General features: G+C 33.8%; 8 protein-coding genes and 2 long non-coding RNA genes across 20 annotated transcripts in view; 4 read left to right on the forward strand and 6 right to left on the reverse strand.

The window, feature by feature from the left end:
* Nucleotides 1-5599: 5599 nt before the first annotated feature.
* LOC145977235 (uncharacterized) lies at nt 5600-61096 on the forward strand. Its single transcript, XR_014440467.1, has 3 exons — nt 5600-5750; nt 58230-58386; nt 61063-61096. It is a non-coding gene; the product is annotated as an uncharacterized LOC145977235 (long non-coding RNA).
* Nucleotides 13922-18141, reverse strand: LOC145976796 (uncharacterized). The gene is made up of 2 exons (XM_083108208.1): nt 17972-18141; nt 13922-15693 (listed from the first exon to the last, which is right to left on the reverse strand). Exon 2 carries the CDS (start codon nt 15632-15634, stop codon nt 14219-14221), a length of 1416 nt encoding a protein of 471 aa, XP_082964334.1. The 5' UTR covers nt 15635-15693; nt 17972-18141; the 3' UTR covers nt 13922-14218.
* On the reverse strand, nt 23787-70232 carry Rhea (Talin_middle and talin-RS domain-containing protein rhea). 7 transcript variants are annotated; one of them, XM_083109644.1, is made up of 15 exons: nt 70069-70232; nt 60610-60707; nt 42699-42891; nt 41848-42249; nt 40996-41266; nt 40431-40934; nt 40006-40103; nt 38898-38986; nt 37634-38092; nt 37473-37505; nt 35414-37227; nt 33367-35269; nt 32545-33291; nt 29866-30504; nt 23787-29549 (listed from the first exon to the last, which is right to left on the reverse strand). In XM_083109644.1, the coding sequence occupies exons 3-15, from the start codon at nt 42835-42837 to the stop codon at nt 27963-27965; spliced, it is 8685 nt and encodes a 2894-aa protein (XP_082965770.1). In that variant the 5' UTR covers nt 42838-42891; nt 60610-60707; nt 70069-70232; the 3' UTR covers nt 23787-27962. The 7 variants fall into 7 exon arrangements, with proteins under 7 accessions (XP_082965770.1, XP_082965771.1, XP_082965768.1 ...); XM_083109645.1 differs by lacking the exons at nt 60610-60707; nt 70069-70232 and adding an exon at nt 54393-55200; XM_083109642.1 differs by lacking the exons at nt 60610-60707; nt 70069-70232 and adding an exon at nt 50883-51182.
* Nucleotides 70233-90319: 20087 nt separating this feature from the next.
* Rpl6 (ribosomal protein L6) lies at nt 90320-92239 on the reverse strand. Its single transcript, XM_083109662.1, has 4 exons — nt 92142-92239; nt 91365-91565; nt 90840-91113; nt 90320-90715 (listed from the first exon to the last, which is right to left on the reverse strand). Exons 2-4 carry the CDS (start codon nt 91563-91565, stop codon nt 90369-90371), a joined length of 822 nt encoding a protein of 273 aa, XP_082965788.1. The 5' UTR covers nt 92142-92239; the 3' UTR covers nt 90320-90368.
* A 1495-nt stretch (nt 92240-93734) lies between these two features.
* On the reverse strand, nt 93735-97226 carry Ergic53 (lectin, mannose binding protein ergic53). Its single transcript, XM_083109458.1, has 10 exons — nt 96869-97226; nt 96019-96075; nt 95486-95756; nt 95297-95396; nt 95104-95215; nt 94810-94981; nt 94537-94736; nt 94242-94441; nt 93981-94162; nt 93735-93905 (listed from the first exon to the last, which is right to left on the reverse strand). The coding sequence occupies exons 1-10, from the start codon at nt 97035-97037 to the stop codon at nt 93869-93871; spliced, it is 1500 nt and encodes a 499-aa protein (XP_082965584.1). The 5' UTR covers nt 97038-97226; the 3' UTR covers nt 93735-93868.
* Nucleotides 96857-102000, forward strand: Vti1a (Vesicle transport through interaction with t-SNAREs 1a). 3 transcript variants are annotated; one of them, XM_083109462.1, is made up of 5 exons: nt 96857-97178; nt 98131-98281; nt 98414-98472; nt 99314-99661; nt 99776-101054. In XM_083109462.1, the coding sequence occupies exons 2-5, from the start codon at nt 98188-98190 to the stop codon at nt 99932-99934; spliced, it is 660 nt and encodes a 219-aa protein (XP_082965588.1). In that variant the 5' UTR covers nt 96857-97178; nt 98131-98187; the 3' UTR covers nt 99935-101054. The 3 variants fall into 3 exon arrangements, with proteins under 3 accessions (XP_082965588.1, XP_082965589.1, XP_082965586.1); XM_083109463.1 differs by lacking the exons at nt 96857-97178; nt 99776-101054 and adding exons at nt 97364-97518; nt 101519-102000; XM_083109460.1 differs by lacking the exon at nt 96857-97178 and adding an exon at nt 97379-97518.
* Nucleotides 99218-119560, reverse strand: LOC145977447 (long-chain-fatty-acid--CoA ligase 1). 3 transcript variants are annotated; one of them, XM_083109455.1, is made up of 9 exons: nt 119425-119560; nt 118651-118796; nt 110493-110616; nt 108584-108920; nt 107111-107579; nt 104493-104783; nt 102175-102396; nt 101613-101930; nt 99218-101331 (listed from the first exon to the last, which is right to left on the reverse strand). In XM_083109455.1, coding segments are annotated over exons 1-9 (2046 nt in total). In that variant the 5' UTR covers nt 119426-119560; the 3' UTR covers nt 99218-101193. The 3 variants fall into 3 exon arrangements, with proteins under 3 accessions (XP_082965581.1, XP_082965582.1, XP_082965583.1); XM_083109456.1 differs by lacking the exon at nt 119425-119560 and adding an exon at nt 118873-119036 and having other exon boundaries at nt 118651-118788; XM_083109457.1 differs by lacking the exons at nt 118651-118796; nt 119425-119560 and adding an exon at nt 111913-112132.
* A 953-nt stretch (nt 119561-120513) lies between these two features.
* Nucleotides 120514-122670, forward strand: LOC145977449 (bone morphogenetic protein 2). Its single transcript, XM_083109459.1, has one exon. The coding sequence runs from the start codon at nt 121138-121140 to the stop codon at nt 122206-122208; it is 1071 nt and encodes a 356-aa protein (XP_082965585.1). The 5' UTR covers nt 120514-121137; the 3' UTR covers nt 122209-122670.
* Mtp (microsomal triacylglycerol transfer protein) lies at nt 120881-130181 on the reverse strand. Its single transcript, XM_083109454.1, has 6 exons — nt 129730-130181; nt 128656-128833; nt 127874-127897; nt 127207-127394; nt 125255-125908; nt 120881-124521 (listed from the first exon to the last, which is right to left on the reverse strand). Exons 2-6 carry the CDS (start codon nt 128729-128731, stop codon nt 122779-122781), a joined length of 2685 nt encoding a protein of 894 aa, XP_082965580.1. The 5' UTR covers nt 128732-128833; nt 129730-130181; the 3' UTR covers nt 120881-122778.
* Nucleotides 130182-144002: 13821 nt separating this feature from the next.
* Nucleotides 144003-144179, forward strand: part of LOC145977045 (uncharacterized) — a 46514-nt gene continuing 46337 nt past the window's right edge. The window contains exon 1 of the long non-coding RNA XR_014440394.1: nt 144003-144179. This exon is cut by the window's right edge and continues 165 nt beyond it. This is a non-coding gene — a long non-coding RNA (uncharacterized LOC145977045).

The raw sequence follows: 144179 nt of genomic DNA on the forward strand, positions 1-144179 counted from the left end.
ATTGCTGTCGGAAATTGCCAGGAAAACCTGGGATTAGTTCCATTCCTACAATAAAAATTTCCAATTTTCAACAGAGCACCGAACTAGACGTCGCGAATGGATCTTACAAGAACCGATAAGAAATAATTCTCCATAATGAAAATCGTTTCGACTCCTCGGCGGTACGAGTCACGCAACTTTCATTAAACGTTTATCTAACGAAAGGAACAACGATAACTCTTTTATTAATCTCGTATAAGAACACGAAAAGAACGCGGAAAAAACACGGTGTTTTCGCAATCGTAATTTATTAATTTATTTATGAATATTTTCCGATACGAAATTCGTAAATACACAAATATAACCGAAGAAACAAATTATTAAATTGATAATAATTAACTCGCGATTCTATAATATTGAAGGTGATCGTTTAATTTTATAAAGCTAATATTTAATCGTTGACTTAACACATCGAATCTTCACACTCTTATTCCATATTTCTTTATATTTAATTAGCGCAATATTCAGGAATATTATTTCACGAGAGGGACAGCGGTGAGATCTTTTATTAAAATGGCAATTTCGTCTAAGAATAGGGAAAGAATGCGGAAATAAATATGATATGTTTCCGTAATTTATTAATTTTACGAATATTTATTTCGGATACGAAATTCGTAAATACATAAATCGAATTGAAAGTAAATCGTTAAATCCGTATAATAATTGACTCGCAACTTCATAACATCGAAGGCGATCGTTAAATTTTGTGAAGCTAAATACTTAATCGCTAACTTAACATCGACTCTTTATACTCTTATTCGATATTTTTTTACTTTTAATTAGCAATATTTGAGAATATTATTTGAGAGGGACGGCAATAAGATCCTTTATTAAAATGGCAATCTCGTATAAAAACGCGAAAAGAACGCGGAAAAAGCACGGTATTTTCATAATCATAATTTATTTCATGAATATTCAGTTCCGCGGGATATGGAATTTATAAATAGATTTCGAATTTATTAATGACTCTTTGATATGAAAATACAAACAGTTACTCTTTTATGAATATTTCAAAAATATATACTATAGAATCAAATATGTTAATTTAATGAATTACTATTATATAATCATTACGTATACTTTGGATAATTTTTCGTGTAATTTGCGTAAGAATGTATCCATGATATTTCTTAATCACTAATAATTATATGTACAGTTTTCTTAATATTCCTGAAAAAAATAATTTTAATAATTTAGATTTTATTTTTAAAGCATTTTTAAAAATAAATTCAATTTCATTTTTTAAACTGAAATAAAGCCAAATTACAAATTTCTATATATTGTATTAGAGTGCTAACACGGCCATATTTCATATGGTAAAATATAAAACAAGAGCAACCGTTTATAATTGGGTAGAATTTATGCCGGGTATCACAGAATTTAACATAACACTGTCACTCTCGAAAGATGCAATTGTAATTTATATCATTATTGCTTGTATATTTATTTTAATACTATATTTTAATATTTTATAACTGCTTATATTTATTTTTATCTCGTTGCAGTTTATATTTATTTTAATAAATGCCGGCAAAATGAAATGACACAATATGTATATATTAATCTAATCTGTATATGTATCCTACCCAATTGTAAATGGTTATCCTGACTTTAGTTGTTAGCAGCCTAGTATAATATATAAAATTTTTATAATATAAAAATTTTCTTTGCAGATTATCAATAAAAATTGATTGATATTATAATAATATATATAATTAATAAATTTTTATAGTAATGCATAATTTATAATAAAATATAAAATTAATGTGTGTATAACACTTATCATATTACAAGTTATTTTATTAATTAATCATTTGGCTTTACATTAAGTTTAAAAACAATATCTACAACAAATTCTATAATGGATGAGCTATAAGAAATTAGAATAAGATAAGTGAAGATATATACGCGTTATAAGAATAAATTAGCATCAGATGTAATTGACAAAATTTTTAATGTTCTTTTCAATAAATTAGATAAAATTTATACAAAAATGATCTTTTCTCGATCTTTTTTCTTTATAATTAAAATACTGCAATATATTTTCGCGATGGATGCAATACATTTCGAACGAATTTATTAAAAGTTATTTAATCTATCCTAGCTCATCCATTTTAAGGCAACGGATTTATCTACAATCTCTACCGTTACCTTAAAATTAAATAAAAGTTTTTGTCACTCACCGTGGCATTGATGTGCAGCAGCGGAGTTGTCGTTATCGAAACTACGTTGTCGTTAAAACTACGTCTGTAACATACAAATATAAAATTCATTTATAACAAAGCTCAAAATACAATCAATATTTAAAAAAATTATTATTGTGCGGAATTTCATATCCGGTGTGTAAAATAATAAGCAGATATAAACACGTATGGGAAGAATTTATAAATTTATAAATTATTTTTTAAATAGAAATTTTTATATTTATAAAAATCTTTCTCTCTAATTTTCTCTTTAATTCCTTTAAATTATAAGAACGAATTATTACGATTTATAATAATTGATATACAAATAATAAATATTCACCATCAGGTTGCTTCGCCGATGCAAGATGCCTCTCCCAGGCCTCCTCCTCCTCTCACAATAGTTTGTTGGTCTGTAACATACAAAGAAGATTCAAATTGTAGTCACGGTCAAAAAATTATTATTATATGCATTTAATTTTATATCCGACGCACATAAATAATAAGCAGATAAACAATTTTATAAATTTTGAAAAAAATTCTACTAATAAGTAATAATTTAAGAATTCTATTAAAAGCTATTCGAACGTACAAACTTTTAAATTACAGTTTTTATGTAAAAATTTCTCTCTTTTTCTCTTGTTTAAGTCATGTAAATAAAAAATCAAATTACGCGATTAATTACTTAATTTAAATCTCGCGTAGAAATTAATAAATAATTATATATAAGTAATATAATTTATTTACCATAGAGTTGCTTTACCGGTGCCTGATGTCTCTCCCAGACCTCCTCCTTCTCTGATGTTGTTGACGCGCGATACTTTCAACGGCACCCCCGCACTCACGAGCGATATTTTTATAAAATACTACAACGCGAAAACGCGGTAACGAAGCGCTTGCACGTCCGCGGCACGTTGACGGCACCGACGACGCGAAAGGGTACTTAGCTTCCCATTCAGGCACCTTACGATTTATCATAAATAGAAAAATTTAAAATAAACCTCAAGGCACCATCCAAGTACTAAGCCCTCCCACCGCGACAAGGTGTACCCCATAGGAGGGTTATATTATATATAATTTTATATATAATATAATACATAATTTGAAATTTATTTTGTAATATAGTACATAAATTTAAATTAGCAAATATAAACGATAAATAAAAATATAAAAGATAAAAGAAAATATATTATATAAAGCAATGTTCAAAATAATTGATTTTAAAACTAATTATTGCGCGCAATTAATTTTTACTTTTAAATAGATATATTTTAATGTTATAAATCACATAATTACAAAATAATTTATATTTGTTAGATATAAATTTTGAAAAATATGATAAATAAAAAATTTCTATTTTTTTATACATGAAATATTTAAATTAATATATTAATGTGAAATGTTTTGTAGAATATAAGAAGTATCTGAAAATATTAATTAATAAAAAATTTTATAAATGTTTTAATTATTTTAAAATAAAAAGTGGAATAAAATAAAAAGTGGAATATTTTTTATAAGTATATGTATTATATATGTTACAATTTAAAATCACTACTAAATCACAATGAAAGAAATAAAACGAAATGAGAAATATGTATATTTTAAATATATATACTATTGATAAATAATTTATATGTTGTTGCGTCCGTGGAACGATATATATCGAATGCGCGCGACACAACCGATCGACACACGCTCGCGCGTAAATAATAACGCGGTTTAAGGTACACAAGAATTTTAATAAATCACGAGTAACATACAAGAATTCAGAATAAATGTAAAACGGATCACAGGTAGACGCGCGTCCGCACAGCTTGACAGCTGGGCTCAGAATCTCTGACAGTCGTTGTTAACATCTTGACAACGCGCGCGGAAACGATCTTTTTTCGTCGACGTACTTCCTGCCAAAAGAATTCAACGGGTGGCGAATACATCCAGGAGGACGGGACGCGGGAACGCGGGAACGCAACAATATAATAAATAATGAATGTGATAAATAATTTAAATTAATAACTTACATCTTATTGATCCATCCATTTCCAAAACCTCCTTTTTTCTTTTGCTTTCTTCGATTTTTCCTCGTGGCACTTCAATCCTCGTTGCACTCATTTGAATTCCTCGTTGCACTTGCACTCATTCACGAAAAGTTCCTCGTTACACTTGCGATTGTGTTTAGAGAAAGAATTTGATAATATATGAAACGTCTCACATCACTACTTCACTGTTCAAGAGCCACTGTGCGACTGAGCGTAAGTCCGAAACATTACCGCGGTACTGTTTATATCGTCAAAGTTAAAGTCGACTATGAAAAGGAAGAATTTGATAATATATACAAGTCTCACATTCCTACTTTATATACCGCGCGAATAATAACAAAACCATAACATAGCGCGCTCCTACCGCGCGAATAATAACAGAACCATAATATAGCGCGCTACTGTTTATATTTTATATTGCCAAAGTCGAACCGTGTTATCGATAATTCGTTGCCGAAATATTTTATATATTATAACATATACATTAACGCGGAATATTAAATTATAGAAATATTTTAATTTATTGATTAAAATTGATTATTTAAACAATTTATCACGGAGCCTTTCATTATGCTAATTATTTGCATCTATAATTCGATTGTTTTTCTTCGTGTTCTCTCATAATCCAAATTATATTTAGATTGTCAAGTAGATCGATAAAGTAACACGGATGAAATATATTTGTGACTCTTATTAAAATAATAATTATTATCCGTAAAGATCGAAAAATCCGTAACGATCAAAATGATTATTTAATATTTTAGATTCCTATCATTTAATCGATTCTCGATTAAATTGTATATTGTTTAATTAACAAGGATTGAGAAAATTTAAAGAATTGTTCGAAATATATTTAATTATAATATTGTTAAAGAAATATTACAATAAGCATCAATGATCGAAAGATCATAACATAATTAATTCTCTTATCCCTTTTTATGTATCCCCTGTTTCAATTTTTATTTAATTAATGATTGCGATAAAGATTTCGTAGACAATAAATTCCGAAATCAAAGTCGCGCAAACGTTGAGCGTAGTAATGGCCATGCACAGAAACGAATGCGCATCGGTTCGGCCGCCATGTTAGTTTCGCGTTGCCCACGTCATACGTGTATCGGAGTCATACGCAGTTCGTCGTACCTCCGCATTTTTCGCGTCTTTTAACCGTAAATAAACGAATATCGCGAGTGAACGAGCGTTGAGAGTGTCCAAGGATGATCGCACGACTTTCATATTATGTCAATGAAAGTGCGCGACAGCTATTTTTGATAGTATTCAGCGATATTCAGTGATGGCGTCATCGCGAAGATAGAGCAAAGTCGCATCGCGTTATTCGACGATGATTATCGGATGCGAGCGAGTATCGGGAGTGTCGAATAAAGTGTCGCGCGTTCGCGTTGGTGATATTGTGTGAGTTTGTATGCATCTCAAGATCAGAATAGGACATCCCGAGGCAAGCGAATGGAGCGGCCTGTGGAACAGCCGGCGAACGGTGAGTTGATTTGATTTATCATATTTGCGTAACAATTCGTGCTCATTCGACGCTTATACAGCATCGCGATGTCCCGAATTACGTTCGGGTAAATCGGCGCCGCATCATAATTCGATGCGACGCGATGCGAATTCAAATAAAGTCGATCGCGTGAAGATGGCTAGGCTAGAAGCGATTTGAAGTTTATTTTGTATACGCGCGCGCAGTGCTTGCGCAGTTTATCTTGTAGGGATGCCAACTGTCAAACGATAATTTTTTTGATCTAACCTAACCTAACCTAACCTAACCTAACCTCTCAATGTCTTCAGATGTCGTGTGTCGAGTGTAAATATGAGCATATGCTGCGTGAATTTTACCAAGCTTTTAAGAATAATATTTAATTATTAGTGTAATATATTTTTTAATCGTATTAAATGTGGGACATAACAGTCGTACAGTTTTACACATTTTAATGAGAAACATGTAATATAATTGGTTAGGTTAGATTAAATTAATCAAAACAAGCTATTGTGATGATGTATTTAACATAATAGTATTAATTTGACGAATGTGCAGCTATTAAAGTTAAATGACATTTGTGGACACATTTTTAAAGTAATCATGAGTGTCGTATCTCATCTCAATTACATGAAACTAAAATACAAAGTATGTATGTATTCCATATATTATATATTAACGTTATTCATTACAAGTACTATATTACTTTTTTATATCTCAATCGTATTCAATCATATTATTTCATCAATGAAGTTTTTCCTGTACCGCAGACAATAAAATGTGCGTGGAATTTTACGCAGGTAATATATGGCATGAAAATAATTTACTCTTAAGTATTGTGCGCCTCAAAAATAAATCAAATTAAATTATTTTCAATGGGATCCAAAAATCACTACATTGCCAGGATTGTATCTTATTACAACTGCGATATTATCACCTTTTAATATGTGCAATATTATAATACATATATCAGATGTATAAATTTATTTGGAACATGTCTAAATCTTTATCTTATTTATAATATTATAAAAGAAAATTGCAAATCTAATAAAACAGAGCAGTGGAATAATTGGTTGATACTTATGCTGGCCTACAATATTAGCTTTTTTCCAGCATTGTAGTTTTGATGCTTTTTTTATTATACAGATGTTATATCTGTAAATATAGTACTCGTAATGTTGTTTCTACATCAACAGCATTTGCAGGTAATTACATTATATTTATGTAAATCATAAGAAAGAGAAAATAAAATTAAAGTTGAAACAAATTAAAGTTATATTATACAGGTTTAATAGCTGTACTTGTTCATCAAACAAACATTATTTGGCTTGGCTTCCTTACTGTAGAATAGTGTAGAACATGCATTAGATATATTTGATAATAGGATGGATATATACATATATATACATATATACATAGTTACATACGTAAGAAAGATTATTATTAATACAAAATAATATAAATATAAATAAAAATATAAGTAAAAATAAAAATATAAATAATTTAATATTAATAATTTATTATATAAAAGTATTTGTATGTTATCATTTTCAACATTATGTTTATTCATGTGTGCGTGTTTTTTTCCTCTCAATATCATTTTTTATTTTTTTATTTAGCTGTTTGGATGTCAAACACAGTTATTTGAAGTGCAAAGCTGTATTGTAAAAATTGTAGAATCTGGGATTTTGGGATTTAAAATAAAACAAATCTATATATTCCATACATATTTTTATATTATATAATAGAATATATATAATAATATAATGAGATGTAATGATATAATATAATGATATAATGAAATAAATATATTTTACAAAAGCAATATAAGTGAAATAAGAGAAAGATATTCTTTTTTGTAGATTTATTAAAATTTCAATTGTATTTTTGATAATTATATAAGGATTTTATATCCTTTTTATTTAATTTTTTATTAGGATTTTAACTGAATTAAATCGTAAGTACTTATAGATTTTATTGAAGAAAAATCAAAATTAGTTTTTGGATTTAATATTAAAGATTAGATTTAACTTAGTATATGTACATTGACAAATTCGCTTTAAGTTTTTTTTTTTTTGTACGACTAATTTAAAAGAATGCATTACATAATAATTATACAATAGAGGAAACTATTAACTTATAAAGTAATGAATTTAATGACTAAAATATCATTTAATTTTCAAATATATACATTAAATAAAGTTGAAAATTTTATCATTATATATGCTTTTCCATTTTATTTAGCAGTTTATTTAACAAAATAATAATTATTTCTTTTCAGATCGCTCTCATTCATCATACTATGAATAAATAATAATAAGAAATATGAAATAGAATTATGTGTCTGTTCAAACACGACAAATGCATGAGCATCGACCTACCTATACATGTCTACTTGAAGTTGATATGCCCGAATTAATCGAACGCATTAATATCATATAACTACATACTTTAAAGCAGATATATTCGAATCGAGCGCACAAGCATCATGTAATCGAGTGCCTATTTAAAGGAGATACGTGCGGATTTATCGAGCATATAAACATAATATACTCGCATTTTTGCTTATGGAAATGCAACTGACATTTTCAAATAATTGAATTGTTTTGTTTTAAATTCAAATTTAAAAAGACAATAGAAAATATTATTGTATAATTATTTTTATTTATTATAATTTTTTATTATAATTAACTAAAACTTTTTCTTTTTAAAAATCAAAATTTTACATCATTAATTTGCTCGAAAATTAATAAATTCTGGATTAATCAATTTTGGTTTTATAATCGAAAAGACTTTAACTTCACAATAGTATTTAAACAGCTTTCTCTTTTCTTCGCGGTTTCAAAATTTTGATAATCTCATCTACGAAACAAAGCAGAAGATAAATAATTACGAGATTCGTCTTTATCGCGTACTGTTACGTGATTCGATTTTTCGTGAAATTATTACTACACACAAAATTACATAAAATTACTATAAAATCATGCTCGCGATTTATGAATGTATAATCGCGTTGGCATGCATGGAAAGAGTGGGACAGATTACTACGCGCAGTAGTACGTACAGTCACGTGCGCGACTTGTGTGACACGTGCGTCCACGCGAAGCGATCGCATGTTCGTGTTTGTATAGATGATCGGCGCATTTATAATAAGAGCTATGCTGATGGTAATTATTAGTAGAATCCACTATGCAAGACAAGTTGAGAAGGAGAAATCAGACTGACTTTGACTTTTCAGTAATGGACTCCTCCATGTAAAATAATATATGAATAATATTAAATAATATATAAATAATTAAAATATATAATAATAATTGAAAGATAAAATAATATAAATAATATTCGATCCACTTACTTATATATATAAATAATGAATAAATAAGTGGATTAAATTCATATCAGATCTGACAGAGTGCAACATTTAATTCACAAGAAGTAGACACATGTTATATCAAAAGAATTATTCGGCTTTTGTTAAATTTCTTTTATTAAATAAATTCAATATTTTTAGTATTTTGGAAATTAATATAGCAGTTGGAAGTTTTGTGTGACAGAGGAATCAATTTATATGAGATTATCAATACCTATGAGTAAAAGATGTTAGAGACTTTTTAATCTAACAATCTAAGTCGAAGAAAAATATATATAAGTATATACATTTAATCCAAAATATCAAAAGAGACTGATAGTCCTAAATGCTCACGACATCAAGTAGTTGAGTTATATAGTGATTTCTGTAAATGTAATTTTTTTTTATTTTTACTTTATATATTTATAATAGTTTATTACTGTTATAAATTATTGTCAATAATTATTTTTTTTCGCTTTTGTTTTTCTTATAATGATCATAATTAATGATTATTCTTTTTGCGTCTACTTTAAATTCAAGCCATATAAATGATACTAAATAGTCGAAAACTGAATCGTAAAACGATATTCAAAAACTATGTCACATTGCATATCAATAATATCTGCGTCAAATCGATACGCAAAAATGGAAAAAAAGAAATTAAAAAGAAGATAAAGATTATTATCTCTAGAAAGATTATTTGGAGACGCTAATGCATTTCAAATAATTAATAATCAATATTTTATAATTGTTATATTATTAATAATAATATTAATATAATATATAATAATATTAATTATAATATTAATTATTATAATATTAAAAATTTGTTTTTCGCAAATTTACCTGTGCTTATCTATCATTCCTTGAAATTGTCGGTTTTCTATAATAATTGCAGCATATTGATAAGGACAGCCAATATCAGCAAATTATCACATAAATAGATTATTTTTCTGCAACCAGTTTTTTAATCAAGAATTGGAAGCTTATCTTCGATCTACGTCACGAACAAAAGACAAATAAGAATAATCAGGTGTTTTCGTAATTTCTCAACACGATTGCTAGTTTTCGAGGAATATAATCTACTTAGTGACGTATTTCCTATTTAACGTAAGAAACTTGAAAGACCTTTCTCTGAAGATTTTCTTCGAAAGAAGTTTGATTACAATGAATAATCATTTATTGATTATGTTTACATTTTCTCTTTTTCTTGGAATGTTTCTGTGCGAATTTCTATGTATGTATTATATGTATATAGTTCTATATATGTATATATACGCCATTTTTTTAACTAAATTGTAATTATGACGTCAATTATTAGCATACTTTTTCAGCACAATTGTTAAAATTTTTAATTATAAATGCATTATTGATTAAATAAGAGCGACAAAATGCATCATTTTTTCTTTAAGTAACGTTTTAAAATAGTGAGATATCACAAAATCAGGAATCGATTTTTTTCAGATTTACGTCATATGTTTGATATTTTCTCAAAAAAAGAAACCGTTACAACTATTCGGAACTGATTTCTTTTATTTTCGTTGAAATTAAATATATGACGAATTGTGTCTATTTTAATTTATTTTCTATTGGATATATATGGATCGATAATGCGTAAATCGATCTTTTGTGATATAGTATACAAAAATAGAATTTGGAGAAAAAAAATGGGGGAAATAAGAATAGTTTTCCTCCAAAAGATTGTCCGAGGAAGTTTTCATATATCCATAGATGTCCATTATTTGTAATTTCACCCGCACTCATTGATTATTTATTATTAATTATACTTCAGATAATAAAAGCATTAGAAACATTGTCATATATATCATTTCTTTGTCAAAGTAAAGTTGTCCAATCAAAAAGATTAGAGATCTATAGTTTACATTACGAGTAACGAGGAAATAATGCTAAAGTTAACCATTTTTATGAATTCTTAGTGAATTTATTTAAGTGTTTTTGAAGTAATACATAAATACATGTATTTATATATGTATGTATGTACATTATAATAAAATAAATAATTGATTTAGAGTAATTAAAAGGAGCTATTCACCTAGTGATTATCGAGGTGATTATACATAATATGTATTCCGAATCGAGAAACAATTTTAATTATTATTTTCATGTAGTTAGATGTATACTGCCTGTGTAGAATGAATCTTAAAACCGCTAAATGTCTTTTTAAATGACAGATTTTCTGACTAATTTGAGATTTTTTAGCGAAAATATTGAAATTTTAATAATTCTTCAATTATAAACAATTGATACGAAGAAGAACTCTTATAAGCTTTCTAGAATTAAAAAGTAAATGCATAAAATTATATTCTTCAATTAATTTCATATGAAATTTACTTTAATAGAAGTTTAATTTGAAATTTAATTAGAAATATAGTAATGGAAATGATGGAAAAGATATGAAACTTACGAAAAATGATGATCTTTTTAACATTATTGCTAAAGAAAAATTGTCTCTAAAATGGTCAAAGCATATGCTATTAAAAGAATCATCTAATAGTTTTAGAACATCTAATAGTTTCAATATATTGACGTCAATTGTATACACACGCAAATCATAATCAATACTTATATTCGAAGACATTTAAAATGTAGACTGACATGGTTTCAATTGCGCTTGAATAATAGTATAAGTAAGCTATCGTAATATCTGTTAAAGATGGTACTTTCAAATTCTTATCTCAATATATATATATATATATATATATATATATATATATATATATATATGTATATATAGAATATTATTATTGCTAGATAACTTCAACTTCAATTGAAAGGTGATTTCATTGATTCTAATTTTTGCTTTTAGAAAACTTTGCTCTGAGAAATCAGTAGGCGAAATAATTAGGATCAACACATATCTGTTAGCGTTATATAAATTAAAAAACTAAGAAGATTAAATCTGAATATCCTATATATCGTATAATTGGAAGATCAGTAGTAAGAGTCAATGTTTATTCATGAGCATAATACAGTCAGCTTATATTTAATAAAGATGTCAACAAATTTATCGCAGTGAGTTTTATTTCGTTACATAACGAATTATATAATGATATAAAATAACGACAAATTGAGTGTCAGAAATTATTTTTTACTCCAGATGATTAACATATGTCTTTATTTTCGAGACGAAGAATACGACGCGAATTCATGTAATATCATCTCACGTTACTTTGTTAATATCCACTATATCTTTAAACGATTGTTTCCTTCATCTCTTAAACATTATCATACTTCTGTTATACGTGTAAAAAGATGAAGAGAATCTGATAATCCAGAAGATTGTTTTTGCAATGTATTGTATTTTTATATTTTTTAGATACAATATATAAATTTCAGATATAATACAAATAATTTTCAGATTAAAACATATGATGATAATGTAATTGTTATTATCGTATGTTGTACTTAATAATTATAATATTTAATCATCTTGTATCAATCAATTTTTATTTTTTATCCTTCTGGTTCATTTTTTGATAATTATTCGTGAATAATTACCATAATAATCTAATGATAATTAGTTATCAAAAAATGAATCAGAAGGAAAAAATTGATTGATTGATTAATTATAATTGTTAGGCAATAACATATAAATTATATTTGTTATGTGTGGAAAAATTAACAATGCATCCGATGGTCAATAGGATATTTTATTGTTTAAATGTAATTTTAAATATTAATTATATAAGTCTGATTTAAACAGTTGATTAACAAATAAATTGGAGATATATTTTTCATTAATATGTTATTTTTATAAGTATCAAGTCTCTTTTAGAAGTACTGAATACGAATTAAAATGATGGCTAACAGTATGTAAGTACTGTAAGAAATCGTGATCGATCTGCGAACAATACCAATCATTAAATGATTAGAGCTTACTGAAAGTCTATTTTTTCTTTATCTGACTCTATTAATTTACTTTTCAAATAATACTTCATTATCAATATCAATATGCTTTGTGCATATTCTTTTATTTTAAAAATAATCGAGGAATAAGAGGATAAATCTATAGATGTTAAGGATAAAGACGACGAAAATATGTGTTTAAAATCTACAGTTTTATAAAATTATCAGAATTTATTTTAAGTCTGATAAATTCTCGAGCTTGAATTAATACTTATATTAAGAATTGATGCTTGAAAGATTAATTCCGAATTTTAATGATTTTCAATTTTATCATGATATTATATAATTCTTGATTTTGATATTGTATAATTTTATTTTATATATTTTTTTTTATTTAAAATTTTTTAATATTATCAAAAATAATCACATATCACATTTTATTTCAATTCTACTTAATCGTTAATACAATTATAACATAAATATAAATATTGTTAACTCTTTATAAATATCATTTATTTATACAATAATTTATATAATATAATTAATAAATATTAAATAATAATAAAATAATACATTAATATAAATAAATAATTATAATAAATAAAATACGAGTATTCCGAAAAAATGAGAAAATTAAAAAATTATAAATTCTAATTTTCAAAATAAATAGAAAATAAGTAACGTATCGCTAAATATAGTTTTCCAAATAACTTACATTAAAGTTAAATATGTAAATAAATTAAATAATTAATAAATTAATAATTAAATAAATTAAATAATTAAATCAATTCAGTGATAATTCATACAGATTTTAAGTTAAATATATAATAATATTTTCTTTACACTGAAAAAATTGTATTCTCAACTTAAGAATATGCCACTTATCTTTAGAATATAGCGCCAAGAGGATTTCCTCTTGGCGCCTATTTTAGTATATATTCTAAAGATAAGTGGCATATTCTTAAGTTGAGAATACAATTTTTTCAGTGTACTTAAATTTAAAAGTATTCTAAGTATTCCATCTAGATATGTACCAATCAAAAATATTAGAAAAAAATATTCGAAATACAAACTAATATCATAGCCGTTGATACTGTAATAGATAATAGATAATAGATAAATAATGAATATAATTTCAAGTTTAACAGCAAAGAGATATCTCTTTAAAGAATGAAATCCTTGTGATTTTGAGTTTGATTACCTATGATTAAAAGGTGTTAAAAGTTAACAAGTACAACCTAGATTGTAATTGGATTTAAATATGCATGACAAATTCCGGAATGATTCTGGATGATTTCTCTTTAAGTTTGACATGTTCCTTATGTCTGAAATTTGCCGCTTGATTCAGTTTCTTGTGAAACATCGCGTTCATGACAGGAAATACACCTGGCAATTTCATGAAATAAAGTAACAGAAACTTCAACAGTACGTACGCTATTCTTTCGCAGAAACTGAGAGAGTTATACAAACGAGGCATATTGAACTTGAATATGTCGCAAAGGTAGAGCAGAAAGACTTTGTAACTGTTAAAATAAGAAATTACACCGTTGCCCTCGTAGAGGCATATGGACATGTGTTCCCATTCCGCCGTTACTGTGCGCAAGTTTGGCTTCACCCAATGTTCGATAAAATCCTCGGTACGTTGACGTATTTCCTGCAAACTGCCGCGACAGAAGTTGTACTGATCTTGAATGCCCAGCAGGTAACCCAAACCGCGCCAGAGATGACAGAAAGCTTCCAGATCTTCGTCGCTGGCGTCATATATTCCGAATTGTTCCGGATAGAGTACTATCAAACCCATGCAGGCAAATTGCGTGCCTGACATGTCGCCCTGATTCAGACCCTTCATCCTTGACATTGTATACGGGCATTGTCGACTCTTCGCCAACGGACACGCATCCGCGAAGTCTTTCGCGATCGTTTGAAACATCGGGCATTTCGTATACGACATTTTGACAGCCAAATCGATTTCATTATCGCTCATGCTACATAACTTCTGTCTCATGGCGCGATGCAACTTTCGTACCATCTGAATGTCGTGATAAGCTTGCGTTCCTTCGCACCAAGGATCACTCGTGTACCAATTCCTGAAACGTCTGACTGATGATAAGTAGCGCTTGAAAGCGCGATACGGCGTGTTGGATTTTTGACTGAGGATTAGCGGTTTCAATCCATCAGCAAAACTAAATATCTGTAGTAGACTCATCAAATTGCTTATAGAAATTGTGCAGAAGTAACGCAAGGCGAATTGTTGTCCGCGATAAAATTTGCTCATATCTAACCAGTCCGGTATTTTGTTCGCTGGTCGATCACAATCTCCATCCTCGAAGGTCGCCGGCAAAACGAATCTCAGGGATTTGGGTATGTTCGGGAAATATTTGCTAGTATTGCTTATGAGATGGTCATATTGCTCTTTGGGAGACCATTGATTGAAATCCACTGGTAAATCGCTGCCGAGTTCCTGTTTGCACATTGTTATGAATTTCTCATGCTGATCGGTGAAGCAGTTTGGTGAAACAGGAACCGATTTGTCGCAATCATTGTTAGATTTAAAACTGCTCATGAATTCGCTATTCTTCTGTATCTCTTCGTTCAGAGCGATGTCGTTTTTTGTATAGTCATTCGATAAATTCTCGTCGAAAGATCGTTTTAATTCTTCCGATTGCAACATTGTTGTATGACGATCCAAATTATCTTGTAAGGATTTGTACAAAATTCCAAATGTTGATTCTGTTTTTGAGCAAATAGAAAACACATAATTAAAACAAATATAAAATAAAATAAAATTCTCAGCTACTTTTAAAAGCTGCTTTATTTTAAGAAAGATAACGCTAAAAGAAATTATTTATTCTCGAAAATACTAATAATAGCTATATTTTACTTCCAATATAAATTGAACAGTTTTATCAAGCACCAACTTCATACTTTATTATATGTATACTACTACCTTACACTTTATTATATATTACTATAGTTTTATTAATTAACTCAATTTAACTTTTGATTATTTCTTTGTTTATGATTATTTCTTTATTTATTTATAAAAGAAGTTAACAAATCGATGAAAGCGCAATAAATAGTAAGAAGAAAATAATTTTTGAAATATCAAGAAGTTAGATGAATCTCTTTCATAAGAACCCTTTCGAGAGAACATTGACAGGCATATATATGGATATGGATATATCATATGTATATGGAAGGAAATAGATATTCGTGTAGAAAAATGTTAAAACATACACTGAGAGAAATGTTTTGTATCAGCAAACAAAATTTTGTCACTGACGCAAAAACTAATTGTTGGTATGCGACCAATTAAACCTTTGGTTTCTACGCCGATTTTAATTCGTTGAATTCATTTACTTAATAATACACAACTGTTTTGTATGATGTACAAAGATTTTGAAAGTGAAAAATAGAATATTTTGTTACCGAAACAAAACAATTACGTAAGAATAATATAGCCAAAAAAACTTTTTTGTTAACGTAAAATAAATAATTTCTTCGGAAAGCCCCAATGTTTTAATAAAGTTTCAACTTTTCTATCCATAAAGAAGAAATTGTGAGAGGAGAGAAAGAAACTTTCTCTAACCGAAGAACTGAATGGTCACTTCAAATGTCTATCACTTTATTGTATATTAATTATTTTACTGTGTCTTTGCACTTGCTTTTTTTACTGCTTTTTTTACTTGCTTTACTTAGTATCTAGAACAAACCACTAATATATTTTCTCGTTTTATACATATCAAACAAACTAATACTGATGAGAACGAACAGAGTGACTGCAGAGAAAATCACGCAGTACAAAACTGATAGACGTGATATGCGTAATGTACTCGCTGCGTATTGTCCTTTCTTCTGTGCATGTTCGTTCACGTTATTGTGCATGTTCGTTCACATTATTGTGCGTGGCCCACACGAGAGCCCTCTGCCGAATCAAAGCTCTGTACAAAATATTTAGTAATACTGACCAACTTTAAATATTTATTAAAAAATTGTTTGTTTAACTCGATATCATATATCGTTCCATACTACATTTAACAAAAATATTTTTTACTACAGTAGATTATTTTGTTCAAATTACTAAAAGAAAATTTATTTTGTAACTACGATCAAACATCATATTACTACTCACAAAATGTGAGTAACGAAATAATATCGCTTTGTTAATTCAAGAAATTTACCAAATTTTGTTTATCTAGACAAAAAATTATTACACTTTGCTATCTTTACAAAATTTTCTTATTAAAAACAGCTATTTGTGAGTAATTTTATTTTTTTGCTACCATTACTATAACTTTTTTCTCAGTGTACATACAATCATGAGAAATTTATTTTATTTTCTTAAAACCGACTAATTAGATTGTGCAATCGATTTATTTAAACAATTAACTTTTATTATTAGAGCACAGCATTAGAGTGCAACGCCAATTTTCACAATAAGTATTTAATTTTGAATTGTATAACTGTATAATTTATCTTAATAATTTCTTTAAAGAAAATACTATGAGATACTAAATTAAGTAAGACATTTAATTTAAGAAAACCTAATTTAAGTGCACACAAGACACACTTGTCAAAAAAGAAAGATGCTGATATATCTAGTAAAGCTCGTTCTTAAAATATCAGAAAAAGATTTAAATGAAAAATTTAATAGTCCAAGTTGATAATCGGTGCAATTGATGTTTATGTACTCTAATAATAAAAGTTAAATGTTTGAAAAAATCGAATGCGTAATCTAAATAGTCGGTTTTAAAAAGACTATGAAGAAACTATGAAAATTTTATTGCTGACGATTGATAATAATTGTCTATCCTTCACATTCGATTAATTTTAATAAATGTCAAAAAAATCTTTCACATTTAATTTTTAATTATTTTAATTAATTTAAATTTAAACTCTTAATCAATTTAAATTAATCTCAAAGTAATCATATTAAAATAAATTTATATATACGTGGAATAAAGAAATCTTCCACTTTATATATGGAATAAAGTAATTTTCCGCTTACCTTTCAACAAGAAACTATTGTTAACTTCAAATGTTTATGCGTGAGCTTGAAAATCCAATGCTGTTACTTATACAATAATTTATGTAAACAATTATACAATAAAACGTGTGTACTTCACACTTTTCGAATGGATTGATACACTTGCCGTGTTAGTTTCTTCAGCCGTGAACTTGTACTTCATAAAATTGTGCAGACTTCAAAGTCTTATATAGGGAGGGACAATCCCTCGTGACTATAGCATGCTATCATATAGTCTGATTCAGATGCGTTTCTGACGTAATAACAATGAGTGGGGCTCATAAGCACATATATTCCTTAACCCATTTTCAAACTTTCGCATGATTAAAGAAATATTTAAAAATTTCTTTTAAATTTAATATAAAGTTAAAATATATTTTCTCTCTTTTTTTCTCTTTCATATATGTTTCCCAAGCCGAAAATTGTTTCCTAATAATACATACATTACATTAAAACATTTCAGTTTTAACGCTTTGAGTTTTTTCCAATAATTTTTCATAATATTAAGATTTATTTTTTTTTTAATGACATAATCTTTATATCCGAAACTTATTTTTAACTTATATTCCTACGTGTTCTGATAATTTTTAACATTGAGATTTTTAAAGTTCTCAGTTCGTATCTTTCATTACTACATGTTTAGTATTAATTTAAATGTTCATTTTATATAAACGTTTTTTAATAGAATTTGTGTTTCATATTTAATCTAAAAATATCATTGATTAAGTATATTTAAACATATTAAATATCTCAATGATTTTTTCATTGAACAAATTGTTATATGCATGTTATTAATATTGAATATATACATTGCATAAACTGTATTTTCCATACTACGTAATTTTTTTTTCTTTTTCAATATATATATATATATATATATATATATATATATTCATCAAATTATTATTAACTTATATTTAACTTTTTCTTTCATTTTTATATTAATTATGATCGAACTTGTGCTTCAATCTTACCAAATATGATGTCATAATAATATTAAATAATTGGATTTTGTATCATACAAATGCATACGTATATTGATGATGCTTAAAGCAACACATTGATATGCAAAAATCAAATTCAGAGGAAGAAAAGAATGAAGAAATACATAAGAATAATTTCTGTTCTTTCCTATTCATTTGAAGAGTTTGATGCATCTTATAATGAATATTTGTGCAATTTTATTCGCATTAATTAGTGATAACGCCTCGATCTATAATGTTTGCTTCATATGACGAAAGTTACTACGGCTTTGAAGTCAGATTAAATCGTAAGTAGTCCTTCTTATCCCTCTTCGCAGCAAGTTTTACATTCTACATTCAAGAAGCTGGTCTTCGTTCTACATCACAATTAAACGAAGATAGAATCGAGCGTCTTCGTCACTCCTTCGGAAGCTCCACTTGAAGTGTTTCCGCGTATAATCTATTTTGTGATATATCTCTTATTCATTACAGGAAGTTCTTCATTCTTCAATAAACAACTCGAGGAAGGAAGTTTATATTCTCTGTGACGTAGTAATTCATCTATTAACATCTATTAACATCTAATATTTCTTTTTTCTCTTTTGGAAAGAATTCTACATGAATTCTTGATTATATATCATCGTTTTGCCATCGACACCTATCATGATAATACTTTCTCTTGATAATTATTGTTTTTAATTATTGTTATTAATTGAGTGGGTTAGATATCAAGTAGTACACAAGTCCGAAAAATAAAATACACAATAAAGATTTTTGCGTTTGTTTTTACCATAAATACATATATAATTAATAAATGACTTAATTACGCAGGTTTGATTAATTTTGAAAAGACGATTTCAGTGTAATTATAATAGTTGATGATAGCTCACATTGTCTGCACTTCAAATCTATTAATAACTCGAAATTGAGTTTGGATGGACTTGTACTGCTTGACATCTGAGCCACTCAATTAAATGTTTGAATATTAATAAATGAAATCGAGTTAAATCCACTGAAATTATTCTTCTGATAACTTTTCAAGTAGTGAAATATCAAAAATTATATTTTGAAAAAAATATAAAATTACAAGATTTAGAAAAAATTGTGTATATATTTAAATTTATATATATAATTATTCAATCAAATAGAAACGTTAAAAATGTTTATAACATGTCATATTTATCTAAACAAAGATTTAAAAAATCTAATTGATTGTTTCATAATAAATATGATATATTAAAATAGCAGTAATAAGAAGTAAGAATAAAAAAATCTAAATAAATAATTTTATTTATAGTGACTGTGCAAGTATTGCCAAAATATAGAAGTACGAAATGTATCGATCCATTTCAGAACTTCGATGATTCAAGGAAAGACAAAAGTACATTGTAAATAACATGTGCTAACGGAATATGTACGTACATCAGTAATAAGCAAAATTTTCCATTAATGTAATCGGCATTATAAAGACGTAAACAAATTAATCCTAAAAAGGAGAAAGCAGCTACAAAGGGTATCATCCGTTAGACGAAGTTGTTTTGTACATTGTGACGTGTATGATCAATCAAGTAGAATAGATGAGTCACATATAATGGGACTATTCTGCTTGCATATTGCATGTAGTTCATACACCTACGTCACGGGCAATACCCAGAAACTCACTCGAGTATAAACCGGTACTACTTGCACTCGCAAGTATAAACCGGTTTATATTACACAAATTTATGATTCCTTTGCATAATCTGCGATATCTAAAAAAATATTATCACAAAAAATATCCTGATTTCTTTTCAAAATTCTGATTTATTTAAATAATAAGCGCTAAAAAAATATTCATAACATGTCGCATCGTGAGAGCAAAGATTAAAGAGATCTAATCGATTGTTGTTTTGAAAGTGAAATTATTTATATTTGTATAATTATTTATATTTATATTTATATTTATATTTATATTTATATATTGATTGTTGTTTTGAAAGTTGATTTGAAAGTAAAGACGCCTTTTGTGTTTTACGTGAGATAAAATTTTTGTTTCGTTGTTGACGTTTTGTCTCGTATATTATAATGATCGCACGATATAACAATGCAATAATAAAAGGAATAATGCTTCGATAGAATATGCACTTATAACGTGCAGTTCAAGATCCATATTTTGCTTCTTGATATCGCTTACTGAGGCAAGTTTTTTATTAATTACAGACATTTTATTGAAAACATCAAAACACAGTCTGATCAGGCATAAATATGAATATTTGTTTTTTTCCTTTATCACACATCATTATTTAGTGCTAGATGTATCGCTATTATGTACGATATTAACCGTACATCATATACAAGGGTCATTTTTCATCCTATCATTTCTAACGGTTTTGAATAATCAAAATTTAACGGTACTAAGTAAGACCGTTTCCCCACCTCTAAAAAAATTGTATCGAAGAAATAAAAGCTAAGGGTAGCTGGTTACCTACGTTAGTTTCTCTCTAAACGGTAAGCCAGAAAGATCTTTCAAGGACAAGGAAAAGACCTCTCCGTCTATTTTATGTATACTTTTCGTAAAGGTAAGTAAATCTTTATTTTCTTTTTTAAGAATTTATTTTTGTGTAATATTTTTAAACATATTTTATTTAATTTGTGTAAAAAAATGGGATATTTTTCTCTGTGAATTAGATTTGTAGATAGAGCTAAAAGTATGACGCAACGCTCCGCAGAAGAGTTATCTCAATTCTTAGAACTCCAAGACCATTACTTTGGAGGAGAAAATAGCGAAAGCGAAGAAGATTTTGTCGAAGATGATTATGACAACGATGAAGACGTCTTCAATTATCATAAATATAATCTGTACCAAGGTATCGAATCGCACTACGGGGTACTAGTGGATTCTGACAATGAGATAAATGATAGTGTGGAGAAACAAGCGAATATATATCCTGAATATATATACAAACATAAATGGTATCTTACTCCACCGGAAACGCGAGAACGTCAATGGGACATAATGCTGCATTCCGTCTCCTCCATATCACCAGGTGCGAAAAATCAAGCAGTTTATGCGAAATTGCCACTAGAGGTATGGTCGTTATTTTTTTCTGACGAGTTGCTCGAAATCGTGTTGAGATATACTAATCAAGAAATAAAACGATATAGAAAAACAGAAAATTGCGCGAATGCAACATTTATCGATAATTTGAACATGGCGGAGTTGAAAGCGTTTATCGGCTTATTGTATTTTAACGGTATGGAAAAGAAAATTGATGTTACGATCGAAGAATTATGGTCGGCAGACTTCGAATCTATGCTTTACAGAACGACTATGTCTCGTCAGCGTTTTGAATTTATTGCGGCTCGCTTGCGTTTCGCTGATAAATTTACCCGTGTCAAAGAAAGAAGAGACTTACTAGAGCCCGTTCGCGATATTTGGAATATATTCATAAAAAATTGTAGAGAGAATTATACACCGTCAGAATTTTTAACGCTTGACGAACAATTCTTAGAATTCGAAGGTAAATTTGGGGCTAAAGTTTATATGAAAAATAATCCTGAACGCTGCGGCATAAAAATCACTTCTTTGAATGATGCAAAAACGTTTTATATGTATAACGCGATTCCATATCCAGGAAGAGGTGAGGAAATGCTTTTTATAAGTAGAAACAGAGAAACTTTTCCAAATTATTACATACGAACTTTATGCGAACCAATTTCTTGTACGACCAGAAATGTGACATGCAACAATTCTTATATTAATTCTGTTGAAATCTTTAGTGAAACGTTAAGAGATTATCAATTGACTATGGTTGGTATTCTAGAGAAACGCAAAACGCACATTCCAGAATCTTTCGACCGTTGGACATCAGCAGGCGCGGTTCGATGTGCCTACGACGACACGAACGTTTTATTATCATACTGTTCAGAAAAACATATTTGTTCAGAAAAAGTTAGCTTATTTTTATCTTCTTATCATAAAAACGGTGCAACTAAGAATAAAGAATCGAATAAACCAGAAATCATTGATTTTTATAATAAGACTAAAGACAGTACTGATATTTTTGAACAACTTTGTACCTCTTATACTTGCGCGAGAAAAACAAACCGATGGTCCCTGCGATTTTTTTTAGGAATGCTAGATCAAGCCGCGGTCAATAGCTGTATTTTATACAATTTCAATCCCGAACGTGAAATGCAAAATCAGAGAATATTTTTGAAAGATCTTGCGATATCTCTGATCGTACCGCATCTGCGTGAAAGATTCAAACAACATGATATTCATAAAGCTATTAAATTGAATATCATACAAATACTTATGAAAGTAAAAATCAAACAAAATAAAGAAGAAAGAGAAAATAAGTTAGAAAAAAGAAAGTAACGTTTCTTTTGTACCAGGAATGAGAAAAACATATTTTTGTTCCACGCTTTGTAAAAAACCTATATTCGACGCTTATCTGATATTATCATGTATGCTCCTTTTAATGTATAGTATTATGCAGTATAGTTTTCTTTTTACATTTATATTTGCAAATATTTTTTAAATGTAAACAACCAATATTTATAACTATTTCATGTAATAAAAACTTTTGATATAAATTGAAAGCATTTTTCATTCGACAATCGATATTTGAAAAATTACGACTTTTCATATCCTGAATTTAAACATTTAATTTTAATTAATCAATTAACATGGCAACTTAATTAATTAACATGGCAACTTAATTAATTAACATGACACATTTTTTACCATTTTTGTCATTTAGAGTCTCAATTTTCACGTCGAAAAAGTTTTGCTTTCAATTATATATATAGAACAATAAAAATACATTGCAATAAAAACACATTGAAGCAAATTATTTATTATTTTAGCCTTTATTTAGTAGGATCAAAAAAAGCATAAATTGTTTCAGATTTGTTTGAATACTTTTATCTTTTGAAAAACACATTAAACAAAAATAACTTCTCTGATCAATTATAAATAATACCAATACGAATTATATATGGATTAAGGTTATACATATGTTAAATTAATTAAAATGTTTTCAATGAAATTAACATATGCAATCCCATCGAACATTATTTAAATCAGAAACAGATTACAAATTATTTACAACAAAATTAAAGACAACTAAGCTACTTTCTATTTTATTTTAGAAAAACGTAATTTATTTCAGCCTCATTATCTCATCACTTCTACCAAAGTCTTTTATAATCAAATTATTTTATGAACTCGCTGGAATTAAATAATGTACAATATTGTAGAATTTTCCTTATTTTATACTCTTATTTTAATAGCACATTCAGAAAATGAAATTGCAATTTATTGCGTTGTTTTTCACTTTAAAGTTATGTGGCAAATATGTAAGTAAAAAAAACAATGCTCTTCTGAAAGAATATTATTTTATAAATATTCATAAAACTAATTATAATACAAAGCATTTTATTATATGAAATTCGACAGTATTAATCTACGAATTTATGCATATTATTTCTTTTTATTATATTGTAATTTTAAATATCAAAGTTTCTCATTTTTATTATTGACGTGTTTAATCCCGCATTAATCTTTATTCTTACGAGATCAATCACACATCTTCTTGTATCAAAATTATGTATATGTTTATTTCTTTATATATCTTTCTATCGAGTAAAAAAATTGAACAAACTCCAATAAATATGCAAATAATTGTGAAACAATATGCATAAATTCATCTCTTTGTGTCTTTCTATCTACTAAAAACATCGTATAAATTAATCCAATAATTAGCTCGTAAAAATTTCGATCAATTCGTTAATAAACTGTTTTTCTAAATAATTAATATGTAGATCAAAAGATATCTTTGAAAAATTTTTTAAAAATAACAAACAACAAATGTTAGAAATTCTTTATTGATTACGTCTGTATGTATATATGTATATATATATATATATATATATATATATATATATATGTGAGTATAAACATTTAGATTCAATGATATAATGGCGTAAAAAGATTAATAATACAAACCATAATAATAATAATGATAATATCTTTCGTAACATGTAATCAAGATTGATAATAGATAAAAGAGCGATTTAAAAATGTCAACATAATGTCGTATCTTGTAACATTCCGTAAAAAATCTGCGTAATATTTATATATAATCCAAGAAATTTACAAAATTTGTTTAAAATAATTAACGTTGCACTTAAACAAATGAATAAATTGTTTTAAATTCACATTCAATATGTAAATATGTATATTTAAAAGTATCCGATTTAATAAAATTTGTTGTGATAACTTTTACACAAAGGATGTAGAGTTCTTGCGACGATATAATCCTAAAGCTACTAAATTTATAAATTTTCAATCATGAATCACAGCAAAGAAAATGTTAGCGTTTTTAAATTTTTTTTTTTTGACTGATTTTACTTTGAGCCTGTTCAACGATAATTAATTATATCAAACACATCCTGTTCAACAATAATTGATTAAATCGAGTACATCATTTACTGAACGATTAGCAGTAATACAATTAGAAACAGAGGCGAACGGAAACTAAAATGAGAAAGCGGATAATTTTCAGAAACGTGCAAAAAAACTATTTTTTTTTTAAAGAGACGGGTCTTTCCGAGAGATTCGTTATTAATTTTATGGAAGAATATCTGCACTTTGCTGATAGTAGACACTTTGAAGACACTAGAAAACGCCGATACTAGGATTGAGCCAGTATTAGAACCAGATATCTCGCGCGCAGATGCAGCCTCTATATGTACTATGTATAAAAATATTCTCTACATAGTCAATTATAAACTGTTAAAACGTAAAATATACGAAAAACATTATTTTAATCGCAAAAATCATTACGTTATCTTGTATATATGTGAACATTTCGCATATAACATATATAATATATAATCTATGTGTGTATACATTATTATACAGGGTGTACCAAAATTCGCGGATGCGGAATGCACGGTATGATTATTCGTATCAAAACGAACAACTTTTTTCTCTGGAAAAATTGCATCTGAACATTATTTTTTACATGAGAGCAACTTTAAATTAACGAATAAGCGCTTTAGATTACGCTTGAATTAGGGCACGCACGGCATATGTGGCATTTGAGCGTGTATTTGACGCTATTTTATTATTTCGCTAAAAGTTTCACAAGAAATATGCATGATATTTAGATGCATAATTCTTGTAAAACTTTTAGCGAAATAGTAAAATAGCGTCAAATACACGCTCAAATGCCACATATGCCGTGCGTGCCCTAATTCAAGCGTAATCTAAAGCGTTTATTCGTTAATTTAAAGTTGCTCTCATGTAAAAAATAATGTTCAGATGCAATTTTTCCAGAGAAAAAAGTTGTTCGTTTTGATACGAACAATCATGCCGTGCATTCCAAATCCGCGAATTTTGATTCACCCTGTATAATTCACATTATCTTCCAGTACATTCATAATATATCATGGCACATTCCTTCAGATACAAAAATCCGCACAAACCGATCGCGATACACGCGTTATTAATATTCGATTTCTTTACGCGTCTCTAATCTCACAATTTTCGCCTAAATTCGACAATTATCCAATAAAGATTGATGATTCTTCCATGTTTCGCTTTATAATACAATGACAATGCAGACGCAGAACTGACAAGACTAATTAACAGAATGTTAAGTGTCTCGCTATTATTGAAATATCGGTTTGTGCGAATTTAAAAACAAACTCGCAATTGATGCTCTTAAAAGGTACACAACGATAGAAAAAAAAAAAGAAAACAAACACGCGTATCGCTTTGGAAGAAGAGCTTTGATGTCAGCCATTTGCTCTCGGTATATCTATATCCCATTATAAACATATTAATAAAGCATTCGATTTTTTGGTAATATTAGAAACTTCCTATAGGATCGCTACGTTAAGAAAGGAAGCGGCAGCTCATTGAACTTATTATTAGGCACTTTTCTTGTTGGAAACCTTTAGCTTTAGACATCGCGGAGATTTCCCAACTTTCGTATATACTACGAATATTTATATAATAATAACATTTGTCTATTCGCAAAAAAGGAGACTAACAATTGCACTAATCGATCACTCACGGAAGTCTAATTAGACTCGCGCGAATATGAGCTTTATTATGTTAATAAATTCATCGAAAACGAGCCACCGCCTACAGGCACGTAGATCGTACACTAGAAGAAACTGTAATAAGAGTCGGATTGAAATAGATAGAAAAAAAGAGTGTTGCGACAGCAGTAGATATTCGGAATAAATAGAGACGCCAGAATGGAAAGGGAAGAAAAGGAGTTAATCGAGCGGAAAGTGTTAATAGTAGCAGTGCTTCGCCGGGCCGATATTGGCGCCGCGCGGCATCGAAAAAATTAATAAAATTAAATGATATGTTGCTTCTCTTGTTAATTCGTGGTTTTCTTAACCCGTAAATGAGTAAACATAAAATTAAATTCTACTTTAAACCAAGCGTGATTATCATATGTCTAAATATTTTCGAGAAGTACGGTAAGCGAAAAAAATCTTACTGCGCGAATACAGAGGCGAACAGTTAATTATTCTCGTATATTTCCGAAATATGTAATATTACGTGCAATCTCAATATTCGTCATCGTAAAATTATTGTTTGTATACAGCTATCATAGTTCGTAAGGCTACAGATCGAAAGCACTGTTATATTTATCTAAGGGCACTTTCTATATTCATTTCTACGTATAAATAATTTGTCGTTTCTCTTCGTTTTTGCATCGAAACGATAAATTGTACGCATAATATCAGCAAGATTGAACATTATTCCTGTGAAATACATCAAATATCACTGTCGAATTTTTCTCATTCTGATATCGGTAGAAAAGCTGCATATACTACTGATTTTAATTGACAGACTATTTTGTTAAAACAAATTTGCGCTATATCTTATCACGTTTCTATAGTGCATTCTTTTAAGCCATACGAATTAGACGGGTCACTTTTCTTAAAATTATTTCTAGACGATTACCACGCGAGCGGACTTCGTCTTGTTATTTTCGATTTCACTGCTTATCCTCATAACGGAAGGTCTTCGTGTTGGATTCTTGCCGACTCGACATCGTCATGGTGACGGTTTTCTTCTCCGTGACTTTGTGCATCGACTGCTTCATCGTGCGTTCTTCGACGGTATCGTTGTCGAAACTTTTGAACGATGATAGATCGTTGCCAGATGTTTTATACTCTTTGATCTCTTCTGCAGCCTCATAGTTGGAGCTGCTGCTCTTGCCAGGCATAGATGTGTACGTCTTCGTTGTGATAGTTTCGATTCTCCCGCCAGGGATGACCTTATTTTCAATATTCTTGAAGGTTTGATGCTGCGGAACACTGCTGCTACCGAATCGCTGAGTGTCCACTTGCTTCTCGGAACGGAACGTACTCATCGGGCTAACGCTAGAAAACCGATCGGTCGGATATTTCTGCTGATCCTGCAAAGACTTTGGATCACTGGGAGTTTGCTCTTGAATAATTTTGGGGATGATCGAAGGAGGTTTCGGCGAGTACAAGATGTGTTGAGGCGGCGGTGGCGGCACATACGAAGCGATCCCGTCTGCGTGCTTCTTTTCCGCGATGTAGCTTTCCTGATTGATTCTCCGTTCGATCGAGCTATACTGACCGGGAGAATTGTCTGTTATAATCTTCCTTTCAGTGACGATGTACGGACTCCTCTCTTGATGACCGTCGATAGTGTACTTTCTGTCCAAGGATCCGTACTGATTATCCATGATGGATCGGTGATATTGACTGTCCTTCATCTTTCTCTCGAGTGTGCTTTGTGTCGAATGTACCTTCTCTGGGCTGATCAGATTCTGTCGATCACCGAATTGATGACTGATGTGTTGCGTGGAAGATTGAAGCTGGTCTAGTGTGTGATTCATCGTTTGAATAGGCGAGGGTGTAGTTTGCGGTTCATATGCCCTTGTCTCATATCGGGTGGTATAGCTTTGATAGCCGCTCTGCTCGGCCGCTATGTCACCATCACCATCGGTCAGATCCGACCGGTTCTTGTATTTGGCTAGACGAATAGCGGTAAGTCTGCCTCGGGCTTCCTCCAGCTCGCGCTCAATTCGTAACACCTCCGAGCGTGCGTCGATCTCTTGCGCGATACCGCCCACCATACGGCGGTTCAGGACCAACGATCTGTCCTCCTCCTGCTGAATAGCCTGTTGCGCAGCGCGAACGAGATTATCGGTAGCACGTTTTACGGCGTTACCGGCCGCCTGTAGGCGCTTCGTGCTCTCGCTGTCAGGGTCGGCTTTGACCTTGCAAGCGACCAACAGTTGCGCCGTGCTGCTGGCAACCTGCTTAGCGCTGGAGATCAACTTCTCTTCGGAACTTACGCCTTGAACGAGAGCGTTCGCGGATTCCACGAGACTATGAGTAGCAGCTGCCACCATTCGAGCAGCCGAAATGAGACCCTCGGACCATTGACCATCGTCGGAACTGGTCAACGGCGTGCGTGACACTTTGCCAGTCGCGATGAGTTCCCGTTGAGCGGCACTAGCAGCTTTTATTAAGGCTGAAGTCGCAGCGGCAATCGATTTGGCGGCTTCCAGAATCATCTCATCAAAATTCATGTCTTCGTTAGTTTCCTATAAAAAATAAGAGAATGCACGCATTAAAAAATGAAATGCAATTTAATAATCTTTCTGGGAATATTTTAATATTTTTGAAAAATAATTTTTATTAATTCGAATAATTAATGATATTGTGGAATTTTTTGTTAATTTTTAATTAACTTACCCGCTGCGAAAGTTGACTTCCCCGATCGCCGTAATAATATGTTCGATTCTCGGTCGATCATTCACAACGACCAAGAAAATCAAACATATCTCGCGGAAATCGGAACGATGTTTATTCGTACCTGTTGCATTACGAATAATCATTATGTAATAATTGAAAATTCACCTGAATGCTTCTCCTCGGTCTTAGACTAGCCAATTTCTTGGCGGCTGCGTCAATACTGGCGGCCGCACCGAGCAATTCGTTCTCTGCAATCACCGTAGGGTCGTCAGGATCGACCCAGTCGTTGCCTTTCAATAGCTCCGCCACTGCCACCAGCTCCGTCACACTCTGCGCAATCTTGCGAGAGATTGCTGGTAAAGTATGTTTGGCGTCGCCCGATCTAGATGATATTTGCAGAATAGCTTGAAGTAATTCTCGATAATTGATGGCGACATCATGACCCGCTTGAAGAGTACGATCGCGTAGCTCGGCGGTCTCGGCGCAATTGTAGGCTGCACTTTTGCAGATCGTTAACATGTCACTGATAGACTTTCTTCCCATGTTGGCGGCAGCAATGATGTCGTCCTGCTTGCAGCTGTTTCCAGCGGAGACCGCTTTCGCCGTCGATAGAGTAATGCTCTTCGTACAGCGTACAAGATCCTCTGGGGTCACGTTGCTCTTCTGAATCTCCGAGCTGCTGAGTGCTCGAATTTCCTGTGCTATAGCCTCGATCGTAGATTCCAGTGCCCTGGTGCCACGCGTGTGCTCATCCTCCACAGCTTTAACTGTCTTCAGCAACGACGTCACGTTGGTCACCATTACCTGAAGAAGATTAGAACAGTATAAGTACATTAATTATATACAAATCGTTTCTACACTTGTAACATTGATATCTAGAGAAACAGAATAGAATTAGTAGTATTAAGTTTTTAGTGATGATCTTAAAATAATGAACAAATACAAGAAAATGCAAATACTACTATCGTAACGTGTTAACACATAAGTAAGATTAGTGCCTATTGCGCGTGTCGTAGTTACATGTGCCTATCTAATGATCTGACGGTGAAACAATAAGCAAAAAATTATGCAGAAGCATCAACTAGAAGACTGTTAATAGTCAAAATGCATCGCTGTGAATAGAATATACGTACCTAAGGACGATTCGAATGATAAAATGATATAAATTAAATTGAAATATAGTCTTCGGCGAAAAGAGTATGTAGATCGCTAACGAAGAAAATCGACATAAAATCATTTTAATGTACCACTTTAAAAAAAAAGCAAAAAAATATTTTGATTATCATAATATTTACATAAAATATGTTAATTTTGAGATGATTTTATGTGGCCCTGAATATTTTGGGATTTATTTTCAAGTATTAAATTATAACAGCTGTTTTCATATCAACGAATGCTAGAAATGATAACTATTTTAACAAATAAATCTCATTGATAATTACCGACTACTAGACATCTCTCGCTGATACCTTATATAATTTTTAACAATTTTTAACAATTATACCATATTTTCTACGTAAAAAATTTCACACGTAAATTATATATATATATATATACTTCAGCTACATGCTATATAACTTATGCAAGATTACGATAAAAATAAAATGACGAGGGGCGAAAAACATGGCTACATAAGTAACACTAAGTCGGACGTCCGTTGTGTCGGCTGAGAACTCTCGGAAGTGGAGAGTAGACGAATTAGTTCCTCCTCTTGATCGGACACGAACCATTCCGATTCCGAGCCGCCGATGTCGCTCAGATGCACAAACTGCTGCTGCAGCTGTCTCTCTAAAACCTATCCGGGATCGGCCAGACCAAAATTGTCAATATGAGACTCGTATTATTAAAGTCCACCATGTGCATCGTCGAAACATTCAAGATACAGATAAATTACGCTACTGCTACTGCTTTCATTATATATCGCTCGGATCCCTCGAAAGGGGGTGAGAAGAAGCGTATACAAAACAGGCGGAGAATCATTAAACAAAACAGCATATTCTTTTTAACAAAAATGCCACTTTCCGCCAGATAAAACGCATCCGGCATATGTTATACATATAGAAAGATAGAAATACGAAGCTGAGCGTGGGGAGAGCGATTCAAGGTGGACTTTAATAGCAGTCATATATATATATTTTGGTCTGGAGGTACTCTTGCCCTATGTATCTACAATTTCGTACGATCGAGAATGAGGATGATGAATGCTATTGTTTTACGTGAAGGAGATTTTAGTAGAATGAAAACGAAATCGATTAGAGAGGCAAATACGAAGGCAAATATTCGTCAAAATGAGTCGATTAAAGTCCACCCCAAAAAAATGTCTAAGAAGGATATGCATTCGCTATGATTATGTTTAAAATAAATTATTAAAACATTATTAAAACTCGGCAAATTAATCGAAATTATGCAAATTTGTTATTAGTCTTCACATTCATTTTGATATATATAGGGGATTTATAATTTCATCTCACAAGATTTCTGTGAAAATTAAGTCGAGGATGTATATTCTATTACGCTGAAAATATTATTAATTTCGTTAAATTAATCAATTAGAGAAATTCTCATTATACGGATTTCATTAGAATATCATATTTTATTAGTCTTCAAAGAATACTTCGTTAAATTAATATATCACAATATGAATTAATTGTTTAAGCATTATTCTTTTGAAAATTATCATAGAGATTTATCTCCTCATTTCATTATAAATAGCTTCTTCCAGTGAAGGCAGATGGTTAATCTCAAGCGACAATGTGCGATAAACTCCATTCTCGTTGTTAAAACAATAACTAACGATTGATCACAGAAGCAAAATGGAAAAGATTTTGCGTGAAAGCGAATTACCTTAGCGGAATCTTTAAGATGCGCCATACTAGGATCGTTGATGGGCTTGCCACTGGCAGCCTTAGTAGCATGTATAAGGTCACCAAGTGCGGAAGCGACATCTTTCACGGCATTAATCAACATTACTTGGGCCTCCGGATTCTGACTGCCCAGACTAGCCGCTCCGTACTTGACAACTTCGGCGAGCTGAACGATGGTCGATACCGCATTCTGCGCTGCAACTGCTAATTGTTCCTGAGAGGATGCTGCCCCAGCGACTAACGTCTTTGTATCTTCTACTAGTGCCTTGGCGGTCTGCAGTATATTTTCGCGATGATCGGCAAATGTGTCGTTCTCGTTCTCGGCATGTAAAGTGCCAGCAGTAGCGAACATGATGGTGGTATCCAAATCGCCAATAATGCCGGAAACAGTGCTGGCAGCATTAATACATGCCTGAGTGCCGCGTGAACCCGCCTGTAAAGCAGCCAATACCTGCGATACTTTTTCGGTTACGATTTTGCTGTGTTCCGCAATCTCCCGCTGAGCATAAGCATCACCGGGTGACATCTGACAGGTGCCAGCAGTGCGGACGATGTCTGCGCACGCCCGGCCAAGTTCTTGGACACCGGTACGAAGTTTAGCGGACACATCAGCATTGGATGCGGCTGCGGACGCTCCAGAAGTGTCGCGAGCAAGCTGAGTGTATTTGTGCGATATGTCGACTGCTAAGGGACCTAATCTGGCCACATCGGTGCTAGATTTAGTCGACTGTAAATAAAAGAAGAGTGTACAATTCAAGAACATTATATATTATATATTTTATAATATTAGATACAAGTTTACCATTTCTTGCGCCAAGCGAGCAATCTCTTTAGCAGCTTCAACCATTCTTGTTTGATAATCCACATAAGAATCCACGGTGTCGATAGTAGACATTCGATGATCCTCTAGTCTAACCATCGCGCGGGAAATCGTATCGATCAGGCCGGTGACGATGCCCGCGGACGTAGATATAGTTTCGAGAGTATTTTGTAATTCTTGAAGAGCGTCTTTAGTAGATTCGACAGTTTCATCCACTTCGGAATGCAGTGCGATGGCCTTTGGATTACCAGCGGACTCCTTCGTAACGTAAATCAATTGCAATGCTGACTCGGCCACAGTTTTCGTCTGATCCAGTAGCACCATTTGCTGCTTCGAATGCACCATGTTGGACGCGGCACCGATTGCACCAGAGACGAGCGGCTCCGAATAAAGAGCGATCTGATTGACGGCATGACCGACGTTTTCCGCCTCGTACTTGGCTGCAGTGCGCAAGGGTTCCAGCTTCTCGCGCAGTTCGCTCGCGCTGCTCTCCATTTGATCGGTGAATCCTTGTACGGTGTTCTCACGGCGCGGCACCAGTGCCTGCGAAACTGCACTTAGCGAAGCAGCATCAAGTTCACGTATGCGTGCTGACAGCTTTTCTATCGCCGCATCGCACTCTTTCTGACCGGGTGCCTTGTCGCGAATTGATGCCACTAACGATTTTATCGAATCGCTGACACTCTTGCTGTGATTAGCCAATAGCTGCCAAGTCGGCGGATCCTTCGGGCTAACTGCGAGACTCTTAGCAGCCTGTACCATGGCGCACGAACCGTCAATAATGGATTTGCCAGCGCTAGTGATCGGTTCTTGGGCAACTCTAGCCGCGATAGATATCTTAGCCGGTTGGCTCGCAAACTCGGGAGAACTCGCAAATGTGCAGAGATTGTCGACTGCTTCGAGTAACGGTTTCGTGGCTTCCGCGCATTTCTCGCGATTGACATCAGAATAATTCTTATCGAGCGCCTTAATCTCTTTAACAAGGCACGCCGTCGAATTGGCGACGTCCTTGGCGGATTGAACAAAGTGCCGTTTAGCTACCGGATTGCTAGTCTTGCTGGAAGCAAGTCTGCAGGCATTACAAAGCGCACTAGTGTGCTTAGCAATTATGGTAGCGGCTGAAAGCACTTGCTCTTGTGTAGTGGTTGGATTGCCAAGACTTTGGCAGCCGCTGTGTATGGCCTGCGCTGCTCTTAGGAATTGCGCTTGGTCCACTAGACCCGGTTTACCTGCTACTGATGTAGAATCGCTTACTCCTGCAAGGTAAGCAGCTTGAGCCGCGGCTTCGATCAGGCCACAGATTGAAGAAGAAACTCCGCGGACCGCTACAGAGAAGTTCTCGTGCTCCGATTTTTTCGCATAATTTGCAATGCCAGTCATACCATCACCGAGGCTCTTGCTCTTCTCCATGACAGTTTCCAAACATTCAAAGTACGATGCATCAGAAATAGGCTCGCTCGGATTGTCCAGTAGAGATCGCATAGACTGAATATTCCTGATAGCGTTGTCGCATTCGTTCTGTCCGGGTGCTGCCGAAGTACACACGTCTACTAAATAGTTGATGGAGTCGGTGACCGCGCGTGCCGCTGCCGAAAGCTGATTCTTTGCGTTTGGCGCAGTGGGATCGGCTGCGACTGATTTGGCAGTTACAAGGAGTTTACCGGATGTCATAGTAACATTTTTTAGCGACACCACCACTTGGCTACGGGTTTCGATCATTGTATGACCCGCCATCTCCATGCCAACGCCCAATAGATCACCGAAAGCATTAGTAAATTGCTTCGACGAGTTTGCGAGTTGCACGGGAGACCGCACGGATGACACTATGTTCGAGGATGCGTCGTTCAAATTGGCGGCTGCATTATTGAGGTCGCTCTGTAATTGTCTGCAAAGTAAAAATAGCGAAGTGTACAACGAAACTGAAATAGAATGTATCTATTATATGGCAATTATTCTAGGCAAGTGATAAGGATAAGTGAAATAATTAAAAACATTCTAAAACGGAAAAAATATGTAAAAAGCTATTTACCCATAACTCTTGCTCGTTTGTGGAAACTCGTTCATATTAAGCACTTGAGCCATATCATCAATGTTGCGTATCGCTTCGTCTACGTCTCTCTGTCCGGGCAAACAGGATACACATTTATTCAACGAATTAGAGACGTCTTTGGCGACTGCGGCTAAGTTGGCCTCATTCTCAGGATCGTCAGGATTTTTCAGTACACGTCGCGCTTCCTTAACCAAGCACAATGATCGCAGAATCACATCATCGGCGGTCATCAATACTTTCTTCTGCGTTTCCGGCTGATTAGATGTAGCGGCTACGCCGCGCACGGCATAAGTAAGGTCTTTCAAGGCCGACGCAGTTTCTCTAGCAGCGCTTCCGGTGTAGTTCTCGTTACCTTGTTTGGCGGCGGACAATAACTGTGCCATAGCAAATCCAACATTCTTTGATGTGGCGCCAAGTCGCAAAGCAGTAGATTCCGTTGTCTCTTCCGGTAGTGGCCTCAACGAGGCAGCCTCGACGGCGCGATAGAATTCCCCCAGCTCGTCTTTCAAACTATTTATCAATTCCTCCGCAGCGTCAAGCTCTAATCCACCGCAGGTTTCTCTAGCGCGCGTCACCGCTGATCTTAGATCCGCTAATGAAGATCCCAACTGCTGCGAAGTATTGTTTAGCTGCATAGCAGATGCCTGATCTGTAACAGTTGGTAAAACGGCCCTAGCTGCCTTTACCACGGCAGTACCCGGTTGTAGGAATTGCTCAGAAGCATTTATCAAGTTTAGTTGCGCCGTAGGATTGTCTGGTTGTGCTTGTGTGCCTTTTACTCCCGATACCAAATAAGGAATATGTTGAGCTATCGTGCGACACTCCATGTTAAGTTCCTCCTGACTGGCCGGATTCGTGTTGTGATGTCCGACACCGGAAGATGCCGCGATGCATTGCGTGGCTGTAGACGCGGCTTGTTTAGCGCACGCCTCCAAGCGTGTAATGAGTTTTCTGCGTAATGCTGGAGTCGCTGCTGCAGTAGTTGCAGCTCGTAATTCCTCAGCTGCCTGGCGAAGTTGATCCTGCATTCTTGCATCATGCGGGCTACTGGCGCACTGCCGTGCCGCTTCCACCATCTTGGCTGTGGCGTCAGCGAGCAGTTTTGCTGCTGCCAGAAGCCGTTGCTGTTGCTCTGAATCCGTTTGTCTCTCTGCTTCACCTTTAATACTCTGAATCAACTGCGCAGTAGCTTGACCAACTACTCGTGCTTGTCGCACCATCTCACCAGCATCACCGGTACTGGCGAACAGTTTGTCTGTCGCAACTAAAATGGTTTCCACCGCGCCTTCCTGAATGGACTCCTTAGCGCGTTCTCCCCTAGTCGCAGTTTTGATATGATTGAGAAGATCGTTCAAAGTGCGGCTGACTTCGCTGGCAGCGATACTCAATTCCTTCAGCAGATTCTCATCGCCGCATGTCTCGTTGCAGACTTGAACCAGACGCTCTACAGCTTTAGTCACCTCGCGCACGGCATTCATCAGTTGTGTTTGACAGGCGGGCGAGTGTAAAGTCGGCGCCACCACTTTGGCGCAGGCTACGAGCTGCGATGTGGCCAATGCGCATTGTGTCGCAGCCGATATTACTCTGTTCTGTGTAGCTGAGTCTTCGCATGTAGCTGCTATGTTCTTTGCCTTCAGTACCAAAGCAGCGGTAGTATTGGCGACGGCCTTGGCAAGCGCAAGTAACATGTCTTGCAGCTCACGATTCGAGTCATCCTCTTCGCCAATGGTTGTCAATACTTGATGTGACGCCTCGCCCACTCGTGACGCCGCATTTAAGAGATTCTGTCGTGGCTAAAATGCAAATAAAAATTAATTTATATAATGTTTATATACATATATATAAGCAGAAATAAAAAGGAAAAAATTAAAGAAATATTGGAAATAATAATTTGACAAATTCTCTTAAAAATTCTCTTTAAAGTTATTACAATCTTATACGCATCTTTTAATGATCGAGGGTTCGAAAAAAAATTAATCTGTAAAGAAAGCAAATATATATTATCTGCGCTACAAAGCCTTGGCATGTTAGTGCTTACATATTGTTCGTAGGTTGTTGTTATGTAGAAAGGCTGCAGGAAAAAAGGAGGAATTTGAAATTTTAATATTTAACTTCACAATCACACAGATTAAACACGCATTCTAACTTTACGTTATATTGTTTTATGCAGTTTTCCTTTTATTGTCACAATGAACTCACCTCTTTGGTCTCTGGCTCTGTGGCCTTCAACAAGTCCGAGAACGCTGAACAAAGTTTTCTAGCGGCGTCCAATAATCGCTCGCCAGACGAGTCATCCTCCATGAGAGCAGCTATCATTCGCACGCCCTTCGTCATCTCCGGTAGATTCGTAGCAATTGTAGTAATCGCGGCTCCCACCGCGGTATGATCGACATCATCTGCTGGTCCCGAAGTCAACGTAACCACCTGTGCGGTCGCGGCGTTCATCGCCGCGATCTGCGAGCCTACATTTTGCTTGTGGGTATCGATTGTCTGTTCAATCCATTTCAAGGATGCTGGATCTGTTCCTAGTTCGGGCAGCTGAGCCTTCGTAGACAGTTCCATCTCGGCGATATGGATCACCTCATGACCAGCGCTGATGGTCGACAATAAGGCACGTTGCGGTTCGGATAGGACGGATGTCACTTTAGTTTGCTGGACCTAATTTTGAACATTTGTACATTACAAAAATCTATCTACAATCAACAGCCGATTTTAATAAAAAATAATATTTTTTCGCCATAAAGAAATATGCAAGTTTGGAAACGCAACATTTTGCTTACAGTAATTAATCAACGAAATGTAAATAACGCGCATACATAACGAAGCATACATAAACTGCAACGAATAGTTGCGGCGATACAGAGTTTACTGATCGATCGAGAAATATGAATATTCTCTATCATAAGAGAACATCTAAATCGCGCTGATGACGCATATAGAGATTTTATCTTACCAGTAAGCGCTGTACCGCGAGAGAAACATGAAATGCAAACAAATCAGTCGAGAGAATTAAAACCGAAGGGATCTATAAACTCAAGAGTAACAGATAACTGAAAAAGTTATCGTAATGTACCTACTCTGTGTCCGCAATAGAAGGCGCCTAGCATGAAAATAAATTTAACCGTCTATTAGTCCCTTAAAAAATTTCGCTCTTCGCTCGTGCAACACAATGATTCCATCGGTGCGACTTTAGATTTGCGAAAAGTGCATAATACTATCCTAAGTATACATGTGTATGCATATGTATATGTGTATGTATGTATATGAATATATACACACATCACAAATCGTCCATAATTACAAAGTAGTACGACATAGTCCGCTCTTATCGTTATTACATCAAAATTCCCGAAAATACCAATTTTTACAACACCTCGAGGCGCGATATATATTTATAACAAGCAACTAAAAAACACCGACATCCAAGATGAGCTTGAGAGCAACGGTTTTCAATAGAGCTTACCATAGGTGGGGCATGAGCGATGTTCACCTGTCCGCTGACGGTCGTGTACTGGGCACCACCTATGTGACCAGTTCCGTATGGTCGGGCCCCTACAAATCATATCATGCACCTTTCTAATCCGATGGTTTTATTTACAATTATCGAATGTCCCGATCGAGTCCTCGATATTACGAATCTGTTCGTTCAGATGTAGTAATTTTCCATCGAAAGCTAAAGACGAATTTAATAATTCCATTTTATTATTTAAGCGATACTTTGACAAATGCTTGAAGCTTGTTGAATGTGTATTTACAAAGTGAAAATGTGTATGTATGTACAACATATACATATCAATAACTAAGACCCGAGGATTCAATCGTGCAAAGAATATCATTAATTGATCTCTGCCTCTCAATATATTAAGAAAAAAAGCCAGTGTATCATAATCTATGATATAAATCTATGATATAAAAATTTTAAATAAATTACAGTTCTTAAATTTACAAAACTAATAAACTTTTTGAAAGCTGCCATATATGCAAAGTGTTTCGTCTATTAATTACATTATTTCTTGATGAAAAATAAATCGAAAAGTCCTGAACCATTTTTTTCTACAATGTTTAATGAAAAAGAAATTATAAAATAAATTTCAATCTCAGTAATCGTTCTTTAGACATATTATTCGCGATTCGTAAACCTCGCGCCGGATAGTATGTAATCGTGCACACTAACAAACACGCGACGGAGATGTATCCGTTCAACAAATGGCTCTGATGAAGTGAATTTTATTTAATTCTTTCTTCGTTAAGCATTGCAGAAAAAATGGTTCGTTTTTTTTGATCTATTTTTTATCGAGAAGTTATTGAGCGCGAATTATGAAACAGCCTGTATACATCCAAATTTGCGTAAATAAAAATTGCAAAAATTTCTTGGAACTTTTAGCAAAAAAAGATTAAACTTTTGTACACTGTGATTTACATTATATGCTTTGAAAGTTTAATAATTATGTATAATCACTGTTGAATAACATAGTAAAGTATTATATTATTTAGGAACAATCTTAATTATTCTATATTAAATAATTTAAGAGTAAAGTAAAATGCTATAAGGTTTTCAGTAAGACACTCACCATCTCCTCCGGCCCTCATGACAGCTGGTATGGCAACCGAGACAGCTTCTACGTTTCCTTTACCGACATTGCTGGTCTCGTGTTGCATGATGGTAGCCCTGCCAAACGAAATATATGTAAAGCGTATCGAGTTATACCTAACATTCTTATTTAATCCGACTAATACTCGTTAGAATTGGAAACTGCTCGAATATGCTTATTTGCATGGCGTCTTAGAAACTCCTCCATGATCGTATCAAACTAACGCGAAATATTCTCGAGACATGATGCGCGTTGAATGCGTAAGTCGATTGCTTCGCGGAGAGTCGGACTCGTCGAGAACTGATAATTGCTCTAACAATGTCTTAATGATGATTATTACTCGGTCTCGCTTCGGAGTGTTCACAAAGGAGCTAACACGTATTGATAACGTGAGAGATACTCACTTTAGAGGCGATACGCTGTCCTCTACCATAGTAGATCCCTCGTCTCCCTCGATACCAAAGTGATCCTTTGCTTTTTGCTTTTTCAATATGATGTCGATATAACCGGAAATCAATTGAAGTATCTGCTCCGCTTCGGTAGTCTGCACACTGTAATATTGGTCAGAGTAGTCGCCAAAGTCGAGAGTAAAAGTGTTCGGTGAAGCACCCCATCGTCGCACAGTCGTCAACGGCCACGTCTTTAGAATTTCCTTCGTTTTCTCGTCGAGTCGCAGGACTGAGTCCTTTGTCACGCCGAGCAAACGCGGCACCAGCTTGTTCTTGCCCTTCATCTTCTCCTTTACCAAAAAGAACGTGACACCGTATGTGTTCAACGACCTGGCGGTCTTGGTATATAGGACTTTGGCGTCCAACTCTGACAGCCCGATGTGTTTCTTATGCTCCGCGTAGATCTTCTTCTCTATTCCCTTGACTTTTACATACGATTGCGGCAGGAATTCTTTAAGACTAAAAAAAAGAAAAATAAGTGAAATATTGATATTGATAGAATTGAAAAATCGCAACTCACTCTAAAAAACCTGGCTTATGTTTCTCCTCTTTATGATCGCCAAACTGGATTTGACATTGGATCCCGGCAAAAACACAAGCCTTTTCCTGCGTAATCGGATGTGTACCGTCTAGAATCGCATCTCGCGCTTGCACGTACAATAGCGACAATTGTACAGGATCGCGACTGTCGATGTTTTGATCCGAAAAGAAAAATTTCCTCCTTAATAAAACGGTTTCGGATTCATCTATACCTTGTTCGCGCAGAGTCTTACTTGGATCTATCCAATTAACTGTGAAATAATGAACGCGAAACTTGAATACATCTCGAAAATATATTTGACATTCGATATTTTTTGTAATATAGAATACGTCGAGAAATATTACTACAATCAAAAAGAAGATGATTTCTTTGTATAAGAAGAAAATGTATAATTTTTTTGTGTCAGGTTTCTCATTTTCGAGAGAATTGATTTTAAAAATTGGAAAAATAATAATTTACGTTAATTTAGGTTTCTTTTTTAATTGAATTACTTTTAATTATTTTATGTCATTATTGAATATTTTATGTCATATTGAATCTTTAATGATTATTAATAAATACAAATATAAAAATATAATATTCTATTTAAAAAATAAAACGATTTCAAATAATTTGTTATTTAAAAAAATGAAAAAAAATATATGTGCAAAATATCAAGATAAACTTGATATTTTAATAAAAAGGAAATTACATCTTTTTATATTTTAATTACTTTGTATAATCATCTTCTTTTCCTCCTCGATTGCACTATGTTTCTCGATTCACCTTGTATATATTGATGAAATTTTTAATCTAAGTTTAAATATGAGTAAAAACTCGAAATCTTATTACCTTCATCATCAGTTTTTAACTTCTTCCTCAATTGTTCCATCTTGGCGTCTCTTTCGCCCTTCTCTTCCTTCTTTCGCTTCAACGTAAGAGTGCCGAAATTTCCGGGTTTCTGATTATCATTTTCCTCGTCCACTAATTCGCGCACCAAAGAATACTCGTCATGATTCGTGATGCCTATCTTCGTACATATCACTACCATGAGATTTGCCACAGGTTGACTGTCGTCCACCAACATGGTCTTCAGCGTCCCGTCCAACATGCGAACTCGGAGAGTACGGAGCTTTCGACGGTATTCGAGTAGATCTCCGTTTCTCAGGATGTAATAATCGAGGTTTCGTCCGGGTTCGAGCCAAACTCCCTTCTTTATATCCTCATCAGCGAGGAATAGGCCATAGTCTTTTGCTACAAAAATAACAAACCAGATAAGGTATCTTGCAACTGTGTCCTTTATGATTCTCGGTACACGATATATCATTTTATCATATGTGTGTTTAATATTTTTAATACATTTATATGAATAAAAGAACATTTCAGTGATAAATTGAAAATTTCCATTATTTTTGTCAAAGTAGATTATATTTCGATGTATGATTCTTCAATTCTTCCTTTATTGCATGAATTAATAAATGAAATATTCCGACATATTTTCAGAATTTTACTTTATTTGCACTGCTCTTCGCTGCCGTATTATATGGACGATATTAAAATGATTCGATTAAAATTTTGAATAAAACTTGCATATATATCTCCATGAGAAAAAATTATACGTATTTTGGAAAAAAATATGTATACCGCAAATTAACAAAATATTTTCTATACAAATATAAATTATTCGACTGTCGAATACTTACGTTGACCCATGTTGCTGGCTTCAGCGAGTTTTTCTCTGATAATGCGACAGGCATCGTATACCGATGTGCTAGGATCAAACTGCATCATCTTGGTGGCATTCTTCTCCGGTATAGAGATGCGCAAGGATAGCGTGGCCATTGCGATTGCCTGGGGTGATCTTCTACGTGCGCGAAAACCTCCAGAATCACTTGACTGTAAAAAACAATAGCGTAAAATAAGATTACGTGAATAAAATATTAATATTATAATAGAGAAGGACAATATTTTCTACTCAAATTTAAAAAAAATTACTGATCTTCCAGGCATTCTTTGTTCAAAATTTCAGAAAGAAAATATATTTTGGAGATTTTTTTGTGCAACTTTCTATTGCAAATAAGTTTCTTATTGTATTGTTTTTTTTATAATACTCTTTTATTCACACGAAAAAACTCGGTTACTTAATTTTCAAATGCTAGATTACAAATATACTGAAAAAAATTAAATAGTTTTTGTAAGATAAACATTTTTGCATAATATTTTCATTTTTTTATCGTAAAAATTAAAATAAAGAATATGCATTGCATGTTTATATATAATTTATTATATTATATTGTCGAATTTCGAAATTGCCAAAACCTCGCATAGAACAAATAACTTTTCCAAAAACCCTGCCCCTCTACCGTTAGGTGAGCTAGTCGGCCCGTGGCGAATCAGGCAAGCGTTTTTTGCGTTATTTTGGCCTTTAGCGAACGCCTGATACGTGAAAGACCGTATCTGGCGCCCAACTTCGAGATCTCGAGACGGCCTTCGCTTCGCCGCGGCTCGCGCGGAACACTCTCCATCTTAGTTCCTCCAAGCGATAGTATCTCTATCCGCCTTGTGTTTTTGACGACGTTTTCGCTCCCCCTTAGCATCCTCCTCTCTAACACCTCGAGGAGGAATTGAATATTATAAAAATTATCAATTTGAAATGTCGCAAAAATTTGGCATATTTGGAATATTTTATTTATATATAAACAAAAATATATTTGCAATACATTTTAAAAACATAATTTACATGGCTTGCCGATTGTTTTTAACAATGTAAAAACAAAATTATCCGAGAAAATTGTTTAAAAAATTTTATAATAATTCTGATTTTTCCAGATACAAAAAAATAACGGAGAATTCCAGGTTCTCTACGGAGTAAACATCCTGATTATCTCATCTGATTAATTAATGTAATGCTTTATCGATCAAGATGATTAATTGGATATTTATTCCTGAGATGCAAAGAGTTTTGCGCGTAATCATCTTAAATTATTTCATCGCGTGTAACACGGCCTTGTAAAATATTATCAGATAATTTCCTAGTATTACGTCAACGATAATCTAAAGAATTATGCACGAGCATGCAATTTCTACTTTACGACAAAATTGAACGCAACAAGTTGCAAAGATCAACTATTACATCCACTAGAACGCGATACAATCTAACGACAAAGTCGTTAATATGCATAACGTTCAATTACACGATCTATATTATTAATCCTTGATGGAAGAATGACAATTATTTATTTTATAATGCAATTTAGGACGTAATCGCGTGGCAGGAGGCGGTCGTGTTGCTTAAAAACTGCTTCCGATTTGTAAAGCTTTGTGCGACAATATTATTCTACCATGATCCGTTTGAAGAATGGGCCGCTATCTCGCGCGGATTTGTGGGAACGAGCGATGACGGATTAAAAATGCCCCGGATGCGCTGAACTAAAAGAGAAAGCTACCGTGGGACTTGTGTATCTATATATCGATCTCCCGATGGGACATATTACATTTGCCGTAGAATTTGCCACAGGGTGCATCTTCCACGGGCGTAGAAACAACGTTAGAAATTAATGAAGCGAATGGAAATGCATACCCTCTTTGCTTTTAACCCTAACGAGATAATCAAATCAAATATATCTGCCAATAAAATAAAAATAAAAATATTTTCTGCCAATAAAATAAAAGTAAAAATATTTAATTGATGATTAGTGTAATTATCAATCACGTGATACAAGTATCTAACAGTTTATCAAGTAATAAATGTGTGAAAAATATTCTAATATAATGTCCAAATAGGGGACTTAAATGAATAGCTTCTTGTACAAATGGAAAGAAGAAAGAAATATAAACTAATTCTTTCTAATTAAATATATAGATTATCTAGCGAATATATCTTGCTGGGGAAGAAAGAGAGATGTATTCTCTGAAATACGAATAGAACAAATTTAATAAAGTGTCTCATTACTCAGATATATATAAAGCGTATAAAGGATGATGTGAACATAGCTCGAGCTTTAGTTACTTCATCCGAGAAGATTGCTATCTTTCTGCTAATTTGCGGTGCACGCAACACATATTCCTCGCAACAATACGCGCATCATTAGACGTCACGAGAATAAACAGCCAATTTCGTTGTATTCATCCCGAGCCAGATTGTATAGCTAGGGTTCATTCACGTTTTTCCACGTGTTCTCACGGGGTGGGCCGGTATAAGGAATGGTAATGGTGCATAAATTCGTCGCAAGTATATACCCTACGCCAATGTGGGTTTCCACCCTTAGAGGTTGCCAAGCAACGCCGGTCTCTCACTGTGTCAAACTCTGAGCGTAAACCCCGTTGTATCCGTGGCTATCCTTTCTTCGCACTCTCCCTCTCTTTCTCTTTCTCTCTCCCCCTGTTTCTCTTTCTTTCTCCCTTTCTTTCGTTCTCTTCTATCTCTCCCTCGTTTCAACCTTCTCTTTCCACCCCTGTTATTTTTTCATCGATGATTCTCGCTCAATTAACGTATGGTTTTGATTTCATCGCGCGTGTCGAATTTCTGATAACGATCTAAATGTTTTTCGAATGTATCATTTAACAGAGTTGAAAAAATTGCGAGAAATAATATCACATTTGTCTTTCTCTAATAATTAAATATTTTATGATTTAATAATATAACAAAATATAAAAATTTGCACAGTTGATAAAATTTTTCATCATTAATAAATTTTTATAATAAAAGAAGCTATGTATATGTGAGAAGAATAATGTATATATTATACGACATATAATTTTTATGACTTTTTTTTTACTGCAGTCCTTTTTAATTACGACATCAAGTGCGAAAAATTGTGTAAATTTTTCTTTACAAAATATACCGAAATAAACTAATTTTTCCTTTCTTTTCATATATTACCATTTATGTATGACCTACATTTCCGAGTGAATCTCTCGTGACAATCGTGATAAAGAATTACAATTATTTGATAATCAAAGAAAGAATCTTCGGTATATTTTGACATTCTATACTATCGAACGCAAATAATGACGCAAACAATTAATTTATTTCAATTCATATAAGAGAAAAATATTTCTAATTTATTCCATAAAGGAAAATATTCACATGATTTATCTCTTGACATCATAATTCAATGTATGATACGAGAAACCAGGATTAAATTCGTCACTAAATTTATTGAATATTTGTCAAATATTTGTGTATATTTTTCAGAAGAATTTATTATTTTGCATAAAAGACAAATTGCATAAAAGAAAACATAAATAGAATAAAATTTTATTTAATACATGATCGATTGTTCGCTATGCTCATATACCTGAACGCGCATTTTATCCTTCATCAGAAACGCGAACTAATACTTTTTGCTGGGAGCATCATGCGCGAAATAGCCAGAGCTTCCTTTTTATAAAAAAAAGGGCGGAACAAAGTGAATATCAGAATAGCGGAATGTAGAAAAAAAGATCGCCAACAGCTTCAGGCAATCGCTCGCAGAGCCAACGGCATTTTACTGCGAAATTGAAACCACCGTTGGCTACAAAGTTACTTCGTTCGATTCGCAATACGTCACCTTCCTACCCGCACGAACTCGATTCAGAGGGAATGACCTCATTACATACAACTGGATCATCAACTCCATGCATACTACCAGTAGGATAGAGCCACTTCTCGACAATGCTGGCATTGATATTACTGGAAATTGAATATTCTTACGAGAGAAAGGTTTCGCAACATTCATCATGAAAGGCTAGCGATCAAGTGACTGGCGAACTCTTTGTGTTTCGAGCATATATTAAACTTAATTTTTACTTACATAATAAATTCGATTAAAAGTGCAAAATTAAATATATGAACATGAAATATACAATTGAGAGAATAAAAATAAAAATAAGATTTTTAATTATTATTGGTTATATTAAACACGATGGAGAAGATATAATGTCCCGTGAAACAGTTGCATCTTTCACTCAAATTAGAAATAGATTAATAATATATTATTATACGTATATTATATCTCATGAAATTCATATACCGTACAGAGAAAATTAGAAATTTTCTTATAACAGTCTTGGAAAAAAAAACATGCGATAAAAAGCTGAAGAAATAAACCGTTATGAAAATTTGTTTACATAATAAAATCGCTTCTTTATCCGACGATCTTTCTCTCCGATGCAGCGTTCGCTTTTCTCAACGTACTAAAATACAAATAGATCCTTTCATCTCTCGCTATCGAACTGCAATATTCCTTTGATATATTAAAATAAATTCCCGGCCATTACTCACTCTTACATACATATATGGCGTGCTCGCTCAACGTTAAATTTTCCGCGAATCTTCCATTCCAATGCACGGTTGATTGTCGAATGTGAAACAGGCGATATTATTAACGCGACCAGTTTCGAAAACGGGAAGCGCGAGATATGGGAGGGAGGCGGATAAAGAGGCGAGGGAGAGGGAGGAAGGGAAGAGGGCGAGGGGAGGAGAGGATGATTTGCGTTAATCAAAAGCGCCGTTTCTAAAATTAGACGTCACGTATAGTATCTGCCGCGATGACACTTGACGCGAACTAATTGAGGGTAGCGATCCGGCGGCGCGGGTCGACGGAACGAAAACCGAAACGGGGGAGAGCGGAAGGAACTAACAGGATAACGAAGACGCGATTATGCGGCCGACGCTCTACAAAATCGGCTGATCCTACCGGCCTCTCGGATCCTCTCCCTAATGGATCGCGCCGCGCATACGTGCCAATCAGCCGAAAGGCTCCCGTCGATTATCGTGGAAACGGCGAATCTATAGTGGAAACGTGTTAATCTGTCTCTCGTCCAGGCTCTCCGTCATTTATCATCACGGTGCAGCGCGCGCGATTGAATAGTTTGGACGTTATTTACCGCGCGTTAAATCCCGCGCTAATTCGCAAAAATAAGTTTCACTCCCACCGAGAAAGAGAGAGAAGCAAGAAAATTAAATACATTCTGGGAATTAGATAGTAATTTTCGTTAATGATATATAATAATTAATAATGTATAATAGTGCGTACGCTAGAAAATATTGCTTTGTATTTATCATTAGGGAATAATAAAGAATTAAAATATTCGTTATTAATATTATAGATATAATATTAATAATAAAAATATAATATTTATAACATTATAGATATAATTATATTAATATTATAGATATAATTATAATAAATTACTAGAATAATAAGAAATTTTAACTTTAATTTTAATTTTAAGATAATCAAGAAAATAAATATAATCTCTTTTTTTCTTATTGATCATCCTTTTGAATTAATTTTTATGTGAATTCTATACAGTCTAGATCGTTTTCGTAAGAGCATTAATTTGAGCGAATTGAGATTTATAACTGATTCCTTCTACTGTTTTTTCTTAAAGGCAGAATTTCACTTAACTGCAGTTAATTTCAAATAAAAACGGTTTTACGATAACTACGCCTAATTATTACCATTCAAACGTGCCGTTACGACATATCAATAATCAGTGTTTTTGTTCGGACGAAACACATTCGTGTGAACGTTAGCAAGGCCACACGCGTTGCTGTTCACGGCAAATCTAATGCATATATTCCACAAATTACATTTCCTATGCATTAGAATATACTTCGTACCCACTTCGCATGTGATTAATACTGATGACATAATTTCCTATTTCCCTTATCGGCATCGCTTTGATTACATGGACTACTTCCGTTATCCTTTTCTCGGAACTCAGCTTCCCAAATCGGCTCCCTAATTGCTCACTAATTGATCAATTATGCAAACATTAGGCAAAAACGGATTAATAATAAGCTATAATAACCGACTGATCGAATTACTAATTAATGATTATTGTATAATTATCAAGTAATAATTAAATTATCGATTATTAATGAAAAATGATTGCGCTTTTCGATGATTGCAGTTGATTCGATGAATTAACGTATGCTAACATATTTAATAAAGACGACAGCAATATGTCCTTTGATAATTACCGCGATTATAATGATTATAAATTTCGAATACAGCCTCATATAGCCTCTGATTAATTAATCGTGTAATTATTTATGATTAATAATTATTTTATGATCGTTTATATAAGTGTATACATCGATTAGTAATGTACAAAAATCGTTTACAAATATATAAATATATAATAAAATATAATATAAATGAATCGTATAATAAATTACTAATTCATTACATTTATAAAAATAATTAATTATTGTGTGAAAAGTCGCGGCTAATGTCGGAAAGAATCCGTACAATCTACCTAATGAAATTTACACGAATCGAAGAAGCTATTATATCGGTGTGCAAGTACGAAACACTTATTGCCACTTACTTCGTGGTATGTAGTTACCATGCTCCATTCTCGGGGCGAGTTATAGCGCCATCGTCAGCTTTTTTAACTTCATCGCCGCCTCGCGAAGAGGGTGGCGGTTGGTCGGTTCTCATACCATTTCTATCCCATGAACGCTTTGTTCCTCTCTTTCTCTCTCTCTTTCTCTTTCTTTCTCTCTTTATATCGTTGCCATCCTTTGCGAGTCTCACCACATTTTTTCCGCGCGTCACTACTCCAGTTAAATCGTAGGAAGATATAAAACGCGCACGTAACCCTTTACGGATCACAAATAACTTATTAATCTCTTAATAATTCGGTGGCTATGCGAGAATATCCATGCCGTTGTATCTTACTGTCTGCGACTCGAAATTTTAATTTTTTAAATTCTATTCCTGTCTTATGAAAGAATAGAAAATTTAATTTTATATTACATTCTAAATTGAAATTGAATTTCATACATCTACGTCTAAAATCGATATACAATGCAAAATAGATATTTAAATAAAAATTTCGGTTAGGTTCGGTTGCTTTTTATAATGATGAATTCATTATATAATGTAAACTTTGTAATATTATAATTAATGCTGTTATATGTTTATAATTCTCTCTAGCGTTTCTATCATGTTGCGTTTCTTGAACGTCGAAAAGATGACGAGGAAACACAGTTCAGTTGTATTCTCATGACACTTTAGTTTCATTATACTACTTAAATGAATGCATCAGTAACATTTAACTATGATATAAGGCTATAGACACGCATATACGTTTGCGGACACATTACGAAATAAAGCACAAATACATTCACCGACGTTCACCAACATAGATCGATTGAATAAATATTTGTAAATAAACTTCCATCGACGCAACAAAAGTTTCGATAAATTCACTTGTAAAAAGTGTGAAGTAGTAAATGCTGTTAACCATCTAAATTAAATGAATATTTCATCGAACTGAACAAATAAAGCCATACAGCTTCTCGCGAAGTAACGTCACATATTAAACAACTTCGTGGGAGAAAAATAAGTTTCTTTTTAATACGCAAGAGCTTGCATTCATTCTAAATCTAACGCTCTACTCTAATCTAGAGATATCGTCAGAACAACATTCTTCTTGCGAGAAACGATCGGAGCCTCATTTTATAAACTACATATTATAAAAAGGACACTGTAAAGGACATTACAGTTAATTTCGATTTTAAAATAATTCGCGAATAATTTAAAATTACGAAAGCAAAGTGTACGTGTATGTGTATGTCTCTACAACTATTCTCTATTGAATTGTCGTCAATTTATATCAAATCTGTTTTATAGCATTACAAAATAGTCTTATGAAACGGGGCGCGACCTTTCTTGAATTGCTAGACAGGCAAGTGCCACGTGGCTGGCAAACGAGCAATGATGATGAACATTGATGACGTGATATGAGATCCACAAATATATGAATGATGAGATATTTACCTCGAGGACGATGCATTGTATTGGCTTGGCTCTTATTGTTAGCGATCTAGCGTAGCACAACTACGTCTATACATTTAAATTTTGGCTACTTGACGACTCCTATAATACCCAGGATCGTGGAATGTTGGTCGCCGATCGCCGCCGTTTCCGATGCAAGCTTCTCGTGTAAAGATAATTTACTATCCCTACGAAGCTGCAGCACGGGTTCAGCTCCATTTCCACTATATTTACTCGAGATTGCGAATGATTTACGTCGACGACGAGCTTCGGTATAACCTCGCAAATCTCGCTATTTACATCGACATTTCATTAATCGAACAATCAGCGATCCTCGATGAACAGGATTATCCATCGACGCTTGACGATATCGCTTGACGAAGCAAAATTAATAATAGTAAGAATTAATAAATAGATTATAGAGCAATTTTAATTGATTTAAGATTCAAGAAGATAAGTTTAAAATAATTCATACACATAATTTTTACAATTAATGTAAAAAGAGAGAATTATATCCAAAATATAGATAAGATTTTAATTCGCTGATCGATTACAAGAAGACTGGAATATTATTTCTATTATAAAACAATCACTACGATACACGAACAAGAAGAGAAATTATTGTATGACAGATCGTTAGATTGCATTATTTATTTCCACTTATCCCGATTAGCCTTATCGTCGCGCGAGTCCCGCACAGGCGTCACTAAATCGCTTCGATTGAAGGATCAATGGCTTCGAGCGAACACGAGTCTCGCAGCATCCTCGATGACCGCGTGTATGTATGTAACGCGTCGCGATCTCCACGCTACGTTGCCTTCCTCCCTTTGGCCCCTCCGATTTTGCGAAACCACGAACAGGATGAGACAACGGGACACCGGGAGACCCGCGAACCTCTGGGGATCCGAGACGAAGGTGGAATCCCGAGGGACCCTGAGGGAGAGATGCGCGAACTCGACCAGGAATCGCGCGTCGCTTCGATCGCCGGTCAGAAACTGAATGTGGCGCGGTTCGAGCTACTAAGGCTCAAAATGTAGTCGAGAGTCGGGGAGCCACCCCTTGCTCGCTCTCGCTCTCTCTCTCTTCCTCTTTCTACTTCTCTCTCACTCTCCAAAGGGATGCAGAACTCCAGGGCGGGGGATGTGACGGCGAACGGCCGGGGGACGAGAGGGGGCTACGACGATTTCTCTGGGATTCACATCGGGCATGTTCGGGGCTTCTGCGCACTAGTGCCCCAGTAACACACCCCCGTGCACACCGGATGGGGAAACCTCGAGTATCGTGCGAGCGCAAACAAGTCGCGTCATCCTCGGTTGTCTCGATTCCCCACGATTTTCTCGACCTAGATGAGTCTTTCTCCCTCTTTTTCCCTCGTTCCTCAATTTTTGTAAACTGAAATTCTGCAGTATAAAATAGCGCAACAATTTAACTAAAAATAAAGTTTTGAAGTAGAAAGATATTTTTCTATTCTCTATTTTTCATATATAGGTAATGTTGAAATATTGATCATGTCTTATCTCATTTCTCTATCTCAAATACGAAAAATTCTAAACGTCCTCACGATCTTTTAATCTTATAACAAATTTTTCGATTTTTTGCACATTTTTCTCTACATCTCGAACCTTTTTTCTTCCAACATTTTCACAGATGATGAACTGTGATGTTTCAGTGAATCTTTACTCGAGTAGCCTGTCAGATTTAATATTGATACAAGAATTTTCGCGAGGTTTAGAGCCAACACTAATAGGAACCTAGCATTATTGTCGAGTCGCAAGGAATATAGTCTGCTGGGATTTCAAATAAACGTAAGCTCGTGTGTCTGGTTGAGTCGTTTTAACGTCTGAACACTTGTAACCGAGCTTGTGACAGATACGAAAATCATTGATTCTTCCACGACATCAGAAAGGGATTAAAATAAGATGTGTTGCGCGTTAATTTTTAACGAAACGAGCAAAAACAAATATAAGAAAAAATCTGTATTCGTAATTAAATTCTACCAGGCTCTGGAAAGAACAATTTATTTCGCGACATTGAAAAAAAACGATGATTGAGAAATAATTTTTCACATTAATTTACTACATTGATAAAGAATTATTCTAATTCATGCTTGAACACGTTAATCAAGAAAATGTTTTAACGCATGAATTTATGTCTTTTATTGTCAAATGTCAAATGTGTATACAATTGCTACAAACGTCAAACGAGTATGTTGCCACATAAAATCGTATCTACTAAATTTAGTATACTTTTCAGCACGTTCACGTCACCAATAAACCCGGACAGTTACATACCGTATAACTCTATATTGGAAAATGATTAATAATACTTGAATGTATAAACGGAGAGATTGTACAGCTGAAAACTGTATTGTCAATAACTGTAGTTCTATCGGCAAAACGTCAAACTCAGAATCTATAACGTTTGCTCGTATTACATTATGAACCTTTTATTTTTTTGTTCAAATAATTATTTAGGAACCTCTGGCTGCATATCCTATTAGGCACTCTACATATATTACAAAATGAATTTTACAATCACTCTTGATCCCTTTGACGAATTTAAACGATTTACGAAGTTTACTTACCCCAGTTACATACATATAATTTTACAAATATTCATATAAACAATTTTATAAAAAAATCATACAATTAACACGATATAATAGAAATACACTATATATAAATAAAAATGTCTATATGTATACAGACATTTTCGGTCTTTATTGTAAAATCGAATATCATATTGAATTTCAGAGAAAAAATCTATCGTGTCGAGTCATTTTAAGTAATTCAAGGGGATGTGTGGTAATGTTTTATGTAAAAAACTAATGCCTACATATAATATTGATTGTCTTTACTAGAGTTTGCTACCCTCATACAATTTTGAAACCCCGGAAAATCGACCCCCACATTATACTATCTGATTTCGAGATCGCAGAGGGTTGTTTTGCCACACGATTCGCTCTTAATAATTGAATATACTGTCTCGATCGCTCTATGATCAATCAATTTTATTCCGAATGTTTGTTTATTCATTAAATTTGAAAAGACATATGTGATTTTTAATATTTCAGTATAAAACTCGAAAAAAAATACTTTTAACGAAAAGGAAAAAGAAAAATGTCTCAAAATATCTTAAAAATTATTCTCATTTATAATATTTATCGCATAAGTTATACAAATTTTCGTTAAATTAATTCAAATTAAAATAGTACACATGTACAAATAACTAGTTAAAAGATAAAATCTTTAGATTTCGATCAATAAATTCAAAAAGTCGATATAAATTGCTGTTTTTTTTTTAATCTTATTTTATCTACATCTCTGATTCGTATCAGAAAAAGTAAATGCTTATTACGATTCTTTCGGGGCAGATATATTTCGACAAAGTTGAAATAATATTTACGAAAAAAAAAAATTATTATACAGAGAAATATATAATCATTATCTATATAAAAGCTTTTAGATTTCTCATGCTTGAGGCGAAAGATTTGCGCTAAAAGCAGCGCGACAGCGAGAAAACGGAAATGAAGACGTTATCCTACTTTGCTAACAATTGCTAAAGCTACGGGCACAAACTAGTCGAACTCTTGCATCACACAGCTCAACAGTTCTTACTCACCGCGCTAGTGTCATCATGGTGTCACTCGATCGCGCTCGTAGGATTCTCTCTTGCTCGGACGGATTCGTTGCGCTCGTGGACGTTCAGCGCGGATTTCAAGCAAAACAGCACAGAGATAGAGATAGAGAGAGATAGACAGAGAGATAGAGAGAAAGAGAGAGGAAGAGGAAGAGAGAGAAAGAGAGAGAGAGAAAGAGAGAGAGACTTCTATATCTGCGAAGAGATTACGAAGTCGGTCCTCCTTGGCTGCTGGATCTTCGTGTTCTTCGAGGGATCACGAACGTTCGCCCCAATCACAATAACAGGAGTAGTGAATCGGGAAAAGGCACAAGGAAGGGACGGAGCTGATTCTCGTTCAAACTCACGATCGAGAAAAATAAAAAAGAGACTTTCGAAAAGAGACCCGAACGTGATCTTGGATCTCGGTAAGGCAATCTCGTGGCTAGATCGATAATAGACACGGAGGGAAAATAAGCTCGTTCAAGTACATTCGTCGCGCGGATGCCGACGAACATAATTTGCTTCTGAGTGAAAAAACGGGAATAACAAGATTTCGAAAAATTTCGTAAGAAAAAATAATCTCAAAGAGAGGACGATTTATTGTCACGATATGGACGGCGATTTTAAGGCACGAAACAGTTTCGGAGCGCGACAGCCATGCGCTACATTATGATGCATCATCGATGCATCACCTGCGAAATTAACAGAATCGAAAGTGACGTGAGTTCCGATACTTTTTAATCGGCTATATTTTTTCTTTAAAACAACGAACAATGATAAACGTCAAAAACAATCGCGAGCAAAAACCGCAAGTGTGTTTTCCGAAAATTGCACGTAAAAACCGCACGAATAAAATATTTTCCCAAAAAAGTACCACGATAAACTACATGATTTTATATAGTGGAAATATGACGAAAGTAATAACAATTCTCGGTAAAATCACTTAATGCTCGGAGCGATTTAAGATTCGAACGAAAACGGGAGTATAATTTACCTGACAGATCAGCGAGAAACGTTAGAACTGTTAGACTGATACCGCTTTGCACGTTTGAAAGCTGGAACAATCAGGAGATCTTGTTCACCGTGAGGCAAAGTAGAAACGGTCGCCAATCAGACTCTATTTTCGCGAACAACTCTCGACAACACAAACAACAAAAAAAAAGACTATAAATAATCGGGGCGCGCGCGTAAGAGTCAATTAAAACCAAATGTTGAAAGGAAGACGGAGTAAAAAATGCGGAAGCTTGCGAGATCGGGAAGCTCGAAACGGAATTTGGAAATGGAAGTCGTTGGTTTCTGGCGGCGATGCGAAGGGATGGGAGAAGAGAACGAGGGCGAGGATGTTACCCCGACGGCTGTCGCCAAAGAAGTGATAGGTCTGCGGCCTTGCGCGCGGTACCCGAACGACGAGGGCGACGAAAAGGGAACCGACGTCGCCCGAGGGCGCAGACGCGAGGGTTCATCAGCGAACGAGGACAACGGCGATTGGCGGCGATTGTTCGACGTTGCCCCGCTTCCTCGCGTTCCGCCAATTCGCGAGGGGGTGAGTCGACCCCCGCCGGAGTCCCGTCCTGTATCCTACGGGAAGATTGCGCGCAGGGGGCGCAATCGCCCGGCGACGGCGACCCCTCCGAAATTCGAGTGTCGTATTGCGCTATATTCGAACGCCGCTGGCCCTTTTTCGCCCTTTCGCGCGCGAAAGGGCGAGCGGTATTTGCGCCGCGACTTTACGCCTAGATTTAGCGAGTACACAAGGGGAGGGGGCAAATTCGGCAGTAAATTGCAGTAATCGGAATGACACCGCACCGAATTTATAGGACGATTACGCGAGAATGCAATTATAATTAGTCTAATGATGACGCTAAAGGACTCCGCTTGTCGGTATCTATAACATTACTTGTTAATTAGTAACTGTATCAAATAATTATTCAATTGATTTAATAAGACAATTGTTATTGAATTTTAAATTTAATTTTATAACATGTTAAGAAGCTTAAGATACAAATAGAAATTTAATTCCGCAAAGAAATTAAGAGTTAAAAATTTCTTTTACTTATAATCATTGTTAAGAATAAAAAAAAATTAAGGTTTTAATAACATTTTTTTTCATAAATAGACATACACAGCCACTTTCTTTTTCTTATTTTTATCCTTAGCGCAAGAAAGTTTAATTTTGAAATTTTTAAGAAATGGATAAAATAAAGATGACACTAGAGCTATTCTCCACGGTACGCAATATTTTCGTTTCCACGTTTCTCTCACATAGTACACAGGAAGAAAATTAAGTTTGCACGCGAATCGGTGTGCAAACCAAATTTATTTACGTTATCTTGCTTGACATATCTTTCATTCATTATGAAAATGAATTATATGTACAAAAAGGATATGGACGCGTGACCTCTCATGATAAATATAACAATATTATTTTAAGTAAATAATAATGCGAATCTTAGAAAAAAATCTATCATTAATCTTAAGGTTTTTCAAACATGGCATTTTACCGTTTATTGCATTCATAATATTGTTAAAAACATTCTATGACCGGCAAACATAGTGGATACATAAGATAATCAATAAAAAAATTGCGAAATTAGCATTAATTTCTATTAAATGTATCGATTTAACTATATTTTTTCGCAAAAATACATCTTTGCTTTTTATTCTTTTTGATTTTTACGTAAATATATATAAACTTTCTCAAGATTCTTTTAAATCTCAAGTTAATTGGTTTCAAATAACTATAAATAATTGAGATTAAATATTTTTTTAAATATTCTGTACAATCAGAACAATTTTATATATAAATACTCTAGAAAATTATGAATGTTGAATGATTGTGACCGTTCTACAAGTATCATTAGCGAATCACATCTAACAGCATTCATTCAAAAAAAAAAAAAAGAAACTTTGAACACCGAATGTGATAAAAAAACGCGGTGTAAGATCGGGTCCGATAATGTTCTTAGACGCGGACACGGATTACGAAGTATACAAAAGATTCGAAGCAGGCCCCCATCTCTGTAGCGACAAGGAGACGCGAAGGGATAATAATGCGAGTTTGCAGGCGGGAGGTCTCCTGCGGGAGAGGATGGGGAGTGTCACTCAGGAGCACGACGTGTAAGAGAATGGTCACCGTCCCGGGGGGTGAATTGAGATGTACAGGCAATTTATGCAGCGAGAGAGAAAGAGGGAGAGGGAGAGCACCACTTTCGAACACCACGTTCGAAAGTCAGCGAGCGACTGCTGATCATAAACCGCCTGCAAAACATCGCTGAGCTTTTTTCCTGGGAAAAAATCGAACACGAGCAGACGATTTTTCCATGCACAACTGATGCGATATTTTCGTCACCGCTCGCGACAACTCGTGTCATCAATTTATAACTTGGTTGCAAAAAGTGTTTGTTTCCCATTACTCTCGATTGTGGTTCACGTATGCGGTAATATGAAAAATGCAGATGTATGACAGATTTCGCAATTTAGTGACCTGAGCTCAATAAAATTTTACGATACGATTTGGTATAACGCGACTTTTACAAGTTCTTTAAAAGTTCTTTATATAAATATATAATAGTACACAAGCTATTCTTTTTTTTGTAAATATATAGCAATTAAATATTATATAAATGTGTCATCAAGTATTATAATAAATACTTGATAACACATTTATATAGACAACGGTAAAAATAATTCATATCATGAAGGATTAAAAAAAGAATGGAAAGTCACTTATTTTTAATTTATATTTTAAACAAAAATTTTTCACGCCTTATATTTTACTGAGATTTTTACCGAGAATAAACTTGCATTAATATGTTAATTAAAATTTATTTACTCTAGAAACGACATTTATGCGAAGGAAGGATGTCTACGTGTATCTCGTATTTCTTTGCTTCACCAATTGTAACGAAATGGAAGGAAATGACGAAAAGCAAGCATCGATGGGGGATGAAAAACAGAAGATGGCTTTCGTTCGGGATGAATTAAAGATCCCCAAGTATGCTTCTGCTTTTCTTTTTGTTCGTCATTTCGTGCTTCTCTCTCTATTTCTCTCTCATTTTCTATCTATCTATCTATCTATCTCTATCTCTTCCTCTCTTCGGCCATCAACCCTTATCGTGGTAGCGTCAATCACTCTCTTCCATACACGATGAAACTTATCGTTCGATTAATCGGCCTGACAATGCGCCTGTCGATTCGAGTTACCCTCTCGTCCCCTCCCCCCCCCCTCACGGATTCGCGCGCGTGTGGTCAGTCCCCGAAAATGCAGCGCTCGTCCGACAACGATTTACGGCCGGAAAAGTTTTATGGCTGCCAATTATACAGTGGAAGATTCTCTCTCGTGAAAATTATAAGCGAAAACATAAACTATATTAGAGCCAGAATTACTATCTCAGTCGTAGATACCTTAATAGCGTTAAAATACGAATTAAAAGGAGCTTTTGCGCATGTAATATAATTATGTATTCAAAAACATGGAAAAAATTAGATACATAAATAATATAAACAAAATTCGCAATATAATATCGCGTATATTTATCTTATGGCGCAAGTGTCATGATATAATGTATTGTTTACAGAAATCGATATATCGTCAAAAGATTTACGATTTATCGGGTATTTGTAGTGAATAATAAAACAGGGAACGAAATGCGCTATTTAAAAACATATTTATGAAAAAGTACACTACATTCGTACATGGAGAAAAGTATAAAATGGTTGTAAAAGTTATGATCAAAAGTGGCAACGAATGTCATCCGTTCAACTTGTCATATAAATCCGCGCAAGTAGAACAAGTGTTGTCGGACTCGGTGCTTGTTTGCAGCTCGCAGTGCGAGTTTCAATGTGTAGACAGCTGTAAGTTCGGCGCCAAAATGTCTGGACCATAACGTTTCGCTGTCCATCGCATGGACCATCGATGCTCGTATTATTCCGAATGTAGATAGGTACATATCGCATGAAATTCGAATATATTCCAAAATGTCCTGGGTAAAGAATTTCTCGTGTCGCATAATATTATACTTAATCATGTAATGGAATTTCCATCCAAACGGGTTACCCATATCATGCATCACTTCGAATTTTGAAAGCGATGTGATTTTTCCGAATTTTACGCGATACAAATATTTCAAAAAGGAAAGAAAATAAGGAAAATAAGAAGAAAAGTAATTTCAAATTGAGAAAGATTTTAATTTCTGATCAATAGTAGTAAGATAAGGAGGATGCACTCTATTTTGCTTTCGAGTCTTTGTTTCTCCTTGTTCAAGCTTGTTACGTTCTGGTATTATCGAAAATGATAGGTTGCAGCAATAAGCGACGCTTGTGATCCTTCTAAGCGTAGTTGCAAACAAGACAACCGCCGCATTCGAATCGGTGGGCAGATGCGCAGGTCGTAGGAACCGCAGAATGGAGATTAAAGATAATGCGGGGAGATACGAGAATTGGTCAACGGAGACCATCGACGTTTAACGCCATTTGCGACGGGCCATTTGCCCATATTCTTATTAGAAGGTATCTTTTATCTACGCCCGGACACGTGTGACACGTAGAACAGCGTCCAGCACAACGTTAGGAAAAAGTTTCTCCTTATCTTCATTGCGCCCCGAAAGCACATGAAACTTTGCTAGGTTACAAAAGGGGACGTAAAATTGTCGGAGAAAGTGGTTACAATATTATCAGTTGAATTAAATCGAATTAAACGCGACAAGATGAATACTCGAGCAAAATTCTAGGATAAAATGTTTAACGAGATCTCTGGAGATCTTTCGATCGAATTCAAACGCGATGTATTTCAATCGCGTATCCTCCAGTCGCTTGCGTATTCATGGCGAGAAGAAGTGCATCTTCGCCCTTCACCCTCTGCGTCCTTTTCTCCTTTCGATCTCGAAATGCCTATTCAAATTTTACGGGCCATATTTGTCGTAATTAAGTATGATGTTTTCGGGCTTATGGCCCAGAAATATTCCATATTGAAGCGAGGGACGCGAGTTTTCTCGTCTTCGTGCAACGCGGAATAAAGATAAATTCGGGGACCTGCAGGAGAGGAGGGCGAGTTTATGGCACTTGCGAGGGCACTTTCACGATTTGTCTGACTCACGCCGAAGAAGCGCCGAAGAAGCATGCGACGAAGAAGGGATCTCTCTTTTACGAGGTTCTCCAAACGAGAAAGCGCGGACGTGAATATGATTTGCGAACCGGAAGCGGCCGCTTCGTTACTTACCGTTCTTTTCGTCGTTCCTGTTTCTTTCCCCTTGGCTGTGTGCGCGCAATCCAAAAATTCACGTTTATTCGTTCTCGTTTCTCGTCAGTCACGCGTATCTGGAAATTAACGAAGATAACCAAATTATATATACATAAATGGAGTCTTTCAAAGAGAAATTCTTAATTCTCGTACGATAAAGACGCACTAGAGAGATCAAGTATAATTTTTTATTTATAAAAATATTTTTGCTTTCATATTTATATATTAATTAAAGGATTAAATTAAAATTTAATAATTATAAGAAGTTCAATGAAATTGAAACTGGAAAATAATATATACAGCATAGTAAAACTTTTATTATGAACGAGATTAATTGTGGACACAATCAATTATCCAACAATTAAAAAAGGAAAATAAATATTTCACATATACAGAAATTTATAAATAATAATTAATTATACATCTATTTAGATGCATATCATGTACAAGTCTTATTATTGGATAATAAGCACAAGAAGAAAACAGCTCCATTGAAATAGCTATGTTAAGAAATCTATGTGCTAATAGCTCAAGAAAACAGAGAAAATAGGATTATTAAATATAATTATTAATATGAAGACTATTAAAAATTATTATTATAATTTATTTTCCAAAGGATATATTATATTATAAATAAAACTATTCTTGTTTTGAAAGAGAGACATTATATGTATGTATCTGATTAACCGGAAATAATGATTATCTCATCATATATCTGACTAATTTAGATAATAAAGATTCTGCTGTACATATTTCTTCAAATTCTATTGTCTTTAATTTAATCTATATGACAATTCTCTGAATTTATCAATGCAATTCAATCTAAAATTGATGCAATTTATTATTTATTTCAATCAATTAAATTATTTTATATTCCGACCCCAAAGTTTTATTTTGTTTTCGAGTCTCCTCGGAAAAACCTTTAAGTCACGCGAAAGTTCACGGGAAACAATGCCGAAATAACCCTATCCGAAACCACGCGACATCAACAATATGGAACGTGCCCGGCACGTGTCGTCGCGAATCGGGAGAAGAAAAGAAATAAAAGTTCTGTGTCGTGTTGGCAGAAAAATTCTCGACGATTCTTCCTCTTCAAAAGATGTGACAATCGGAGAAGAGAAAGAGAGAGACAGAGGGAAGGAGGGGGAATGGCGCCTCGAAGATTTTCGCAAATTTCGGGTGGAGAAGGAGAGAAGGAGGATAGTCGGTAGCGAAGAGACGAGGGAGGAAGCCGAAAAGCAGAGAGAGGAAGAAGCGAAATGAGACGTACGCGGAGAAAGAGGGAGAGAGAGATAGGGAGAACCGAAAGGGGATGAGTGCTGGCGGCGTTATGGCGGGCGCCGAGGGTGGCGCCGCGACGCTTTGGCGCCTCCGACGCCGAGACGCTCCACTGATGCTGACTGCATGTACCCACGCACACATCCGCGCGTGCACCCTCTCGTCCCGACTTCGACCTCCCTCGTATCCTCCCCCTCTAATCCCCCCTGCGTTACTCTAGACCGGCCCGTAATACACATATATATACGCGGCACAATGAGAGTTCGAGATTCCATTTCGCTCACGCGTACACGCCGCCTCTGCCTCTGCTCTCGTCACCTCGTCGTGCATACACGAACGCTATGCGGAAGGGGATGGATAGGTGGATGAGCTCGCGGAAAGGAGGGAAGGGGATGTTGTTAGGTGCGCAACCAGAAACGGGTCTGGAATTCATTCTCGAATTCGGGCCGTGGAAGGGCGAGGTCATTTCGTCGTCTTCGACGACGATTCGAGGGTGTGGCGTACATCAAGTGGGTCCGAACCGGCTATCTCCCTGGGCCGTATTCGCCGATGTACCTTATCACGTTCCACGTACAAGGACAAGATGGATCGTTGTTGACATCTTAAGAGCGCCTCGAGAAACGTGAATCGCGTTGCTTCTTTAATTAAAAAGTCTCATATGAAGATAAATCGGAGTGTGATCTTTACACTTGCTTGAAATTTCGCTAATGATACCGAAAAGATGTATTCTTTTATAAAAAGACCATGTGTGCGCATTATAAGAAATTAAATTAAAAGCATGTGCAAAATATATTTTTTCTTCAATAATTAAATTTTAATTCAAAATTTTAATTAAAATTTAATTTCTTTAAACATATTTCTCTTCGCCTAAATTTATTTTATGCAATCTATATAAATATCGAACAGATATTATCAATCTAATACTATAATTTTAAAACATTACACCAATACATACATATCTTGAAATTTATTCGATGCCTTTCTAAAAGTGCAATCCGGTATAAGAGATCCAAAGCAAGTTTGCTATTTAATGACTCATTTTTCTACTGGCTTTTTATGCATTTATGACGTATAAAATTACAAAGTAACGAATGACTTGTCAGTAACCATAATATACAGTGCCAACAACAGCCGATTCTACGATTTTTCAGAATTTTGCCGGAATTAAAAGACCTTGATTGTATCCACGAATGTACGATAACTGTTAATTAACGAAGTTAAATAACGCATCGTCCAGATTTCATTGTGTTCGAAATTCTTGCGACGCCACGCATAATCGAGAGAAATAGCTCGTTCGAAATTAATTATTACATCAATTACCTCACGCGCAGGTAGAACGATATGCAAACAAGTGGGCGCCTGTATACGCAGTCGCCGTCTTAAATTATGATACGCGTTACCAAGACGCGACGAACGAACGACGACAGAATGAGAATATCGCATTACGACAACGAGAACGAGATGTAATAAGAAAAGTGGCAAACACGCGAAATTGAGTTGCGGCTTGTTATGAATTTATTGTATCCTAATCTCGTTCGCGTCGGGAAACTTGCTTAGAAAACTGTACTTTCTTTGTTAGTTACGCTCTCTCGTATCTCGCTGTTAATCCATTAATCTCACTGTAACGCAAATTGTCTCGCAATTGTCGACGACGAAATTCAATGTCGGTCGAATTTCCAGGCGAAAATCGACAGAATATAGAGTATGTAATATAAATGTTTTGAAGATATTGTATATATGTACGATTCAATGTTTTAGACTATCGAAATAATATTTCTCATCATGTCATATCCGGATTAAATGTAGCTATATAATATGTTTGAATTAAAATAGATATTCACTTATATAATTTTTTGATAATACTTTTAATATTTTTATCAAGCCATCGTTACGAAAAAAACCGATATCCAAAATAAATTACTGTATTTGTGTGTGTTTTATATAAATTTCTTCGGTTCATTCAATAAAATTGATTACTTGGATTTCTATTGAATTCTTTTGCATTTTTAATTTACGGGCATTTTATACAAAAATTGCATGTATGTCTGTGATACAATAATCTAAATTACTGTATCAAACATATACACATTTTTGTGTTCATAAATTGTAGATTAGAAATGCAATGTAATTCAAGTCCAAGTAACTAATTTTTTTTTAATGAACCGAAGAAATCTATATAATATGGACAACGTGCATAAAAGTAAGAAATACAGAAATAAAAGAAAAATAAGTGTATCCTTCGACCTGCTCGTTACCTAATGAATGCGATTTTACGCAACACACACTATCGCAGATAACGCGCAATAAAATATCGTCGTAAAAATGGTGACAAGAGACAACTAATAAAGTGCGCATTGTGCCAGTCATAACGTATAATCCTGTAATGGGGTTGTTGCACACGTAGGTTATGCGAGGATCATAACGGCCATAAATCCAATGAATTGTCCTGTCCCGCCTCGCGCATCGATTCGTGAAAGATCCTCGTTTGCTGTAACGACTCGGCACGCTTGCAATGAGCGATTATTACGAAACGTAACGCGATCTGAATTACGATGCAAAATCCCGTAAAAGAGTTTATTAAATATCCCCTTTGTGATCTTCAACATGTCAATCATATTGCTCTTCACAAAATTAATTTGAATGGACATTCGATTAATAAGTCGTAAAAAAATCTTTCGCAATTAATGAGGAATAATCTCACCAAGAGAGCAAGTGTTCGAATAATCGTCTTTTCCGAATAATCAAATCAATTTTGAAATAACAAATAATTCATTTATCATCAATAACCTTTCAAAAATAAATTAAATTATTACATATAAATTACATATAAATTATTAGAATAATTTAAGTCATATATAAATTATTAAAATAATTTAAATTAAATATTATAACAATAATTTAAGTCTTACGCAGAAGTGTAGGTGATAAATTTGAGCTATTGAATTAAGAATTCACGATTTCACTAACATGCATCGCGGATATCGAGCTGAAAAAGTATCGAATTAATGCTACAACGACGATCTCCGTAATATCATCTGGGAACACGCTGACACGCTAAGTAAAAGGGCAAAATGGCCATGCTGTCGACATATACCGTTATAATATCCCCCGTCGATCTCCGTCCGCGGTGAAATCTTCTAATAAGTTCGGTAAATATCGGAATCGTTGTTATTTTTATGTTTCGCGCGTGCGCGAACCATTCGAACCGACGACATAGGATAGAAGGTGTCTCAGGGTAGAATGTAAGGATAATCCATTAGATGCGTTGTAACCCAAAACCGCGCAAACAAGGGCGGTCTTGGATTAAATGTGACGGATAAACGTGAGGATGGGGGGTGATATCGGCTCTCTCTCTCTCTCTCTCTCTCTCGGCTCATTGAATGATCCGTTGGGAAAAAAGACGTATCGAAGATCAGGTTCGCGCAATAACGATTCTAAACGCGTATATATGTAACGTCTCGGTGAATTTACGACAGCGCGAAACATCCGATTATTGTGACGTTGAAGCTGAATTGGCGAATCAGCGAATCTGTCGATAACCGGGGTAGTGCTGAAATTGTTTTATGAATGTATACACTAGCTATTCCCATTTCTCTCAAAAACTTTTACCATCAATTAATAAGATGTAATTGCTGAATAATAATGTCAATATTATTTTTCATCCTCATAAAGATTAAACCTATCTCTCTCTCTCTACGTTTCAAAAACTAACGCGGAAATTCAATGACTATCAAGTTGTAACGAGCGATGTACGTGCTGAAGGAGTGCAAACCCTAACGTGAGACAAATAGCAGATACTTTTCTTTAGAAGATACTTTCTATAGAATCTACTCTAGACAGGCAGTTGATGCTCGTCAGTTTTCTCTCCCATGAATCTGTGCTACATCTGGATTCAAACGGGGCGAGGCAGATCGATGATGATCAGCGCGAATATAAGCAAAAAATTGCAGAATAGATATTTAACGAACATTGATAATTAAGAAATTTTATATGAGGCAATTTAGGTAAAAAAAAGAATTATTAGTATTGTCTTTTCAATTGTTGAACAATTATCTTAATTAAAAAATGCTTCGTATCTTCCGCAATGAAAAGTGCCTTTCTTAAGTTAAATAGAAATGTCATTAATTACGAAAGAATTTTTAATTCATAAGATTTTTTTTTCATATAAATTATAAATAACATAAATATCTGTGCATAATTTGTCGTGTCCTTGTTTTTCTCATTTTCTGAAAAATGTGACTTATGCTATTATTAAATCAACGTTTCAATATATACATATATATATGTATGTATATATAATGAAATTTATGATAAAAATTACAAAAATAATTTTAATGTATATTTTATCATATTATATACAACTAAATTTAAAATAATATTAAAGTATTTGAATTTCTGCAAACATTTATATAAAAATATATACATCCTGAACTGATTAATTTTTATTTCAGATTCAGTGACTTAAAAAATTCTCAAATATGAATATAAATATATTCATATAATATATAATTGAAAACTATTTGATAGATCCTCGATGATTGAATTTGCAACTTCTTCGTAATAATAATCTAATATAATTAACTACATTCTCTATTGTATTACAATTGATACAACAAATTATTTTGAGAGCTAAAAGCTCCAACAATTGCAACAAAATTTTTTCGATAGTTATATATAAGAATATAAGAATAATATAATGATAAGATACATTAAAATAATTCTTTTGGCGGCATTTAAAATGCAAATTTTGTCAAAATTGTGATGGAACAATTGGAAGCTAAAAAATTGTATTCAATGTTAAAAAATTATTACTCCCTTTCTAAAAAGTGTTCGAAAAAAAGTAATTTGTGTTTAATTATTATACATTCTCACACGTATACGCTTCGAAACGCAGCATCCACGGGATGCACATGCATAATCTCCGGTGACTATGACGCCACGGATTCGCTCGATGATGCGTCATCGTCGCGAGCGCGCATAAGTCGGTCGTCTCCTTCGCGCTCCATTACGATCTTCAAGGAAACACGCACGCATCTCGACCAACACGCGCATCGTTCACACACGTGCACTGCACACGTGCGTACACAATACATGTGGCAACCGTGTTACTAATTTTGAATCATCCAGCACGACTGTAACCATACACACGCACCGGACGTACGCGCTCCTGGGCTATTTATACACGGCTCGTATACCGGAACTATACTTTCCGTTTTTACCGGGCTTTGTCGTAAATGGTAACACGTAATCCGAGTATCGCCAGGATTTCACGGACGACGAATGCCCGCTTTTTCTCATCTTCGACATCTTTAAGATAAATCGCCAGGTGGAAAATCGATATTAAAATAAGGAAGAATTACTCCAACATGGGGAAAATCATAAGATTACACTATTGTTCTATAGATCCGCTAAAACCTCCCAGATCCCAATTTTTATTACAAAGTTCTTTGAATAATACCGGCTTGAAAATATTCCTCCATCAAAATGTCGAAAGTCTTTTTAATAATTTCCGAATTATGAATAACTTAAAAATAAAAAGAATTGTGTAAATCAAGCTTTTCAAGATATATAATGATTAAATGGAAAGAAAACATTTCCGTTCGTATGAAAAAAATTCAAACAGTATTTCAGTCATCAATAATCTTATTATTTATAAACTAAGTTCGCAAATGATCGAATGCATGTCGAGAAGAAAATTAATTTCGTTTTATATACATATATTTTTTGCCGATACAACTTCAACACACTTTAGAAAAAAACGGACGGTTTATAAAGGGTAATATTTTGCTCGTAATTTATGCAACGTAAAGTTTAATATAGTTTTGCACGAGTTGATGAGGAAACTTGCCGTTATTAACATATTTCAACGGATCATGCAGTTTCATGTCTATTACATTCCTAGATTACTAAACGATACATGCATACGTGCCTAATAAACGGCGATCCTATACATACGCATTCAATAACTGCGCATCCTGATCCATATGCAAGATACGCAAGATATCGCTCATAATTGAACATTCATCGGGCTAGATGGTAACATATTAGTCACCATTAAGACTACTTAAGTGATAAACATGCAAAAATGTTGATTACTGTATAATATATTGAGAATTTCATGAAATGTGCGTTAATTATCAAGCCTTGTTCTCTTTTTGTATAAAGCTAACTTAAATTTGACTTCGACTAACTGTACGTTTTATATTTCAAAAAAATGTTCCCCACTGTAACCAGACGATCCTCATATATTCATCGAGAATAATTCTCTCGCTGCAATCATAGACTGATTAGCACTCTGATTGTGAGAGGTATAATTTTGATTAGCCTTACTCCCAGTATGCTATTAAGACGCGAAAACGTGTTCCATATCGATGGGAGCTGATATTTGGATAATTGGGTGTTTGGATGTCACGCGTGATGAATTCGTAAATTGGGATTTGTGACCGCTATCATTCTGATTAGTCTCGCTTTCAATTAAATCATCTCGCGGGACAGAAAGTACAATGCAAATAATGATTCACATTTACCATCCATTATTATTATTATTATTATTATTAAAATCCACATCAATAGAAAAGCCATGTTATTATTATTATTATTATTATACTTTAATGACGACAAATATTTATCAACGCGTTAAATAAAAATTTATTTTAAAAGTCATCGCGCTAGAATGGAAATAGACTGAAACCAACTTTTGACTTTTTGACACTACTACAATGAGAATACAACAATACCTATATGCAAAGTGACTCAGTTTCTAAAAAAAAAAATTTTAATGCGGTATATTTATGTAGAAGGCCTTACGTTTAAAGTGACTCACTAGTAATTGTCGAGTCGAATGATTCCTTGTTTCCGGAAATCGATTGACCTCACAGCAATTTATCTTAAATTATTTTCTTAATTTCTTCTGATCGCCCATTCCAATTAAATTACTACAATTTTACTAATATTATATGTTTTTATTCTATAAATGTTATATACACAAAATTTAAACAGCTCACTTTAAACAATAACAAATATAGTCAAAAGATGTAAGCTATATTTTAAATTTTCTAGAAATAATAATATAAAAATATTGGTATATTTTATTTTCCAAGAATCTCAAATTTGTTAGAAATAAACGATTAAATAGTCGATAATTTAAAGTATAAAAATTAAATGCCGAACACAATTTAAAGAAAGATCGCGCGTGTGTGTAAAATAAAATTATTTCATTATTCTACTTCCGAAAGTGAGTCCTTGACATATAACGAATTCTATCTGTCGTGAGAAAAAGAAAAGGATAGATGAGCAACATCGAGAATCGAAACTATTGAGATAAACAAGAAAGTCAATCAAAAACATCAACCGAATCGAGGCACAAGCGGGGACTGCGACCTCGATGTGTGGACGTGTAGGTAGATAAAACGAGAAGCAAAAGAAAACAAATCTCGAAGAGAGAGAGGAGATCCTGGCATCGGCGACGCCGAAGCATCCCAGCAACACGACGTCCTATTTAACCTCTCGCACGGCCTACCTATTGATTTTCCGGGGACCTATTGTTTTGGCACGTCGCGCATTTAACCAAACGAAAACCGCCAGAGCACGGGTATCAATAAGAAGACGCTCCCCGCCCCCCGCTACCCCCTGCCGCACACACTGTATTTCCGCGGACACACATACACACGTACGCTCGCATATGATACGCATGCACGCACGTACACGCACATATCGTACATACATAAGTAAATCGTCGTCGGTGCAAAATCGCGGCAATCTGTCATTCGCGTCCGCGCCTTCTGAATCATCTCTATTTCGGGAGAAACGCCACTCGTCAGCCGTGTACGTCTCTCGCACAAGCTCGAGGGGGCTTTGAGGTTAGCTTCGCGATCGCGGCGACGGAGCGCGAAACGTCAAAGGGACACGGAGTATCGCTCGATGACAGAAGGACGACGGAGCGCTCGACGAGGGGAGGGGGAAGCCCCCTCGTCGCGACGGAGGATCGTCGCCGAGAGGAGCATCCGGAGACGGTCCCGGAGGCAGCACGCCCATTCCCGTCTCGTCGGCAATCGCGGCCGGAAAAAATCAATATGATCGGACGGCTGGCCGCGTGGCCGCGCGTCTCGCTAGCACGCCGGGCCGCGAATTCGGCCGAGGGTGCTCCACGTGCTTACTCACCGCGAGGAATATCCATAGATGCGCGCCGGACACGCGTCTCCCGTCGACACGGCGAGCGATTTATCTACACTTCGGGGGGCCGCACACAGGCACCACGTCCGACAACACTCTTGCGACTCTCCGTCGTTCCACGGTTCCGCCGTTCCCGTCGTCCAGCGGTGAGCGGCGGTGGCGGCGGCAGGGCCGACCAAGACGTGGGAACGCGATGGCGCTGCGGCGCCCCGTTTTCAAAGAATCCGAGGCGATGGAACTGGATAAGAGAATTTACTGGAATGTAGGCTGGAAAGGAAAACAGACAGGCGTGTTTACGTGACGAGATTAAAAAATGTTTTATCTTTTATCTTAGGATGAAATAGGCGCTCTCCGCGAATATGTCCGGGTATTCCAAGGAAGCTTCGAAGATGACGAGAGTTGTACGCCAGTGTTCGAAAATATATTTATTTATATTTGTGAAGGAGAACACAAAAATCTCTCTATCGAAGTAATATTATATTTTTGTCAATCAAAATATGACATAAATTTGGCAAAATGACGTCAAATTGACATTACGTTGATTTTTCTTTTCAAGAGAATATACTTCTCTCACGTGATTTCGAAAAAACATTTCAGGAAAATTATAAAATTTCGAACGTTGTATTCTTTTTATATTGATTTCGATAGGATTATACTTTTTTCGGGCTTTCCGTATTTTGAAATATTTCAGCGAAATAATATTTTGGGTTGATTTCGATTTGAATTCCAATGTATTCTTTTCGCTGATTGAAAGAGATAAGTCATTGATATTTTTATTCCATACAAACAGGAAGGAAATATTAACATACAGTATATGCGTGTGTTTTTAATTTTCTTTTATACTTACGTTTGAATACACCACACAAAATTTACATTTAACACTTATGTAGATTACATTTGGAACAAACGGATATTTTAAAAATCTGAATTGATTAATCTATTGAACTGAACCGTTATAAGAAAAATGTATAAAATAGTAGCTCCAACAATAAATAAAACTTTAGAAAAAATAAAACAGAGACTGAAAGAGACTGTCAAATGTATTATTGTTATATTTTTTATTTCGTTAGATATAGAATATATTATGCGATGAATATAAATTTCTTTTTATTGTGCGATTTATTATAGAAAAATCGATTATTCGGGCACTTTCTCCTGATTCTAGTTTGGATAATATAAAAAGCACTCCACTCTAGATCTTTCAAATTAAATGTAGCGGCAAATGGCATCGCGTGCAATATGCACGTCCCTACTTAGGTGCAAATAACCGATCTAAACAAACGCGCGTCTCTTTCTAAAAATATCACTTCTAAAATCCATAACCACGGAAAGCGAGACTGTTTTAAATATAAAGCGAATACGAATGAATCTCCGCCTGCGTTAAACAAACTCGATTGTGCCGTCGTCCTTCTGTAAAAATAACGATTACACCAATAATGTAATCTTGTGGTATATGTACGTCTAAACAATGTTTCGCCACCTTGAGATAAAAATTTCGTAGATTTTCTTCAAGACACTCGCTTGCAATTGAAATATACGGAATGTTCCCTTCTCTCTCTCTTTCCATAAATAAAATATCAATTCTATTTTATTAATATAGCAATGAAATACATTTTTCTCACGAAGAAAAACGTTGCGGTACGTCTTAGATGCGTCAGTCCCATAGATGCACTCTATCTGAACGTCACGTTGCACGTGCGGAGGGTTAAAAACGCCAAACTTCCTCCGGCGAGTCCAGAGCAAGAGAGCGAGACCGCACCAAATTTGGTCATGCCAGTCTCCTTCCAGAGCCCCCGTAGGCTTTCGTAGTACGTGCTTTCGTAATCGTATAATACGTATGTTACAGCTGTGCGGAGCGACGCGCCTGCCTCTTATCGTGTTTTAAACGTCTTCACGATGATAGCGTTTTCGGTCTCCTCTCTTATTCCAGCTGGCTGCTGTTAGAAAACTACACGTGTGAAAAAAAGAACAACTTTACGATTTGCAGTTTATGGTACTTCGATCGCGAGATCGACGAAAATAAATTCGTCGAGACAGTTTAAAACGCGCTGAATACGCTTTCTTTCCGCGGAAAACTCTACTTAAATAAATGTTATATAAACTTAACATTACGCTCAGAATGACATCAGCGTATATTTACAAAGTTCTTCTCTTAATTCATCCATTGTTTTCAAGAAACTATAAATAGTCACAGGAATTTAAATCAAAATGTACAATTTAAATCATTATTTTTCTGTGGTATAGAAATTAATTCAAGGTTGAAAAAGACATACATAATTACTACATAATTATGATAATTAAGAGTGTTAGGTTAAAGCATTATTACGCAAAAGGATGACAAATAATCTGACGTTATCATTTGAAAGTTATCTTGAGGAAGTGGCTGTGCATTTCCTCCTCTCGCACTTTGTGGATGGAAAACCTTCAACAATTGTCTTATCACTTTTACATGTGTGTCATGAATATAGACATGTTTATTATCAATAATAATAATTTAATTTTTATGTGTGATATAATATATCAAAAACCTTGCGCATCTAAAATAATATGAAAAACATAACAAACATAATAATATAATGAAATATATTGCACGGAAAGAAAATCTAAAAAAAAATCTTGACTCTTTTTATTAAAAAAACTAATCTAATTAATTCTTGATTTGCATTATGATAATTAAAGACACGAGTAAGAACAAGAATATAAGTAACGGTCAACGCATGCATTTGTTTTGAAAAGAGAATTTTATTTCAAAAGCTAAGTCTTCCTGATCTTATTCATTATTATTCGAGAAGAGAGTACATTGAAGGTTTCCTAAAAATGGATTAGAGCGAGAGAAAGAAAAAGAAAGGGAGAGAGAGAGAGAGAGAGAGAGAGAGAGAGAGAGAGAGAGAGCCCGAGAGAGAGCCCGAACGAGTGGGACGCATCAATGTAAAGATGTACATATGTTACTACGGATCCGGAGGACGGGACACATCGATGCGGCAACGGTACGTACACATACGTGTGTCGGAAGAAGTAAGCGCTAAAAAAGGAAAAAAGAATGCAACGGCGACTCGTTACGCTACTCGGCCGCCCACGTTAACGTAATTCGCTCGCTCGCGCATTCCACGCGTGCCTGTCGCGTCGGCGGCAAGGCAAGGCTGACCCTCCAGATGTCGTTTCCCTCCCGCGCGTAGGTGGCCCGCTCGACTCCTTTGCACCTGATTGACGTACAATAAGATTAGAAATTCGCGTTTACACATTCGATAGACGTATTTTCGAGAGGAGCGCTGTTTCGTTACATCTTCTCGGACAGGAAGATACTTGATAAATGAATCCTTTATTTATAGAAAATCGCGAACATATGATAAATAGAGGAGATTCCCCGTTTTTGAAAGTTGTTTCTAATTATAACAAGATTTTTTTAAAATTAAGATTATTGATTATGAGTTATTTCTGCTTTTCTTATTTGTACCTTTTTCTAAAATTTCTTTGCTTTAATAATCCTGTTGCGTATTTTTATTCTTGGCATTATTTTGAAAATTTATTGCCCATCGAAACAAATAGTGCATATATAAATATATGTATAAAGTAAAGAAGTATTGGAGAAATTTCAAAAGGTATCTCCATTTTTCTTGAAATTAGAACAGAATTCCTTTGCTGAAAAGGAGCACCCACGTAAAACAATGCGTGACATACATACCCCGTATATGGGATGCGCGATAAATTTCCTTTATCGTCTAGGTAGTCTCGATGCCAAGAGAGCGCGACGATAGATGAAGCTGGACGATTGCCAGGATCACATTTTGTAATCCAATTTTCATTCGTTTTACGGGATATTTTACCGTACGAGGTGAAGACTTCTTTCGAGGCCGCGCTATAACTGCGTTCTACTATTTTACCGACCGACTTTTAACGATGTCCCACGTGGTGCTACCTACATGATGATGCAGGAAATAGAATTGACTTGTTAGACGAAAATTCTGGCATTTAAATACTTATTTTTTTACTTATTTCGTAAATAAAATAAAATTAAAGATTGTTTGAATGGAAAAATTTGCGCAGAAGTTTAATGTATGAATTATTATATATTTCTCTCTTTTATCATTTATACTTTCTTATTTTTAATTATATTTAAAATAGAAAGCAAATTTATGATAGTATTATCATATTAATTATTATTTTTTATATAGAAACTTAATATATGAATTTTTGTACTTTTTTCTCTTTTTATCACTTAAATTTTCTTATTTTAATTCTAATTAAAATAAAAAGCAAATATTTTTATGATAGTATTATCATATTAATTATTATATTATTATATTTACAATTAATATAGCTATTATATTTTTTCTCAGAAAAGATATCTAAATCAAACAATTGCTCTTGATATCTTTTTGATAACTTTTTATTCAAAATTGCCTATGGGATCGCCTTCTAAAACTATATTTGTAAATCATTTTATATGTTGCTCGTCTATGCAATAAAACAGTAGAGATTCTATTTTTTTTCCTGTTAAATAATATGTAACTCTCGCGATAACTCATTCTCGCAAAATGGAAATAATTCTTCAAGAAGAGACAACATCAAATCTACTCGGTAGGAGATAAAATTTCTCGGGGGGACAATGGGAAAAGTTTCCTATATTTCGTACGCCATAACGATAGCAGTACGCAATGCGAATAGCGAATCGGGGGAAGAGGAGTGATAGACTCATCTAGAAGGAGATTGTCGGGACTATCTGCTTTCATATTTATTGCCGTTCTTGCATGGAGGACCAGTGTCTCTCAGTTTACTCAAGCATCAGAGTGAGTCGAGCACAAGAGATCGACAAAAAAGTTTGGAACGTCCAATCGGAGTCACATATACATATAAGAATATAATTTGAAACATTTCAAAACTTTCCCGACAATTATAAAGAAGTCTTTTTTATCCATTAAATTTATTGCCTTATCCGGAAAAATTCGCCTCTTTCATGACACTTCTCTCCGGATGTAATAATCGATAACACACGAGTAATGAGACTCGTATCGCAAGAAAATAAAATTCGACGACTTCCTCATATTGGAAGTAGTTACGTCTCTACTATTAAGACGATAGCATTGCCTCTAAAGAAGAGGAAGAGGGATGAGGAAGAGATGGTGGATCGTCAGGACAGCGAACGAAGAGAGGACGGGATTTTATGGGGGATCCCGGGTGCTGAAACCAGCAGTGATAGCCATAAAAAAACTAGGCGCCCGTAGGACCGGGATGCGACGGGATAAGATGTGTTTTGCCAAAAGCTGGGAAGCGTCGCGACGGCGCCAGAAGGTCTGGAGCCAATGTCCCGGACTCTCTCTCTCGCTCTCTGTCTCTCTTTCCCTCCCTCTATTCGTCTCCTTCTCTCTCTTCCGATTCCTGTCAATTCCGGGCGACTTCTCATCCCCGGGAAACTCGCCCTCCCGAAAACTGGTCCGCCATGATCGTTTCCAGCGACCACGCCAACGTCAACATTTCGTCGTCCTCGTGCGCTGATTACGTCGTTCACGGTTAAACGAAACGAACATGGTAGCTGAAGGATCCGCGGAATATACAGACAGAGAACAAAGATAAATTAACTCTTAATGCGCTAGAAAATTATACTAATTATGTTTGTCAAGCAAGCGTAATATATTATAAGTAAACTGTTAGACAAAACACCTCGATAAAATAAAAACCAACTTGGTATAGAATTTAAAAAAGTTATATAGTTTTTGATAAACTCTATTGTAAGAAAATGATTCTTCTAATTATTTCTTTTTGCTTATAATTATTAATTATATTAAAAGGTTCTATCTATGAGAAATGATTATCTCATATCATTTAATTTCTACAGATATATGTATATGTCAAAGTTTTTAATAACAAGCTTTTGAGAGAATTAATAATTATTAAGTTTAAAATATGTTGAGCTACAATTGATATCGAATTATTATCCATTAATATAATAGATATAAATAATTTGTATAAAATAAAATGTCAGTTTTTCTCGCTTGTATCAATATATGCATCCGTGCAAATATGCATCAGTGTACGACGGGTCCAATAAGATTTTAAATGGCAACTTCGGGCCAAAAAAGGCATGTTCGAAATCTCGCGAGAACGAGAATCACTTTGCGCATAAAACGATAGAAGCGAAATCATTCTCCGCCGAGATGATTTATGGTCGAGCTGACGTCAACCCGCAGGAATAAATTCTGGAATAAATTCATTTCTGTGAGAGCTTTCGATCGTAGTTGCGGCTATCCTGATATCTATTCATCTAAGCGTTAGAGAAATAAGGGGGGTTGGAAAGCAAATATTTTTATTTTAGAAATAACTACTATGGGGAGGTGTGATATCACCATAAATCTAGTCCTATCTTCTTCAAAAAGTTTCTTTGTTGCTATCGAAGAAAAAGAATTGCAGAAACTTTTATAAATTTCATAAATATTAAAATTTATCTACCACGGTTGCACTTGGTCTCGACTTTAAGAGTTGATTGAATCAAATTTCATCATATATATTTTTTAATATTATGCTAATAATATCCGAGAAAAGAAATAATATGCATAAATATGATCTGTTTATTTAACTTATACGTAAGACGAATACGACCTTACTCTTCATGTAAATAGCTGCATTCACCAATGACGTTTACTCGTGCAGCACTGACTCGACTCGTATTTAGATGTTTCTACCTCATATAGTTTATAGCTGTCCTCCCCGCGGACAAGAAAGGGAACGGGCGTGGATACATCGTAAACCCCTCTAAAAAGAAGACAATGGAACGAGCCCTTACGCGAGTGCAGAGCCGAGGATGATTTGACAAACTCTCGACCAGAGTACGCGAGGATTGTTCGACAAAAGGTATACGAGATAGCGCGTTCGTGCATCGAAATCACCATAAAAAATCGTCCGTATCTAACACGCGGATAGTAGGAGCGTACATTCGAAGGGAATTAAATTGCTTTGATCTCTATCTGTTTTATTGCTGCTTCATATTTTGACGATATGACAATAAGTAATCATTTTAAATATGAATCGCAAGATTTTGTGAAATAGAAATACAGAAGATTTTAAGAAATTTTAAAAATTATTGTTAAATAAAAAATGTGTTATAGTAGAAATAATAATAAATGAGTAAAGAATATGAACAGCGGATTAATTTGAATAGCAGGATAATTTAAGTAATAAAGATTTATCGCGCGATTAAGATTTTGTTATACTAAAATTTATTGTATGCGTATTGGTGTTATGAGAAATATTTTATTATCGGTTTGGATATCAATGTAATAAACGAAGTTTTTTGTGTGTCTACGTTTTGTTTAGTGACAATATAACAATTTTGAAGGGCGTAAGAATTATTTTTGTGGAAATGAAAATATATTACAAATCTTTCTATTTTACTTTCTATTTTTAGCTGATATTTTATATGCTAGCATATAAGATATCATGCATTTAATTGAAGCTTTATGTGAAATCATGTATTATAAATTAAATTAAAATATATATACTTGTCCTTTTTATCATTTCTTGTCGTTATATTTTTTTTACGTATTATAACATATGTAATTTTTTTACTATTTTGCGTTTTTTTCGATTTTTACATTATCCAAATAGTCCTGCGTGCTTTTTCAATGATTAACTCCAATGCGTAATTTCAACATACTAATTTCATTATACAGTCAACTTAGATAAATCTTTATTTATTAGTAGAACTAATGTTATGTGCAAATTTTGTATTTTTAATTTATTTTCTATTGAGCAAGTAAAATTTTGTATTCAAAAATTAAAAATTAATGTTAATATATCCAATTTACCCTACCATACTCTCTATATTTCATCATTTTCCTTTTAGCACACTGCTAGAAATTTTAAATGTTATAAAAATATTTTAACATGTACAAAATTTTATAAAACACACATATCTCAAACGGAAATACGTAAAAAATGATGCTAAATTTTATGTATTCTCTACCAACGTTCTACATAAGAGTTTATTTTTATATTCATTTAGTATCATCCATGATACTTGTACCGAATGAAGAAATTAATTAAACTTCGATCTGATTTCGTTCTAGCTAGAAGATGAATGACACAAACGACGGATGTTCGAGGGTGTACGAAGGCCCATTTCTCGATCCCGACGACGCCCCTGTCGACGCTTCCGGTATCCGGTTCCGGTAGCGATTTTTATGCGAGCGTTCGCGAAGGGGAAGAACAGAGACGAGCGATGATTCCACAGAATCTGAAAAGTCAGTCGAGCGTAAACGGCGGAGCACACACAAAGAGGGTTGGCCCTGATGCCACGAGAAAGGGAAGAAAAACAGTTATTGTGCGTGGAAGAAGGGCTGGAAAGAGGAACCGCCGAAACGATACGTCGTCGCATCCGCCCGCTCGAGCAAACCAAGAATCACAGAGTGTCATTTGTCAGCGAAGGCGCACGTGATGTTCGCATGGGATTTCGCCGGAAACTCGTTTGTTGGACAGAAGCAGTGATGCGAATACCAAAGCTTCGAGTCGCCATTTTGTAATCGTTTCTGACAAAAAACTCGAAATAAATTTGAAATCAATACTGTTACTTTTATAAATATAAATACAAAAGGAATGATTAATAAAGAACATGTTATTAAGAACATGAAGGAATACGTTAATAAAGAACGTAAAATATTTCTTTTCCTTATTTAATAGAGAGCAATTATTTATTTAATATTATGATTACGTTTAATTAGAGTAGCTAATGGCATTTTTTAATATTGTTATACTTAAATACTTGTATAATTATAAAAAGATATTTACAATTTAAAGATAGATAATCATTTATTATCTATTTCCTTTCTATTTCATTAATAAGAAAAAATTTATATCAGTACTTAAATGTATATATAAAAGTATAATAAACTGATATTTTAAATTAATATATTGAAATTATTTACATATGCGTGCAATTTAAAAAACATTAAAACAAATTTTAAAAAATTTTGCATATCCCTTGGAAGATTATTGTAAATAATTCTTAAAATATAGCAGAAATATATTAAAAATCTTCCTTAAAAATTACATTTTAAATTAATTTTATGGACGATAGACTTAATTTCTTAATAATTATATCAATTTATTACATTATTATAAGGAAATTGCAATTATTACAAGGAAATTATTACAAGGCATTTAATTATTAGGAATTGTATTTTAATTATTATAGAGAAAATGTTATAAAATACGATTATTCTGTTACTAATACTCATAACGAAAGAAAACATTAAATGTAAAGGCATTAGCGAATTAACGTACTGGTAATATATATCAGTGACGAAATGCACGGTGCTCCTATTCGTTTTGCGCGAAATGGAGCCCCCGGGGTTAATTAAATCAGCGATAATCGGTCTGCCGCCACACTCGTCCCGTGCCATTAAAATTACAGTCTCAATTTAGCACACGTGTCTCCCATAATTTTCGTTGAATTAACACGCATATAAAGAACGTGTTATCCGCTTTGAAACACGAATCTATAAATGCTTTTATTATAGTGCAAGAATTTATCAAATTATCAAATAAACAAAATTAAAATCTTGCAATACAACTAACAATAAATAATTAATTTTATAATTGTAAATTTTCACAAACAATACTAAAAGTTATCCAATATTTTTTAATGTACCATTCTATACAAACGTTCTACAAGAAATAAAAATAATTTATGTGTTATGCAATATCTGTAAATTGTACAAATTATTATAAGATTGACCAAAATTTTGTAATAATTTGTACAATTTATAAATTGCGCAATATAATTAGTTTTTGTTTTAAAAATAATTAATTTTGCTATGTACAGTTCCTCAATATTAAAATATTAAGTTGTGCAATATTTTTTAGTAATATTCTAGATTACAGATTTTTTATTTTTCCTTGGATAATTATTATACTTGAATAACTACACAATTCAACATAAGCAATTTATACATAATCCAAAATTGTTTCATATTTGTAAGAGATGTGAGGATATGTAAATTTTTGCGCACGTTATAGAAGGCTCAATCGCGATGATAATAAAGTGTTAGTTAACAAGTCTCTCGGGGTCTAAAGAGGAGTTAACGTCGACGCGAAAGTTACGACGGCGATGCGTTAACTACCGGGATACTTAACTGTTCCCCCTAACATTTAAATCGCACCGAACATTTGGCCACGCGGTGCATTAGTCCTGGTAGAATGATCATGGATATATGTGCGACAAGACCGAAGGGATGCGTATACCGGGTGCAGACTTAAGTAATGAACACGTCGCGCAAGGGGGACGCGAATATTAAATTACAAAACGCCTGCATGCACTTGTGCGCCCGTTGTCGTATTTGCAGCGGAAACTCTTGATCTCGTTGACTTACAATTTCGAGAAAGGACAACAAAATGTATAAAATATGCGAAATATCTAGTTATGCAGCTTTTACGAATTATTTGTGTGTGTGTGTGAATTAAATATAAAAGAATAATATTCGTATAAAATACATGGAGATACCAAATAAGAATGTAATTCAAAAAATATGTAATTAAATTCAAGAGATATATAATTTAAATTTAGAATAAAGCTCATAGAATTGATTGTTTCACAAAATAAAACATAAAGAAAATATTGAAAAAGTATTAATATATAATTTTAAAAAGTTCTAAAAATTCTAAAAAATATATACTAACCAATTTTATTTTACTATTAATTATAATAATTATGATTTATTATGATTACTTTATTATAGTGTCATCAAAAGCAATAAAAATTTATAATATCATTATAGATAATAATTTATTGGAATTACTATTGTAATATCATCAAAAGCAATAAAAATTTATTAAGAGATTATAAATAATTAAAAATTTGATCACTAAATATATAATATTTTATTTTACGGAATAGAATTAATATGTTGATAAGTTAATTAACTATGTAATTAGATATCATTGAATTAAATTTGATGATATATTAATTCTTCGACGATATATAAAACAATAGAATTAAAACATTATTATGACAAAGGGATGACATTCTCGATTAAATCGGCTGTGAGTGCTCAAGAACTCGAGGATGGTCAATTGCACATATACAAATGGCGGAAATTCTATCACACCATTGCCTCGCATTTTCACAAGACCCGCGTCCAATTTGTACAATATATGGCTCTCAGGGTTACCCTCTAGGCTCGCTAGCAGCGCGCACCCCATAAATATCTGGAGAAACCACATAAACTGACCATCGTGAGTGCTCGCGATGTATTCGCGTCCTTTCGTAGACAACCCTCCCGCTGAGAGATCTGTACGTATCGGCTTAGACAAAAGTTATTTATCCCCCCGAAGTTAGACCCTGAATAGGAGGGCCTAACCGAGGGTCCATCGTGGCTAAAGTACACAGACTACCCTGATATCGTCCAGGACTAAGGAATCCACCGTACACGTCAGATTACCGCTTAAGTGGCTCCGATACTCTTCTCTTAAGTGGTGGCTTAATTTTGCTTATGTCTGTTTTCCCGCACTGCGTCACTTATTTAACTATTGTGCAACCGTTGTTATATGTCGGATTGCAAAAGATACTTAATTTTGATTAATATTGTTCCAAAAATTAGATTTGTGATAATATTATTTTCATGAATTATCTATTGTGAATTATTAAATTAGTAATTCATATATGCAGAAAAATAATATTTAAATCGACGTAAATATCCTAAATCAATATTTCCTATTTCCCATAATTAAATATTGCATTTTATCTGATATAATGTCTCTTTTATAATATTGTATTATTCTACATACTTAATTTCTAAATCTGTTTTATTTTTACGTTTATCTTTATTGCTTTTCTCGCAGTGCAATTTGGAAGATTAGAACAAGGTATTTTATGTGTATATAAAACGATGTGTTTGTTATGAGATTATACATCAATACAATTTAACATTTTATTTAAAAATGTTAATTCAAAGAATATTAGTAAATTAGCTGATCTGGTTTTCATTTTATTACTTAAAGAAATTTCTTACAAAAATTTTTTATATTAAACATTTTTGTTTAAAAATATATATAGAGAAAGAATATATTCTTTAAAATAATTATTTTTATAAATAAATGAACAAATATAATTTTTTATTTTAAACTCAAAAGTTAGTGTATTACATTTGTATAATTTATTGTGATACTTTTTGAAATATTTTTATCACGCTTCTGTAATTTTCAATATGTCGGTTTTGGAGGCTAATTCAGACTTAAATTTTTATTATCCAAACTTAAATTTCTATTTAAAAAAGTTCAGTTACTTAAAAATTGGAAACAATATAATATTTACTTAAAAATTGGGAACAATAAATAATTACTGTTATGCAACTTGATAGGAAACAGTTTCTATATAAAATATAAATATATATTTTAAATTAGAAATAAAATCTCAACAACTAAATAGTATATCACAATGTTTTATGCGTTTTTCCTTTCTAATTAAAATAAGGGTTTCAAGTTTTCTGAGATTGTACAAATACAAACACTGCTTTATTTTAAATATTCTGAAGCTATAAATATGCAAAAAAATCAATCTATATATTTATACTGTTGAGAAAGATTTAAAATCATTATATTTTAATCACATATTTCAATTATATATTAAACATAATATTAAACGTTATATTAAACGTTATATTAAAAGTAAAGTTTTAAGTTTTTTAGATTCTATGTAACTTATGTGGTTCTCTTGGAATATTTCTAAACTTTGTACTTTATAATCATTGGTGAATTGCAACAAAATCCTTGGTATCATTAGTTTTGTTTGCAAATGTTGTACGAATGATAATTATGCGGAAACAAAATCGTCCCTGCAGTCATCAACGAGAAACAATTAATAATAATTAAATTCGAATTCAGCATCTTTCCGCGAGGGAGATCCCCTTTCAGCCGAGCAAAAACATCGTTGATCTATGTCCTCGCCCGCGTAAGATTATAAATGTCATCATCCGCGCGTAGGTCTTTTTTCACATAATATATATTTCCTTTTGTACTATCTCTTTCTCTTTCTATCTTTTTTCGCATAGTGAACCTTAACACGAGAAAGTATTACGTGGCTTCCTTTCGTCGCGTTGAAGGATTATTCGGGGAGCTCTTTGTTCTTGCAATTTGGAACAAAGTGTTCGATAATCTCTAAGAAAACTCGCGGAGTCATCGCCGACTCATCGTGCGCATTATGCACAGAAGAATCCATGAAGGAAGAATTTTGCATGTCAAAGAAATCAAAAGAAAAGCGTGACGTCAAGAAACATCAATTATATTCACAGACGCCACTATCAAATGCACATTTGCATGAATTCGTCGATGGAATAACTTTATAGAGAATCTATGAAAAGAAAAGTACTCTCTTAAATGAAATCAATGTATTACATTATTATTAAATAGTTACTGATGATTTGAGAGAGATAGAGAATATAACAAATTAATAAAATCTCATCGAAAGTATCAATTTTTCAACTAGTGATATTTTAAAATGTATTTTATATTATAATATTATATATAAGATAAATTTATAGCAATATGATTTGTTAAGAAAATATAAATCTAAATTAGAATCTTTTTCATTTTTATATACATATATTTATTTCTTTATCTATTGTGAATTTATCACATCTTAAGAATAAAGAAACGAAATATGATTGCATATAATTCTGAATTTGAATATTAGTTATACATATTTTATTTTAAATATGTGTGTATGCGAACTTTTTCTAAAAATAATAACATAAAATATTATAAATAAGAGAAGTTTTGAAAGCTACATTTTGTAAATATGATTATTACTAATTTTTTGATAAAATCTTATTCTTATAATCAATGGGATATAGAAACGAAGAGCAAAATGTAATTGTTTTAACTGAAAATCAGTAAAATACTCATCAATCTTCAATAAAATCTAGTGTCACTACTTTTACTTAATTAGTGACATTTTTACATTCAATTTAAGAGAATAGGATTTTAAAAATAAGTATATTATACAAAAATATATACTGCTTTCCATATTTTAAAGATTCATGTTACAGATCTGTTCTTGATTTATTATGTCAAAAGTAAAGTATTTAAATACGTATATTTAAATAGTATTTAAGAAAAAAATACTAAATGAAACAATTATTAAATATTAAATATTAAAATATATAAATTTTCAAACTTATATACAAAAATGAATGAAAAAGAATACAAATATGAATGAATGAATGAAAAAGAAAAGATTAGATCTAAAAATTTCTAAACCAACTCCTCTCTAATTTTAAAGTTTATAAATTTAAAACTACGCATAAAACTATATTACATCTATCGTTATTCGTATCATTGCATCTAATGATTTCTCGTCCTTATCTACAAAAATCATGTCAGTCGTATATGAATGAAATTACTTGTCTTTCGTGATGGGGGTCGGTAGAATAGTAAGTTTAATGAGGGGCAACGAACCCCATGGAGCGTGTGTTACTTTCAATCGGGCCGAAGGCTTTTAATCAATCGAATCGATACATATACGATACTCGATGCGGCGATTCGATCAAGCAAATCGCTCGTGGAATCATACTCTCGTCCGGATTATGTCTCGTGCCCCCTAAATCATATCGTGCGTCCCCGTTATATAAATCACGCGTAACCGGGATATGCGTGTGCACACGCGCGAGTGTACCCAAAAGAATCTATTAGAGGATAATCGCGGACCCTCATCTTCGCGAATACGAAATATATTTTGATTTGTCACAGTAGGTGTGCATGTGATACGCACTATCCACGATTGAATACGTTATGCTTGCGTAATACATAAACGCTTTCATGAACGTGAGAATCCAAATAAGAATTTTTATATCCTGTATATCTTCGAGATTGATAGTCGGGGATGTTTAGTTTCACTTCGGAATTTCACGTATAAATTTAATAATAATTATTGAATAATGCATAAATAATTACACATGCAATAATTGCGAAAAAATTATTTGTAAAATTGAGAATAGGACTAAATGTAATATTTTAGCGAAAAAATAAATATCTATAACAATTGAAATAATAATTTGCATTTATAAAAAGTTACAAAATGTAATATCTCTGTAATAATATTTTAAATATTTTAGATATTTTTTAGATATTTTATTTTAGTCTATGTTTATCAAATAACTATTTTTATTATCTGTAAAAATATCTTTGTTTAAAAATACCGCACTTACACGTGTACAATTTAATTTCGAAATAACGCGTCAAAATGATAGTACGACGATATTTGTCCAAGCATGGAAACGCACACCTGGACTTTGCGGCCGTTAAAAAAAAGATCGTATCGTTTTCCATGAACAATAGAAATGTTTGCGTAGATTTTTTGTACTCTTACATCGAAGGGAACTTTGTGCTTAGTTTCACGAAAGGGGACACGATTGACGCTTGTTTGCATAGTGAAGTGCCGCTAATTTTTCTATAAACTGTTATTTCAAGGGAAACACCCTGCTTCTAGCCTTGCTTAAATCCATTTCGTTACAATGGTAGCCATCATCGTAACGCAAACATATATTCCATCCTATCTCAAAGAAGTTACGAATTTATATTAGTGACACTTTTTTTGTATAGAGTATGATTGAAATAGAGAATGTGATGATGTATAATGATATTCCAAAATGTAACCGATATTAAAATTGAAATGCATATTATTTAGTTTCTCAAAATTTCTTCAAATCTTTCTGTATATTTTACAATCAGATATTCTTTGAAAGCGCGATTTCTATCCAATCAATTACAAAGGCAATACAATATTAGTCAACGTTAGCATTTCTCTCGAAATGTAAGATTTTATTCCAGATATTTTTCGAAGACGTATTTTTTTGTACCAGTGACAGGAGAAATAATACTCGTGAACAGGGTAATTCAGGCGATCTTAGTCGATCGTCTCGAGGAATCGCGTCCATTAATTCGCGGACGCATCGAGGCGTCCCGGGCAATTTTAATAACTCACCACGGTAATCCGTATAACGTGGGTCGTTTTACGTTGGCCATAAAACACTTTACAACTCCGGCTAATAAAAAAACTTTCAACAATTCCACCACCGGGATCAATAACGGATGAAACCCGATTGGACCCTGGCCTCGGCCAATCGGGCTTGGATGCGGCAACTAAGGGATGAATTTCGCGGATTCTGCGCCACCGAGACCGCGATTCTATTGGTCTCGTCTTGGCCAAGGGGGTTGTAACGTTTTATCCGAATGAAATCTTACAGATATGGACGCTGCGAGTATAGCGGGGATGAGGTTTTCCGTCAAAAAACAGTGACTTTTGTTACGCCTTCTTTGCCAATATATTGCTAAGACATACACATAATGGAGTTTTCTTGGACATAGAAAAATATACACATATATATTTCTGGTCATGTACTTTTTTTAATTGATATATAGATTAATGAAAAAGCTGTTTTATGCGAAGATAATATCGCGCAAACATGGGACGTTGTTTAATGACGCATTTCAAATTCCCATTCGTGTAAAACTCCATCAGAGAACACATATAAGAAGGAGAAAACGAGAATACGCTCGCGCAACATTTCCGCGAAATAGAGATATCAAAAAAGTAAAACAAAAGAAAGATAAATATCATCTTTTTGATCTTAAATGGAATCTAGAAATGTTTCTTAAGAACACTAGTTAACTAGGTTGAACTCATGTTACTTTCATGACTTTATCCGAGAAACAGAAAATGTCTTAAATGACATTGTTAATATTCATAGAAATTTATAAATAATTTTATTGTTTGACGTATTTTATCTTTATCTCAAACTTTTCGTTTCAGCAAATATGAATGAGATATGTAAAATAATTAAATTTTGTATTATTTATACAAAATATCATATCATTTTGTGATCATATCATTTGTATCATATTATTTTACAAGAAGCGACATTTCCGAAACAAATAATTAATAATTAATAACAAAGCATTAAAATTAAGTGAGATTTAACTTATTTTATATTTTTTTAATATATAATTTAAAAAAAGATAAAAATAAAGTTTAGTTAATTATTTAATTATATGAAACTGTTGTGAATCATTTTTAAAGATTAACGAAAATTAATTAAAGCAGAGAAAGAAAGTAAGAAAACTGTAATTTACAAAATAAATTAGCATCTTAAATTAATTTAAAGTTGAGTAATTTCTCGTTTCTCTCTATTTAAATTGTAAGTATAAATTAAAACAACATAATTAATAACATAGCGTTATATATTTGAGATTATTAAAAATGTATATCGACGCTAATAATATTTAAATAAAAATACAAATATTTATATGTTTGCATTTTATATTGAATGTTAACATTATTACAGAAAAAAGAGAAAGAAAATTCTATTATTTTAACTTATTCTCTAAAAAAGAGACTTTTTGATACGATCATATCAATTCAATTGCCACAGAATTTTCAATAAGAATTTGCACACATTGTGAAAAAACCTATCAATAATATCAAAAATAAATGATCAATACTCTAGTATATCTATTTTAAATTTTATTATATTATATTATATTATATTATATTACATTATTAGGAATTATTATTGTAAATAAAAAAAATAAATTTTTATATATTTTTTATCTTTTCATACATAAATTATCTTTAGGTTATCAAGAAATTCTTGTTCAACACTAAGGAACACTTTTATTTTTATATTTATAGATATATCATTCTAAATATATTTTAAGAAGAATCTGTATAACAAATAAAAATTAAGAAATAATAATGTTTTCTGTCTTATGATTATTAATTGAAAAGCATTTTATCGTAAAACTAGCGAAACCAATAAAAACAGTAAATGCACATAATTTGGTTAACATAAGTTAAGAAAATTTTTGTCAATTTCTCTAGAAATTAAAATAAAAAACTTAATTGAACTCCAAATTCACAATTTCAATAATATTAGCAATCTTTTAACAGCAGAAAATTATTTAAATGCATCAAGTTTGAAAATTTAACTTTTAATTTTGAATAAATTGTTGAATCGTAGTCATTGTCAGTCTATCAGTAGATAAAAACTAATCAATTAATTAATCAGTAGAGTAAAATAAAACGTTGTAAAAATGACTTCTTTTAGATTGACTCTCTGACTCTTTTAAATTGAAAGTTTCCAAAGGCAAAATTGTAATATTTTGATATTCTCGAAAAATTATTAGAACAAGTAACGCACCTTAATAAATAAGTACAATATGTACGACAGGACGGACATTCTGCCGTTTATGCAATACGTACCGATTACGGTTAATTATAACTGTCCATGCTCCGGTTGTCCGTTGTTTGCAGGCAGGACTCGATTTCGAAAATGGCGAGAGAAACGACGCGAAGTTGACCCGCGTGAAGTTGACGTAATACGCACGGATCTTATACGAGTAAAAAAAACTGCTCCGATCCTGGCGCTCAAATAAAAATTTTTAGTTCATAGTATCTACAAATATAATAGTTGTATCTACAAATATAATATATATATTATAATTACAAAATATATATATTATAATTAAAAAACTTATTATTTATTTTCGCATCTTGATATTTATATTATTATAATATTAATTATGATGTGACTACTTATATTTAATATACCAAATTCACATTACTATTGATTATTATGGAAATATTACTAGATGTTAAAAAGCATGGATTTAGGATATCTAGATTTGCATAGATGCATAATATATATGCACAAAAAATCAATCAAATCTAATACGAAGAAGATAGCAATGGCATCTTATACATTAGATATTTAATTTTCTTTATGCACATGTATTTTTGAAAATTAAAGATTGGAATTTGACTCAATCAAAACAAAATAAAAATAATAATTAAAATTTCTTTGTCCTGATTGGTCAAGTTTCAATCTTCAATCTTCAATACATAGTTTGATATTTGGTCGGAATGAAATACAATATTCTATTATAAATCTATTAATATTTACTGTCAAATATATGTTATCAATAATATATGCGTACCTAATAAATATAACATAAATTAATCAATACTAATATGAATCGGGCGCATTAAATAAGAAGTCCACACATCAATAGCAGCGTACGATACAATTTTTCATGTTAAATTCGATGTACATACATACATCGTATTCACGTTCAATTCTATATAATTGATAAAAAACAACTATTAGGAGAAAATATTTCTTTGCAAAAAAAAAACGCGAATTATTTCTACTCAAATGTTATACTTTCCAAAGAGGTACTCATAACGCGGAGAAAATATATTCATCTTTATACAACGCGAATTGACTGTACAAAATTTGAAAATATACTATTTATTATTAAACAAATTTTCTTATAAAAAATTGGAACTTTATTTTTTCACGTTATATTAAGATAATTTATGTGTACGAGACTGTATTATATACGATTTATATACGAAGTCTATTCCAATTTTTTATCACGTTATAGAAATATCAAGCTATACGAGAGTTTACTGTATAATCCGAGAGATAAATCAAATTGAAGTAAATTGCAAATCTAAATTTACAAGAACTGAACGATTGTATAATTTTTCTCTAGAGATGAAAACGTGAAATCTTTCACCTTAAGTTACTGATATGCAATGAATATTTAAGTTTTTGCTTATAATTTTATGTATTGCATATATTCTGTGTATATATTTGATATATATTTTACTCCTTTAAATATGTTTTCTATAGTACATAATATGTAGAATTCTATCCCAAATTGTATAAGTCGTTTAAAGACTCCATATATCTTATATACTGTGTGAAAAAGATATGATTCCATAAAAGATAAAACAAAATTAAATAAGGTACTAATCTAAATTTTAAGATTTAAATTTCCCTACTTTAATAGATTAGTTTGATGCAAAGCAAATGTGACTTAACAAAAAGTATTCAAATTAAAACTGTCACAATAAATGTATGATATGTATACTTGATATTGACAATTACTGAAGACTACTGATAACTATTGAAGACACCTGATGTATATAATTTAGATTTAGAAAGATTATAACTGCTTCTATGTTATGCATTATATGATTCCACCTAAATTTATCTTTATCTTTTAGATATTTGTGATAAATTATTACTATCAATAAAATTTATTTCTTCAGTTCATCTATGATATAGTTTTAAATTTCAAAAAATTTATTTTTAAAAAACTAAAACTAAGATATGAGATATGTATAATAATCTTCACGATTCAATAGTAAAAGAAAATTATAACACAGGATACTATAAAACAGAAAGAGTAGAATTAAGATTTTATCTTTATTTCCTTGAAAAATTCAAAGCTGTGAATTAAAATTTCATTCGGTGCGGATACTGACTGCTTCGCAGACCAAACATTGCCGACAAATAAGTAAACAGCAATTTTTTATCTTGATGCTTCTTGATAGCATCAATCACTAGTTTGTCAACGATTTTCTGATCAGCTTTTCTTTGATCGCTCGCTTTATATTCTTCCTTCTTTTTACTGAAAATATCACCTTCCTCTTTCTTGGCGCGCTTGTCACGTTTCCTCTTGAAATAATCATCATTTATACGCTTAGGCAACTCAATGCCAGAGAAATCTAACTTCGTGGACGTAGCAATCACATAATTCTGACTGACTCTTCGTAAGGGACAGGCATTGATTAGAAATGGTCCTGTTTGTTAACAATTATAAATTATAATTAAGTTTTTGATAATAGCTTTTGATTAAACTATATTAAATGTTGAACAGATTACCAAATGTTGTAAGATTCAAAATTCCTCATTAATCTAACATACCTGTAACCAAAAGTAAACCGCTCTTCAGTTGTTTCAAGAAGACAACTCTTTTTCCTTTGTGAGGTCCAGCTAACAGAATACAGATTGTTCCAGGAGTCAAAGAAGGTCGTAGATAACGACGATGTTCATGGAAACATTTCTTAGAATGGTGCACAGTGACTGGATCAGCAGTAGGATAGCTTGCACGCCTCTTCTTCAAAAGCACGATACGTTTCTCTCCGTTTTTATCACCACCAATCTTCTTTTCAATAGTCAACGGCGTTGATGGCTTGGGCTACAACAATGCATTCATCAGTATACAAATTGGACTTGTAATATTTAATTTTATTTGAAATTAAAATAAAATTTTTAATCTTTAAATAAATTTTTATAATTTTATCAAATTTATATTATCATTTCAACTTTATATATATATATATATATAAACCTATTACATAATTTTTTAGTATATATATATATATATATATATAAAATTTTTAAGAAATTATCTAAATTATAATGAAATAATAATAAACAATTCTGTACCTTTTTCGGACTCTTCTTACCCAGGAATTTATAGATAGCCTTTTTATGGTACATACGTGTACGACTGAACCTATAAATACCGTTTCCTAGATCATAATTTCTTGGTTTTCCCCTCGAAGGTTTTCCCTTGCTCTTTTCATCCTTTTTGGCTGCAGCAGGTGCAGCTTTTTTCTCTGGAGTTTGCACTTTAGTATCTGCCATCTGTAAAAATTATTTTTATATTTAATAAAAAAAAAATATATAACTAAGTAAATGTAGACTAGAGATATACTTTCATACTTTCAATAGATTAAGTTCAATAGTCTTATTGAGCGCGAAAATAAGAATAATTATAAATGTTATCTAAAATAGAATGGATTGTCGCATAAAGAAGCGAGATGGTAGCAACACATGCTACTACAAAGTCTAATCATAAATAGTAACGTTTTAGAGGTTAAGTCGTTTTAAAGGTTATACTTTTCCCACGTTGCAAATAGAAGATTGTGTAAAAGTAAAATACGAGATATAGCTTATTAAAAAAATTAAAATCTATATAAACTAATTTCTATACAAGATACAAAAAGATAATTTATATCTATTTAATCCAAAATGTTAAAACCACACATACGATATTTGGTGAGAAAATAAAATTGGCGTTCGATACCACGAAAATATAAGGTTGCCTTTATAAATTGAGCTTATACTATACGATATTTGTACGTGAAATTCAATTAATTTTTGTTATAACAATCGGATTTCTTCGATTTTATTAAATTGTTTCTCATATTGAAATCTTACCGTGAAGCGAGCGGCAGCGTAAAGGTTGGCAAAAATTGTTTGCTAGATGGAGCCACGTGTTATTCCGGTACGCACATCTATTGGAAGAAAAGTGAAGTTATCACGGAACAGTTGATGTTTCCGTTGTATCAGCAGTAAATACTTTCTTTGTTTTTTTTCTCGTTTCGAATCGATAATTGAATAAAATAAACAGATCTCGTTTCTTTTGAATTTTTTTGCAGGATATATACAAAATACAATGGGAAGGGGAGAAGCTTTCTTCTATAATATGATTCTTATTCACAATTATTACGTCTAATAACATTGTAATAAATTAAAAATAAAGAAATGATAAAATAAATCCTAATTAGTGTTCTAATATCTATATAATATTTAAAGTGTTTTAATATCTTTTAAGAATTGAACTTTTTTAAATTAATCTTTTCCCATTTAAAAGTATTTCATCTTAGTTAAAATAATTGCAAATTTATTTTAATTATAATTAATTAAATTGATTAAAATTTAATTAATTATAAATGTATCATTATATAAAAAAATTAGTTTATTAATTTATTAGTCTATAATAGCAGTATGTATTTAATTAGCAAAAAAAGAAACAGAACAAATAGAAATATAATTAAATAAATAAGTATTAATTACAATTAATAATTTTTCAGTTATAATAAAATTTTAGATTGAATGCATACATACATATATGCAAGAGAGATAGAAATATTTTAATATATATTCACATGATATTTTAAAGACTCTTTTCTGTCTTTGTATTTTCATTATCATCTTTACAATATTCAATAAACTTTTACAAATGCAATGATGTCAAGAGAACAACAAACTTATAAATTCCCATTTTCCATTATACTATCACTATTACTCATGCATCTTGCACACATACAATATATACAGTATTTGGAGTTTTTATTGTAACTTCAAAAATGCAGTAGTCGCACACAATCAGCTTTACGACGTGATAAGTTGTAGAATATATGCGAATTTAAATTCGCATGCATAATGTCATTCTGCAATCTCTGATGAAGTAATCGAACAATCACATTTACTGTATAATGATTGCGAGCCATATAATTCTTCAAACTCCAAATGGCATCTTTTGCAATCAAATGCCAATCTCAAATAATTCTTATGAATAAATCATATATTCTAGTACTAAATGTATAATATAAAATATCGTACAAAGATTTATGAAAAGAATTACGCAAGAGACCAATAATTGATATAGTTATTACAGATTAAATTTGAAAGCGATGTATGTATAATGATAAACAGGCGACAATATCGACAGTAAAAAAATATATATATATATAACGATATACAAGAAAAAATCTCGTGAAACATCTTTAATAGCTCTTAAAATTGTAAGATCTACTCTAATAAATAGCTTTTAGCTGTAATTATTTCTCCATTCATCCAAACGCATCCTGCCAAAATACAATGACGTATACATGTCATTGTTATTGTATACTAATATAGAGAGATGACCTTCCATTGAAATGCAACTATTTAAAACTGTCTCACATTGGTGTAAAATATCTTTATGTCTTTGTGGGCCGTATCCGATTGTATAATTTCAAATCAATCTAACAAAGATAATATATTTATTGTACAAATCTCGAGAGACACTTCGCGGATATGAATAATGAGTAATAAAAATATTGAGTCACATAATTCACAAATGAGAATGTGTTGCAAAATCACCACAGACGATGTGTACATTAGTAGAGTTTCTTCATTTGCGCTTCCTTATTGTCTCTGTGAAGCAGAAATAAAATTAGCATTATGTATGTATTTCTTTGCATGTAATAAGACTTTATTATATATAATTACCGGTAAATGCTATACACCAATAATATTATCATTTGTATCGCGACGAACAGCAAGAACATTCCGACTGATAAACAATTAGGACAATCCGCGCTTCCTGTAATTTTACTATCTTTCTTCAATGTATTCAGTCCGTCTCGTATCTCTGACAATAATGACTGATGATCATATCCCATTGGCTGCACCTGTGTAATTATATATCATAAAAGAATCCTCCTCTAAAAAATTTTATCGCTATTCTTAGAACAAGTAAGTAATATGAACCTGTGCAGTCGGAGCGCGCGCTTGATTGTTAAGAATAGATTCAGTCTTAGTATGAAGTTCTCCCATAAAAGACTTGATCTCCTTGGCTGTATTTAATATGATATTTTGATTATTTAGCACAGCGTCGACTTCCTGCCGACGTATGCCGACGGAATCAATCGCTACAGGTTGCTGTCCTAATTGACCATTCACTTGCATACCTAATCAATGAATTTAATTCAAATTTATCAATATATTGATGTAAATTATAATATAAATTATAATAATAATGTAATTAATAATATGAGTGATTTACCTGCTTGGGCCGCTTGAACTTGTGATATCAAACTCAATGCTCTCTCTTGCCTTCCAACAATTTCATCTAATTTCCTGTTAAGTTCACGCAAGGCATCAAACATCTGACTTTGTCCATTGAATATCTGCCGTAATTCTTTCTGGCTCTCCGTTTCATAATATTCTTCGTATTCCTGTTTGCGAAACTTATCTGGATGTTCTCTGTTAAAATAACACATCAATATTGACATTTATGTGTTATTGTATCATAGAAGTGGTGTATGTATATGCCTACTTGCGATATTCCTCTTTCTGCTCATCTAGTTTCTTTTGGTAGTCAAAGTATTCCTGTTGAAGTTTGGCCTGTTCCTCTAAAGAAACTTTATGTGCATCAACTGGTAACTGTCCGGGAGGATACAAAGAGAGGGTTAGGAAATGTAAGATATCATGATCGTCGGCCAGACCACCTAGGTAGATAAAAATGTATAAAAAGGATAGAAATTGATTAGAGATAAGATAACTATACATTTTCGCCTACATATATTGTTTTTATATAACAATATTTCAATATTTTTTTTATATAACATACCAGTAGCAGCGGAAATTCCAAAGTATCCATTTTTCGGTAACACAACATTATCAATTCGAAAGCACATTTCATAATCTTGATCATTGTTTGTCATGCCATTGTGAAACATCAACTGAACAGATCAGATAAGTTAATTAATCAGATAGTTGAAATAAAGTATAAAACTTACTAGAAAATTTTCGAGTGTGCTCACCGTTAATGTATTCTTATAATATTCTATCCGCGCTCGCGTGGCAAAAGGTTTATTACGAAAATCTCGCAAACAGCCTGCCAATTGCTGCGTAGAGCCATCACTATTGTGAAACAAAATAAAACAGGATCATGTAAAATAAATACTTTGAATATGTCACATGTGCAAGTTACTAAATAAAACATAATTTACTTTGCATGATCAAAGATCTTTGTGCCATCATTGACAATAGCCATAATATATGGATTGTTGTGCTTATTGTCATTATCAAATGAATCAAAGAAAATTCCCAGGCCTGTCCAAAGATCCGAACTGCCGAAAACGGTACCATTATAGGCACCTTGGGCAGTTGTGTACCAAAATGCTAAACCATCCGCTCCTATCCTTGACCGTCCACTTATACGGAATACTAAGTCTACCTCCCACCAGTCAAAAGTTACTGGCAGCTTCGACCATATTGCACCTAAATGCAATATTTTTTTAAATTTTAGATCATTTCACAAGAGAGAATGTTGTAAACTATCAATAATGTAATTAAATTTAATGTTATTTGTTCAAAATTAAAATTATATTTTAAGTACTTAAATCTCTTCTTTATAGTAGTAAAATTAAAGATTTTTTCTCATACAATAATGTTGAAGATTTTCATCATATTTTTATAAAAAATTTTGTTAACATTGATAAATTTCTAATATATATATATATATATATATTTCTATACAAACCTTTTTGACTTTTAAGTGATGGTGCTACTCTGACGTTTTCTGCACTAGCAATAGTATCTGTAATTTAAAATATAAATATATTTTAAATGTCTTTTTTTTAAATTGTTAATTAAATATATTATATATTTACATATATTTATATATATACATACATTGTTAATTAAATATTTTACATAAATATATTTTATATATATATCTCAGTTTTTATATATATTGTATGTAGAATTACATATGGAGTAATAATAAGTGATTTAATAAGATAAATAAAACATATGTTTAATTAAATTCAACATATTTAACAATGTTTCAATGATGAATATCTATTTAGACATATAAGAAAATATATGTTTCAATGCTTATTATAAATGATACTTCAATATATATATACATATATACATTTCATTTATTAAAAATAATCTTTTCATAACAAAAAATTCCATTTTCCATTCATCTAATTAAAAAAAAATATTAAGAAACAAACGCTCACTAGTTAATAAATATTTTTTCTTAAAAAACATCTAATTATATGTAGATTAGAGATCAATACAATTCTGCCTCAGGGATGATCTTTTATATTATTTTTTTACACGCATATGAGAGAAACGTGTATGTACACACGTCATCAGTGTTTTGATCACTTTTAAAGTAATCATGCGTATAACGCGTTACGCATTAAAGAGATGGCGATTCAGGCGGCGCTCGCCTTGGAGCTCGAAAAAATCCGAGAAAAAGGAGGACCTAAATCCTCTCGACGTAAATTGACGCCGCACGAATACAACATACGGAACGTCAGCGCGACAGGTGTCGACTTCTTGGTTAGGTTACGCGCGACGAGTCGCGATATACTCACTTCCGCCGTATTCCCAGAACGGTACGGTGCCGTCCTTCTGCGCGAGATACGGTGGCTTGAACGAGTACTTGTACTCGAATTTCCGATGCGGCGTCTCGCCGCGGGAGAACGGGACGGCGCAGGATATTAAAAAGGCCAGGAGCCACCTCACCTCGGCAGCCATCTTCATCGCGATTGTCAACGACGGCGATCGTCGCTGTCGGTGGTTGTCGACCGACTACTCGCCGCTTTCGGGCGGAAGCCGGCCCGTGCACGCCGGTCCAAATCTTCGACGATTGGCCGAACGCGCGAGATTTGGGAGCCGTGATTGGTGAGCAAATCATATGACGTGTTGCTTTCGTGGCCAAATTTCTAAAATTTCGTAAGCGTTTAATTCTTCCTCTCGCTGCCTTTTGAATCCATGAATCAAGTTTGTTCGCGTTGCTTGCACTTCCGAAAAATTCCTACATTTGAAGTGAGATGAATATGTCTTTGAGCGTTAAAAAGAGAAAAAGAGTGCGAGCAACGCGAACAGATCTAGCATTTTTGAATGAAGCAAGTTTGATCGCTTTAAAAATGGTTAACTTCAATTTGTCATAAATATATGTTCCAAAAAATGGGCTTTGAATCTGATTAATACAAATAATATATTAATTCGTCCTTAAAAAAAGGTATGTAAAGTTGATTATTTTTGGCTCCAAAGCAGATTCTTTGCTGATTCGATCAAACACTTATATTATACTCAAAATATATTTCATTGATTAATCTATAATAATAATTCAAGTGTTTTTAATAACAAAATTTATGATGTCATTGATCGTTTTCAAAGCGAAACTTGTTCATAATATATTGAAGAAATTAATCACGCATGCACTAGAATATAATTCCTTAAGCAATAAATTTTTCTTGTATCCGCGACATTATTTAAAACAAGAGGTTAAATAAAGAACAATAATATATTTTAAACACAGCGCATAAACTAATATTTTAAACCTTATTACACATGTTAATTTGAATATTAAAATATCTCTTAGAAAAATAACGTCACAAAAAAGAATAATCTCCTAAATATAAATATATATATGTATGATTCTGACGTTTGGCCTTATTTTTTTACGATTTTCAGAGCAATTTGATTTAATATCCTATTTACGTAAATGTCTAAAAAAATAGATTACAATATTTTTTACACGTTAATGACTGCTGACAATTTTATCGAAGAAGACACGAATTATTTTTATTGTGATCAATCTTCTCCGTTGCGATATTGCCTTGTCGCGTAGGCAGTCGGAATCGCCATCTGATTCGCGTCGGTAGTCGATGACATACCGTTGTCCAAGATGGCGTCGCTCATTGACAACTACGAACAGCAGTACGCTGTTCTGACAGCTGACATCACCGCAAAAATCGGCCGGATTAGAATCCAGAGCGGCGGTAAGAAATCGTCGAAACGTGATTAAACGCGTCGTAAAGAATGCGCTTTACAACGTGTTCGATGCACAAAGCGATTGCCACGCGAGATCGGCCTTTAAGAACGTCAATCGATACACGTGACGTAATTTACAGGTGAGAAAAGGGCCTTTATTCAAGATGTGGACCGGCAAATTGAAGAGGCTCAAGAATTGGTAATTTGAATTTACATTCTTTTTTACATTATAATCTCAAAGCAAGGTCCTTGGAGATCTCACTTTGTCAATTATCGAAAGTAGTGTGTTGTGTAGGGTTAGAAAATTATTTCATTATTTTATAATTATATTAAATTATTTTATAATTTATATAAGCTTTTTTTGTAAGAACTTGACGTGATACGTTGTGAAAAGTATGCAACATTAAATGTTTTTGCGTTCAATAGGTGTGATTATGTGTTGACTATTGAAAGACTGATTTACATAATGTTTATGATGGAAGCACGAGGGTAATGTGTTCAGTATGAATAATCTAAAAATCTAAATGAGATCACAAGTGTCTCTGATGTATGATGCTTGAAGCAGTTAAAAGAATTTTTCAACAGACTACAAAAGCTTTATATTTGTAACTTTACATTTTTTTTGTACAAATGTTCAATTTTAAAAATCAATTTTTTCTTAACAAAAATATATTGAATTATTTAGTTTGAAAATTTCAAAATTTTTAACTTTTAATGGATATTGACAAAATTTTATTCTCTCCATTTTAAGTAAACATTTAAAGAATTGTACTTATAGATAAATTTTTATGGAAATGTTTAAGTTAAATATCAAAGTATAATGTTTAATTTATTACATTTGAATTAGTGAAACATTGATTTCACAATTGAAGCAACAAAATTAAAAATATAAAAAATAAAAATTAGGGTAGGCTATAAGTAGTCTAATAAAATCAGAATCACAATTATGTGTTTAAATATGTTTTATCTCTTCTCTTCACTTTCATTTGCAATATTTTATTACAAAATATTTGTCAGATCAGAGTCTATTTAACTTGCAGCTGGAGCAAATGGAGTTGGAAGTTCGTGGGATAAATGGAACTGCTCGTGATCGCCTGCGCGGTCGTGTAGAAAGTCACAGAGCGGAATTGAAACGCTTAACGCAAGAGTTTCAAACGGCGAAAAAACCAAAAGAGGACGCGATAGATATAACAGTAGATGAGTCATGGGACAACAATGTAACAGAAGACCAAAGAAAAAGACTATTGGATGCATCCGAGAGGATAGAAAGGACGGGACGCACGTTACAAAATGGTTATCGTATGGCGTTGGAAACAGAGGAAATCGGCTCTCAGGTGCTAAAGGAACTTCACGAGCAGCGAGAAACGATACAACGAAGCAGAGGAAGGGTAAGATGTTGATTATACAATTATGAAGTATAAAGCATGAAATCGACGCGCCAATTAAAAAAAGTACAAAATAATATTAATTAGTGCATAATAACGTTGTCCCTTGTTTTCAAGTTACGCGAAACGGATGCAGAATTAGGGCGCGGGTCTCGATTATTATCAGGGATGATCTTTCGGAGCCTTCAACAGAGAATTATCTTAGCAGCGGTAGCATTAGTACTTATAATTGTCGCGTGCATTGTGATATATTATAGTTTTAAGTCTAAAAGTTAAAGAGAACAAAGGTATTCTCTTCGGCCAGATCCATCAGATGTGATTTGGAAGTTATATTTATTTGAAATCAGAGACTTCAAAATATGTTATTTCTATCAAATTGCGAGGTTAAGTAATTATGTATTATATATATTATCTATCTTGTACTTGTTTGTTACATTTTGCCGCAAAGAACCGATCTTCGCTATATCTACATATTTTATCATCAATTCATCTAAAACTACATTGGATGACTGAATGATAATTTTTTCTTAGACAAAAATCAACATAGCAAACATCTAAATTTCTTAGATGAAAGCTAATATAGCAAACGAGTACAAAACTGGCAAAATGTTACCAAACAAGAACAAAAGATTCCCATTCAGTGTTATTTAAAATCTTATATAAAAAAATATTGACCCATTCTCGTAGGAAGATAAATCTTATAAAGCGGTTTCACTATTCTTTTCTATCTGCGCAACAAAGATAATTAGTATCCGTCGAATCAGTGATTATCAAATGCATTATTTTCGTATAGCGGAAAGAATCGTAAAATCGCTTCTATATTGTTATCTCGTTAACGTCATATCTGGAAGATCGGTGGTAAACACTTGCTCTACGTTCAAGTTTCGAGAAATACTCCGAATCACAAAATATATATTCAACAAGAAATGTATTTATTAAGTAATATTCAAGGTATTTTTTTCGACGTTGTTGTGCGCGCCGAATCTATTGGGCATATTGAAATATTACCCCTTCGAATTAACAACTACATGTAATTGTTGTAACCTTGACCTGAGCCATAATCGAGCGAGTTCATTAACGGACTCTATCAATTAAAAATGCATTCTATAATTTATCTTATATGAGAATAACAACGGTCGCGGTGTGTACATTGTTGAGATTTACGTAAATAAGGATCGAGTTGTACATACATCCATTACCGAAAGTATCAAAGGATGCTTGTAATTGAGAAAGAGAGAGAAAGAATGAGAGAAACTAGACGCGCCTAATAATAACTCCTTTTATTATTTTTAATGTTATCAATTACCTTAATTAGCCTAAACGGTGCTTTTGTCTGCAACCCTCTAATGTACCTGTGAAAATGATATATAATAAAAGTATCGAGGGTTAACGAATATTTTCGATGATAATAGTGACTTTGATAAGAGAGGCAGCGGCGGCGAGAAAAGGCTTTGCTTCCTTCTCTATCATCTTTTTTTTTTTACGATCAGTGCTGGTATGAGCGAACGATAGTACGCTGAGATCGCTCAGTCTGGTCAGTCCAATTGTTGATAGAGATCTTCTATCTGTGGCTTGAAATACGCTCTTAGTTGAGGCCGTTTCGATTTCATTGTTGGTGTTAGAAGCCCATTTTGTACGGAAAACGGGTCTGGATGGAGATAAATATCTTTCACCTGCGTCCGAAAATAATTGAAAACCTCATTAAATTCTCCAATCATCGCCATTCTTTGAAATTTCACATTTAAACTATTCGAACTTTAATTCTGATTTTTAATAATATATGTAATCTGATGTATAATATATAATATATATGATCTAATATATATATTCTGATTTTTAATAATATATATAATCTTCCAGGAATTATAAAACAGAGTACGATTAAAAAAGATCTCTCTTTGAATCGCCCAAATAGGAGAAAGAAAACAGAAGAGAATAAGAAACGATAATTTACCTGTTCGAAGGACTTGAGACCAGCTTCTTTTCCCCACGTTAACATATCATCCATGATTAGTTTTTTGACTTCCGGATTAGCGCATAAGACGCTTAACGTGCCGGGTATACCATTTTCCACCGCCCAACACTTGACTACGTCTACGTCTGGCACTACTATTGCTATGATACAAGATTTCAGTGACTCCCCGTGGACGAATACTTGTTGCACATATTGGCTGCGTATATAGATATTTTCGATCTTTTCCGGCACGATATACTCTCCCTGCGATAATTTGAAGATATGCTTCTTCCGGTCGATTATTTTTAACGTTCCGTTCTGGAAGGAATTTGAAGGAAATTTAATTTTAAACTCTTGCAATATTCAAATCAAAATTATACATCTTTTTTCTCTTAAAAAAGAATTCCAATTATTTCGTATTATATATATATATATATTATTCATTATAAAAATCTATAAAAAAGAATGAAGATTGATCAGTTCGATCCATCAATTGGATCATTTTTATCATGAGAATAAAAATTCGCGACATTATGATTGTGTGCAAAGTGTAATTACTCACAGGCTGCCACATGCCAATATCTCCCGTGTGATGCCATCCCAGTTCATCAATCACCTCGGCAGTCTTTTCGGGATCCTTGAAATATCCCATGAAGACGTTGGTGCCCTTGACGCACACCTCACCCTGATTATTCGCCGCATAGTATTCCATTTCCGGAACATCGGCGAGCTTGATGCAACAACAAGCCACCGGTGGTCCCACATGTTCCGGCACGTGATCGCCCTGCATTTAGAGATGAACAAACACGCGAATTAAAAAGAATCATTTCTACTTTTCATAGAGAACATACGTCATTTTATTCATCAAGATCGAATATATCAGCGAATACTTTGCACGTATAACACATGCTGCGTATACAAAATCTATAAGATACACGCACACACATACATAAACGAATGGATCGATGCATTTTACGATAGAATACGAGGTGCATTCAATAACGTAATATATAGCTAATGGTCTTGTGATAGAGGTGGCATGCCTGGCACGTGGCTCTAAAGCTTTGATTCGATGACAGAAATATCTGCAACCGCGTGCGCGCGACTATACTACAGTTATGTCGATATCTTGCAGACGCGCCAAGAATAGAGAGGATACGTATCACTTGATTATTAGTCAGTATTCAATAAAAACAACATTTTGGAATGCCATCAATCTGTCAGCAATAAATATTCCCGTCGTTCTCTCTTTAGAGATCTTTCTTAAAATAAATTATCGATTATAAGAAGAAAGAAAAGAAAAAACAAGTATCGAATTACAATCAAAATGTCTGCGAAAGAATATTGTGCACATGGATAAACTTCACTATTCTATACTTTTACTATGCTAACTTTTCGCAATACATTAAGAAGTTACGTAGTAAAAAGTTAACAATGTGTAACTGCGCATTTTTTTCACAAACATGTAGTAAAGAACAAAATTATTAATTTACATCTAAAATTGATTAGTGTCTATAAAGCAGCGTTTGTATCAAGCTATGCTTGTTCAAGCTCTTTCACAAGTTTGTAATGATAAAAAAAGTATTATAAATTCACTAAAAATACATAATTAAGTGGAAAATAGTTTTTCTCGAAGAGAATTTTGTTCGTGCAAAATATATACAATCATCTGCAATCGATATGTTTGTAAATTATCCTGTTAAAATTATTTGATTTTGCCTGCCTTCGTAATTGAAGATCGAATTGAACGCTGATGCAATGAACGATCGCGATTTGTTTGTTTATTTACGAAAAACTCGATAATTGCATAAATCGATTATCGAATAAATATTGGAGCGAAAAATTTACGGAATTTCGCACACATACACACAACGGAGATCTGTATCTCTCTATTAAAGTTTTCCGCATAATACTGGTTTTGTCGCAGTGCCAAACGGCGTTCGATGAGGTAGGATATTCGCTTTTCACGATATTCGAAACTCGAACTTGCTTTGAGTTTGACACTGGCAGAGAGAAACAATAAAATTCTCTATATTTCATCGGTAAAACGAGGCTTTGTATTTTTTTCAACATAGTTTCGCGTTTATAGACCATAAAAATTCTTTGCAATAAATAAATAATACATACATATCCGACAACTGAATGCGCATTATATAAGAAATAACTTTAACATTTACTCCAAGATTTATCTATACTGCTATGCATGATTCATAGCACGCTTACATTAACGTTTATCAGACTTGGTCTTATAAAAAATGTATCCCTGGAGTATTTATTGATCGCTTACATAATTGTCGTTAGCAACTATGTATGATCGAAAGGACTCTATAATACCTGATATATATCTATATTTACGTATTTTTTCTTCAAACATTGCCGTACAAGATATTAATGGTCTTATAGACATGCAACTATCACCAAATACTTTCTACCCTTTCTTTTCTACTTTTCTTTGAATAAAACAGTATAAAAAAAAACTGGCACAATTGTATTATTCAGTGAAGAAATACAATTCTCTACAAATTCAGACAGAGAGAGAAAAATAAAATATTAATTAAACAAAATAAATGGCATAAATAAAATATATAAAAGAAAATACATGTGTGTAAAATGAATAATTTACATAAAATAAAATAAATAACATAATAAAATACAAAGGGAAAAAATAAAAAAATGTTTAATATTGGCGTAAAATGACGTAAAAAGAGCAATACAGTGCACAGAATGTAAGGACCGTGATACATTTTGACACCACACTATCTCTTGAAATTTCTCGAAGACCTTTGTGGAAATATCATGTTAAATTTACGACTGAGGGCTGTAAACCCGCGAAAACGAGTCTTTCGACGACTGACATTGTTATTGTACGAAAATACGAACCTGAATAGTAAGCGTTATTGGCGCACTGCATTCCGTCTGACCGTAACCCTCGACTACCACGCAACCCAAGGCGCATCTGATGAATGTGAGCACGTTCCCCGCCAGCGGCGCGGAACCCACGAGCATCATTCTCAATCTGCCGCCCATCGACTCCTGGATCTTCCTGAACACAATCTTGTCCCATATGCTTGTTGTCCTGACGATGCTCTTCTTGATCTCCGTCTCTTTCGCCCGCATACCCATATTAAAGATCATTCTCTTTAAGAACGAGCTGCGAAGCTCAGTGTGCACCTGCAGACACGAATCAGGAATAAAATAGTAATGAAAAAAGATGACATGATATAATACAGAGCATGACGCACATATTTTCCGTGCATATTATATTTTTAGATTATATTTTCTACCAGTTTTCTAGTAAACCCGTTATATGAGATGCGTCACGATCAGCTATATTAATATCTCTCGTATGTTTTTCCCACTTACAAGTAATAATATTTTCCTCCGCGTCGTCAAAACGTTATTGCATCTCAAGTTTGGCCATCTGATATAAGATATTTTTGTTATCATTAGTGAATGATTATAAAACGGAAAAGAATCTATTTGGACAGCTGCGATCAAATTCGATGTCACAGTCTTGCCAATAGTCAATAATCAATAGTCAAGCGATGAATTTATCACCTGCAAATTAAGTAGCGAAAACGGTTCAAGAATATCTAAATTTATTCGCTTTTCTATTATCTTTTATTGGAGACGAAAATCCACGCGGTATGTATTACATGACTTATCCATTAAATTTTATTCATTGTCAGCAAACTGGGCATTTATCAACGGTCGAAATCTACACATATTCCGCAGCATCACTAGAAGAAGATGCGTGACTGCTGGCTTTTTTTGTCGACCGTATTTTTCAGAGCTCGGATGGACCAGAAGAGGATCGCGCACAACAAAAAATACGACGCGTAATTCAACGATACGTTCACGCGCGTGTGTCCCATTCAGATGAATGTCAGAATTAATGTCGAGGAGTCAATTCCGCACCTGTTCCTTCCCTGTTTGCGCGATATAGGGTTGGCATGTCACGAATTATTGCACAGCCGTAGAAAATTCACGAGACGTGCCAAGTGAGCTCTACTGCAATTGGGGATTGCAATAATGATGTCCAATTATGCTTCATTTAAGGATTAATTATAGAAAATTTGACGAGGAAGTGAGATACAGACGGAATATTTCTATTACATTTTTAAGATTAATATTATAAATTAAAAGTGAGATATATATATTTATAATTCGACATATATATATATATATATGAAGAAACATACCGAATGAATTATAAATTGTATCAAGATTATAGACATTTAAAAATATGTTTTTATTGTCGAGCGTTGCACGTGAAGAAGGCTATGAAAGGCAAGTTTATTTAGGTTTAATGTCGTCGTACAGTATACTATTGTCGCGTCGTAAAAATATTGAATAGTGTCCAAGAACACGCAATTTCCGTTTGACACAATGGACCATATGCTAGTATAACAATTATGCTAAATAAAAATATGCAAGGAAATTCTGTGAATTCTTCGAATTCTGTGAACTCTGTAAATTTCTTTGAATTCTTTATTAAAAAAAACATCAAGAAAATACCTAAAATGCCACGTAAAAGACCTCGTTTCTTTTTGTAAAAATTTACGTTATATATTTCTTTTACTAGATACATGATATATAAAATAGAATTAATGTTTACAAACCATTCTTGTAACATAAAGATTAAGAAAAGATACGCAGTCTACGCTATATCAATGATTTCTGAAAATAAATTATAAATTTTCTGTATTTTGTTAATAAATTATATGTACTTTAATTAATTATTTGAAATATTCAGGTAATAGGACCAATCAAATCTTATTTATATTGATAATTAATTTCGCGGAGCCTATAAGTAACCATAAATTATATAATTTTATTAGGTTATTTTTAGAATGAATTTTTATCATTTTTATTTTTTAGTTTTATATATATACACACACACACACACACACACACATATATATATATGTATATATGTATGTATGTATATACAGTCGGAAGTGTTAAAAAACAAAATGATATATGACTGCAGAACATAACACATCTATATCATGCAAATCCAACAGTCGATCGAAAGTGCGGACTAAATATCGCATCGTAGATAAAACATAGACAGCAGCAATAAATTATTTGAAATAACCATGGTGATAAAGAGAACGCAATCATGCGAAGTTCAGAATTAATTCTCAAGTAGTAGGTGTACTCAGACATAAATAGCGTACAAGTGTCTTCTTCATAAAGTCATAAATTTTTCTAAAAAATTACAATCCCTGTTTTCCCTCCTCGCTTCTTTCTTTATGTATAATATATAATCCTATCTTTATATATATGTATATATAATCTTCTCTTTATTATCTTTCAGCTCTCTTGAGAATAATAAGAGTGCATGGCATTAAAAGTTTAATATGAATAAATTATCAGTCGCTCGATTCTTAATAATTGCAAATGAAGTTATTTCGATGTATAACCTTTTAGAAAATTTTTTTGTTCCGAATGACAACAATAGAACAACCAAGTGTATCTCAATAATCGCTCACCTTATCGTAAATCCGATTCAGCAGCCTAGGCACTGCTGGCATAATGGTAGGTCTGAGGGCCTTCATGTCCTCAGGTAACTTTTTGATGTCACCGCTATAAAAGCCGACGCAGCCGCCCATCATGTAAACGGTATTCTCGCAGCAACGCTCCAGCATGTGCGCCAACGGCAAAAAACTGATTAGCGTATCCTTGCTCGTCAGCCCGTGATCGCCCAGCTGCAACATCACCGAACAATTGGCCGCCATGATGTTCTGATGCGTCAACATAACGCCCTTTGGATTGCCGGTGGTACCGGATGTGTAACATATCGTGCAGAGATCGGACGGCTTCGGCGGCAATTCCGGGTGATTCTTCTGGGCGCCGAGATGCTCGATATCATCGAATCTGTATAACTCGACGCCGCGGTTTTTCGCCCGCTGATTCGTCGCCGGCCGTATCTCCTTCACCACCACCAGCTTCCGTAAACACCTGTCAATATCGAAGGAACGTTAAAATATGACAGGAACGACGGAAGATGAAGCTTTTTCAGCCGGACAAGAGTCGCTCGTCCGCTTTGAAAGCTCTTGCGAGTTCTTGGCACCATTACAAATTAACACTTTCAATATCACGCTGTCTTTCTAAATGTTTTCTTTGACAAAACCAACGATTCGAACGTATTAATGTTAACCACATCTCGTGAGGTCGCGTGACGTTGCGTCATGGACAAAAACTTGTTATAAAAAGTATTGGTAAAATTATTTTTATACACTATATATTTATATATGCTCCTCCTATATATTTATATACTCCTATATGGACTGTGTCGAAGAACATATAATCAAAGTGTCATTAATGTTGTCGTTAAATTAATCGTTGTTATTAATATTGCAATAATGAAGACACTGCATGTATTTTTAAGCATGGATTTTGCGAAATTGGTTTCCTTTTTTCTGGATATTATTTCGCATAAATATTAGACCGAGTAATGATTCTCTTTCCATATTCGCTGTTTAAAAAGAAATTATGCCTTGTAATCTATACACATATACATATATGTATAGATAACTACATTTACAACATACATTTTACATAAATTATCCGATATTTACGCAATCGATATATCAACGGGGAAATTACATTATATACGATTCTCCAGTGTATGCTAAATGAAGTGTTGTTTAATTCTTAAATTCGTAACTCTATTAATATTGAATAACGTTGATAATATCCCTAGATTGCGTATACTTATGCAAAATGAATTTTCCATGAGAATGTATATCTGTATCGTGTATATGTTTGCATATTGCTAAGCACTTTGAATAATTGATAATTAAACCAATTAACCCACAATAATAAGTAGAAAAAAATAAAATATATAAGGCATTTTAAAATTAGAAGAATTTAATAGAGTTAGGTGATTGTTCAAAGAATTAAAGAGCAATTTAAGATTTTTAGGAACATCCTAGTACGGTTTTTAGAGAATTGTCACATACCTCGGTGCTTTGTCGAGGAGTAAATTGCACTTTTGGTCATCTTCGCATACCACCAAATTAATTTCAGCCTGATTGATGATGTACGCGCAAGCGTCCGGGCCCAAGGTGTCGTATAATGGCACCACCACGAGTGAATATGTATAGCATGCCTGTTCGACGAGAACCCATTCGGGACAATTCTGACTGTATAGGCCTACCAAAGTTTGTGGTCCAGGGGCCAGCCCTAGGGACACTAGGCCGGAACCAAAATTCTTCGCCCTCAGTAGGGCTTCGTTGTAATGAAGCCATTGATAGGGTTTGTTGTACCCGTCCCTCCATCCGAGGCAGGGACCATTATCTGTAAATGAAAAGAATGTCATATTGATCAAAAAGAATAATTACTTCAAAATTGATAGATCTTATTAATACATTTTTTTTGACATATCATAACGCGATTGATTAAAATACGCGTCCGTTTATGCATCAAGAATAACATTGAAGAGAGATAGATTTCTTATTAAAACAACACTTGAATAACCGTTTGATATTTAAATATTAATATCAATCTATTATATTTAAATATTAATATCAATCTATATTTTAATTAAAATATATAAGTGTAATTTGTGGCATAATTGAAAATTAACTAAAGTAGTTCTTTGTTACATTATTACATTTAATAAAATCGATTTATAAAAGAAATAATGCTACATTTTTATTTTTTCCGCTGTTATTCGGAACAGCATTTCTATTTGATTATTGATAAATGATATTCAACGCGAATATTCAAAAAATTATAAATTAGAACACAGAGAATACCTTAATAAGTAATGCATTATTTTTGTTTGTTGTCCAAGTTTAATATGAGAGGATAAAATCAAGAAATCTAGAAATTGGATAATTTTTTGTTTTCACTTTATTCTTCGCAAACGAAAGAAAGAATTTGATAAAGAAAAAATACTTTTTTCAACGAGACGCAAGATCTTTTTAATACAGTTACGAATTATTTATACAATCAGTTATTCATATATTTAAATTTATAATTGTTTATAATTGTTTAAATATTATAATTCCTAACTGCATTAAAAACGCTAAGAGTTCAGTACTCGTATTTTCCAGTTTCATAAATTTATGCATTTTCTAGAGAAAATTCTTATGAATCTAAGACACACATGCAGGAACGATCTAATGAATAAATAAAGCACACGTGTCGGACTACTAGCCGTATGATTTTCTCGTCCAATTGTTATGTTAGGCGAGCGATACCTCGGCAAGATTATCGATCTTTGGACACGTTTGCCGTCATCGTTAACGTCGTCATCGTTACAGGTCACATAAGGCTACGACAGGTGTCGGCTGCGGGGGCGTAGGTTTCGCGCGGCGAGGCGAAAATAAGAGATGTTATATACGTGCCCGAAATAACTGTCAACCTTCGTCAGAAAGGTCGTCGAATCTCGAGGGAGCATGGATCGCCGGTCGATAATTCGCACCATTAAGTCCGCGTTCGTTAAGAAGCCGCATGTTTACGCGTTTTATAGCGCGATTTTCGCTTGCCGCGTCGTTTGCCAAACGAGAGTCCGCTAGATAAATCGACGTACGCAATTGCACGCGGATACGTGCGTAAACACCTAATACCGCATCCATAAACTTCACGAATATTATAGAGATTTATACGATTTTCTCTAAGCCGCCTGCCTCTCTTTGAGTTATTCTCTCACTTAATTTCATCAGTCGACGTTAAGTAAACGTATATAACGTTAGACATCAATTAAAATTAATTGAAATGTATATAAGGGATCGATTAAACGTCACTTAACTTTAATTAACGTGTTTAATTAAAGTTAAGTGAGCAACGACTATTTTCATTTTCAAAGATTGGAGTAAGAGAGAGAGAGAGAATTATATGTTGCTTCTGAAAATAATGACTCACTAGATTCCTTGGCGCCACGACGGAAGCCATCGTAAAGGGTAAGTGTATCCTCGTATAGGAACGTAACGAATTTGCCTTCTCTGCCCTCCTTGTAGAACTTGGATACCCGGATATGCTCGTTGCCCTGCGAAGAAGAGAGACGAAGAATCAAGTAAAGCGCACACGAGATTCAGCACACACGAGGTCCGGTCGATCATTACGTAATCAGACATGTGACAAATGCAACACTAAATTTAGCCGAACGACACACGCGGCCCCGCGTATTGTACGCGTGCGAAGCAGCTGATTACGAGACGCAAGCCGAAGGGCGCAGATGAAGGGATGGTTGTATATATCGCGAGAGCCCATATTCGCTGTATATATTCGTCCGTTCCTATATATCGATCTCCGCCGCCGAGACCGATGCGGAAGACCGCTTCTTTCGCCCTCATCGACGTGCTTGTGTAACGACAACCGCCCACGTTCTCGACGCACTAGTAAAGCGCGCGTTTCATATACAAGGTTAAAATAATCTATGTATTTTTGAAGTAATTTGCGGATTTCATCGCGAAAGATCTTATGAAAATGTAATCTCTTTGAAGTTATAATCGTCGGGAAAAATAAAATGCTTTTTCAATACACAAGTATTGAAGAAAGTAACGTCGTTCGAAAATATATGTCTTTTTAATCAAAAGATTTTTATTTATAAGCACACAAGGTCTAACTTATAATCTCTGGAAAATAATTATTATGTTGAATAAATTTGTTTAAAAATGCATTGTAGTTTTTTGGTACATTTCATAAAATTTAAAAAATATTAGTTTTTTCTCGATTTAATAAACCTTCGCTATTTAAATTCAAGATTAAAATTTACTCTTTGAATTTTAATTTTTACTTATGTATAAAATATTTAGCATCTCAAATATAAATGTGAGATAAACTATAAATAACGCGCAAAGTTAAAAGTTATCTAAAGTTAAGTTAAAAGTTATCCAAATATCACGACTCACTATATTAATAATTACAATGCAGTTTTATTATCTTATATCTTTGTGTAATTTATATATTACGTGGTCTAATAATTACGAGATAACTCATTAAAAATTTAAGATTGTAGCGTGGTAAATAAGAATCCGATAATCGTCTGTCACTCAAGCGTACAAAAAATTTATAGCCCGTTATATTTAAACAAAAAAGATATCTCTCATGTACATATAATTCATAAATTTCATTTAATTACACTTATTTAACGAAAATATTTAATATTTAATATTTATAGTTTAGTAGTTTTAGTATTTGAGAGGATTTATATTTTGCGAAGTAACGAGTCCTGTCGTGAACTTCGAAGCATGATTTCAATCGGCTCCTGAACGAGAGGACGAACCGCACTACGCGTAATCGCGAGATCGTTCTTTTTCCACCTTGAAGCCTTGATCATCACCTTGATCGTGTCAGATTGATCGCCGAGATCTATCGGCGAGTGGATCGGCTCGGGAAGCAAGCAGGCTGACGACATACTGCTTGACGGCACGCAACACGCACTCTTGATGGGCGCGCACACGCCGTCGGACTCTTCTCTCAAAAGAGATCGGTCTCTTCGACACAAGCAGGTATAAAAACGGATTGGACCAGCCGGACCAACGCGCCCGCGGTCACTGAATTCAAGTCGAGCTTGTGATCGAGCTTACGGTCCGAATTTTTGGCTCGCGACGCGGATATCACGCGGATGATGCTGCTCGGCGCTGCTTTTCGCAGGGAAGAGATGTGCGTCATATTGTCAATATTGTCATCAGACATTTAAACAGGTCTATCCCGGTATAAGGATAATATCACGAAATTACTAGAAACATCAGAAAGTTTGAATATATATAATTAATACCCACACATATATAATTATTGTACGGAGAAACTTTGATACTTGGATCATTAGTGTGACATTGAAGCACAATTATGGTATGAAATTGGAATACTTGGTTAATATATTTGAGCGATCATTTGTTAAATAGGAACTTTCCTTCTTTGTTAGATTTAAATTACTATGTATGATTTAAAGTTTCTCTTTTCTAATTACGTCAAGCGATGATCTTTTAAATTTCTTGCAAAGACTAAAAAGAAATTGCCAAGACTTATTTTTACTTATATTTATACTTATTTTTTCTAAAATCCCTGACCGAAAATATGAAATAAAAATTTAAATCCATAGATATTTACTAGAGATTGCTTCCTTTCTTCGTATTACAGTTTTCATATTATCGTTTCTAAAATCTTTAAGTAAATAGCTTTTTTTAATACGAACAAAAACTCAGAAATTAATCCTAAAAATTGATATATCCACTAAATATTATACAAATATAGAAAAAAATAAAAAGAAATTTAAACACAAAAATAAACCAGAGATTTAAATCCTACAAAAATACATAGAATAACAAAATATTATCAAAAAATATATATATTTTATCATTATTATTTAGATTATATAATTCATTAAAAATGTTTTTAAGAATTCTCTATAAAAAACAATATAGCATATAAACAAGCAATGAGTATACAAACTAGGCTTCCGATGACTGAATAGATCATGTTCGTATCAGTTCTAATAAAGTGCAACAGAAGTTTCTTAATTGCTGAGGGATAGAGATATCAGTTAGTCAGTTTAGATATTTATATCCGCGCGCATGGTTTCAGTATCTTCCTTCCATGTAAAATGTCAAAAGCCTGCAATGCAGACTTTTGTCTATTCTTGATTTCGTGTTTTTTTTTATGTATCGGTCACGTAGACAGAGATGTTGAAAGTACTCGGATTATATATTCAAGTACATGTTTGTTTCTTTCTATCGTGCAAATATCAGAAATTAAATGTCGCATTTAAAGAGCGAAAATGAATCGATCGGATCCAAGCAGTAGAATTTTAAAAAAATTCTGAATAATATATAATCCTCTGTTCTCACCGATTGTTGATCCGATAGATTTCTGATTGTGTAAAAATGGAACCGCATAATCTAAATCGCAACATTCGTATTGACAGCGCTAGTGCAACACCGACCGGCCTCGCGAAAGCATGAAGGCCCATCCTACACATGAAGATCCTCGACTATGCGTTTAAATATAGTCGTCGTCCTCGAGGAGTTTGGACGATCGCCAGCGGGAGTTTGGCCGACCGATCAACGCCACACGTCGACAGTGATGGAACTTTGGTTTTCGCGGTATTTCTTTTCTTTTCGAGTATCGTTTCTCATCGTGTGAGTAGATAACTTCTAAAAAGTTCAGGGTGGTGTGTTATTACGTCAACAGATTACGTGGAAAATGTGCCGAGCCCACTTGAAGACTGAACGCTTGTTTGATGGATCATTTGCTATGTAACGTGAAAACTTGGACGATACATAAAGCAGGTAACGTAGAATATATATTGTTACAAAATATTATAAATTGTTGAACATATTTAAAAAATAATTGCATTAAAGATAATAAGAAATTCTAGAATTCTTCAGAATTCTGAGTTTTTTTCGAAACTATTTAGCTGTCAAATTAATTAGATCTTTGTAGGCTTCTATTGCAATGTCTTTCTTAAGAAAATATTTTTTAGAATAACAATAAATTAATTAAATATTTATAAATTAATTAAATAGATTATAATAAATTAATTAGAGCTTAGTTTGATTGATTGATGAGGAGCAATAAAGTATTCAGAAATTAGAGATGTTTGAATAAAAAATTACGAGCATTAAGAGCATTAAAATTAACATGTCAATAATGACGATCTCCAATCAAAAACGCAGTATATATAATGCATAGAATGTTTACAATTTAATTATTTCTTTACTTTCCTCTCGGACCATTTTATTTTCCTTAAATTCTTTAAAAAATTTTTTAAAGCCTATTTTTATTTTTATTATATTTTTTTATTTTTATTATCCTGTTAAAAAAAACCTATTAAAAGATATTCTATTAGATATTCTAAAACATTCTTATGGAACGATCAGAATAGAGAATAGAATCAAATGTCAATTATTCGTTTGATGATTGAAGTGTTCAATTAATTGCATAGTTATACATCATTTTAAAAGCCAATATAAACCACTGATATATAATCTTATATCTGTTAATATATATATAAAATGCAGTGACTAATTCTTTCGAAACGTTAAAGCTTGTAACTTTATAAATCTTATAAAAATAGTTGACAATATGAAATAGTTGACAGTACGAAATATCAATCTAAAAATACAAATATTTACGTGTAAACATATTCGGTGATTCAAAAAAGCGTACATCGAGTTCACCAAAATCGATCTCTTATTCCTCGCGACGACAGTCAGAGTCTGGAGGAAAGCTTATGTAAACCGAATCGAGACGAGGCGACTGGTAAAGTTAATCTGGAAAGCTCATTACATGTATCTGTAGTCAGGCTTCGAAAATAACTTTAATAAAAGCACCATTTAACACCATTTTGCAAGGGATTCCGCGTGATGTTGCGAATATCTTTGTAAAACATGTACTTTGTTCGATGCATAAATCGCGAACATGACATGTAAGCGTTGCGGCTAATTCAATAAACACGAGAAAAAATGCAGGAAATGTCTGCAGGAAATCTATTGGCAAATTGTATGACTTCAGAGAATACGCGTATATTTCTATAGCTTGCTTGCATATGATTTTAATCAAATACATATATAATATACAAGGTCTCTTGTTTTTATTAAATAAAATTAAAAAATCAGAATCTTTTAAGATGGCAATTGAATGAAATACTTTTCAAAATAACAAAAAAAATTTGACTGTACAATATTTCGTTTACAATTTTAATTGAATAAACCTTTAATAATTGCATTAAATATTTAAAAATTATAGATTTACTATAATTTCTTTATGTATATATAATATTTACATAAATATAAAAATGTATATATATTGTGATAAAAATAAATCTAAAAGAATTAACAATAATATATAAAGTCAAATATAAAAAAATAAATAATATTGTATAAAATATATATATGCATATATCTTTGCATATATATAAATAAAAATGCAATATTATTATTAATTAATAAATCGAAAATTAATAGAAAGAGAGAGAGAAGGAAAGAGAAAGAGAGAACAGTGCAAATATATATAACTTTCGCTCTTACTTTCTCTCTTTCCCTACCTCCTTCTCTCTCTCTTTCCCTCTCTCTTTCTCTCTGTCCACAACCATATTTTTAATAAAAAAAGTGTCCGATTTTCTCTCTAAATATATGTTTCTTGGAATTTTCCATTTAAAATAATTTAATCTACGATGTCTCTTATGCGTAAGCTTATTAAATATATTTTCTAGCCAATAGGATTATGTAAGAGGCATCGTAGATATTATACAAAAGCATATTATTACCAATATCACGTTGAAAACACATCAAGCAAATGATATCTCAGAACTACTATAAATATTTAATCGGTTCAAATTGTTTAAATAGTAAATCAAGTTAAAGTAAGTCAAGTTAAATATTCTTGATCATTTTTACAATGACGTTCAAGATATGAGATTATTTTTTAAGCCTTTAATTTTTTTCGATAACGATAATACTATTTGCATTGTCATTGTATAGAACGCATAATTCAATACGACAATGTGGCCAAAGATAAGAATGATTGAGCTATACGAAGAAGCAAATAACAAAAAAAATAATTTGTTAATATTCACTGACTAATGTTCAATGAGATATATGCGACTTGTAGGGATTTTTTATCATCAATTATTACTGATAATAATATTATATTACCTAAGCATATCTACAAGAGGCACACGTGCATATGTGTATGTGTGTATGTGTATGTAATAAAATATAATTATAAAAATCTAATATAATGAAAAATCAATTGATATGTGTACACATGCATGCATGATTATATAAATTTTTAATTATATGTCAATATACATCTAAGATTAAGACATTTAAAGTCTAAAAAAAGAAAAAATTATCACATGAATTAATAGCATGTTTAGTGAGTGCATCTGGGAAAAAGTTAACGATAAATTGTAATAGCACGTTTAATAATAATAAGTTTTTTATGCTTTTTTTAATATAATGATGTGTTAATAATGTGTAAAAGTCATTTTCTGTTTTCCACTTCTGCTTAACGTACGCTACAACGTACGCGATATTCAAATACGATGTAATGTTTATTCAGACAGCACATGTGTAAAAAACGATTTGAAGACGTCTTATTGTCATTATTTTTTGTTCTTTAGCCTTTATTGTGTTGCCTAAGGAAAAACATACTGATGGATATATTATGCGTGATTTCTTCTTCGAAATATTTTCTAACTTATAAATTAGATCTTTATTTCTAAAGATATTTAAAATTTGTATTTATATTTACAATACACAAATCAATGACATACATTGATGCAAGCAAATATATTGAAGATTATTTAAATAAAATAGACGTAATATTTTTTTCGACAAATGCGGAAATCATTTTTAAGAAGTATCAATGTGCGTCATAGGATAAGACGAATATGTCTGTAGCACATTTTTTATATTATAACAAAATGTAATCTAAACGATGTATGATATTTTTTCTTATTTTGTGTGTACGGATTTTATATTCTCTAAAGAATACAATTATTTAAAAATCATCGTCTGCATAATTTTTGAAAGGCAAAGATAAATCTTCTTTTCTCTACTTCTTTTAGCTAAATTTTTTTTTAAATAAAAAGAAAATGTGCGCGACTAATATATTATATATTCGAGCAGAAAATATATATAATATAGCAAAGCTAAAATAAATAATTGAGAATTAGAATGAGAATGAGAGATCAATTATAATGCAAGAGTAGAAATATTGGCCGCTTATTGCATATGTATATAGAATAGTTCACATAAGATGTTACAAGCCATTCTTTTGAAAATTATTTGGCACAAAAGTCGGCAAAATTCTATCGTTTGTTTCAAGGTTTTTTGATGTATGTCTTTTATATAATGAGGCAATATTGAATCAAAGAAAACCTATATACATAATATAACATATATAAAAGACTCTAATAAATACTAAAATATTAAAATATTATATAGTCTCCAAAAAAATAATTTAAGACACTTCACTATGAATTATTCTATGATGTATATAATGATGATCTGTATAATGATTTTCAAAAAACGTAATAAAATACGCTATATTTAATAAATCTATCCATAGCATTAAATCATACATGTTATTGTTTAATCGAAATGAGACATTATCAATGAAACGTCACATTTCTCGTAATTTTCCATCGATAAGCAGAGTGCAACGAACAACGATATATAAAGTATGCAAATAAATGAATCTGCTTTAATAATCATTTTTTCTTATTTGTTTGCAGTACACGCTGCATATATTAACAATCATTTTTATCCATAAGTCTTCATAATTTCTTCATATTCAATTTCATGTCGCACATACATATGTATATGTTCAAATGTTATCAAAAAACATCGTTATTATCATAATCATGTATTTATAATAATATTTCTTATTTATCACACACGTTACATAAATAAGTACTAATACGCCTTAAATTATCCACTAAGATCAAATTGCACTAACACTATTTTGGATTTAAGCGAAACTTAAATATGTGTCTATCTTTAGCTTTCTTTCTAAATAAATAAAGACAGACACATATTTAAACGTCGCTTAAGACTAAAATAAGATTGTAATCGAGTCTAAAAGCTGTCAGATAAATATTCTCTTTTCTTCGGTAAAAATCTCTCGATCTTTAGATTCCTTAATAATGTGCAATACATAAATCAATCCATTAAATCACTGAAAATTGTGTCACATTAAAATGTTTGCATTTCTTCAACATCTTTCAATCTTTAGATAAGAAAATCTTTTGATAGCGATTTTAAGATAACAGAGATATGAATCAGTGTTGCAATATCAGACACCTGTTCGATGCAATTTTAAATTTCGAAACGGCACGAAAATTAATCTATTCCTTTTAGTTTTTCTCCTTCTTGCAAAACGAAACAGGTATATGTTTAGATGAAAAGGCCGAGAAGAAAGAGAGAGAGAGAGACATAGAACAATGCGTAGAAGGAATGACTAATAGATCGAATTTATTTTCGTTTAGATCACAAACATCTTAGAGCAAGAGAAAACATTCAATCACTCGGAAAGAAGTAACGACCGACACGTGTTTCTGTTCCTCACTTACCGGTAGTATCAATGCCTGGGCATCGAGCGGAAAGAGCGGTCTCTCGGCCTTTGGTCTGGAAGCCCAGTAAGCCACCCCAGTGACGAAGAGAGCACCTGCCGCGCCGCCCAAGTATGGCAGGTAATCCTCGATTTGAGACTGTAACACTTCGTTTAAAATCGTTTGAACCGTTCAAAACTATATAGCCAGGCTTACGTAATTGGCGCCCCGCTACTACATTACCTGCATACCGATGGTACGGGTGCAGGTAGATAGGTGCAGATACGAGATATACTACTCCCGCGAGAGTCGCCCAACGACTTTTGCTAACGATCGATGAGAGTAACAACAAATACGCAGTTCACAACTCGAAGAATCGAGATGAAGTGAGCGTTTGGACTTGACAGTCATCTCAGCTCGAAGTCCGAGTCCTATTATTCGTATGTCTACGGACCTTGTTCCCGGATATCTACAAGCTCGTTATCGCATACTGTTAAAACTGTAGCGACTTACAAATATTTTAGATATATACATACGCATACAGATAGCTGCGAGATTCGAATATATATTCAGATATAAGTTGTACAACATTGTAACAGATAAGATCACTTTTTGAGCTGATATAAGCGTGAGAATGTAACAATCTCAAATAAAAAGAGCAAAGAAAAAGAAGGAATATTATAAAGAAAGATAAAGAACGAGCGCGTGAGATACCGGCATTTCCTCCGCACGCGCCCCTCGCATCTTGCACCGTCCACTAACAATAAGTCGATACAATGACAGCTGTGTACTCACTGGCGTAAAGAATAATAAGTAGGGGATGATCTCTCCTCCGTCGTGATCTGCGAAGGAAGCGCGAGCCGGTCGAACGTATCCGGGCACAAGGGCACGATTTGAGGAATCGACGGATGAACGTGAAGGGAAACCGGAACGGATGGCGCACCCCGAGGACTGGTCGGCTTGACTGGGCCGGCAGGGAGGCTTAGGGTCAGGGCCACGGCATGACACTGCCTTTTCTTCGCAAACAAAGATTTCCCTCCTCGTTAGCTTGCTCGACGTACGTTACGCGATGCGGACCCTCACTGCTGGCGTAAACGCGGCGCCATGACGTCACCCCGCGCATACCGCGCGGTGGCGAGGACGGCGCGAATCGATGCCGGGCGCTGCGACGATCACCCTTCTTCGTCACCGCGACGACGGCGGCCACCCCGACCCCGACAGGACGATAATCGCCCCCGCATACGACGCACGCGCGCGCAATCGCCGCTATCGTCGCGGGATGCCGGCTGTAGGGAAATGTACGCTATACATCTCTGCATTACCATATTGGTGTCCCTTACCCCTATCTTCGTTGGATATTTTGTCCTTTTTAATGCGTTGAAGAAGAATCACGACTGCCTAAACTGGAATCTATGAGAGGGAAAGATCTAAATTATACATTCCTTTGATACATTTCTTTGATGAAGAGAATTAGAAAGATAATTTAAGGAAATTTATTGAACACCTGTGTGGGAATATTATAAAATAAAGTATAAGAGTCATGTCATAAAAATATATGTATATGATTTATAATAGTATGAAAATAGATTACGTTGTATATAGAAAATATAGAAATATTATGTTAATAGTTAATGCATCTTTAAGGCAAAAAGTTTTTTGTACATACACCCGATAATATACAATTTTTGTTTAAACTTTTCAAAATTAAATTATTGTATTCAAATCATGTATTAAAATCTTTTTGAATTATTTATATTTAATAATTTTATAAACTTTTATAAGCAATATATATTTGTGCGGAAAAGAAAATAGGAACGATGCACATGTAATGTGTAATTAAAGTTAATAATATTATAATTATATATGGCTCTTGATAAATTAAAATCACCCTTCGTGCTAATGCGACGTAAAGCTAGAAAGGTCCTTTGAGATAACGAAATAATTTCTTGCCGTTATCGGAAGCGATAAAGATACCTACTAGTATGATTAATACACAGTGCAGAATATCATATGTCAGGGTAAGTATTTGGGGTCGCTCGGTCGAGTGGTAGTCTGCAGTTGATAAGGGGATTCCAGGCGGTAACTTCGAAAGCTTTCATTGGTGGTTATTTGGAGAGAGCGGTCCTTCAACCGAGCTACTCATCTCCGAAGGACTCGACGTCCGCAGTTCAAAGTGAGATGGCATCGGTAATCGTTCGATCGTTCCTCCTCTAGGAAAGACGAATTGACAAAAAACAAAACGTTAAAAAAGTTGTGTACATACTTCCATTTTATTGACAAAAAAACGGAAATCTTGTGAAGTGAGATATTTGTTAAGTAATTACATCTCATATTTTTACGAGTGTCGCGATTCCTGTAGTTTTTATCCAAGTTTATTAAAAAAATATACATATCAAAACCATTTCAAGTATATTTGCATTGAAGGTGCAATATTGGATATATCTCGTCGGGTTTTCTCTAAGATCTATCGCTATTCCGCCTCTATCCGAGGAACATCAGAAGTTTATCATGCGACTTATGCCCGGACACTATTGGTTGCTACTAGTCGCTGGTACGTTCTTCGCCTGCTGCTTATGGAAGACTGGATCGATTAGTCGTTGGAGTATGCGGGCGAAAGCTTTGATCCACTTTGATCTATCGATTCCGTCATCATCGTCTTCATCATCTTCGTCATGGACTACTCCGCGTCGTCCTCCCTTCGACAGGATCGACGCAAGACTATCCGTCCGTCGAAAACATCAGGGCACTCTGTCTAGATACATGCTACAGCTGTACCATCGGCGTCCGGACGCCGATGTCGTTCGTGCGATTCAGCCGGTGCATACTTCCGGTCCGCTTCGCGATGGCGGCAGGATTCTAGAGTTCGTGATTCCGTCAGTCGACATCGACGAGACGTTGGAGGCAGCGGAGTTGCTTGGAATAGCCGGTGCGATAATCCGGGTGCGATCATTAAACGATCTATCGGCGAAGAACAGAAGCGAAGAGATCTTAAGATCGAGAAGGGATGATACTTGGCGTGCCTTCGACGTCACGTCCGCCGTCGCTGGCAGGAACAATGATGGCATTGTCCGACTCCACGTTCATGGTAGGCTGACCTATCGTCCTTACGGTGATAGTCCGATCCTTTTGTTGAATTACAGCAAGACCGGTGAAGTCCAGCGCCATCGTCGATCCGCGGAAGATCAACAGGAAGATCAGGATCAGTGGGGCGAAGAAACGCCGCGCAGACGACGTCGGAACAGTTGCCGTCGACGTCCGATGTACGTGGATTTCGCTCTGATCGCCTACGACGAGTGGGTAGTCGCGCCACCCGGATACGAGGCTTATCAATGCTCCGGCAAGTGTTCTTTTCCATTCGGCGATCATCTTAGTCCGACCAAGCACGCGATAGTGCAAACGTTGATACATGGTGCTCTTCAGGCTAGCGAGGATCTCAACGGTAACAAATTTGTCGGCAGACCTTGTTGCGTACCCACCAGGTTGGCACCTACGAGCCTACTTTATCTGGACGCTAGTGGTACTTTAACCTACGAGTACGGCTATGAGGATATGGTTGTCTCTGAATGTGGTTGTCGTTAATGGTTGAGATCGTATGTCATGCGAAGAGAGATTTTTTCCTTTTTTATTAACAGCGAAACGCTTATTTTGTAGAAATGAATGTACAAAATATGAATAGCGTTGAGCCTCGATATAATGGATTTCGAAGAAAATAAATGCACTGTATCTTGTAATGTTAATAAAAATAAGTTGAGGAATGCGAAGTAATAGAGATAACGTTAATAAAGAAATAATCAAAGAGATAAGTTATATTTTAAAGTTGTTAAACACATAAAATGAGATCCTGAAAAAAATAATGATATTTCCATCAGGAAATATTATTATTAAATATTTAAATTATTATGGCAATATTAATTTCCTTCTTTTATCGCTGAGTGCATTCGAGTAACATCAATTAACTGCAAGCATTATATTGAAGTCCAAGTGTAACGTTATCCATCGATCTTATATGTATAAACGCTGTCACATTATCAAATTCTATCTTTACACTATCCTTACATTAAAGAGGTCCACAAAAACAATTGGTAAAAAAACAGTTTTATATCGCGATCATCTCTCTAATATTAAAAAAACTGAACAATCTTTAGAATGTTAACTAAATGCGAATTTCGTGCACATTTCATTGTTCTTTTGATTAAGTTTATAACACCTGCCAGGTGAATGAATCTTTATCCGGCGTGTCTTTCTCAGTCTGTGCCGGCTGCCAGCTATTCTCTCGATCTTATAGAACTGCTGTTTCACTGTAGTGGCCAGCTGGCTGAGCCTCATGCACAGCGACAGTGGTCCAGAGAAATCTACGTTGGTGGACAATTCGAGCTTAGGCTCCATTGTCATCGAGAAATCCGCCTTACTCTGCACGAAACTCGAGTGTATCCTGGTACCACCGTGAACCATCACACCGGCATCCATTTCCACCAAGGACTGCGCGTTTCTCGACCATAAGCTCAGTTTGATCTGGCCGGCCAAGTCAAAGCTCACGGCGCCCTGAATGTCGATTTCGGCAACAAAACCGGATGCCAATGGCACATATTCGTTGTGACTATAGAGAGAAGCGAGAGCTTGGAAAGCAGGGGTCCTCTCAGATGCCGTGCCGGACCAGACATGGCTCATCAGCTCTCCCTGGCCAGAAAAGAAGACGAACGGTCGGATGCCAACGCCGAGAAGATCTATCTCCATACCGGCAGTAGCCACTTCATCATCGGCTTCCGCTTCGTCTTCCTGATTCGAGACGAAACTGCCAAGACCACCCGCGAATAATCCCAGCGAGAACATCGCTTGCCGTTGATTGTTAGTTTCCAGCACGACGTCTACAATGCCGTGCTTCAGCAGACCAGAATTTACCTCTTGAATGGTCACCAAAGAGCCATTGGTCTCGGGTGAACGCAAAAAGTGCCTCGTGAAGGCAGTAGAGAGACCCCTTTGCGTTCGCGCGTGATAATTATTAACCGTCGTACCGCCGGTCATATATATATTCTCCAGGTATCCGGCGAATCGCTCGTTCCTTTCAGCAATTTGTTCCAGTCGTTGACTCAAATACTTGCGGACTTCATAGGCCGAGTCGTTGCTGTTTAGATATTTTACGAGATCACGCAGAATTTCTTCGGAAGGATCGCTCTCGAGGATGATATCTAACGCGATTGTTCGCGCGCTGCTGTCCTTTCGCGGTCCGATCTGATAGAAGACTTTGTGAGCCGCGGCCCTCAACTCGTCAGTCACAGCTTCGCGAGGAAGAGCTGCCAGGGCTCGCCAAGCGGCGACACTGATGGCTTTATTGGTGCTTAACGCGTGCGATAACAATGTGGGAATTGCCGTTGGACTCTTCAGGTTTCGCAAAGCCCGAAGAAACTTGAGTTTACAGTCTTCACCGCTACAAGTATCCAGACCCAGTTCCAGACTAATCCTCGCCTTTTCGATTATCGCGGCTGAGCCATAATGCCGCGCCATCGCGCCCGCAGCAAGCGCATAGGTCTCGGATACCTTATCGTTCTGCATCGTCTCCTCGGAGCGTCTGAGAATATCCTTGATGACATCGATGTTCGGCGTCGGCGAGAGAGATAGAGCCCATAAATATCTCTCGGTCTCATCACCGATCTCGTCCTGCCGGAGAATCTTCATGGCTGCTTGATGAGCAGGCAACGTAGATGCGGAGCCAAGCACATCCAACAGTTGCATCTTCATCTGGCGATAGCGCGGCGTTTTCAGGATCTTGTGCAATTCCTCCGGTAAAGCGTTTCTGACTAGAGGGAGAAGCTTGAGGAAGGCCGATGCGGATTTCGCTGTACCCAGCGCGGAAAAGGTAAGCGCCTCACGATATTCCTCGATTGTCTGCTCAATCTGCAATGAGACATATAAATATCTATGATAAAGTATGTAAGACACTAAAATATTGAAATATTTATTTATAATCTCTAATAATTCTTATTATCATACATATATGAAGGATAATTTTATAATAGATGGACCGCTTTAGATCGATTAGAATTAAAATTTTTAAAACTTAAAATGCTGTTAAATAATGCTGTTCGATATTTGATATTTTAATCACATTCAGTTTGATTATTTAATAGCATTCTTTAGCATTGTCAATTATATATAATATATTAATATCTATATTATTTTATTAACAATTTTTAGCAACTGTTTCCTAGAAACTATTTTAAATTCTCAATCTATAATTTTGGAAATATAGTTCGTCTTTTTTTCCATTTATTCAGTTATCTCTCTATTTCTCTCTCTTTCCCTCTCTCCGATATTATTTAGTTTAACTATTTACTTTTCATAATCACGAAAAATTTATATTAACAAGTAAATAAAAAATATATTAAATTGATATCTTAGATAAAAATTTATACTAACAAGTAAATAAAAAGTATATCAGATTGATATCTTAGATAAAAATTTATTAAAGTGATTTACGATTGAAATAATTACTTTTATGTTCTCGATTTTCAAAGTACTTCTAAAAAAAAATATATATATATATATATCATTAAAATTAAAATCAATTTCGTCCTCTCTTTTTCTATTTTATCGCCCGATAACATGGATATTTGACCATAAGTTTTACCGTGGGACATCCGGTGTTAGGACATGTAACGGGCTCTGGCTGTAGCTCGATACTGCTTTCTCTGTATCCGGGCTCGAGCATCATTACTGCGTGCTTTGCGGAATCCGCTTGAACAACGCTCGCACTCAGGACTTCCGGCGCCTGTTCCAATATTCTTTTCGATAGAACGTTCGTGCCGATGTCCAACTTGGACGCCAAGGTTATCCTATGCCCCTCATAGTCGAGCACACGCTCCGGCAGTAGTGATTGCGTCAGCAGGTACGTGGAATTGCGATAACTTTCGAGCTTGACGGCGAATACCGGATTCGGATGTCGTCGAGGCGGCGGTAACGTATCATACGTACAAGCAGTCTTTCTTTTCTCGATGATGTTCTCTCCGGTGGACACGTAGACCACGTCGCAGATGCCGGAAGCGTCACGTTGACGCACTTCGTCGTCGAGTGTTCGATACTGAAACAAACTTGCCAGGCCGCGCTTCAGATTCGCGGATGACGCATTGTCGTCTGAATCTATGTAAATAGCCAGGATATCCCCGCGTCGCCAGAGCACGAAGAAGGGCTTCTCGGCGACTTGATTCACTTTGGATGAATGCTCCACGAAACCCTCTGGTGCCGGAGCTCGGCGGGATTTGATCCATAACTGCGGCGATAGCAGCTGAAAGAATATTTATGTAAATATATTATGTGTTTATCATATCAAAGTTTAGAGTGAAAAATTCTGAGTGGAAAGATCATGGAAATTAAAATATGTGAAAATTGTTTATATCGAAATTTCTATTCGATTTAAAACAAACTTGTGAATCGCTCTGTGAACGAAATCGACATCACGTAAAATATTTTCCTCTCGTTTACAAATAAATAAAATGATAAACAAATTATTTTAAATCAACATCACTTGTGTGTAATATATTTAATTAATTTAGCGTAATAATTATTTTATATTTATCCATCCAATAATTTATTTGAATTTTTTCTTCTGTGTGATAAATGTCTCGCAAAAGTATGTAAGTCGTAAATATAAATATTTTTTTCAATCTTTTCGCGATATTGAAACTACCGACAAATTATAAATAACTAATTTAGTAATGAATTTGATTTCAAATTTTCCTCGCAAAGAGTATTCAAGAATAGTTTATCACTTTTAGATGCGGGGTTATCAATATCCGGCAAACATTTGACATAATCTTTTCTGAGTATCAAAACTCAATATGCTTTTCACAGCACTTCTCTGATTAAAAATAGCTATTCTATCTTGGTATAAAAGCTTTAAAAGATTCCTTTTTTGTGATACACTACAGATATACAATCTGTTCATTCTGAAGAAACATAAAGAAGACAAAAGTATGAAGCATGTGTGAAACAGATGTACAACTTCAACAATACTTCATTTCTTTACTTATGTACGCATGATATTTATGAGAATTTATACATATATATATATATATATATATATTGATAATTTTAAAATATATTATTATTGGATTATCGGGGTTATCTGAGTTATCTAAGTTTAAAAATTGAATGTGTGCTAGGCATATTGAAATATTAATATTTAAACTGCTTGTGGAATTATACGATTACAACAAATAGCGTATTTATACGTGAAACATAATATGTATAATGCTATTACATCATTTATATAGATAATTCTTCCCATCTATATAGAAATAACTTAAAATAATAATTTAAATCATAAAAAAATTTATTAATAAATGAGTCACAAATTTTTTCATATAAAGTTTACAATAAAATAATATAAACTTGACATAAAATATGTCGATTGGCAAAAAATTTACAAGATTATATAAAAAAGCCATAGAAAGATTTCAAGAACGATTTTGCACGCGATCAGAAAATTTTAATGAGAACTATACAGATATATAATAATGTGACGCTGGCGATAAATCTTGCGTTGAGATCCGAAAAATTCAGGTTAAAGAAAAATGGTCATACCTTGAACTTAAGTAGAAAAGCATTAGGATCATTAGGATCTTGCCATACAGCGGTGATGTCCAGCTCACCGGTCAGCTGAAAGCCGACGTCAGCTCCGGTTGATCCGACCTCTCTGAAGATCAGAGTATTCATTAATCTGTATTTGTGGCCACTTCCTATTTTCCAGCCTCTGGTGGCACTGGCTACGGCTGCAAGTATTATGCACAATTTCCAACAGGTACTCCTCATCGCGTAAATTATCGCGTGATTCACGCGGCAGCTGATAGTAGTGAGGTAGTTGTACGTCTATTCTTATGAATCAAACGCTCGACAACGTGACCGATCGCGAGTCGCGTTGCGCGTCGACTGACAAGCGCACTAGACTACCGAACAGATTCAGGAGAGAACGCACGCCATCCCGGATACGCGTGTGCGTGTGTGCGTACGGACACACGCGAACACGATGGTATGTATGCGTGCGTCTGTACACGCGTCGCACTGAATACCGTTAATTCACGAGGAGTCCCTGTTACACGATGGGCAAGAATGGGCGTTGCGTGTGATTCTTTTTTAACGTCTCGACAAGATATCGACCGGTTAATGTTTCAAATAATTCAATGAATTTTTATAATATTGCTTTGGATGTTTTTTTTTCTTTTTTTATTATAATTCTTCAAAAAACAATTACCTGGTGCCATCTGACAGTACGAACCTGTAAGAAAAGAATTCTGTTTTATAAACATATATATCTCGGTGAAAAATAGATTGATAAAAATAGATAACTTTTTGTGGAAAAAAAAACAAATAGAAAATATGAAATAAGTTTTTTTATTAAACATATTTCGATTCTAGTTTTCGAGAAAATAATTTTGCATGTTAAAGTAATGTGGAAAGGATTGATTTGATTATTAAAATATATAAGGTTCATGTAAGGTCATGTACGACTTTAGAATTTTTTTATATAAGATTTTCGATATGATATTTATAATATTTGGTGTCATGGTTAGTTTCTCGCTGTTCTCTTAATATAATGAGCAGAGGTCATCGCTAATATATATTGATATGCAAAGACAGGTTCGAGATAAACATATATATATAGATAATTACCCACACATGACACATTATTTTTGCAATTAAAATCATTATCTTGAAAAATGAATAATGAAAAAATTGTTGCACGTCATTTATTTTATATAATTTCACAAACAGGAAAACGCCTACAATTTACTAGAAATAACAGCGCGTATTCAATGAGTAGTCTTGTTCCGGCCGGCTCGTACGATGTATTTTTCAATGAATGACTTTCGGTCTGGCATAACGTGAGAGGGGAGCCGGGGCGCTACAGGGGGACGATGAAACCCATGTATGCCATGCCGAGGAACTGGGGGGGAATCTCATATGGAGAGGGTGGAAGCGGGCGTGGGGCAAAGGGAAAAATAGGGGGACCACAACAACTGGCGGATAACTCACCGAGGAGCGTGAAAAGATAGACCAGGCAGACGGCGAGCATCCTGACTGGCGTGCTCCGAAGAAGACGACCGGCCATCCTTTCCTCGCTTCCTCGCTCTCGTCCTGTACTGCGCCGTAGTGGTTTCGCGAACGTCAACGTGCCGTCCCGTTCCGCGTTCGCTCCCCTTCTCTCGTCTCCCTGCGGGTAAATAGGAATAATTAGACGCCACAGGCCTGCGTTATCGCGACTCAGAAACTCCCCTTCCCCTTTCACCCCTACCATCGCGGACCCATTCCTCTACCATCGGAGCAGGATCCTTTACTCATTCCCCCTACTCGATGAAGAAAAGACGAATACTTTTCAATACCGTAAACTTGGACTCTGCTATGAAATATATAAATCGTAACAGGCGCGCGAGTGCGCAACACGTGTAATATATGCGTCGCGATAGTTACATGATAATATGCAACTGTCATGCGAAGAGTGAGATATGCAAACGGACGTTGAGAAAAGAGTGGACGTTAATTTATTCGATTCGAACTGATGAATGCTATATTGCCGAATATACTTTTTGACCTTTATCCTTGCTTCATTTACAAGGGGGGAAAAATTGATTTTTCCTCACCTACGAGGAAAATCTCCAAATTTTCCAATATCCTAGATCTATTAGCGAATTCGGTAGGTGTACTAATGCATTAAAAGACTGTCGTATATTTACAATGTTCTACATTATCTATCATAATTTACAATATCTATCGTAATTTATAATAGTATAATTCTGATAATAAGATGATTCATACATAAGTAAATTTGTTTGTAAGTTATTATCTGTTGTTATTCAATACAAATGCGATAACAAATAGAATCAATTATTTTATTTTTAGTTCTTTAAGCTATTGTAAAGTATATGACAGCCTTTAAATGCACCTGTGCGTACTACTGCACTCAATCGAATTCGTTATATAATTACATTTTATATATAATTACAGTTCGGTTGTGTGTATGTGCATCAAGGTCGTTTTGAAAAAAGGACTTTGCCTTTATTGTTTTTCTCGATATTATCAATAATATCAAAAGGAAGAAAATTTACTTACTTTTAAATACACAAGTGTGTGGATTTTAGTCAATATGCCAATATGTCAAGGTCAATATGTCCTAGACACGTGTACTATCTCCGAGATACATGATTACCGTTGGTCGGAAAAGCTTATTTCAATGAAAGCGCATTATCAAAATTGCAAAATATACCAATTATTGTCAATAAAGAGATAAGATTAGATAATGTCAATACGATAGAATTCAAACATTAATTAAAAACTAAATTTTCAAACTGTCGTTAAGCACGTTGACGTACAATTGACGCTTGCAACTTTAAAATAATATTTTGTTAAAGTATAGCTCCCACGCAAGCCAGAAATTGACGGATAATTCGAACAAATTCGTGAGCACGAAACCGTTGAACTAAATGGCACGCACAAGAATGGGATACTTAATACACGTCATGAATCTAACGAAACGCACTGTCGTGAGACCGAAAGCGACTACTACGACAGAATGGAATCCGGGTGGTCTCGTTCGTTCGAAGCGAACAACCACGAATGTCCCTGGAAGCTGTTTTTATCAATCAGTAGTGACCCCTGAACCTCGAATGACGCTGCCGATATTATCATTCATTTGATCCTTCCCACACAGCACATTATACTAAAAGATAACGAAAAGATGTCTTTTTTAAATTATCTTTTCGACAAAACGAAAAGATGTCTATAAAGACATCTTTTCGCTTTGTCGAAAAAGATGACATAAAAAAGACATAATAGTATGTGGCACGTGTTTCTTCGCTTGCCGCTACGCGGCGAGCCACTCTTAACTTATCTCGTATTTAATATTTATCACGAAATGTATATAAAGAATTAGTAATTAATATAAAAACTGAAGCATATTTTTGCCTTTTACGAGCAGTAATGCCAGAAAGAGGATACTGCTCGCACGCATCAATCAGAGAGAGCCACATACATGTGCTACGCAGAATGATTGTATGCGTGTGAGCCGCATCCTTTTCCTGACATTACTGTTTATCAGTTTAATTTCTGACAAATTGAATTTAAAATAATTTATTTAATAATCTGGATTCCTTGTTGGGATTCAGAATATTAAATAGATTATTAGAAATTAGGCGGATAAATGGGAGAAATAGCCCATTTATTGCGTGTATTCAAGTATTCCTACTACCGAGTGTCGATAATCTATATAGAATGAATCAAGTTATCTTTTAGTCATCATATGGACAAGACTAAAAAGTCACTGAATTCGGGTCATGAGACGACTTTTAGCCATCTTTCCGTCGACTTAACGATGTCAGTAAAAGATATCTGTGACAACAAAATGTCCAGTTTTAGTAGTACTTTTAGACGACTTGGTGCTGTGTAGGTATACATAATAATAATATATACTATACCGTGCCTTTTTTATTAATTGGATATTGATAATTATTTCTCTTTTATACATGCATCACATTTTTTACGAATCTTTGATTTGTTTCTCTTATTTAAAATTCTTTTATTCAAGAATTCTTGATATCGATATATGTCGATATACAGAGTGTCCAGTTTAGAAAGTATTCCTTGAGATGGCACGACAATGTATTTCCTAAAGAAATGCAATACCTTATTTTGATAACACAAAGCGTTTTTTAAATATTTCTAATATAATTTTTACCTTAAAAATTAATTTAAATTTACAAAATTTTGTAAAAGAAATTCAATTTCAAACTAAAAAGTCGAATTGAATTAAATTCAGACAGATAATGACGCTAACTATTGTTAGAATTGCGAGCTATTCCATCAAATCGATAAAATAACACTTGTCGGCAATGAGAATTGCTCATATAATAATTACATTTTTAAATTAATTATTTTGGAAAAAATTTTAATCAGTTTAATCAACAAAATATTATGATATTGATAATAATTAAAATTTAAAAATAAGTAGTTATTATTACAATTTCTTTATTTAATTTCTAATGACTGATTTGCTAATAATTTATTTGTCTTTCAGAAGTCACTAAAGTTAAATGCTCTTATTAATTATTATATAAAAAAGCCTACCCGTTATTCTAAACTTACATAAACTTTATTAATATAAATTATCTTTTTAAAAACTTGCGGATTTTTAGTTGATAATTTTTGAATAAAAACTTGGAATAAAAACTTTTAGAATAGAAATTGCTGTTGAAATAATACAAATCTCTCTGATAAAAGGAAAACACTAATAATTTATAAAAATATCACTATGCAATCTTATTATTAAAAATCTATAATGATGTAAAATGATATCTTTTGAATTGCTTCGCAAATGATTTGTGTTTAATAATCGTTTCACAAGTTGATGATATTATCGGAAATTTATTTCGATTATACATTGCAATTTCATAAACAATTTTCCGAATTCCATGTATATGGTATTATTCCATTTATCATTACACATGTTATATTATAATACATATATAAATAAACAAGTTATTCAAATTAATTAGTTATTTAAATATGCATAAACGAGCCAATATCGATAGCACCAGATAATCGGTGCTTTTCATTTCCTGTAACAAACAAAGTCTTTGTAAAAGTGTCAAAAAATGACGAAAAGAAAGAAGTAAAATACTATGGTGAAATCTCGTTCAACACCTGCGGCATTTATATAAGATATATCAAAAGAAATGGCCATTATTTTGGGTGCAATAATAATAGCGCGACAGTATCAGTGTAAGAAAAGTTTCTAATTTGTGAGACAAGTACGAGAAAAAGCTTGCTAATAAAAGTTGTTTATAATTTTATTAATTATTAACTGTATTATTAATTGTATGTATAATAATTCAGGACAAAACATATAATTTAATTTAATCAAATGCAGAATTTCTTTTTAACATATATATTGTTTGGGGTACTGCCGTGCATTGTGCCTCAAGTATTTTTATATTTTACGAACCGCGTTAAAATTGAAGATAAAATGCCCAATACTTTTTATTGTATATACATATATTGTATATATATATATATATATATATATATATATATATATCAATTACAAAAAATATAAATTATCCCCAAAATACCAATTTTATACTCAAAATGTCAAAACGTTTTTCCCTGCTAGAAAAGAAATTGTTCTCATGATTTTATTCTTTCGCCAAAACTGTATGAAATGGCTACGCAACGAGAATCGCGTTCAATTTAAATGACAATATTAACGATACTATCATTTCTCGCGAATAAATATCGAACTCTCCCCTTCTGAAACGTCCTGTACAAACCTGCGGAAGTAACCGTTGCGGAAACGAACGAACCAACGAACGGGCGAATGAGCGAGAGCGCGCGCGAGCGCGCTAAATAATCATAACTCAGAGAGACATTTGTAACGCCAGCCTCTCGCTCGTATTTATCGCTGTTGTTGGACGGTTTGTTGCAGCAATAACGGTAATGGGCCTCCCCCGCTTCCAGTCTCTCGTGCACCCTTCCCGCATCTCCACCACTGCCCCGACCCGTCTCTCTCTCTCTCTCTCTCTCTCATTCTCTCTCTCTTTCCTTCTCTCTCTCTTTCCCTCTCTCTTTCTCTCGCCTCGCCGGCCACCCCTTGCCGAGCGATTTATCCTCGGGTAATTAGCACGGGTAATAATTAATGCGGCCGCGCATTGTGCTAATTATCAGCGAGAGAACCTTTTAAGAAATGAAAGAACATTCGAAATAAAACAGGGCGCCGCGAGGATAGCGGAGGAAAGGCGGGAGGGTGAATACGTCGGTAGCGACGAAGATCAAGAGGGGGCGTGAGAGGGTGGAAGAAAACGAACTGAAAAGAGAGGAAGAAAAACGAGAAGGGAGTTTTTCGCGAAAACTCTACCCGCATTTGCACAGGATACAACCCACACCATCGCATGTCGTTTTAATCGTGGCCTCTATTAAGGATCCGAAATAGAATTGGGAGATTATTCGTCACATATGTTTGAAAAATTTGTTGTTCGATATCTCAAGTTTTCATAGATACATTTGCTGAGGTAAATATATATATTTCGCTTAATATTAATTTAAAAATATGTATAAATCTTGATTTTTTACTTTTCTTATATGCTGTAAAATAGTTTTCTGATATTTTTTAACTCCACAAATATTATATCTGTGATTATTATATTTACAATACATCTGAAAGTCTGCAAAAGAGTTGATTGGTACTTTTAATTGTAACTTTTTTTTCTATTACGACATAAGTCTAAATCATTTGTTTTCAACAATTATAAAGGAGACAAGAAAAATTTCTAAAAAATGGATCAATGTACAATTCTTTCTATGATTAATTTTCCATATTAAATAATCGCTCGTTTCATTTCGAACGATTGGAAAAGTAATTCAAATGTTCTTAAGCTGCAGTTGAATCTGCGATTGAACTGACGAGGCACGATTCTGGGACACCCTTCTGCGTGCGCGTTTCGGCGGGTTCGCGCACTCTCGCGAGCGGATAGGAGGACTCACGACAGCCAGTGGAGTCGAGCAGCTATCCATCAGGGTGCTTTTGTCGCCCTAATGAGAGCTTGAATTATTCAACTTGAAGGCCTTTCTCCCCCCTTTCCCCGGTCCACCCTACACGTCGGTTCTCTTCTTCCGCACCGAGGCGCCCGCCCATCCACGACTCTCGTATGGGGCCCCCCTCACACTCGCGACACTTAAGAGTCGTTCATTCCTATACGTACACACGCGGCTATTAATGCGCCTCTTTTTCCGGTTAGCGACGAACTCGCGAAAATGGTGAAATGCGTCTGGAAAAACCGTAAATAAGCCTAAAAACAAGATTAAATAGTATCTTTCATATAATAATAATAACAATATTAATATATTTGCACACGTGTAAATATAATAATAATAATTATTATGATATTATTTATTATTGATTATTTATTATTGTAATTATGATATTATTTATTATATTGTAATTATATATAACCCGCGATAACATAGTAACGTATATATACAAGCAAAATTTAAAATAATAATTTTTTTATAACTATTGTAAATATATATCTGTTTAAATTATGCCGTTTGTTACAGGACGCTCGTTGTTGTAATATCGAATTTTTCGTGTGTGAAAGGCGACGCTTTAATTATAATTAACATATGCATGAATTTTCGCGCAAAATCTATCGGAATATTTTTAACTCTCTCAAACATAATGTTACCGATATAGTGGTGGTATAAAATTCATATGCATAACTTTTACGCGGATCTCACTCCTTCATTCCATTTAAATTTATCCGTTATATGCTGAAATGTACACATATCGTTTTTAATGGCGAATATTTCGTACGTTTGTACTGACGGTGGCAAAACATTAAACGCAATCAAATGAAAATGTAATATCAAACTAATGTGATGGAATTTCTCTGTGAAGTGCATTAATGAGCGTTAATAATCACATAAATGCAGTCAAGATATTACATTTCTGTCTAAGCGATTAAGGTGCTTGATGGACGATGATTAAAATTATGCATACATATTCTCGAGAATTTCCGGCTTTTCATAAATTTATAAGATTTTATAAATATCGTTTTTATAAAATCAGCAATATTAATTTTTCAGACGATAAGTAATTAATTTTATAAGTAAATTATAAAATCACATACATATATCGACAGTTTGTTAACTTTTCTTGATTTTAAGTTTCTTTTTTTTTTATACAAATATCAGTAACAGTATGTTAATAATATAACTAGAGGCGCAATCGTGCGAATCAAAACGTGGCCGAGGTTGAAATTCCGCCAGCAACGAATAACTCCCATCTAAAGGTACTCTCGAGCTACCGGCGAGTACGCTGTCGACCAATTTCTTAAGAATTTTACAGCTCCGGTTAAACTTTCGTGATTAACTACTTCCGAGTTGTTTTCAAAAGTGGAGCGTATATTACACCCGCTTGAACACTCCCGGCAAGTCGTTTTAGTCTCGGCGAAATGTCTAAATACGAGCTTTTACCAGTGCCGCGCGGCAGCATCCGACCTCTTTCGAGTCGCCTGCATTCACGGCCCATCCCTATATGCAAAGCTCATTTTCCCCGACATAATTGTACTGTGACGTGATCCTTTTTTTACGCGACAAGGAACGGTTTCAGGACGAAATGAGCGACTCTTATTCGGCCCCTTTACACGTTGACGACTTACGTTACTGCCGCGGCATTCTCTGAAAACTTTTTAAGTCGATAAAGCTTCCGCCAACTACTCATCTTTGAGATTTCCTTATATATGTGCCGTAACCAGACTACAGAAAATAATATTGTCATTTTTAGTCGGGCGCGTCAAAAAGGAGAGATTTCTTTGTTTTATAAAAATTTCAGAAAATTCACGTTTTTTTAAAAAGAAAATACATGTATATGTAGCTCTTTTATCTCCATGTGATTAGAATTTTAATACATTATAAAGATAGATGTGTGTAATCATTTCTCGCGTAATTATTAATGAATATAAATCTAATTATCTTCTTTTTCCAATTCAAGGGTTAATTTCGTACACGCGAATTTGTATTTTAGAAACATCATGAGAAACCTCGTTAATGTTTACCATTGCATATCAAAGCTTTTGCGAAATTTTTTTGTCAGGCAAAACATGTATGTATATACATATAAAAAAATAGTAGATAAATGTTTAGACTGTCTATATACAAAAAGCTTTGTGATGTATGTAAAATTAATCCTTTATATAAGTTTGGAAAATCTATTGCTAAAAGGATATAAATCATGAGTCGCGATGCATCATATCCAACTGTCTTCTCCGATTGCGTAGATACATGAGCAGTTTGCAATAACGTAAATAGAATATCCCAATCATCTCTCAGTTAATACGAGATTGTCCCGTTTCAGGATCACGACGGGAAATCCGCAAGACGCAGAGTGCGTGTGTAATCGAAGAGCAAGAGGAAACCGGCGTAACCGACGAAACGCCACGGCTAAGGAGACGTTGGCGCTTGCGGAAAAGGACCAGGGGACGAGAAGCCGCGAATCGGAGGGAGACTATTCGTGGGGATGTGGAACGGGGGTGAGGAAACGAGGGGAGGAACGAAAGAGAGGCGGCCGGGCCGCGCTACATCCGCGAAGCTATTATAACCGCTCGAGCGAACCTCTATTAAAACGTGTTTACACTGGCTTAGGGGTTGACTCAGGCCGCGCGCATCCCCCCTCGCACCCCTTATCCACTGTCCCCTCCTCCGCCGATCCTTGGTTTCAGCCAACTCGGAGCTTCGTGGTGCCACCCCATACACACACATATACACACATATACATACACACACATACACACACGCGAGCGCACTGGGGAGTACTGTGTGTACGGAGTAATGCCTATCTAATTGTCGCGTGTATGAATAGTGAATCCCGGAGCACTCGAGGCTATGAGCCAGATCCGAGCTAACACAAGGGAGGAACCATATGAGCTAATCTATATTATGATAGCCCGACCTCCGGGGTTGTGCTAGTTCGCCCCCGTCTCTCGTTACCCTCGTTGCCACTACTACTCTATACGACACGCGGCCGTACACTACTATGATCGTTGATGGTTACTGGTGGTAAGACACTCTTGCGAAAGCAACGCAATGCGGTCGTTTAATTTTTTAGCTGCGATATGTTAAAAAAGTGTTTTTAAACACAGATTATTATGTCATATATATAGCATTAATGGATAAAAATATGGAAAAAATATAAATGAAAAGTATAAATTTTAAAAAACAAGAAATAATATTTGTTAACATTCGTATAAAAACATAATATTTGTTTTACATAAAAATTATTATTTTGCTATACGAGATAAATTTTTATAAATTGTACCAGAAACGCCTGGTTATTTCTTTTATTTTATTAAATGACAAACGCTTCAGACATAATTGAGGCAAATATATGGCTTTAAAAAATATTTAATACGTTAATCGACATCGACCAATGACATTGTTACTAACGATTAAATTTGTCAAGTATCGTAAAAGCCCTTTAAAACAGAATCACTCGCTGGAAGAACCCAATGATAACGGCTGGAATTAGAATCCCATTAACAGAGGGGCACTGCGCACACGTATGCTCACGGGCGCACATATTCGAGGCCAGGTCCCTCGTTCCTCTAACCCCCGTTTATTATTAACGCGCGTTTATTATTATCTATTCGCGCGCGGCTGGCTCGCCCCGCTACATTTTCTGATGAGGTTATATTACCGCGAATTCTCGCGTGTGGTCTATTGAAATTTCGTATCGCGGAGGGCGTATACGGTAAGGCTACGTCTTACCCCACGTTAAATAAATAATCGCTTGTTACACACGAGCGAAGCCGCTTACTTACGTTACTCGCTGCTCGGGGCTCGGTGTACTGTTTTTCGTTTTCCCTCGGGTGAAATCTCGTTACTTTACATTGTTCCCGCGGTCAGATTGTCCAGAAACTAATCACCTCGGCTAAACGATTATGTAACGTTAATGAAAATATTTTTATGCGTTTCTATTAAATTGCATTTAGCGATTACGTGACATAAATGGGACATTATTTTCCCTCTTAGTTTATTTTTAATTATATAATGCATTTTTAAACTTTGCACATTTTTCTTCTGTAAACAACTGGTACAATTTAATTATTACTGTTTTATACAATAATACTTATAACAAATACATGTATATAAGTATTTTTTAATGTATAAGTAAAATGTGGTAGTAATTAAGTCCATGAGTAAGAAAAAGGGTGAAAAAATGCGAGATTACTAATTAGAGAATATTATCAAGCACTCGGTATAGCATTAATTTCTGCAAACTCACACATTGAGGGAGATCCGCGATATAAATCACCTAGATAAGAAACAATGGCTGATTATCATCAGTGCCGATTGAGCGTCTCTGCGACGGTCTCGCTCTTTGACAAAGAGGCACGAAGCGTCGTAAGCTCCTGTTAATTTATCACGACGGAAGTCTGGGGTTGGAGCTACTCGCCGTAATATCTGCCGAGCCATCTCTCTCTCTCTCGTCCCCTGCGAACGAGTTCCGTCCCTCCTCGCTCCTCCCGTTCTTCCGCCACGGACGCGCGAGAGAAGGGAACGTCTTATTTTATACACAAAAGCCCCCGCGATGGAGCATAATGTCCCGACAGCTATTAAATGTGTATATGCACGCGAAGCAGACGGCACGTGACCATACGGATGACGGGTGGAAGACGCTGCCGACCGGCAACCCGGTAGCTTTTACCGAGTGTGTCTAACGCGCTAAATTTACCGTGTTAAGCTTACGGGTCATAAGATCGTGGATAGCGTCGAGAAGAGGGATCGCGATTAATTGATTACCGCTTGCGAGAATGAAGCTATACTTCCCTCAAATATAAATGCGTTTATATGCAAATGTACATCGCGTCTCCTAATTTTCTAAATTGCCACCAATACACTTCTATCTTCTTTTTTAAATTTATCTTAACGTATATTTTGTGTTAATAAGATTATTAGTAAGAAGCGAATTTTTGTCTTTTATCAGAAATATTTAATTTATAGCATTTTTGTTTTTATTATTTGACGGATTAAAGTATCTTGAGAAATCATAACAAAATTGTCTCTCCTCTCTCTTTGCTCAGGAACGTTAAAATATTATAGGTATATCATATTTAAAAAGATTCAAATTATTTAAAAACTCTATGAATTCATTTAAACGAATCCACTTGTTGTGTGAAAAACAAGTCTTTTTTTACTTTATTAGTTGAAAATTTTATATTTCTCTGGCGACATACAGGATGCTGGGAATCTTTGCAGATTATACGAGATGCACAAACAAATATAAAATACGAAGCCCATTTCGCCAGCAGATACGGTTAAGTCAAATGCATTTGGGGGATACGTGTAATCGACTGGGCGTCGTGGATGAGAAAAGTGGTGGCATTTCGGGGCGTCGGGACGCCGGACGTCGCAATTCCGTCGTCCCGCCCACCCTTCTTCTCGTGCCACTCGACGTGCGCCATTGTGATGGTAATATGTCTGGTCGGGAATCAGGATCGGAATTATCGCAATGTCATTCGAGAATTAATCGCTTCTTCCACGGTCTATTAGATTGTAACCACAAGCATTGTGTTTTTCAATAAAATTTGCATTAGAATATTCCTTGTAATATAAACCTTGTGCCCCAATATGTAAATAAATTTTACAATTTATACGTACACAATTTAAAATTTGTTATAAATATACTTGTTGATATTATGTAAGAAAAAATAGATTTAATTTTAACATGTACTGCAGATTTAAAGTTTAAAAATTTACAGCGCGCGTAAAATCTTTCGATTTTACAACTTCATCTATCAAAGTCCGGCGACACTTTACTTCCGGTGAAAGTCTTGGCCAAGACCAGCGCCAATTCGATAACGGACAAACACTCGTCCATAGATGGACGGAGAAATGCGGGAGCTTCACGGATCGAAGGATAAAAAGGGGGACGGACACGCGCGGGGAGGAGATCGGGTGAGCGGGATAAAGAGGCACGATAGACACGCTACGGATACCGGAAGGCAAGAGTCGAGGTTGGGTTGAGGGCGCCATTACGTCCGGCCACCCTTCACGGTCCTCCACTTACCCCTAACGACGTTCCGGGCAAATAAAAGTTGATTTCTCTCTTCCCTCTTCCCGCACCCGCGTCTCTCTCGTCTATCCTACGTTTCTTACCACCCGCCTTACTCCTCTTGGCGTTTCACTTCCTCCCGTCTTAAGCATCCCTCTATGTCTCGTCCCTCCGTTTCGTTGCTTTATCTCTTTAGGTGCCTTCCGCCTCATCAGTTGGCACAAGCCATTCGTCGGTACGTACTTATATGTGGACCTGTGTCAGTCGATAGAAGAGAATTTTCGGTGCTGGGCTTCAGACAGATCTAAAATTTAAGTCATGTATTAAATTAGATGAAAAAGTTATTGTGATTTTAATGTAAATAATGTAATGGAATGTAAATGTAAATAATAAGTAACGTGATGTAAACACTACGACAATATTTTCGAAGTTTTACAGAACACGATTTTAAAAAAATATTTTGAAATTAGTGCTTCATGTGTATTAAAGGATGTAATTGAGTAATTACATGCTTGAAGTAGAAGTTACGAGAAACGAGTAAATGCGGAAATGCGATTCGAAAACAAACACGCTGGCTCTTAATGATGGGGGCGTAATGATTACTTGGCACGTGCCGAACCACTTTCGATAAATCTGGCAAAGCGGCCGATAATGATAGGGCGGCGTCAAAGAACATCCTGGATACATTTCCGGTTGCCGTCGACCCATTCCATCCTTAATGTAACATTAAGGATCGTCCTATTCATTTGCATAAAAAAGCCATCCATCGGAATTATCTATAAATAGATAATACATCTATATATCGTGAATAATATAATAATATATGAAGGATGAATATTATAAATATAATTTGATTATTATTATACTATTCACTAATTTATATAAATTTTTCAAAAAATGATATGGCTTCATAATACATCAGATGTTAATGGAAGTTATTAATATAGATGTATTTATTCAACAGTGGAAACTGGAGTAATCTCTTTTCTCTATCAAAATTTAATTACGTTATTATCTATCTAATAAAAACTTTTTAATTTTGAATATTTCAATATAAATATGCATTAAGACACAAGATAAATAAAGAACATAAAGATTAATAATTTTTAAATTCGGAAAAATATATAAAGATTAATAAGAAAATAAAATGTGATACTTGACATATGCATGAGATATTTTAACGAAAATTACCGATGATACAAAACATTTTGTTTATCATTAATTTCATGCAAAGCAAGAAATTAAATGATATATCGAAGATATGCATTTCAACAAATTAAAAGAATAGCTTTCCGGACGGGATTTCTCGATTAAGTTTGCAGAGCGACGACCACGTATAGCAGATATATACGCGATATATTTTTCGAAAGCGCAACGATACACGATCGGAATGTCAACCGGCATCAAATGGTTCCGCTACTTCCGGCGGCAAAAGGGCGAAGGGCGAGAGCCCGCCGAAAACCGCGTTAGTGCGCGTGTTTTCGCGCGATCCAATCCGCGGCGGATTAACCAACCGGGGAAACCTCGTTACTCTTCGAGCCGATGATGCCGGTGCTCTCTTCATCTGATTCTGCTCCCTTTCTCGAGATAACGCGCTCAAAATCGCGTTGTTTGCAAAAAGCGGTCATTCAGGATATCAACATCGCCCTCAAAAGTGAAGAAATAAGCACTCGGAATTTTACAATATTTACAAAATCATATGTGTGAATTAGAATAGGAATGCTAATAGGAATGCTTAATACAATTTACAGATGTTAATTAAAAAATAAAAAATTTTTTGAAAATGTAAGAGAAAGAGAGAGAACCACTATAAGTCATATAATCTCTTTTTTTTTCGGAAAATAAATATCTTGGAAGATATTTAAGATATTCCAGATATTTTGAAAAAATGAGGAAAAATAGTTTTCGATAGTTTTTGAATTATAAGCGATTAAAAACTGAAACATTTTTGCAAATTAAATATTATATAAAAAAACAAACAGATATAACGAAACTATATTTACCAATTAAATTTGAATAAACTTTTAACTTTAACGAACAATTTTATTTTAAAGCTTTCAGTTACATACGTATATGTATATAAAGATTTTTATAGTTTGAATAAATAAAAAAAATGGGATTACATGTTATCGAAAAATGTAATGATTTAATTATATTTTTCTCAAATATTATAACATTATTTGTAAATTATTTTATATACATTATTTATATGAATACGTTTTTAAAACCTCCAAATAATATTTTTCTAGAAGATATAGTTAAAAGATGTTTTAAATATACTCTAAATAAATAGGAATTATCAGGATTAAAAAATACCAATACATTAATTATAACTTTACAGCTGAGAATTAAAAGAATATAAATCATTTTATAACTGGGAATTTTAAAAGAATATAAATAATGTGGAAACATTAACGTCTTATGTGCAAATAATGTTGTTTTAATCATAATATATCAATAATACGTTAAATCTATTTAAACCTATTTTTTACACCGATAATAAATCGATTTTTAAAAAAATATTTGGAACTATATTGATGTTATAATTACGTGGTAAGTAAAATGTATCAAATAAATTTGTGATATTTAAAAGAAATATCTTATAATATGTATATGAGATAAATGTACAGCAATATATTTTATTTATTAAAAAAAATATCTAAGTTCTTTTTATTTCAACAAAACAATTGTATTCATTTTTGATCGCGTAATTTTAATGAAAATCTCAATTAAATCTCAATTATTATTTAGAAGATTAATTCGACGAAAACGTGCTCAAACTTGATATATAAAAATGTACAATGTGCTTATATAATAATAGTCATCAAGATTGATATAAGAAAAAAAGAACGGAAAATATATTCGGCGTACTTACTTTTTATGCGTGTTGAATATTTTTTGTCCACGGCTCGGCTGGCGCTTTCTTGCGGCGTATACATACTTGTTGTCATGGTAACCTTGTAGTCGGACGGCGAGACTCGAGCGGGTAAGATGGTTTCGTATTACGTCGCGTTATTATTTCTCGAAACACGATTATTTCTCAGTCCGTGCGAATAATTGATTCCCACGATTTATAAATACATCGAGAGGATGATCATTTAAAGCAGATATTTGTCGAAACAGATATCTCAGCAATTTATTCACAGTCAAAAGTAAGATTTGGAACAAGTAGAAAATTATAACCTATTGTTTCATATTTACATATCACGTTCCAGAATGTCCTTTCTAAGAAAAAATTACTCGATTTCGGAAACTTGCTCGAATGTTTTCGATTGATTTTGAATAAAACTTGTCTCAGAGAGGAAATGTTTTAGAATATAACTTAAGGAGATAAATATTTCTTTAATGATGCTTGTCGATTAGAATATTTCGTATAATTACTACGAATTTTTGAATTTAAATGTATAATAATTTGCTCATTTAAACCATTTTCGGGAGATACGAAATAACATACAAATCTTATTTTTTAACGCTTATTAATCATGTAGCATTCAGTATTTATATATCGATAATATTAGAATATATAATTAATTTGATCGAGATCTCACGCGCGAGCAAAGATGATGATTTCACATTTCTGGGTATTGTACTTCCCGCGGATATTTACCATGAATTATGACTCGTGTATTTATTCTCTCGTATTATAATACAAGAAAGTAATCGTTCTAAAACGCGTCAACGTATTTATTTAAAGAACTATTTATTTAAAGTGCGGATAGTGTGTGCGAAAGTGCAGTTAGGAGCAACAGGTGTAGCATCGCCGCGGCGGGTGACGCGTGAAATTGGTCGCGCAATTTTCGAATTCCCTGCGTCGTTCGTCCAATTAGTCGTGCAGGTGTCGCGCGTAGCTTGGCGCAATCTTTTTCCCTACGTACTTTTTTCACGTTATTCTTCCGCCTCGATGTAATAAAGTGCGCGTCGCGCGTGATTAACGTCGTGGAGTGTCGTACAAAGTATCGCG

Source organism: Camponotus vicinus, unplaced genomic scaffold (assembly GCF_025532165.1).
Source record: "Camponotus vicinus isolate PSW18456_S1 unplaced genomic scaffold, iyCamVici1.0 SCAF_9, whole genome shotgun sequence".
NCBI classification, from domain to species: Eukaryota; Metazoa; Arthropoda; class Insecta; order Hymenoptera; family Formicidae; genus Camponotus; species Camponotus vicinus.

What these genes read in the sequence shown, in the direction of transcription:
- LOC145977447 (XM_083109455.1), bottom strand. An exon ending in CCCAGGCATTGATACTACCG is followed by an intron (nt 110,617 to 118,650) that starts GTAAGTGAGGAA and finishes TCTTCTTCGCAG; the next exon opens with GGCAACGAGCATATCCGGGT. An exon ending in CAATAACGCTTACTATTCAG is followed by an intron (nt 102,397 to 104,492) that starts GTTCGTATTTTC and finishes CTCTAAATGCAG; the next exon opens with GGCGATCACGTGCCGGAACA.
- Rhea (XM_083109642.1), bottom strand. Translation starts at nt 50,990, where the DNA reads ATGGAGCTGAACCCGTGCTGCAGCTTCGTAGGGATAGTAAATTATCTT. An exon ending in TCGCTCATGCCCCACCTATG is followed by an intron (nt 38,093 to 38,897) that starts GTAAGCTCTATT and finishes GTTCAAAATTAG; the next exon opens with GTCCAGCAAACTAAAGTGAC. An exon ending in ATCTTAAAGATTCCGCTAAG is followed by an intron (nt 30,505 to 32,544) that starts GTAATTCGCTTT and finishes AATCTTCTTCAG; the next exon opens with GTAATGGTGACCAACGTGAC.
- LOC145977449 (XM_083109459.1), top strand. Translation starts at nt 121,138, where the DNA reads ATGCGACTTATGCCCGGACACTATTGGTTGCTACTAGTCGCTGGTACG.
- Rpl6 (XM_083109662.1), bottom strand. Translation starts at nt 91,565, where the DNA reads ATGGCAGATACTAAAGTGCAAACTCCAGAGAAAAAAGCTGCACCTGCT. An exon ending in GTAAGAAGAGTCCGAAAAAG is followed by an intron (nt 91,114 to 91,364) that starts GTACAGAATTGT and finishes GCATTGTTGTAG; the next exon opens with CCCAAGCCATCAACGCCGTT. An exon ending in CGGTTTACTTTTGGTTACAG is followed by an intron (nt 90,716 to 90,839) that starts GTATGTTAGATT and finishes GTTAACAAACAG; the next exon opens with GACCATTTCTAATCAATGCC.
- LOC145976796 (XM_083108208.1), bottom strand. Translation starts at nt 15,634, where the DNA reads ATGTTGCAATCGGAAGAATTAAAACGATCTTTCGACGAGAATTTATCG.
- Ergic53 (XM_083109458.1), bottom strand. Translation starts at nt 97,037, where the DNA reads ATGAAGATGGCTGCCGAGGTGAGGTGGCTCCTGGCCTTTTTAATATCC. An exon ending in ATTATAAGAATACATTAACG is followed by an intron (nt 95,216 to 95,296) that starts GTGAGCACACTC and finishes TGATCTGTTCAG; the next exon opens with TTGATGTTTCACAATGGCAT. An exon ending in AGTTCAAGCGGCCCAAGCAG is followed by an intron (nt 94,442 to 94,536) that starts GTAAATCACTCA and finishes TTCATTGATTAG; the next exon opens with GTATGCAAGTGAATGGTCAA.
- Mtp (XM_083109454.1), bottom strand. Translation starts at nt 128,731, where the DNA reads ATGGCCGGTCGTCTTCTTCGGAGCACGCCAGTCAGGATGCTCGCCGTC. An exon ending in CTATCTTTTCACGCTCCTCG is followed by an intron (nt 127,898 to 128,655) that starts GTGAGTTATCCG and finishes CTTTTCTTACAG; the next exon opens with GTTCGTACTGTCAGATGGCA. An exon ending in CTTTTCTACTTAAGTTCAAG is followed by an intron (nt 125,909 to 127,206) that starts GTATGACCATTT and finishes ATATTCTTTCAG; the next exon opens with CTGCTATCGCCGCAGTTATG.
- Vti1a (XM_083109462.1), top strand. Translation starts at nt 98,188, where the DNA reads ATGGCGTCGCTCATTGACAACTACGAACAGCAGTACGCTGTTCTGACA. An exon ending in GATTAGAATCCAGAGCGGCG is followed by an intron (nt 98,282 to 98,413) that starts GTAAGAAATCGT and finishes CGTAATTTACAG; the next exon opens with GTGAGAAAAGGGCCTTTATT. An exon ending in TTGAAGAGGCTCAAGAATTG is followed by an intron (nt 98,473 to 99,313) that starts GTAATTTGAATT and finishes TTTAACTTGCAG; the next exon opens with CTGGAGCAAATGGAGTTGGA.